We start from the raw sequence: 144,179 nt of genomic DNA on the forward strand, positions 1-144,179 counted from the left end.
TTTTGTTGAAGCCCCATGTGGCCTTTTACTAGAATGAGTAATCAAATCAGAACGCATCCTGGAATATTTAATTGTGGATCACTGTCAGTCCTGTATAGGGAAAAGCAGTGGATCCTGTGTGGAGATGGGAACATAATTTCCAGATAAGGAGAGGAATTTGCAATGACAAGGGTTTTGAAGGACTGACTCCCAGGACAGAAAGAGGGACAGTGTACAAAGAACCAAACCAGAGATTATGATATAGCATCCAAGAGAAATTTTGTACACAGTGAATTTTATTTAAAATCCTTTCCCTAAGAGTGAAAAGAGAATGACTTCATGGGCTCCGTTCCAATGGGACTTCCCATGCTCAAGGCACTGGTATATTTTGAATAGAGGAGGAGGAGGAAAAGTGGTCATTGGGAGGGAACAGATGATGCAGGGACTTTTGACTACAGTAAGAGTTGGTTCTAGGAGCAGAGGTAAACCATAGTAAATGTTTCCTCAGAATTGTGATTGTGAAGTTGCTGTTCTTCAAAAGAAAAGGAAATGCCTGTGTCTGGCAGTGTGGGGAATGAATGCTAGGGAACAAAGGTGCCTGTGGAAGACCTTTGGGAGTGACAGGGAAGAGTTGTTTTGACTAGAATGTTGTTGGGGAAAACAGAAGTAAGTAGGTGGTGCTGCCATTGATTCTGACTGGCTGGGATGGCTGACGTGGGGCACATGTTCAAGGGTCCTGTATTAGCAGTGGTGCATTAGATGGCCCACATGTCCATATCAAAAGAGCACAGGCAGTACTCAAGATGAACACTGGGGATCACATCAGTGCATAGGCACTACTTGAAATGGATTCAGTTCCTATGGCCACAGGTCAGAGAAGGGGAAAGTAAAGAACTCCAAACGCTGAGCACAATACCCTAGCGAGAAGAAGATCCTTCTAGAGTAGTAAGTTGGAGACAGTTGAAATGGCTGGTCAGAACTCTTACCTAAGTGGTTGTGGTAGCCTTTCTTGTCTCTACTGTACACTTCACCTTCCTTCTTTGCCTCCTTACTGCAAACTTACCACCTTGTTTTCTGCTCTAGATCACAGTCAACACTTCTAGCTTTCCAGGCAGATGTTAGATTAACTGACGGGAGGTAGCCTCTTCCTGCTGTAATTGAGCACCCACCTTCAGAGATTTGCTGAGCTTTGTCTAGGCCAGGTAAGCCCTGGATGCAGCTTCGGAAGCAGGTGTGAGGGGGTACTCAGAGCTTCTGCTTTGATTCAGTTTAGTTGAGTCAGGATTCCAGAAACATGTCCACTCCTTCAGCACTCTGTAGTTAACTGCAACCCATGAAATATCTATGAACATAACTTTAAACTAGTTCAGGTCATTCCCCATAGGAAAAATTCATTTTCCAGGGGGAAAAGTGAAGACTTTCTTTTCTTCATTATACTCAGAATCCTATTATCATGTGAAGACAGTTTTAAAATATGAAGACTTTTAGATACAGTAATTCCTAAATTTCTTACTTGAAGCCTTTGTAGTCCTTGATCTTTTGGCTTTGAAAATAACCTTCTGAATGTAAATTATGCAGCAGGGGTTAGAGCCCAGAACCAACAGTTCTGTCCCTGTATCTGAAAGAACATTACAGCCTTTCTTCTTTGCCGATTGCTAAGAACACTGTCAGTACTTAAAATGAAATAGCAGTTCAGTTGTTAGACATTAACTCGATACTTGCCTTGAGACTTTGAAGTCTACTACCAGCTGAAAAGCATAGCACAGCCTATTTTTCTTGGGAACAGATTCCCCTTTTAGTATTGTATTTGATGGAAGTTTTCAGAGGGTAATTTATCCTAAATACTTCTAAATATTTGAAGCAGAATACAGGGCTACATAGTTCTGCTTCTTAGATAAAATAATTGGAAATAATAGCTTAAAAATAATAGCCACTTAAGCTTTACTCCATGTACAAAAAATCATTCTGCACCAAATATGTATGAAGATCCTTATTAAATGTGGAAAAAGGCGAAATCTGCCTCTGGGAGCTAGGTCTCCAATAAGGGGACAGATACATGAAATAATTACCACATGTCTCATGAAAGCAGTTGTATAATAAATGTTTAATGTGCAATTATATATAATTCTATATTATAATTACATACAATATGTAATTATACACATATTTGTTTTTTTATTGTAATTAGTAAAAGGGTTACATGATATTTGTCAGATAGAAGGTGCATTAATTCATATACATTGATACCCTTTCACATGTCTTGGTACCCATTTTCCTCCCCCCCCACACCCTCCACCCGTCTTGGTTTTCCCCCCTTCCCTATCAAATTTCAAATAACCAAATACAAATAAATTCAATATATCAGATAACAAAGTGAGATACTATAACAATATGAGATAACCAAGGGACAGCAAAGGAGATGAGAGACAACATAATACATTAAGGACAACAATCATTCATTATATGGCTTTTGTTTCAATATCCTGGAGGTCTTTTCAATTAGCTTCACATTATATGGCCTTATGTATCAAGATTTTGCTCTATTGCAGATCTCTGCTAGTAGAGCCCAAGGTTTCTACTGATTATGACGAATGAGGGAAACCATTGAGCCTAAGTTCCCTTGAGTCTGGCTTACTTCACTTAATATTATTTTTTCTAAGTCTTTCCATTTCCTAACAAATGGGGCAATGTCATTCTTTCTGACAGCAGCATAGAATTCCATTGTGTACAAATACCACAAATTGTTGATCCACTCATCAACTGAGGGACATCTAGGTTGGTTCCATATCTTTGCTATGGTGAATAGTGCTGCAATGAACATTGTTGTGCTAGTGGATTTAGTATGTCCTTGTTTCTGGATGGTTGGGTAAATGCCAAGTAGTGGAATTGCTGGGTCATAGGGGAGTTCTATGTTTAACCTTTTGAGGCACTGCCACACTGCTTTCCATAGTGGTTGAACGAGTTTGCACTCCCACCAACAGAATTATACATATATTTGTATATAGAAGTTTCCTTGTTTTCCTTAAATAATGGTTGCCATTGGCTTCTTATCTTGAGTGCGGTACTGTTCTCACTTCTTTTTCACTTCATCTCATCTCAGATATTCCACCTGGCAACATGTTTGGTAAGTACACATATTATAAGGAAGCAGGTTGACTGCTGATGACTTACAGATTATACAGTCAGAAAGTGGAAGGGGCAGAGTTTGACTTCTACTCTGTTAGGATTTAAATCCCTTGCCTTTACTGCTTAACAGAATTCTTTCTCTGGAGCTCAAAATCTTGACTTCACGGGCTGGGAGTGTGGCCTAGTGGTAGAGTGCTTGCCTAACACGCACAAAGCCTTGGGTTTGATTCCTTGGTACCACTTACATGGAAAAAGCCAGAAGTCATGCTGTGGCTCAAGTGATAGAGCTCTAGCCTTGAAAAAGTCCAAGGACAGTACCCAGTCCTTGAGCTTAAGCCCCAGGTCTAGCCAAAAAGAAGAAAAAGTCAATGTTAGCTAAGTTAAAATACTCTACCCTGATGATTAATGCTCTTCAGAAGCTGAAGTTATCATATATTCTATATTTCTGGGTTTAGAATAATGTATATTATCAAATATATATTCTCCAGTACTTTGATATTAACTTCAATATGAAATTCAAAAATACATTTATGTAAATATAATATCTGCGATTATATTTGGTGAGAGTCACAAATAGAGTTCTTTTATTATTCCTTAAAACTTAAAATTCGATTTCTTATTGAGTTCATATGATAAACATTTATAATAACTTTGCTTAAAAATGAAGAAAATTCTTACTTTGGTAGGTAAATAACCTTATTCTTTACAGTTTTCCTAAAGTGAAAATTTGGTTTTGGCATAAAATGTAAATTTCTTACTACCTCATGCTTTTCATGGATAGAATAAATCGATCTGTGAAATTATGAAGGAGAAAATGCATATTACTCTGTGGTCATACTTCAGACTATCAAAGTTAGAGCCAGTGCTTCTGTGTGTTGTTGAGGTGGAAAGGCATCACAGAACAGGGTTTGTGAGTATTGGTGGTTTTGGGATTCATCTGGCGGATGCATAGGTATTGTCCTTAGTATATGTCATCTCATAGAGAAGTGTTATGTTGAGACAGTCCTCTAAATAGAGTAGTGGTACTTGCGAGTTTTCCATTAATTTATCATATATATATATGTATATATATATGTAACTGTGTTTTTGTTTTTATTTATTTTTAAATATATTTTTATTATAATTAATAGAAGGGTTACATTATATTCACTAGATAGAAGGTACATTACTTCACAAACGTTGATACCCTTGCTCATGTCTTGGTCCCCATTTAACTCATTAGCTGTGTTTTGAAAAGCTAGAGGTTGGTGGTATTTCAGTAACTAGAACTTACTAAGAGCTAGATTTTTGTTGTCATATCTTTTAGAAGACAGTATAGAAAAATGACTTTACTTTGGCTGTTGAGTCACAATTTCACATAATGACAGGGATCACTTGGTGTGTGGAATTGCTGCCACACTTAGCTTGTAATGTGGCCACAGATGACATCTGTTCATCGGCACTGTTCTCAGCCTGCTCAGAGTGCCCTTCCAGAATACCATAGTTGGGGTGTTACACTAGAGATGTTTCAGTCCTTAGTGCTCTTGGAGCTGGATGCCCAAGATCAGGGGCTCAGGAGGGTTAGGTTCTTGGTGAGGTCCTGGTTATGTCCTCCTATGGCCACACAGATACAGCAGTGGAGTGCCTTTCTTTTTATATGCATACAATCCCATCATGAAAACCCAACTGTAATGGTCTAATCTAATCCCATTAGCTCCTGAAGTCCACATCAGTAAATATCATCCCACACACCTTCAATCCATGACATTGTCCTTTTCTTCCTTTTGTTTTTAAGTCTTTCAGTAGAGCATTGTACTAACAATCCACCTTTATCAGTCCAGATTAAATTCTTGCTTAGAGGAATGATCTATCCTCATTCCACTTTATTAGCAATCGGTTACATTATCGTTTAAAACAGTTTTTAAGATAAACAGTTTGGGACTGGCACAAGAACAGGCCTGAGGACCAAAGGAATAAAACTGAAGACCCAGATATCAACCCACAGACCTATGGCCACTAATCTTTGATAAGGGAGCCAAAAAATAGAATGGAAGAAAGACATCCTCTTCAACAAGTGGTGCTGGCAGAACTGGCTAAGCACCTGCAGAAAGCTAAAGTTGGATCCTTCTTTGTCACCCCACACCAGGATTAATTCAAAATGGAGCAAAGACCTTGAGGTAAAAGCATACACCTCAAAAACTTTACAAGAAGGAATAGGAGAGTCCTCCTTTCTTAATAAAAACCCAGAAACACACTTAATAAAGACACAGAAACACAACAACTTAAAGATAGCTTGGACAAATGGGACTGCATTAAATTGCAGAACTTCTGTATGGCAAAGGACATAACTAGCAAGTTAAATAGAAAGCCCACAGATCTTTACTAACCATACAACAAAGGCCTCATATCTAAAATATCTAAAAAATTGAATCTCTCCAAAACAAATCTCCAAAGAAACAACCATCCCATTAAATAATGGGCCAAAAACTTAGAGACTTCTTTGAAGAAGAAATAAGAACGATCTCTAGGCACATGAAGAAATGCTCGACATCTCTGGCCATAAAAGAAATGCATAAACTCTGAGATACCACCTCACTCTAGTTAGAATGGCCATAATCAAGAATTCTAACAACAACAGATGCTGGTGGGGATGTGACCAGGAGGGAACACTACTACACTGTTGGTGGGAGTGCAGACTTGTTCAACCACTATGGAAAGCAGTATAACGATTCCCCAAAAGGCTAATCATAGAGCCCCCTGTAGACCCAGCAATTCCACTACTGAGCACTTACCCATTGGTCCAGAAACAAGGACATACTAAATCCACTAGAACAACAGTGTTCATTGCAGCACTATTTACCATAGCGAAGATATGGAACCAACCAGGGTGCCCCTCAGTTGATGAGTGGATTAACAAGATGTGGTATTTATACATAGTGGGATTCTATGCTGCCATCAGAAAGAATGACATCACACCATTTGTAAGGAAAGGGAAAGACTTGGAAAAATTCATATTAAGTGAAGTAAGCCAGACCTAAAGGAATATAGGCTCAATGGTTTCCCTCATCTGTAATAATTAGTACACATCTAAAACTCTCCTAGCAGAGGATTACAATAGCTCGAACCCTAGATACAGAAGACCATATAGGATGAGGCCAAACTAATGGACCTCCAGGACATGGAAACAAGACTTTAAGTATAAGTTACTCTTTATGTATTATGTTTTTCTCCCTTCTCTTATGTTGCCCTTTGGTTCATCTCATATTGTTACATTATCCCACTTTGTTACCTGGTATATTATATAGATGTTTACTTGTTTCTTTGAAATAGGAGGGGAAAATGAGGGTAGGGGGTAGTGGGAGGGAAATGGGGACAAAAACATAAGAAGGGATATCAATGTGTGAGAAGTAATGCATCCTCTATCTGGCGAATATAACTCTAACCCCTCTATATATTGAAATTAAAAAAAATAATTTCTAAGATTAAACAGTAATTGTCCTAGACCTTCTATTTAAGGTTTCTTCATGTTTGATCCATGATTTAGGCTGAGTAGTCAATTTAAGAGGGAGGCTATACAATAAAAATCACTGTTGCTTTTTTGTTGTTGTTGAAAATAAGCAAATCTGAAAAATTAGGTTTGTTTCCCTTACATCAGAAGATTCAGATTCTTACCTTAATTTTTTGTATTGAGTAGCTATGTGTTCTTGGGAAAGTATTCTTTTTCAGCTTCTGTCTATACACTTGGGATAATTGCCATCTTGCTCTTTCTTATAAGACGATGAAAGTCAAATAAAATGTTATAATAGAAAAACTCCACTGAAATATATAATCTGCTTTATAAAAGCAATGAGTTATTTAAAAGAAAAAGGTTATTCAGAATTAAGTGTAGAATATAGCATTCCCCTCTGGGGGTTTAAAACCCAAGACAATATATAGTCAGGAATGTAAGTGCTTCCTGTGTGTGCTATTGTAACTAGAAAAACCTGATATCTAGATTTAAAGTACTTGTCAAGATTTTGAAAATGTGCCCCTCTGCTGCAGAGCTGTTGACATGAGATAGAATAATGATTCCATTTAAAATGCTGGAAACTGCTATTACTAGTCACTTTTTATTGGAGGGTATTAATTTCTGTCTTTCTGCCTTTTCATGGTAGACAGGTGGAATGCAGAAGTAGGGTATATTTCTATGTGAATCATGAATGGAATGAAGCCATCAGGAAGAGAACAGTTCTCTCAAGTCCTCTCCTTTGGATTTTGTGATGTGATCTGGTCTTACTGCCTTGGGCTTCCTGGCCTCTGCAGCACAGCCCTTGCTCTCCTGTCCTTTAGCCAGCCACCCTGATGCTTCATGTGGCTGCTTTAGTCTTGCCCCATTGTTTTAGTTCATATCTATTAGCCTCATTGGTTTCTTTGTATATAGGAGTAGATGAGGGGCATTGTTGCTAGTTTGGTGGAAGTATTTATTGCAGCTTATTCTTAAGCCAAGTGAAATATTGAATGAAGTATTTTAAAAGGAGGACCTCTGATTTGGGGGTTCTTTCTCAGTGACTTCTTGTGCACAGTTCACTTTGGAGTGATTGATAACAGGTGTGAGTGTATTTGTTCCTATTCCCTATGGCAGGATCTTATTCCTTTATCCATGTCAATTAAAAGGTTACTGTCAGCCTTGTGCTGGTGGCTTACATCTGTAATTCTCAAGAGGCTGAGATCTGAGGATCTCAGTTCAAAGCTAGTCTAGGCACAAAAATCTATGAGACTCTTATCTCCACTTTGCCATCAGAAAACTGGAAGTGGTGCTCTGGCTCAAGTGGTAGAGCATTAGCCTTGAGTTGAAGTGATCAGGGGCTGCGTCCAGGCCAGAGTTCAAGACCCATGACTGACAATTCAATATTTGATTTCACTCCAGATGGCTAAAGTATTTGGGCAGTAGAAGTGACCCTGGCTGTATAACTTTCTAGATGACTGTCAGTGCTGGCAGCTTGATGATATGTGTGGGGTTTAGATAACCATGAAGAAACTCCCGAGCAAAAGAATTAATGGATGTCCATTAGGATGTCCATGAATGTTCCATCTCCTTACAACCATCTGGCTTTAGATTCTCCTATTTTATATATATAGCCAATGTGAGTGTAGACTTTCAGCTGTGCTGGATAGTCCTTGGCATATCTCTGGTCATTATAAGTATTTCCTTTCTCTCCAAAGCATGGAGTTGGAATCAAGCAACTCTTGGGTTCAGAATGCATGCCATTGGAAGCTGTGTGATTTTGCAGGTATTACCCCTATCTCTAGTGCTCAGTTTTTGTGACTGTGAATTGAGAAGAGTGATCTCAGAAAAGTTTATCAAAAGTTTAGATGTAAAAAAATTTAAAAAGTTTAGATGTATATGGAAGGCTCAAAATAGTGAGAAATGTAGGACGTGCTTAGTATACATTAGAATCTTCTCTGTCATCATTTCTAGCCACCTGTGTTCACTCAGTGTGATCATGTACACATCCTGTTGCTAACACCCATTGACCAGTATCTTGGAAAGATTCTTTAACTTTTGTGCCTCTAAAAGTTTTATTCTTCCTGCACCTTGGGCTTGTATCCAGGAAAATCTCAAGATATCCTTGATAAGTAAACTTAATAAAAATAAAAAAATAAATCCAACTAATTCAGTTCCTAGTTGTTTCAGAGAGACTTTTCAAATTAAAGTAAGAGTTACCTGAGGATAAAATATTTCCTTGGTTTTAATTTAGCACATTATAATGATGCATGTTGATATGATTAAACTTAACTTTTTTTGACCTGGGACAAAAGTCACCATCCAATGAGGGCATATACATCATCTTGTACAAACATCCTGTATTTTAAAGGCCTTTGCAAATACTTCAAATTTAGGATAAACTTTTGTGTAGCCCATTAAAACAAAGCTAGGTATTTATGCCCATGAAAGCATTCTAGATAGTGTCATAAAAGTAGTTCATTGCTGTTATCTGAATTATTTAAAGCTGTTCAGTACAATAAAATTTTTATTCTGTAGCAGTTTTACACAAAGAGAGGAAAGGAGGAGATCTGGGATTTGGAAGCCTGTTTTATCTACTCTTAAAAATTGTATGGCAAACTCTGAGGGCCGTTAAACTATTAAAATACTAGCTGGGATTTGCAGGATCCTTCTCTTTGTTCCCTGTGTTGGATGTATGACTAATGAGATCATACCAGCCTCCTATTAAAATGTATTTTTCTATCTTTTCGTTATTAAGCTCACAAATGAAAACCTCACTGTGTTCTAATGACTGGCAAGAAACAAAAATGAGTAAAATGGGCTGAACGGGGCCAGCATCCAGCTGTGTACTTTAGGAATGATGTGCCCTGGGTCTTTCAGGTTTTTGACACATCTGAGTTTCAAAGTCAAAACCAAATAATCTATGAATAGTTGTATGAATGTTAAGATGGGCGGCTGGCTCACACCTGTAATCCTAGCCACACAAGAGGCTGAGATCAGAGGGTCACTGTTCAAAGCCAGACTGGGCAGAAAAGTCTGTGAATCTCCAATTAACCACCAGAATATTGGAAGTGGAGTTGTGGTTCAGCGGTAGAGTGCAGGGGTAGAACCCAAGCCTTGAGTTCAAGCCTCATGACCCACAAAAATACCCCCCCCCCACACACTCTATATCCTGTTTAGGACATTAGCGACAAATCTTTTTGTGTAGCACATTGAGCTTCATCCTCTGACACCCCTCCCTTCCCTTTCCATTTTCTTCCACCTTTTCCCTCTTCTTCTCTATTTTTCTCTTTTCCTTCTCTCTCTCCCTCCCTCTCTTCCTTTTTGTCTTCTCTTCTTTCTTGAAGCATTTTTTCTACGTATCCCAGGTTGACCTTGAATCCATGACCCCCCGCCTCAATTTTCCAAATGCTAGGACTACCATAACACCATCAGATTAAGGAAATCTTGATAACCATGTGCAGTGTTAGCACATGGGAAGTCCTTGAGAAAAGTTCTGTGAACATTGTGACAAAACTCAATTTATTGCTTCCTACTGCATTGCATCCTAGTTATTTATTACAGGTCTATTTCATTATTACTGCTATATCTCTGTTGACTCAACTGTTGCAGGGAGAGGAAGCAAAATGAACACAGAATAGATGTACCATTCAGGATGGGATACTTCATGAGACTGTGAAGCAAGCTTCCAGGCTAACCCACCAGAGCTGCTTGGCAGAGCAGACAGCTAACAATTCAGTCAGATTCCAAGGAACAAATGATCTGAAGCTCTTTGTTTTTCAGGCTAGTTTATGATCTGAAGTTGTTCAAATTGGGATGACTTTGCCTGTTTTCTTCACTCTCCCAGCCTTAGCAATCACATAGAGAAAGTTTTATCAGGGAATACAAGAGGGGAGACCTTTTATGTCATATCAATAAAGTGAGCTGAAAAACATTTCTTGTCCACAGTTTCTACAGAAAACTGGTTCTCTTCCCCACGGCTGCTAGTCATGGTTGCCACAGGAGCCAGTTTCAAAGGTTACTCATTGCAGCCAGATAGAGAGTTCTTCCTGGTGCTGGGAGGGCATGAACCTGTGTATTACTGGCTTTTGTAACTTCATTGTCCACCAACATGAGGAGCTTGTCAAGGGAATAATCTAAGGAGAGAAGGGGAAGGACAGATGACAAAAGATTTCTGTCTTCTTTGATAGCTAACATTTTGTGACTCATACTGCTAAATGTGTCAAAAGATCCTTGGGCAATTTCATATTTGTGAAACAAAGTAAAAGCAACCAGGACACCACATTGACACTTTCAGGCAGATGGTGTAAACAGAACTTGCGGTGGCTATATTTCCTCAATTCTCTTTGAACTTAAGGTTACATAGTATTGGCACAGCTTTGTCAGACATCTCATCAGGGTCAACCATTATTCTCTCCATCATCTCCTTGCCTCATAGTTAGAGATTATGGGTTTAAAAAAGATTTTGTTTACAGAGTATCATTTAGAGTAAATGTAGTGGTTGAACATAGTATACTATATCCCTCCTCCTGTTTTTGTCTAATGGCAAATATACTAAAAGATAGTTAAGTAAAATTTGAAAAATTTACTGAACAGCTAATATGTACTATAATCTGTATTAAGCACTTTACAGAAACAACACACTTACTCTATAACTTTCCTGTGAATTATTGAAGAGAATCCTGACGCATAAACATGTTAAATAAATCACCCCAGGTGCTTAAGCTACCAAGTACCTATCTGGCTTCAAAGGCTGATCTCTTTGTATGATACCATAATCTGTGGGCACAGTTTTACTTTAGTTATCTTCATAACTCAATTTCACGGAAAATTGTTGCAGAGGAGCTAAAGGTCTCTAAATTAAGAACAGCTTGAGAACTGCAGGAAGAAAACGTTCATGTCTTACTTCTGCACAGACATCTGAATCTTCTATTTTACACATAGACATTTTCTTCTGTCTCTGATTATTTTTTTCTTTTTGCCAGTCCTGGGACATGAACTCAGTGCCTGAGTACTGTCCTTGGGCCTTCTCAAGGCTGGAGCTCTATGACTTGAGCCACAGCACCACTTCTGTTGCTGCACCCCTTCCTTGGAATCAAACCTGGGTCTTTGTGCATGCTAGACGAGCACTATACCAGTAGGCCAAACTCCTGGCATGCTGTCTCTGCTTTTATATCTACTTTACATCCAAATGAAAATGAAAGCCATTAGGAAGTTGCATCTACTAATTCTGCTTCTGTTAATAATGCTAAATGCTATATTATATCAGTATATATTATATAGTACTGGCTTATTCACAGCTCATATCTAGCACTTTACATAAGGTTGGAACCCAAGTTTAGATTTATGTTGGGAAGTTCTGCAGATATAATTGAGGAAATACCTAGTTTAACCTCAAGTATAGGGAAAGAGGCAGCACTGGGCTTGATAGGTAATGTGGGACTTTAAAATTCTACCCATAATGTTTATAAGTAGAGGCAGTGAGACAGTGACTAACAAGCAGAATAATGATCAAAACCTTACATTGTCTTTTATTACAACATATCTGGAGGTGTAGGTGGTTCCTGGAATCCATGGGAAGCTTTAGTAATATCAGGTTCAGCTTTTTCTCTCTGATCTTCTTTGTCTTTTTCCTGTAGTAAAACAGTGTGTTCATACTTTTGGACGCACATCTACATTGAAGGCAACAAGAGCAGGAGTTGTGTCATCATTATTTGTTCTTTTGTTAGGAAAATAAAAACTTTCTTAGAAATGACCTACATGTATTTCTGCTTATATATCCATGGCCAACAATGATGCCTGGCCATCTCTTGCAGTAAGAAGACAGTGAAATTGAATGTTTCACTACTCCATCCATTACAGTAAAAGATAGTAAAGGAGAAGGAGGAAGCCACTGGCTTTTGGATCTTAAACCAATTTATTTTTAGCTTTTTAATGAGATCAGATTTAGGATGAAATAAAATCTCTGGAACGCACTTATCAGAGAGCCTGACATAGTGATAGAAATATAGTAGTTATCATTATTAATAAAAAGAAAACAAGAAATGCGGTTTGCTTTAAATTATACATTCTTTCTTAAATTCTCCAGTGACAGAACCCCACAAGAAATAATGATGTTCCACCTTTAAAAATTTAGAACTAGGAATCCATGGAACATTCCTCAATGTAATAAAGGCTGTGTATGAGAAACCCACTGCTAGTATTACACTTAATGGTGAAAATCTAAAGCCATTCCCTCTAAAATCAGGAACAAGACAAGGAAGCCCACAATCTCCACTCCTCTTTAACATAGTACTAGAATTCCTAGCCAGTGCAATAAGGCAAGAAGCAAGCATAAAGGGGATCCAAGTAGGGAAAGAGGAAATAAAATTATCCCTCTTGGCAGATGACATGATTCTGTATTTAAAGAATCCTATAGACTCTACTCCCAAGCTCCTTGAGCTGATTCAAAACTTTGGAAGAGTAGCAGGCTATAAAATCAACCCTCAAAAATCAACTGCCTTCCTTTATGCCAACAGTGAGAGGAAGGAGGCAATAATCAGGAAAGTAACTCCTTTCACAATAGCCTCACAGAAAATAAATTACCTAGGAATTAACTTAACTAAGAATGTAAAGGACCTTTTTGATGAAAACTTTAAAACCCTAAAAAAGAAATTAAAGCAGAACTAAGGAAATGGGAAAACCTCCCATGCTCCTGGATTGGAAGAATCAACATTGTGAAAATGACAATCATGCCAAGGGCTATCTACAAATTCAATGCAATACCCATCAACATCCCAATGCGATTCTTTAAAAAAATAGAAGAGGCAATCCAAAATTTCATATGGAATAATAAAAGACCCCGTATAGCAAAAACACTTCTTAGCAGAAAGAACAGTGCTGGAGGAATTTCAATTCCAAACTTTAGACTCTAATACAGAGCTATAATTCTCAAAACAGCTTGGTACTGGCACAAGAACAGGCCTGAAGACCAATGGAATAGAACTGAGGACCCAGATATTAAACCACAGACCTATGGCCACCTAATCTATGACAAGGGAGCCAAAAAATAGAATGGAAGAAATACAGCGTCTTGAAGAAGTTGTGCTGCAGAATTGGTTAAGCACCTGCAGAAAACTAAAGTTGGATCCTTCTTTGTCACCTTGCACAAGAATTAACTCCAAATGGATCAAAGCCCTGGAGGTAAAAGCTGCCACACTAAAAACTCTACAGGAAGGAATAGGAGATACACTAGGCCTCCTTGGCACAGGTCGAAACTTTCTTAATAAGGACCAAGAATCACAACAAATCAGAGAAAGGCTGGATAAGTGGGACTGCATTAAACTGCAGAGCTTTTGTATGGCAAAGGACATAGCTAGTAAGTTAATTAGGAGCCTACGAAGTGGTAGAAGATCTTCACCAACCAAACAATGAACAAAGGCCTCATATCTAAAATATGTCAACAACTCAAAAAATTGAATCACTCCAAAACTAATCTCCAAAGTAACAACCATCCCATTAAAAATGGGCCAAGGACTTAAAGAGAGTCTTCTCTGAAGAAGAAACAACAATGGCCTATAGACACATGAAGAAATGCTCAACATCTCTGGTCATAAAAGAAATGCAAATCAAAACAACTCTAAGATTCCACCTCACTCCAGTTAGTATGGCCAGTATCAGGAAAACGAATAATAACAGATGCTGGAGGGGATGTGGCCAGGAGGGATCACTAGTACACTGTTGGTGGCAGTGCAAACTCGTTCAACCACTACAGAAAGCAGTGTGGCACTGCCTTAAAAGGCTAAACATAGAACTCCCTCATGACCCAGCAATTCCACTACTTGGCATTTACCCAACCATCCAGAAACAAAGGCATAATAAATCCACTAGCACAACAATGTTCATTGCAGCACTATTCACCATTGCAAAGATATGGAACCAACCTAGATGTCCCTCAGTTGATGAGTGGATCAACAAGTTGTGGTATTTGTACACAATGGAATTCTATGCTGCTGTCAGAAAGAATGACATCGCCCCATTTGTTAGGAAATGGAAAGGCTTAGGAAAGATCATATTAAGTGAAGTAAGCCAAACTCAAAGGAACTTAGGCTCAATGGTTTCCCTCATGTGTCATAATCAGTAGAAACCTTGGGGTCTACCAGCAGAGACCTGCAATAGAGCAAAATCTTGAAACATAAGGCCATATAGTATGAAGCTAATTGAAAGGACCTCGAGGATATTGAAACAAAAGCCATATAACGAAACACTGTTGTCCTTAATTTACTATGTTTCTCTCATCTCCTTTGCTGTCCCTTGGTTATCTCATATTGCTACAGTATCTCACTTTGTTATCTGATATATTGAATTTATGTGTACTTGGTTATTTGAAATTTAATAGGGAAGGGTGGAAAACCAATACAGGTGGGGGGGCGGGGGGTAGGGTAATGGGTACCAAGACATGTGAAAGGTTATCAATGTATGTGAATGAATGCACCTTCTATCTGGCAAATATCATGTGACCCTTTTACTAATTACAATAAAAAATTAAAGAAATCATAATTTAGAACTTATAATATATTAATTTTTTCATAATTTTTATTGTAATTAATTGAAGGGTTACATGATATTTGCCAGATAGATGGTGCATTAATTCCCATACATTGATACCGTTTCACATGTCTTGGTACCCATTTCCCTCCCCCCCACCCCTACCCCTAATCTTGTTTTCCCCTGTTCCCTATCCAATTTCAAAAAACTAAATACAAATATATCCGATATATCAGGTAACAAAGTGAGATACTGTAACAATATGAGATAACCAAGGGACAGCAAAAGAGATGAGAGATAACATAGTACCTTAAGAACAACAAGCATTCATTATATGACATGTTTCTACATCCTAGAGATCCTTTCATTCAGTGTCCTACTATATGGCCTTTTTGTATCAATGTTTTTCTCTATTGCAAATATCTGCCAGGAGAGTCCAAAGTTTCTACTGATTATGGCAAATGAGGGAAACCATTGAATATATTAATTTTTTCTATGTATTTTATATGGGTTCAGGAATTTAGGATATAAATTAATATTTTGTGTTTATAGTATATTGTATTCCCAAAGAAATATAGAGGAAAGAATGGTTATTGAGAGCAGGGTACCGTATGGCTCATGCCATTTTCTTCCCATTACATATCTTGATTTATAATTTAATAAAAGATGATTTTGAAAATTTTTTTATTGCAATGTATAGAGGAGTCACCAAAAGTTTTTTCTTTATTTGCCAGTCTTGGGGTTGAACTCAGGGCATGGACAGTGTCCTTGAACTTTCTCAAGGCTACTGCTCTATCAGTTGAGCCACAGCACCACTTCAGCTCTTTCTGGGTATGTGGTTAACCAAGTAATTGAACCTAGGGCTTCATGCATCCTTGGAGAGCACTCTACTGCTAAGCCAAAGTCCTGGCCCGATTTTGAACGTTTACAGGAATCTTTAGCTTGCACTACCGAAAAGTATCTATTTTACTTTGTAAAATCCTGTTAAATGTGAGAGAAAGAACCCCTTAGAAAGGAGAGCAGAATATTGTGATACCATAAATTTTGGTTATACATCATTTGTTAACACAGAAATTATTGGAAGTGATTCAACTTTGTAATTTCTACACCGCAAATGGCAGTGATCTTTGAACCATAAGGTTTAGAAGGCAGTACATGTTTTGCTTTAGTGCTCAGCTTCTCTAATTTTGGATTCTAAGCCATTTTCCCTATAGGTCGTCTAGTTTCCTGATGTTCTTTTAAAATGTCATTGCCAAGGACTGTTCAACAGGCTGGATTTGCAACTTCAGAACCACTGCTTTCCACAGCACATGAAGGATATTGTCAACCTGACACATCTTTTATCCTTTGCACTTCTGTATTTATCTTTCATGTGGATCTATGCCAAAGCCTCCTGTAAATTTTAGTGGAGTGCCTCTTAGCCTTTGAATTCCCTTTGTCTGTAGGGAGGCATATTCTTGAAAGGACTCCAGGAGGGCAGTTATAATGAGTGATCCTCTCATTTTCCTCATACTCTTACAGACCTGCCAAAAAGCCGCTTATTTCACCAAAGGATGGTGCTGTCTGAAAGACACTCTTGTGCACCTGAGGGATTGCTGCCTAGTCAGGTCCCCAGGAAGATGTCTTTGATTTGCATTTTAATCACTAGACCAAAAGCACAGGCATGAATTATGGAAAGCACTAACTCTATGACTTTAATTCTCTACTTTATTGCTGTTTGTATTCTGCATCATGTGTCCCTTAGGAATATATCCCAATAAATTAAATATATGTATATGTGTGTGTATATAGGCTGATGTGTAATATCTATATACACACAGGTTATAAATTAGGGTTTGACTGTTGAATTGACAAAATCTTTTTTGTTTTGAAAATTTGTGATTTGTGCAAATGTTGATAATGTCAAGTATTGGTGAAAAGGTAGAGAAATAGTTATGATTATTTTTATATACTATGGGAGAATAAAAATTGCATAACTCTTTAGGGATGTTAATCTAGCAAAAGTCTTAAAATTGTTCATTTCTAATTCATTTCATGAGAAACTGTGTATAAGATGTGGTATTAGTTACTGGGAATGACAACGTGTTGTTACCATTATCAATCTCATTTTTGTTTGAAGTAGGGCTATAAACAAATTAAACAAGCTAGTGAATAGCAAGAATGTTTTATGGTGATTAATGTTCTCGTAAAAAGTAAGAAATGGTATTGGGGAAGTTATTTTATTTGTTTCAGGTGGGTAGTCAGAGAAGGACTTACCATGGATGTCATATTTAGGTAAAAAAAACCAGAAGGAAGTAGGAGAGAAGGGCATGAAGAAAATTCCAATCCAAGCAGGAGAAACTAGCAAATGAAAAGGTCTGAGGTGGAGGCTTGTTGAGGAATTCTGAGTCATTCCGAGCATGGATATTGGAATAGAAGCTGTAAGAATGGAGGAGATGGTAAAAGTAATGACAGAGTGAAGATGACCAGTTCAGGGAGACAGAGGTCATTGAATACACTTTTTAAAGGACTTTATAGACTTTATAGACTGTTGCTGTTTAATTTCTATGTAAAAGAGGCTATCAGTACCTAAAGTTCTATATGCAAGGATTTTTTTGGAGCACTGGCTTATGTTGTCTTTTTTTGTTTTTGGCACAGGTGTATATAATTTTATAATTTTATTTGTACTTTCAATGTAGGATACGGTCATTATATGAAAGCTAGTTATCATTTTTTATCTAGTTATTTAAGGTGCTTGTTTACCTTTTCTCTAAACTTTACAGAGAAGTGATTCAATAATTTGCATTGTAATTTATTCCCTTGTCCAGCTATAAATAAATACACACCAAAAATGCTAATTAAAGCAAACCTTGTTATTCAAACAATTCATTATTCAAAGAAGTTCTCTAATATTTAATGTTAATTTTATTTTGTGGATGTCAACATTCTCTATGACCTTTTATCATTAGAATTCATAAGTGGCTAATCAAAAACACAAATAAGCATAAGAGTATTGAGATTTAAAATCATAGTTTATAAAAATACTTTGGTAGTGGTCCTGTAATACTTTCAAATATTTATTTGGTGGTAATGGAATTTGTATTGCCAGAGGGCAGCAGTTCTTCTACTGACTGTTACGATAACACTGTTTTATGTTTCTTTTCTTGTTCATTTCTTGTATTTTTTATTTTTCTTATTAAGTAGTTGTATAAAAGTCTTACAATTTTGTAAGTCAGGTTATGAGTACAGTGCTTCTTGATTAGTATCATCCCTTCCTTTGCCCTCTTTCATTTTCCCCTCCCATCCCTATCCATAAACTCATAGTTCAGTTTTTATTTGTTTTATATTTTTTGTTGTGCTGCATTAAAGTTGAAATAACTTTTGTTCTTAGATTACTACCTTTAAAAATAAAGGTGGAAAATTAATTTATACTTAGCAGCTAAGGTTAACACTCAACTTTTCCCTACAACAGTCTTGTCCTCATTTGGCTTGCTTTGTAGGCAGAACACTCCATCCTTCAGTCCTGATTTTTGTTATTTGGAAGAGATAGTCTCATGGACTTTTCACCTAAGCTGGCCTCAAACTACAATGCTGTAGGTAGCTTCCCGAGTAGCTTCCTGAATAGCTAAGATTGTAGACGTGTTTCCAGCACCCAATAAGGGTAGTCATCTGAACCCTTTGATTTTACTGAAGAGTGAGTTCCATTTTGATTTACTACACTTTCTATAGATATTTATGTATTATTTGAAACTGGAGGCAAGAGATTATTCAGGCCAACTACCCTGTTTCTTTTTTTTTCTTTTTTCTCTTTTTTTATTTTTATTTTTTATTGTAATTAGTAAAAGGGTTACATGATATTTGCCAGATAGAAGGTGTGTTAATTCACATACATTGATACCCTTTCACATGTCTTGGTACCCATTTCCCTCCCCCCCACACCCCCCACCCGTCTTGGTTTTCCCCCCTTCCCTATCAAATTTCAAATATCCAAATACAAATAAATTCAATATATTAGATAACAAAGTGAGATACTATACCAATATGAGATAACAAGGGACAGCAAAGGAGATGAGAGACAACATAGTACATTAAGGACAACAATCATTCATTATATGGCTTTTGTTTCACTATCCTGGAGGTCCTTTTAATTAGCTTCACATTATATGTCCTTATGTATCAAGATTTTGCTCTATTGCAAATCTCTGCTAGTAGAGCCCAAGGTTTCTACTGATTATGACGAATGAGGGAAACCATTGAGCCTAAGTTCCTTTGAGTCTGGCTTACTTCACTTAATATGATTTTTTCTTGGAGCCCACGCCCCCAGCTGGGCCCCGCCCCTGGGAACAGAGGGGCCTCCTGCTGGTCCTGCTGAGAGGTCCTGAAACTCTCAATCCCAAGACCCTTGGCTTGGGGCCGCCCCTGGAAGCAGCACAGGAAAACGTCCGCCAACCGCGCTCAGACAGAAGCTCGCAGATCCATCCCATGGTCCACAGTGAGGCCACTGGTTGGGCTAAGAGCTAGTCGCGCAGCAACACATAAGTTTTATTCTAATACTTTCCAAATACTCTGCCTACTTACCCCCTGACCTCTCTCATTCTATTTTTCTATCTCTGGACCTCTGCTCTTCTTTCAACCCTTATACTGCATGGATCTACACTTGATGGCTGTTGAGCAACATTGTATATCTAGGTGTGTAATTATCCTCTAGGCTCAGAGGGACTTAAAGACAATAGAGATTGGATTGAGAGGCTTATTGTTTTGAATATAAATTGCTTATCAGTGAAAAATTAGACTAGTCGGTAACTGCACGAAAAGAAAGAGTGATAACACCAATCAAAACTCGTGAACATCTAGAGTCTGCCAGCTACAGAGGTCTAGGTTGGTTATATCTGAAAAACTATAATCGTGTTTAGTATTAATCTTGCTCACATTTTCAAATGGGCAGAACAAGAAACTCAAGAAAAATGTCAAATCAAGAAACAACACCTCCCACCTCCCCCACCCAATGTAAACAGCCAATGGAACAGTCACTGGCAAGCCTAGAGGAGAGTCTTCCAAGTGCTGTACAAATGCAATTGATAAACATCATTAATGAAAAATGTGAAAATATAAAGGAAGAGATAAGGGAGGAAGCCATAGCTGAACAAGAGGAAACCATAAACAAGGTGATAAGTGAAAAAGAAGGAGCCATAAAGGAAGCCATAATAAAGGCTGTTCAAAGAAAGATGGATGAATTCATAGAATCCACAAATAAAAAGGTGACCGAACTCCAGCAAATGTTCAAAGAAAATAAAGCTACTGAGCTAACCACTCAAATGGAAATCAAGGAGCTAAAGAAATCCATACATGATCTAAAAGAAGACATGCAAGGCATCAAAAATGAGCAATTAGTAGCAAGGGAGATGAGAAATAAAGTAGATAGCTTTGATAGCAGGTTAGACAATGCAGAGGAGAGAATTTCCGGGGCTGAAGATAATTTCGTTATTATAGAGAAAAAACAGAAAATGAGTCAATCCAAATCTACGAAAAATGAGAGAGCGCTTCAGGAGGTCCAAGATACAATTAGGAAGCCTAATTTAAGGCTAATTGGTATTGAGGAGGGTCTGGATAAAGAGGTCAACCACCCTGTTTCTATGTCATCTAAATTGGTACAATCTGAGTAAGAGGCACTTTGCTCAAATTCTGGAGAAAAGGTGACTTTGTCCCCACTGAATGTGAATGAGGAAAGCTTAGTAGATCTATAAATATCTTGGAAGATGGAGGGAAGTAGGGAAAACTTGCACACAAATCTGGGCATGGGTGGCTCACTCTTGTAATCCTTGCTACAAAAGAGGCTGAGATCTGAGGATTGTGGGTCAAAACCAGCCCATGCAGAAAAGTCCCCATGAGATTTTTACCACCAGTTAACCACTCCAAAACTGGAAATGATGCAGAGGCTCAAGTGGTAGAGCTTTAGCCTTGAGCACAAAGAGGCTCAAGGACAGTCCCCAAGCCCTGAGTTCAAGTCCCACAACTGACAAAACAACAACAAAAATCCCAAATAATATCAAAAGAAAACCAACTTCACACATAAAGATAAACACACAGAACATTTGGTGCCATGGTCAAGTGTTTTAGATACATGAGCTAATACATTTCACTTTGTTTTTTTATTTATTTTTTATTTTTTTATTTTTTTATTGTAATTAGTAAAAGGGTTACATGATATTTGCCAGATAGAAGGTGCATTAATTCACATACATTGATACCCTTTCACATGTCTTGCTACCCGTTTCCCTCCCCCCCACACCCCCCACCCGTCTTGGTTTTCCCCCCTTCCCCTTCAAATTTCAAATATCCAAATACAAATAAATTCAGTATATCAAATAACAAAGTGAGATACTATACCAATATGAGATAACCAAGGGACAGCAAAGGAGATGAGAGACAACACAGTACATTTAGGACAACAATCATTCATTATATGGCTTTTGTTTCACTATCCTGGAGGTCCTTTCAATTAGCTTCACATTATATATCCTTATGTATCAAGATTTTGCTCTTGGCTAGGGGAAGTCCTCTGAATCTTGTCTTCCTTCCAGGTTGTTGCTCTGACTCAATGCCTTGCTAGTATCCCTGATCCTTTATTTCATAGTGCTCCTTTTCTTGTTTATTTCTGGGAGAGTAAAGATTGATCTACAGGTAGGAACTTTTAGGGAAAGGAAGAGAGTACTTATAGCTGAAGAGACAGAGATCATTTCTGCTTTTCCTCATCTTTCCCTTTTCCTTATCTTAAAAATGTAGTGGAATTTCAGCAATCTGCTGAGAAAGAGAGGCCCTTATTCCCTCTAAAATCAGGAACGAGACAAGGATGCCCACTCTCTCCACTCTGCTAAAAACATAGTATTAGAATTCCTACCCAGAGTAATAAGGCAAGAAGCAAGCATAAAGAGGATCCATAGGGAATCTAAGATTCCACCTCACTCCAGTTAGAATGGCCATGTTCAAGAAATCTACTAACAACAGATGCTGGAGAGGATGTGGCCAGGAGGGATCACTGCTACAATGTTGGTGGGAGTGCAAACTCATTCAACCACCATGGAAAGCAGTATGGCAGTTCCTCAAAACACTAAACATAGAGCTCCCCTATAACCCAGCAATTCCACTACTTGGCATTTACCCAGTTGTCCAGAAACAAGAACATACTAAATCCACTTGCACATTGATGTTCATTGCAGCACTATTTACCATACCAAAGATATGGAACCAACCCAGATGCCCCTCAGTTGATGAGTGGATCAACAAGGTGTGGTATTTGTACACAATGGAATTCTATGCTGCTGTCAGAAAGAATGACATTGCCCCATTTGTAAGGAAATGGAAAGACTTAGAAAAAATCATATTAAGTGAAGTAAGCCAGACACAAGGGAACTTAGGCTCAATGGTTTCATAGTCAGTAAAAACACTGAGCTGTCTTAGCAGAGATTTACAATGGAATAAAACCTAGATACAAAAGGCCATATAGTATGATATTAAATGAAAGGAATTCCAGGATATAGAAACAAAAGCCATATAATGAGTGATTGTTGTCCTTAATGTACTATGTTATCTCTCATCTCTTTTGCTGTCTCTTGGCTATCTCATATTGTTACAGTATTTCACCTTGTTATCTGATATATTGTATATATGTTTATTTGGTTATTTGAAATCGGATAGGAAAGGGGGGAAAACAAGATGAGGGGTGGGGGTGGGGGAAGGGAAATGGGGACCAAGACATGAGAAAGGGTATCAATGTTTGTGAAGTAATGCACCCTCTATCTGGCGAATATACTATAACCCCTCTATTAATTATGATAAAAATACATGAAAAAAGCAAAGAAAGGGAGGCCCTTATTCTTTTTCTTTCCTCTTAATTTATTTTTTGCCATGAACCCGGCCTACGTTGCTGTAATAATTTGTGTGCACACTCTTGCATGGATGGGTTTGCTGAATGTGCCATTTGCAAACTCCTGTTGACCTGGTCTTGCACTTCAGTGACCTGTGGGCATTGTCTTCCCAATTTGGGCTCCGGGAAGAGGGAAGAGTAATTAACACCAATAGATGAAATGGCTGTGGATTGAAATTTCCTATGGCTGAAAAAAATTAAGCAATAGTGTTGGTTTCCTTATTGTGCCCTACCAAGAGGAGGTCTGTGACAGATAGAGGCCAAATTGCACATCTAGAATAAAACAGGGGCAGACTCCCAGGGGGAAGACACTCTAATTGGTGATGGTAGTTGTCAAATTTGCCAGTAACTGTCACTGTGGGAGTGACCTTTCTGGAGGATTGTTTTGAAAAGTATATTCTTCTCAGTGTACTGACCCTTTGGAATTATGACATAAGTAGTGAAAAATAAGAGTTTCATCCTCTGAAAGTCACTGTCATTATCTGTCTTTCTTTAGTTTTGAGGGAAAAAAACTAGGTTTCATCTCCGTGTCTCTCTAAACAAGTACTTCATTGTTAAACCTTGTCAGTCATTTGAAAACTGTGTAATTACAGTAGTGAAGAGAGATTTAGGTAGACAACACATTAAAATAGTTTAAGGAAAAAAATTTATGTGTATTTATCAACATAATTTGAAATTTCACTTGTAATTGCATTAAACAAATATAAAGCAAGCACATAATTTTATCTAGTCTTTAAGATAAATCATAAACGGGAAAAAGAAAAGAAATAATATCACATACTACATTAAGAACAACAATCAAGCATCCCTGAAATCCTTTTACCTGAAAGCAGTTCAATTACTAGATTTTGCCATTTGGAATTTTTCATTTTATATCTTTTGTTAAGGCTATGACTTTGCTGAAATAATTATCAATTTTATGTTGGGTATCAATAATCAAATGTGAGGCTTACTAGGTAGTATGCATGTCAGTATTGTCACATACCATTTCAGACATCATTATTTATCCAAGAAACACTGTTGCTATTAGATTGTTTGAATGTATTTAAGAATGTTTATAAGCTGATCTACAAAGAGTATGTTGAACTTTCAGTTAGATTTTTTTTCTTGAAAAGATGAGTGAGAATATTATGAGGAGGAATGAGTGATGAAAGAAAATAGTAGAAATATATGTTTTATGCTTATGGTATTTTTCTCTGAAGTACTGGATATCATGCATGTCTGACTCGCTTCTTCGTATTCTTGGGTAATGCTATCAAGACATTGTGGTTCACTAGATAAACTACTGATTCTTTATTCTTAAATGGGGTAACTTCCAACCAGTGACAATTTAAATATTCTACTAATTACAGTTTTTAGCTCCCATCGCAGGATGCTAATGGTAAGGACTATTAGGAACAAGACTAATTTCTCTTTCTGAAAAATGCCCAAATTGTTTTGAGGAGTTTTATGGGTTGAAACCCCTTGAACTCTAGATAGACTTACCTCTAATTTGTCCTTGTCCTTCCTCTTATTTCTTTTTTAAAAATTTTTTATTGTAATTAGTAAAAGGGTCACATGATATTTGCCAGATAGAAGGTGCATTAATTCATATACATTGATACCCTTTCACATGTCTTGGTACCCATTACCCTACCCCCAGCCTCCCACACGTCTTGGTTTTCCCCCCCTCCCTATCAAATTTCAAATAACCAAGTACAACTAAATTCAAGATATCAGATAACAAAGTGAGATACTATAACAATATGAGATAACTAAGGGACAGCAAACGAGGTGAGAGACAACATAGTACATTAAGGACAACAATCGTTCGTTATATGGCTTTTGTTTGAATATCCTGGAGGTCCTTTCAATTAGCTTCATACTATATGGCCTTATGTACTAGGATTTTGCTCTATTGCAGATCTCTGCTGGTAGAGCCAGAGGTTTCTACTGATTATGACAAATGAGGGAAACCATTGAGCCTAAGTTCCTTTGAGTCTGGCTTACTTCACTAAATATGATTTTTTTCTAAGTCTTTCCATTTCCTAACACATGGGGCAATGTCATTCTTTCTGACAGCAGCATAGAATTCCATTGTGTACAAATACCACAACTTGTTGATCCACTCATCAACTGAGGGACATCTAGGTTGGTTCTATATTTTTGCTATGGTGAATAGTGCTGCAATCAACATTGTTGTGCTAGTGGATTTAGCATGCCCTTGTTTCTGGATGATTGGGTAAATGCCAAGTAGTGGAATTGCTGGGTCATAGGGGAGTTCTATGTTTAGCCTTTTAAGGCACTGCCACACTGCTTTCCATAGTGGTTGAATGAGTTTGCACTGCCACCAACAGTGTAGTAGTGATCCCTCCTGGCCACATACCCTCCAGAATGTTATTATTCGTTTTCCTCATCCGGCCATTCTAACTGGAGTGAGGTGGAATATTAGAGTTGTTTTGATTTGCATTTCTTTTATGACCAGAGATGTTGAGCATTTCTTCATGTGTCTATAGGCCATTGTTCTTTCTTCTTCAGAGAAGACTGTCTTTAAGTCTTTGGCCCATTTATTAATGGGGTGGTTGTTACTTTGGAGATAAGTTTTGGACTTATTCAATTTTTTGAGTTGTTGATATATTTTAGATATGAGGCCTTTGTCCGTTGTTTGGTTGGTGAAGATCTTCTCCCACTCTGTGGGCTTCCTATTTAATTTACTTCCTATGTCCTATGCCATACAAAAGCTCCGCAGTTTAATGCAGTCCCACTTATCCAGCCTTTCTCTGATTTGTTGTGATTCTTGGTCCTTATTAAGAAAGTTTCGACCTGTGCCAAGGAGGCCTAGTGTATCTCCTAATCCTTCCTGTAAAGTTTTCAGTGTGTCAGCTTTTACCTCCAGGTCTTTGATCCATTTGGAGTTAATTCTAGTGCAAGGTGACAAAGAAGGATCCAACTTTTGTTTTCTGCAGGTGCTTAACCAGTTCTGCCAGAATAACTTGTTGAAGAGGCTGTCTTTCTTCCATTCTATTTTTTTGGCTCCCTTGTCAAAGATTAGGTGGCCATAGGTTTGTGGTTTAATATCTGGGTCCTCAGTTCTATTCCATTGGTCTTCAGGCCTGTTCTTGTGCCAGTACCAAGCTGTTTTGAGAATTAGAGCTTTGTAATAGAGTCTAAAGTTTGGAATTGAAATTCCTCCAGCGCTGTTCTTTCTGCTAAGAAGTGTTTTTGCTATACACGTTCTTTTCTTATTCCATATGAAATTTTGAATTGCTTCTTCTATTTCTTTAAAGAATGCCATTGGGATATTGATGGGTATTGCATTGCATTTGTAGATAGTCCTTGGCAATATTGTCATTTTCACAATGTTGATTCTTCCAATCCAGGAGCATGGGAGGTTTTCCTTTTCCTTAATTCTGCTTTAATTTCCTTTTTTAGGGTTTTAAAGTTTTCATCAAAAAGGTCCTGGAGGATGCCCCGCTCAAGAATTGAGGGGGGAGAGATGCTGGCTCCTATCTTCCCGCACACCCTACCCACTGTTGGGTCCCAGCGCCCTCCACTCTCCTGATCCAGTGGCCTGGGAGAGGAGTCTTAGGGTCCGCCTGCTTGTCAGTTTCCAGTCAGATGGCTGGGAGTTAAGCCCGTTGGGCGGGGGGGGGGAGTTGGGACAGCTCCGCCTCCCTTGGTGGGGTGCTGGGTCTTAGGTAGTCCGCCTGTCAATCTCCAGTCAATGGCCTGAGGGAGGGGGCTGTTGAGGGAAGGGACAGGATTCTTAATTCCTTGCCCCCCTACTCCTGCCAGTCTTTCTCGGGTGGGGTGAAGGGGTCTGAGTTAAATTCTATTGCTTGGCACCCGCTCTGCTTTCCCGATGGGTTTAGGGACTCGCTGTATTACTCACGCCTCTGCGTTCCGTCTGTGTGTGTTCCACGGTGGTGGAACCAGTTCTATGCTGGTTTCTGCAGGGGTCGGGCTGCCCTCTGCCAGCAGCCAGTTTTCGCAGCTTGGAGCCAGAGGAGAGAGTTGGGGGGAGGGGTCCTTGCGTTCCGAATTCTTTGAGAAAGTTGGATGTGAGTTTTATCTGGATTTCTTTTCCACTTTGAGTCCTTCTCTGTTGCTTTTTAAGTTTGTTGGTGTGGATTTCTTAAGATAATTGGCTCGTGGGACTCCCTGGTTCTCTCTTTTTGTGAGAGAGAGCTAGGCAGCGTCCCTGTTGTCTCGGCGCCATCTTCTGTCCTCTCTCTCTTTTATTTTTTAAAATCACTGTTTAAACAGGGGAGTAATTGTAGCATGGTGCAAAACAGGAAATCGTTCAGAGCGATAGGGGTTCTCATCCTACTCAACTACAAAGCCAAAGCAGAGGAACTGATGATGATGTATTCTCTATGCTTTTTAAACTTTTTCCTTTGTTAGGGACGCTTCTTGCTTCTCCTTCTGAGAGAACATACAGAATTTAATTCATTACTATGTCATTTTAAAAGGCTTTGCATTTTGAGTGCAAGCACCTCAACCCTTATCTTCTTTGTGTTTTAAAATAAATTCACTGTATATATACTTACCATATGTATTTATGTATCTATTTATTTATCTATCTGGTAAGATAGATAGATAGAGAGAGAGAGAGAGAGAGAGAGAGAGAGAGAGAGAGAGAGAGAGAGAGAGAATATCATCACATTTTACAATGATGGATTCAAAACTAAGTGTTGGAAAATGTAGCATTAGGATGTCTGAATCTTGGACTTACAAGGTTACCAGTGATGGAGACTTGATTTTATCACTCCTGGGTTCTGCCCCTTCTTAAGTAAATGCAGGACCTCTTCTTGTCTCATAGCTGGTGGGAGTCATACAGCACTAGTCTGCTCTTGGAAAGGCACAAAATCACTCAGAGAGAGAGAGAGAGAGAGAGAGAGAGAGAGAGAGAGAGAGAGAGAGAGAGAGAGAGAGAGAGAGAGAGAGAGAGAGAGAGAGAGAGGGACAGAGACAGAGAGAGAGAGAGAGAGAGAGAGAGAGAGACAGATACAGACAGACAGAGAGAGCAAGAGAGACAGAGACAGACAGAGACAGAGACAGAGACAGAGCCAGGAGGGAGGGAGAGAGACAGAGACAGGAGGGAGGGAGACAGACAGAGAGAGAGAGCAAGAGAGAGACAGAGACAGAGACAGGAGGGAGGGAGAGAAAGAGAGAGACAGAGACAGAGACAGGAGGGAGGGAGAGAGAGAGGGAGAGACAGAGACAGAGACAGGGAGGGAGAGAGTGTTCATGTACATGCATGTGTCTGTGGTGCCATATTGGATGATGAGAAAACACCATGTGCAGGACAGAAATTTATCTCACACATATCCTTAAACTTACAGCTGTTCTTACAAAAAAAACTGAATAGTTCTAGAAATCCCTCTGTAACCCTCACTTTGCATTAAGAACTAAGGATTCTTCCTTTCCTTCTTCCAGAAGGCCTTCTACCATGAGATGTCTCCCTTACCATTTCTTTTGCTGTCTGCCCAGGAGTATTAATTTCCTTTTTACTCCTGGAGCACTTCAAGTTTCCCCGAGTAGTTCCTTTCATATGCTGCAATGAAGCTTTTCCAGTACTGCTGTCCATTGTCTTCTTCCTATCCTCTGTCTGTTACCTGTCTAGCTCCTTTTAGATCATTATAATCTTAATGACTTAGCCTATTACTCCAATTTATAGTTTTCCTTTCTTTTATAATCCCAACTTGTAAAACAGCGCCAATTCGTTTTAGATAAAATGCCCCATTAATAGTGAGAACTGAGGTTTATAGTTATATTGACAGTATTCTGTGTTATGTTTAATACATAGTAACTCACAATAAACATATTTGATTAGATAAACAGCAGCATAAGACTAAGACTGGAATTTAAAATGCATTGGCCAAAGTAAGGAGTTGTTTTTTCCTTGATATAAAATACAAAAGGATGCACCTAAGAGTTGAAAGATGAATTTAAATGCATACATTTTGAAAATTTGTGCCTCCAGATCTTCATATATTGTTTATTCACTTTGCATGCCTCTGCCACCTCTCTTTTCCTATCTCTTTATACATCTGGCCTTATTTATTTATCTTTGCCAGTCCTGGGTTTAACTGAGGACCTGAGCACTGTCCTTTGGCTTCCTCAAGGTAGAGCTCCACCACTTGAGTCACAGCACCACTTCTGGCTTTTTTCTGTGTATGTTGTACTGAGGAATCAAATCCGGGTCTTGGCTCATATTAGGCAAGCACTCTACCACTAGGCCAAACTTCTAACCCTCTGGCCTCCATTTATAAACCTCTGGCTTTTGTTAACCCCCATTTATGTTCCAGATCTGGGTATCTACCAGTGTCCACAGGGATATTTTCTCATATTTTCAGAACGAGGCTCCATCTTTTTTTTATGGTGTTGTTGCACACTGTTTGCAAAAATCCCTCACCTTGCATTCTCTTAGCATTGAAGTATTGACTCTGTGCAATGAGGTATTGACTCACACTTGAGGCTGATGGGGTCATTGCCTTATCATTTTGGCCTTAGAAGAGGCTAGAGATTGGCTTGATAATGTCAGTTTCATAGGAGTTTTATTCCTATTTGATTAACAGGGGCAAGACCGCTGGACAAGAGGGCTCAAGTAAACTTCTGTGGCTGACAATGTTTGATGTCGGTTGTCATACATCATGGCTGGGGAAATTAAGAATGGTCTGTGCTAGTCCACTGGGAGAGGATAACAGAAACCATGCTTGGTCTCTGGACCTTGTCATAGGAGGAGGCTTTTTTTGTTTGCTAGTAATAGTCTGTTTGTGCTGTAATAAACTATCCCCCCAAATAATACAGCTTTTTGCTTAATTGTTGAGTTCTGATGAATCATTGCTGCTGAGAGTTGTATGGGAAACCTCTTCATATTATAGTACATATTCAACATAGAAGGTCCCTATGGAGGGCAGGGTGTACAGCTGTGCATGGAGCAGATAGGAAGGAGTTCTTTCTTCAATGAGCTTTCCATCTGGTGATGAAGCAGCCAGTTCGCATGTGGAAAGACACAAATGTTTACCAGTGAACGGTATGGAATCAAAACAGTCAGAATAAAGTGGTGGGCAGATCTCTGCTTCTTGCTAACCATGGGGCATATTTGAGAGATGGTGTACATTTGAGTTAACATATATGTTCAAAGTGCACCAGGTTCCAAGTAGACATTAGACACTCAGTAGATGCTGGTGGCTTAAATAAAATCCAGCGCTTCCTCCTCTTTCTACAATTTTTCTTATTTGGAAAATTGCCTGAGTAGTATGAATTTAGAAAGGCAAAATGCATGCACTTGTAGTGTGTGTGTGTGTGTGTGTGTGTGTGTGTGTGTGTGTGTGTGAACAGTTATAGAAGGCATAGCTGACTTTTGAGAAGAAAGAGCTTCTCTACTCTGCTAACTTGGGTTTTGAATTGTTGTTAATTCTGACTAATCATGACTAAATACTTTATATTGCCATTTACTTTTATACAAGCATATGTGGAATGTAAATGTCACAATAGACACGAAAGTCTTTTCTCCACGTTGAAGATTATGTAGAAGAAGCACAAGCTTGCTTTTGATTCCTGATACTATGAGTAATGTCTGCATTTAATTTGCTAGTGTAAGATATCGTGGTCATCTTTTATTTTCCAGATTGAAGCTGGCCACAGGATTGTCCCAGCACTGCATTCTGGACCCTCCCTTGGCCTAACAGTCCACACTTCAGATCCTGACACACGTGAGTAATGATCACATTCACTTATCAGTACTTTCTTAACACACTAGACTTTGCTTTTTGAAACATCTTCCCAAGACATTGGCCAAGTTGGGTGCTAAATAAATGGTGTCATGAACACATTTAAACATTATAAGAGTAACAGCATAATCTATGCTTTCCCAGTTAAAATATTATGACTACACTTTCTTTTTGGTGCACATGCACTCTGTGTTGATTGAGTAGAGAAAATCCTCCTCTTCTTTATATGAGAATTAGCAATTTCACAAGGCTGTGTGGAGTAGGCAGCAATCGTAGCCATGTATTTTGTTATTGTGTGTGTGTGTGTGTTAGACCTTTCACTGGTTAGATCTTCTATTTGTACCTGTCAGAAGATGACAGTGATGGAGGAACTAGGCCTAAAAGCTTTGTATATGGTTATTTTCCTACAATTCTGGGTGGATAGTAGGAGAATAATGACAAATTATTTTTAAGAAAATCATTTCTTGATTGTTTATATTCCTTTACATAGAAATAGTAATCATTTATTGCATTTTGTTCTTGAAGGAGTGTGGGGGAGGGGTACATGATAGCAAAATGGCAGAATAGAAGCAATAAAGGCCTGGGGTTCAGACAAACAAAACATTTTAAATCCCAGCTTTAATGCTTAGTAATTGTATGATCTTGGGAGAAACAACCATTAGAAAGAAACAAGTTCATTGATTGGCCTCAATTATCTATAAAGCAGTGCAGGGTACTTTCAAAGTAAAAATAGGGAAACTTTGTTTAATATAGAGGTCTCATTTATATTTGTAAAGCACTTCATCACTTTCAAACATATTTTCCCAGGCTGTTTTCTTTCTCCAATTGTTAGTTTAATGACTGCCTGCTCATGTCCTTTGTGGTGGATTGATTCTGCCTCAAGTTTCTAGAGATGGATGAATTTAGGGATCACAGCATTGGACAGATGGACATGGCAGTAGTTTATAATAGTTACTCAAGTTTACAGGAAGAAGGACATTGTATGAGAAGACAGGAGCTGTGGGAGGTGACTAGATTCAGGCATGGATGCCCTCTGATCCTGTGTGTGGAAGGGTTTACCTTTTTTGAGGCATTTGAAGGGCATGCACAGAACTGATACATAAATCTCAGGAAAGAGCAGGACTCATGCAAATCACCTTGATCTAGGAGGCTCTGTGGCAGGGAAATGGGGAGAGAATCTTGTAGTTAGGTGAGAAGGGACTTAGCTAGTTTCCTCTAGGGGTCAAGACTCACCTATAGGTTAAGGTTACATGATACATGATTTCTTTTTATCATAATTAGTAATGATATGAAATTGTGAAGATCTTAAAACTGTACAAAAGTTGTCATGATAAAATGATTGATAAATTAGAAAGTAAGAAGTAATCTGTGTGTAATAATTCTGTGACAGTAAATGTAGTTCATATCCCTGCATACATGAAAGGATTTTGAAATTTAAGAATAACTCTCTCTGCAATTAGTGTAGTAGGAAAATATCCCTGTAATTACATGGGATTAAACATCTTGGTAAAGTAAAGCCATATTTGATGCCATAACCTTTTACCAACTCCTGCCCAAACCCTTCCTTCTCATTGCCAGCACACTTTGAAGACTTGTACTACATTCCTCTGCCACCCAGGACAAAGATCAGAGCTTCAGGTTTGATTTATGAGTTTCTATGATACAAAATCATTCTCTCTGATGGAAGAGTAGAATTGCATTTTGTGTTATATTGGATAAATGCCCAGAAGTAGAATTGCTGGATCATAGGGAAGCTCTAATGTTTCAACTTTGAAGAACCTCTGTACTGCTTTCCAGAGTGGTTGAACAAGTTCCCATTCTTACCAGTAGTGTAGTAGAGTTCCTTTTGGCCACATCCTACCAGTATTTGTTGTTATTACTTTTTTGATAATGGCCATTTTAACTCCAGTAAGGTAGAATCTCAACTTTCTTTGTATTTGTATTTCTGTATATTAAGTGAAGTAAGCCAAACCCAAAGAAACAGACTGCTTGATTTCTCTTATTTGTGGTAACTAAAATATGCCTATCATTCTGCAAGTAAACACACTCAATATTACAAGATAAAAAAATACACTGGGACATGATAAATTATACAGGTCTCCAGACATTGACACAGTGAGACCAAAGGATAATCTTGGCAGAGGATCACATAGATTCAATAGCTATGTGCATATAAAATAATATCTATTCAACTCCAGGAAGCAGAAAGAAGAGGGTATTTTAAAAAATTTGTTGGGCCAGGAGTTTGGCCTAGTGGTAGAGTGCTTGCCTAGCATGCATGAAGATCCGGGTTCGATTCCTCAGTACCACATACATAGAAAAAAGCCAGAAGTGGTGTTGAGGCTCAAGTGGTAGAACTTTAGTCTTGAGAAAGTCCAAGGACAGGGCTCAGGCTCTGAGCTCAAGCCCTGGACTGGCAAAAAAATAATTTGTTGCTGTTTGTTTTTGTTTTGTTAATCTGTTTTTGAGAGGATGGGACTAAAGGTTAAAAAATTGCAGCAGTGATACTCACCAGGTGAGGATGAGGGAAAAAACTGGGAGAGAGCAAGGGAACGGGTGACACTGTTAAAAATGTATTCAATACTTGACTTATGTAACAGCAACCCTCTGCACATTACCCTACAAATACATACACACATATTTAAGAGTTCATATAGCAAGGGCTTTCCCATACCTGTTCATTCCATTTACAGTCACCTACCTTCAGCCTCATGTGTTTTTATGCCTTCTCCAGCCTCAGAGCTTCCCATAGACCTGGCATGCTTTATCTCCCCAACCTATCTTCCTAGTTTTACCTATACCACTTTTGCTATATGACAACTACTGGTTTGCTTAAGTGACATTTCCTATGAGAACATTTTTCTGATATCTGTAGTAAAGTTGACCACCATGGTATGAGTAATTCTGTAGTTCTTCTTCACGGTATTCCTGAAATTTATACAATGGAGTAAATTAAGAATCTTGCTTTTACTTTTTAACTATGTTGGCAATAGATGAAGTAAACACATGGGAATGAGTATCAATGTTCAAGAAATAATGTACCCACTACCTGATGAATGTTACTGTAACCCCTGTATATATCATTTTGACAATAAAATACAATTAAAAGAAAAGAAAAAATAAAGAACCCTGTGATTGCCAGGCAATTGAGGTATTAAAAAAATAAAGACAAAAACCAGTCTTCCAGTCCATTTTATTTAAAAACATCTCATCATCTCTTAAGCAGTGATCTTCTATTAATATTTATGTCTAGCTTGAGGGTAATCAACAGAAACTTATTTCTGAATTAATTAATATCCCATTGAGAACACATTTCATAGTGTCTCCAAGAAATTTCAGTACAACTAATGATCTTGCACATTCGTCAAAATGTTCAGGATTTTGAAATGCAGAAACATTGATAACATTTAACCAATTAAGTGGTCAGACTTTAGTGTAATAAATATTGAAAAGACATCAAAATCTTTTATGTACATGGGTTCCTAAGTTTTTTAATTATTTTAAAACTTGCAGTTTTAGTTGGTATCTTTAATAGTTGCAATTAAAAGCAATTATTGATTATAAACTTAAATATTTAGTACCTAAATATTCAATACCTAATGAATTATTTTATTAATAATTGATTTTTAACATTTAGTCCTTTGGATAAGTAGATGAATTAATAAATGGAGATTATCGTAATTTTTAATTCATAACTATATATTTAAATTGTGTATTTTATAATTTTTATTTTATATTCCTTTTTATTATAATTAATAGAAGGGTTACATTATATTTGCCAGATAGAAGGTGCATTATTTCACATATATTGATACCCCTTCTCATGTTTTTGTCCCAGTTTCCCTCCCCTGATCCCCTCATCTTGTATTCCCCCTTTCCTATCCTATTTCAGATATTTTATAATTTTTATTCACAATTTATGAATTGCAGACTAGATCAAATACAATAGAAGCATTTGTTTTTTTGTAAGAATTAGTGGCTCATTAGTAGTAAAACTTTTTGAATGTCTGTTCATAAGTTTGACTAATAAAAAATTAAATTAGAACTATAGTATCATATTTTTGGAAAAACTATGGGCCAACTAATTTTGTGTTTTATTTCTGATTGAGTGGCTCAGTCAACTAGACGTAATCTCTGAAAAGTTCTCTTTGGCGTCCAAAGTATTTTAAATTAATTATTTTATGAGTATGGAACCGTAATATAGATTCTGGCATAAAAGCCTATAATAGGGGGTTGGGAATGTGGCCTAGTGGTAGAGTGCTTGCCTAGCATTCTTGAAGAAGCCCTGGGGTTGATTCCTCAATACCACATACACAGAAAAATCCAGAAGTGGTACTGTGGTTGATGTGGTAGAGTGTTAGCCTTGAGGAAAGCCCAAGGACAGTGCTCAGGCCCCAAGTACAAGCGCCAGGACTAGCCAAAAAAAAAAGCCTATTATATACCACAAAAAATGATCTAACAAATGTGATTATTTTGACATCAATTCTCACTATACAAAAAACAGTCAGTTTCTTCCTTGTGAATGAAGATGATTAGGGAAGCATGTAAAGTTATCCACTTCATTTGGGTTTATGTTCTGGTCTGATATCTTCTATTTAGAAGTAGTTTTCTAAGGCAATTTGTATCATTGTCAGCATGTGGCTTCTTCTGGGAATCAGAGGCAATTAACTGCCAAATTTGCCAGTGATCTCTTTTGTTGTATGACGACCTGCAAAACACTTTTCCTAACCAGACAGTTTATAGGTTTTCTCTTAGTGACAAAGGGAATAATACAGCTTAGAGCTTACAATGGTATATGTGCACTAAATGAAGAAAAATGTTTCATGGCTTATTCTTTGCATGAAATAGATGAAAGTACCTTCACACAGTCCCGGTAAACACATTTTAATACTAGGAGGCAATGATACATTTATATTTCACTAGGGACTGATGTCATTCATCCAAGCAATGCTGCTGAGTGCCCACAGATTAATGGTGAAGGGAATGTTGTGACTGTCCACTTTGACCTAGTCACCCAGTATTATATGCATGTCAGTTTATTAGGTCTCACCACTTTTTCAAGAGGTAGTGTCTCATTGCCCTATTCATATGGAAATAGAAAGACTTGGAAAAAATTACATTAAATGAAGTAAGCCAGACCAAAAGAAACATAGGGTGCATGATTTTCCTCACTTGTAATAATTAGAATGTGCCTATAAATCTACATGTAAACTTTATGAATAGTAAAAGACAAAATATTATACTTTGGTCAGGACTCTAAAGCATTCACACAGGGAGACCAAAGGAGGATATTCTTAGGAGAGGATCACAAGGGCTCAGTAATTATGTGCATATGATCATAGAAAATGTTGCTGCTTATGGAATTGAACTCCAAGAAATGAAAACAAGACGTTTTCTTTTTATTATACTGTTTGTGGTTCTTTTTTTCTTCTGATTTTTCCCTTTTGTCTCTGTTTTTGATTTCTCTACCCTTTGTCTAGTAAGTGATTAGGGGAGAAGAAGGAAAATCACAAAAATGGTAGAACAAAGGGAGACCTAATTCAGCAATGATACTCACTAGACACTACTTTTGACACTACGTTTGAAGTGACTTATATAATTAATAATCCCTTTGGATATCACCTTTAGAATTAAAAAGAAACGTAAAAAAAGATATAGTGTCTCATTAAAGTACAAGGCCATATAGTACTTAGTCCTTTGATATGTGCAGTTGTGAGATTATTCTGTGAACATACCCAAGATAGGCTTATTGAAGGAATATTGTGTAATCATGCTTTAGAGTCAGACAGGGTCTACTTAGTGTCTGCTATATGGCTTAGGGAATGGTAGTTGAGACCGGTTCTGGATCTGCTTTTGTTTTTCTCAGTCTGAAAAATGAAGATACTGTTGTTTGTCTTTAAGTGTTGTAAGAATTAGAATACCTAACTTCCCCAAATATGATAAGTAGACACTAAAGGATTCTTATCTTGAAATTGGGGCACTGAGCGGTATTCTTTTTATATTTAATCAAAGTTAAGCAAGAAAAATGTATCTTGTAATAATACAGAAAAAAAATGAAGTACTCCTTTGCCATCTAGGTTAAAGTAACTGATTTTAAGTTTGGTACATAGATTTTGTCAATTGCACTTTTTCATGTTTTCAGGAACTAGGCTATATAGAGAGATTATTGTTCATTTTTCAAAATAGGAATATTCATTAATTTCCACCTTAATAAAAAGTTTACTTAGATATTTTTATGTTTTAATTTTTTTCATAACTGTGCTATGTATATAGTATAGCATGGAACTTTGGAAAATAAGGAGATCTTCATTATTTCAAGTATGAGCTGTAATCAGATTATGCTAAATACTTCTCCATTTTGCCAAAACAAAATCAAACCCCTAAAGCCTGGGGGAGGAATTGTATAATTTGCTAATGATGATAGCCAAGATATTAAGAACAGTCACATATATTTTCAGCAATGACCATTAGCGTTAATGATGTTCACTTACAGTGAGTTATCGAGAATTGAATCCAGAGAGAAGTAGATGGCTTAATAAGTATTTAGAGTTTATTAATCAAATTCTTACATATTACTCTCAAGAAATAATGATGAGATTAAGGCTTTTAATTCTTAAGGACATAATTATATATGGTTGTTTGCGATGAGTGTTCATGAATGCGCTTTATTAATTACGTTCATTTAAAGGTTCATATGTCCCAGCACACTTTAATTTTCACCACATTAGATGACAAATGCAATTAGTGAATGCAATCCGTGTCAAACATATACTAGCCAGTTCAATAATATGTTTATTGTAAACAATAAGAAGTATATTATTTATGTGTTAGGCACGTGTTGATATTTTTATGTATTTTGTTTTACTTTTAAGTCTTTTAGCATATAAAAGTGTGCCACAGGTGATAGGCAAAATTTTACTGTTAAATTTTATTTTTTAAGTGATACATTATTAGACTTTTTAAAAAAATTTTTTTTATTGTAAACAGTAAAAGGGTTACATGATATTTGCCAGATAGAAGGTGCATTAATTCACATACATTGATAGCCTTTCACATGTCTTCATACCCATTACAATCCCCCCACCCTCCCACCGTCTTGGTTTTCCCCCCTTCCCTATCAAATTTCAAATAACCAAGTACAACTAAATTCAATATATCAGATAACAAAGTGAGATACTGTAACAATATGAGATAACCAAGGGACAGCAAAGATGAGATACAACATAACACATTAAGGACAACCATCGTTCATTATATGGCTTTTGTTTCAATATCCTGGAGGACCTTTCAATTAGCTTCATACTATATGGCCTTATGTATCAAGATTTTGCTCTATTGCAGATCTCTGCTAGTAGAGCCCAAGGTTTCTACTGATTATGACGAATGAGGGACACCATTGAGCCTAAGTTTCTTTGACTCTGGCTTACTTCACTTAATATGATTTTTTCTAAGTCTTTCCGTTTCCTAACAAATGGGGCGATGTCATTCTTTCTGACAGCAGCATAGAATTCCATTGTGTACAAATACCACAACTTGTTGATCCACTCATCAACTGAGGGACATCTAGGTTGGTTCCATATCTTTGCAATGGTAAATAGTGCTGCAATGAACATTGTTGTGCTAGTGGATTTAGTATGCCCTTGTTTCTGGGTGATTGGGTAAATGCCAAGTAGTGGAATTGCTGGGTCATAGGGGAGTTCTATGTTTAGCCTTTTAAGGCACTGCCACACTGCTTTCCATAGTGGTTGAACGAGTTTTCACTCCCACCAACAGTGTGGTAGTGATCCCTCCTGGCCCCATCCCCTCCAGCATCTGTTATTATTCGTTTTCCTGATCCTGGCCATTCTAACTGGACTGAGGTGGAATCTTAGAGTTGTTTTGATTTGCATTTCTTTTATGACCAGAGATATTGAGCATTTCTTCATGTGTCTATAGGCCATTGTTCTTTCTTCTTCAGAGAAGACTGTCTTTAAGTCTTTGGCCCATTTATTAATGGGGTGGTTGTTACTTTGGAGATTATTTTTGGAGTGATTCAATTTTTTGAGTTGTTGCTATATTTTAGATATGAGGCCTTTGTCCGTTGTTTGGTTGGTGAAGATCTTCTCCCACTCTGTAGGCTTCCTATTTAATTTACTACCTATGTCCTTTGTCATACAAAAGCTCCACAGTTTAATGCAGTCCCACTTATCCAGCCTTTCTCTGATTTGTTGTGATTCTTGGTCCTTATTAAGAAAGTTTCGCCCTGTGCCAAGGAGGCCTAGTGTATCTGCTATTCCTTCCTGTAAAGTTTTCTGTGTGTCAGCTTTTACCTCCAGGTCTTTGATCCATTTGGAGTTAATTCTAGTGCAAGGAGACAAAGAAGGATCCAACTTTAGTTTTCTGCAGGTGCTTAACCAGTTCTGCCAGCACAACTTGTTGAAGAGGCTGTCTTTCTTCCATTCTATTTTTTTGGCTCCCTTGTCAAAGATTAGGTGGCCATAGGTCTTTGGTTTAATATCTGGGTCCTCAGTTCTATTCCATTGGTCTTCAGGCCTGTTCTTGTGCCAGTACCAAGCTGTTTTGAGAATTATAGCTCTGTAATAGAGTCTAAAGTTTGGAATTGAATTTCCTCCAGCGCTGTTCTTTCTGCTAAGAAGTGTTTTTGCTATATGGGGTCTTTTCTTATTCCATATGAAATTTTGAATTGCCTCTTCTATTTCTTTAAAGAATGCCATTGGGATATTGATGGGTATTGCATTGAATTTGTAGATAGCCCTTGGCAAGATTGTCATTTTCACAATGTTGATTCTTCCAATCCAGGAGCATGGAAGGTTTTCCATTTCCTTAGTTCTGCTTTAATTTCCTTTTTTAGGGTTTTAAAGTTTTCATCAATAAGGTCCTTTACATTCTTAGTTAAGCAAATTCCTAGGTACTTCATTTTCTTTGAGGCTATTGTGAAAGGAGTTGCTTTTCTGATTATTGCCTCATTCCTCTCACTGTTGGCATAAAGGAAGGCAGTTGATTTTTGAGGGTTCATTTTATAGCCTGCTACTCTTCCAAAGTTTTGAATCAGCTCAAGGAACTTGGGAGTGGAGTCTATAGGATTTTTAAGTAAAGAATCATGTCATCTGCAAAGAGGGATAGTTTTATTTCCTCTTTCCCTACTTGGATCCCCTTTATGCTTGCTTCTTGCCTCATTGCACTGGCTAGGAATTCTAGTACTATGTTAAAGAGTAGTGGAGAGAGTGGGCATCCTTGTCTCATTCCTGATTTTAGCGCGAATGGCTTTAGACATTTTATATTTATTTATTTTTAATTTAATTTTATTGTCAAGGTGATGCTTCCACCAATGTGGATAGCTAGTAATTACCTTAAATATAATCACCCTAGAATTCACCTCTATTTTCAAAAGAACTAAATCTACCCCCTTTCCAATCTTTGCAATTACAGTATTAAAAAGTATATTATGAAGGTGCACATTATCAGAATGGATATGTAAGAAATAAGGAAGGGTCAAGCTAGAGAGATGAGCTCTAGAGATGTGATCTCTACATTAACTGTTCTCTAGAGAGAAGCCAGAAATAGAATGAAAACAATATGTCACACTTATAGACCTGAGCTCCCAATGTTTATCTTATATCTAACTTTGCCGAAACTTTATCAAATTTTTATACTTATATTTATCATATTTTATAAACGTTTTTCTTGAATATGGAAATTCAGAGAGATTCCGTTGAAATGCATTAAATTAGGAAAATTAATTTTTGACAGATTCTGTGAAGACAATTACTAGGTCTGTGAATAATTTAGAATGCACTCCAGGGCATTCAATTTCCTCCTCTTCCTCCTCCTCCTCCTCCTCCTCCTCCTCCTCCTCCTCCTCCGCCTCCTCTTCCTCCTCCTCCTCCTCCTCCTCTTCCTCCTCCTCCTCCTCCTCCTCCTCCTCCTCCTCTTCCTCCTCCTCCTCCTCCTCCTCCTCGTCCTCCTTCTCCTCCTCCTCTTGCTGCTTCTTCTTCTTCTTCTTCTTCTTCTTCTTCTTCTTCTTCTTCTTCTTCTTCTTCTTCTTCTTCTTCTTCTTAATATATTTTATTGTAATTAATAAAAGGGTTACATTATATGCACCAGATAGAGGGTGCATTACTTCACAAACATTGATACCCTTTCTCATGTCTTGGTCTCCATTTCCCTCCCCCTACCCCCGCCCCTCATCTTGTTTTCCCCCCTTTCCTGTCGGACTTCAAATAACCAAATACGCATGTATACAATATATCAGATAACCCGGCGAAATACTGTAACAATATGAGATAATGAAGGGACAGCAAAAGAGATGACAGATAACATAGCACATTAAGGACAATAATCACTCATTATATGGCTTTTGTTTCTATATCCTAGAGGTCCTTTCATTTAGCGTCATACTGTATACAGACCTTATGCGTCTAGGATTTGCTCTATTACAAATCTCTGCTAGAAGAGCCCAAGGTTTCTACTGATTTTGACAAATGAGGGAAACCATTGAGCCTATGTTCCTTTGAGTCTGGTTTACTTCACTTACTATGATTTTTTTTTCTAAGTCTTTCCATTTCCTTCCAAATGGGGCGATGTCATTCTTTCTGACCGCAGCATAGAATTCCATTGTGTACAAATACCACAACTTGTTGATCCACTCATCAACTGAGGGACATCTAGGTTGGTTCCATATCTTTGCTATGGTGAATAGTGCTGCAATGAACATCGCGGTGCTAGTGGATTTAGCATGTCCTTGTTTCTGGACGATTGGGTAAATGCCAAGTAGTGGAATTGCTGGGTCATAGGGGAGCTCTATGATTAGTCTTTTGAGAAAATGCCATACTGCTGCTTTCCATAGTGGTTGAACGAGTTTGCACTCTCATCAGCAGTGTAGTAGTGATCCCTCCTGGCCACATCCCTGCCAGCATCTGCTGTTTTTAGATATCTTAATCATGGCCATTCTAACTGGAGTGAGGTGGAATCTTAGAGTTGTTTTGATTTGTATTTTTTTTATGGCTAGATATGTAGAGATGTCTAGGCATGCAATTCCTTTTTTTTTCTTTCTTTTTTGTTTTTTTATTGTAATTAGTAAAAGGGTTACATGATATTCGCCAGATAGAAGGTGCATTAATTCGTATACATTGATACCCTTTCACATGTCTTGGTACCCATTTCCCTCCCCCCCGCCCATCTTGGTTTTCCCCCCTTCCCTATCAAATTTCAAATATCCAAATACAAATAAATTCAATATATCAGATAACAAAGTGAGATACTATACCAATATGAGATAACCAAGGGTTAGCAAAGGAGATGAGAGACAACATAGTACATTAAGGACAACAATCATTCATTATATGGCTTTTGTTTCAATATCCTGGAGGTCCTTTCAATTAGATTCACATTATATGGCCTTATGTATCAAGATTTTGCTCTATTGCAGATCTCTGCTAGTAGAGCCCAAGGTTTCTACTGATTATGATGAATGAGGGAAAGCATTGAGCCTAAGTTCCTTTGAGTCTGGCTTACTTCACTTAATATAAATTTTTCTAAATCTTTCCATTTCCTAACAAATGGGGTGATGTCATTCTTTCTGACAGCAGCATAGAATTCCATTGTGTACAAATACCACAACTTGTTGATCCACTCATCAACTGAGGGACATCTAGGTTGGTTCCATATCTTTGCTATGGTGAATATTGCTGCAATGAACATCGCTGTGCTAGTGGATTTAGCATGTCCTTGTTTCTGGACGATTGGGTAAATGCCAAGTAGTGGAATTGCTGGGTCATAGGGGAGCTCTATGTTTAGTCTTTTGAGAAACTGCCATACTGCTGCTTTCCATAGTGGTTGAACGAGTTTGCACTCTCATCCGCAGTGTAATAGTGATCCCTCCTGGCCACATCCCTGCGAGCATCTGATGTTTTTAGATTTCTTAATCATGGCCATTCTAACTGGAGTGAGGTGGAATCTTAGAGTTGTTTTGATTTGTATTTCTTTTATGGCTAGAGATGTCTAGGCATGCAATTTCTTTAATGCTAAAACGAATCCTTTAGTTCTAGAGTAACAATTTTGATATTTCTCTATTATCAGTGTATCAATTATCTTGTGATAGTGTCTTGTAAGTTTAATTTATTGATGTATCCTAATGTGATGAAGCCATATAGATTGTATTCTTTCACATCATATGATAATTTGGAGATATTTTTCAGAATTTTTATAGAGATCATAAAATGTTTCTTAGTATTTATTTATATTTTTATTGTAAAGTATAGAGGGGTTAAGTTACATTCGCCAGCTAGTAGGTGCATTACTTCTCATACATTGATACCCCTTCTCATATTTTGTCCCATTTCCCTCCCCCACCCACTCTCAATCATCTTGTTTTTCCCCTTCCCTTTCCTATTTCAAATAATCAAATTCAGATCATAAGATTTTTATTAAAAAATTTTCAGAAAGGAGTTGCTGAGTGTGAGAAATAAAACACATTCCTCTCATTGTTTACCGTTTGTTTGGGGCTCACAATAGCTGGACCAATTTTACTTAGTGCATTTGGAAAGTCAGGGGAGCCCTGGCAGTTTTTTAGAGTGGAAGCTGGGTGACCACCACAGATAGTCTTCCTGTGGAGTCCAGAGTGAGCTTTTGTTTAGAGAATGGGGATTTCCAGTCTCTAAAGACACCACTGTTACTGAAGGAACTTTGGAAGTTTTTAATATCAGCTATTGGCAGTTGTTATCATTACTGGTATTGGGACTTACACTGAACACTTGATGCTTTCTAGTCAGGCAGTCAACACAAGCCATCCCTTCAGACCTTGTCACTTTACTTATTCTAGAACAGTATCTTGTGTTGTTGCCTGGGACTGGCCTTCCTTCTCATGGACTTCTTTGTAGCTGGGATGCTAGGTATGAACTGACACACTTGTCTCATGGTTTGAGACCAGGCCTTAACTAATGTTTTTGCTCAATCTTCCTGGGTAGCTGTGATTACAGACAGCCACAAGCCACTGTACCTAATGTGAGTGGCAGTTTATCCATCTCAGCAGGACTCATGAGAGAAAGAGTACTTTTTGAATTCTAAGTATGGTCATCCTTTTCAAAAACCTTGTTTTTCTTAGAAATGTACTTATTAATCAGGATGAACTTGGATGGTAATTATATGGTAATTTGTTTTCACTACTTCATAAATTTATAATGGTGGTAATTTGAACTTATTTCACTTTATAAAATTCTTTATAAATATAAGTTGCTGGTGATAATGTTTACTACTAGCCATTTTTTCTCCATGCAGTTTAACAAAGTAAAGTAATATACCTTTTAAACTGATAATTAATAGACAAATGTTTTTGACAAAGTGGTACACTTTTTAAACTGATAACCAATAGACCAATATGTAAATTATTCTTATTTCTTTACCAAGAAAGATAAATCCATTATTCTTTCTTTTTTTTCTTTATTTTTTTATTGTACTTAAAAGTAATGAAATTTTAATTTAAAAGATTTTAATGTGGAGATTTTTCAGATCAGAATATTTGAAAACACTGTTGGAAGTCATGTACTGGTGACTCATATCTGTAATCCTAGCTACTAATAGGAGGCTGCGATATTTGAGTCAAGGTTCGAAGCCAGCACTCAATAAGAAAGTCCATGGGACTCTCAACTCCATTAACAATCAGGAAGTGGAGATGTGGCTCAAAATGGTAGAGTACCAGCCTTGCGCCCCAAAATATGTATATAATATTCATATATATGTGTATCTGTTTCTATATTTCTGCTTGCATATATAGAGAAATACAAATTTGTTTAAAATCAAATATTACATACAGAGATTTAGATCTATAAATAAGTAACAATTCTAATACTTCTGTGGAAGGATAGTTTAGTTAGAAACCCAGTTCCTGGGGCTGGGATTTTGGCCTAGTGGTAGAGTGCTTGCCTAGTATGCACGAAGACCCGGTTTAATTCCTCGGTACCACATGCCTAGATAAAAGCTGGAAGTGGTGTTGAGGCTCAAGTGGTAGAGCTCTAGTCTTGAGAAAGTCCAAAGACAGTGCTTAGGCTCTGAGATCAAGCCCAGGACTGGAAAAAAAAACCCACAAAAAAACAAAAAACTCCAATGCTTTGTCTCATTTGACACACCCAGGACCAGAGTTCTAGTCCATGATGGACTAAAAAAAATGAGAGAGAGAGAGAGAAAATTGGCGGTAAGAGTGATGATCAGGATACATTCTATTTCTATGACTTGTCCAAAATCTTCTAGCCCCTACTTATAGGGAAAAAGATTTCTGGTCTATCTTTTAATTTCTTAGTGGCACTTTGTTCCATTTTTTTCTGTAGGTTATGCAATGTTAGGTTAGTTTAGATTTTAACTTTTTGGGTCAAAGAAAGATGTCACCATAAATATTTTAGCCAGTGTTTCAGAGACAGTTTTGATAATCTTTGAAATATAATGTTATAAATAAAGTTCCAATATGTAGTAATTATGTTGTGGCTAAAATCTGAACATTGGATGATAATAAGACACCTACATCTATAGATCCCTAAATGCTAGATAATAATGCTTTGTAACACCGCAACTAGAAATCTGTACTGTTCTTATTAATATGAACTGCTAAAGGCTATGAAAGATTGACAGGAACTATACAGGATTCCATTTTTTGTTTGTTGAAATATAAACTAGAGCTGTTCATTGAATAAAACACCACTCAGCTGGTATATATTTATATTTGCATTACAGGAATTCTAGAAAATGTAAGGCATAATTCTTATGTATAAGTATTAAAATTTGTCTTTTAAATTTTATCAGAACATTCAAAATCACAATATCCATTTCTCTTAGGGTCTTTGATATATAGATTATTGTACTAAGATCCTAGGAAGAACATAACTAAATTTCTTCTATCTTTTAGATACTTATAATAAAGAATTCATCTGTCTGTTTGCCATAATGTTGGACACAGAAAGTCCTTTAACAAATACATACTGGGAAAATTACCCAAACTCAGTGTGTACTCCTTTTATGATAAAATATTATTCAATTATGAAGACCTAAATAGCACGTAAGTGACTGATATGAGGTATCATTAACCATGTTTTAATGCCTAAAGGCAGAATAGATTTCAGATGGGACCAATTTTCAAGTTGTAACTTAGTGAGAGATAATCACTTTATCTCACATCATCTTTCTTTTTTTTGCCAGCTCAGGGCCAGAGCATTGTCCTTGGGCTTTCTCAAGGCTAGTGCTTTACCACTTGAACCACAGCACCACTTCCACATTTTTTCTATGTATGTGGTACAGAGGAATTGAACCCCAGTCTTTGTTAATGCTAGGCAAGCACTCTAGACAGTAGGCCAAACTCCCGGTCTCACATCATCTCTTTTAAAAAAAAATTTGCGCCAAGGTAATAATTTTATTCTGTGTAGGAGGAAATTTGCTATCGTTTGCTTATAACACATCAAGCAACATCTGCAGTATGGTACAGGTTAGTAAGCCTGTAATTTAGAATTGGAAATATTGATTGCATCTTTCTTCTCTCAAACTTTCTGCCTTATTCCTGAAGAGATTTTTACTCATATATTTTATTTAGCCAAAGTTTCAACCACCATTGAGTGAAGTAAACTGTTATCTTTACAGATTGCATTCTAGGATGAACTCATTTCCTCTGCAGTACAATTATTCATGTTTAAATGATATTCTGTCCTCTGGAAAGATTTAAAATGCATGCAAAGATAATTAGGAACTATATGCATTTTGTTTTCTCCTTAGATTTTTATCATCCAGAGATTTAGATTACACCATTTTTAATTGCTTTGGGCTAGAATACAGCTTTTAAATGTAGTTAAGCCACCCAGAGATAATATTTTAAGAATGCTTTAGTATGTGTTAGCAAAATATAATCAGGAAACTGCTATTTATGATGAGAAGTATGTTGGATTAAAAGAGGAATGAAGCAGAGGGAGTGGGAACTGGAACGTGTTCATGAGAGGATAGTGTGGCTGAAGAGAGTTGTACATACAAACATACGACATTATTTAGCTGTGAGTTGGGCAACTTAAATGATGTCATTTGTTCTTATCAATTTTTGTTTTTGGTTCTTGCATGTGGAATGCTTCTGTTGGCTTGCTGAAGCTTCATTTCTGTGACAATTAACTTAGAGCAGGCTGACAGGTTGAACAAAAATGCAGACCATAGGCCATCCCCATTTTCCTTGTATTCTTAGTTAAACACAGAGCATAGTGTTTGCATCTGCTACATGCTAAGACAATGGGACTCAACATGGAGTTTTCAGACCCCTAGGTTTCCTTGAGATTTTAGGAGGTTAGAAGATAAGGTTTCCATAGTAATGATAAAGCATTATTTGCTGTTCTTTTTGTGTGTTTGAGGTTTGCTTCACTGGTACAAACTCAATAATAGGCAAAGGTGCTGTAAAGCCTTAGTATATCACTGAAAGGACACTACACTAGTAGTTTTTGTAACCTTTACTACCAAGTGCTCAGGACTAATTGTGATCAGACAATCCCATGTCCTTGTAGAGTAGTCAGATACTGTCAATAAATCTCAGTACATTGAGTGCATACTTTTAAACAGTTTGTGTGGCATGGTGAGACTCATTCACAAAGTACTTCTGCTGGAATGATGATACTTGATCAGATTGTAAGCTAAACTACTATTTTGATTTCATATCCCTTTTCTAGCTTTCTTATCTGAATAACATCAAATTTTGTTCATGCAGCATAACCAGAATGACAAATCCAAGCAGATTTAATTCAGAACAAAATATGAGAAATATTGTCTTCTATCAAGTCAAATATTAGAGAGATGTGTACGATTTGTCAAAAGTTAATGCAGTTTTCACCACATATTTTTGTTAGAGTATATCAGTAGCTCATTAAATATATAATTCTTGTGAACATGGCCTACAAGATGGTTGAATAACCAAACTGTTTTTTAGTTACTTGATTTCAACTTCACATTTGAAAAAATATAAGTTGATAAAACTCACATAATCATATGCTTTCTAGAGTTTTCAGTAGTTTTGAAAGTTATCATGGTATTTTCAAGCCAAAGAAATTTTAGAGCAATTCTTGTTTGTGGCCTCTTGAAAATTAATAGGCATGTATCTGAGTTGCATTTTTGCCTATACACTTGCACTTTGTAAACAAACATAAAACACTTATGCATTTAATCATGAAGAAATGGAATGTAGAAATGACATACAGTCATTTAGGAGAAAAGCTTAAACCATAACATTTCACTGATGAACCATACCAAACATATAAAGGAGAATCAATAATGACTATTTAGTTGTTTCAAAAACTAAAAGAAGATGGATTACATTGAAATTCATTTTATGAGGCCAGGCATTGACTTGTTACTGAAGGATAAGTTAAGATACCTCAAAGAAAACCCAAATCCCAATATTGATTGAAACACTGTGCACCATACTCAAGAAGTGGTAAGGGCTCAACCACAGGTGAATGGACAAAGTATATGTATTATATACACAAAATTGGGTATTATTGAACCCTAGAAAAGAAGGGAGTTCAACCACAGGCAGCTGTAGGGACGAATTCTGAAGATGTTGTGTTAAGCAAAGTAACTTCATCACAAGACAACAAAGACTTGTGCAAGTTACCTAAAATAGACAGTCTCACGGTGTTGCGGTGATGGGTAGCAGAGAACAGAGGCAAGAGAGTTACTGATCCTGGGCACTGAAACCCAATTGTACAAGATGAATAAATTCTGGAGGCTCTGCTTTATGGAAAGAGAAGAATCTCATGGCCAGTAGTTACCAAAAAATAAAGAAATGAAGATTTAAAGGGTCATGACCAGATTAGGACACTCATGATTATCTGAGGATTTGCTATGCTTCTTCCAATGAACTAGGCTTCAGTGTCCTTTATTTTTGCTTTGTGTGCCATTCTACATTAGACCTTACTCTGTTTCTCTTACCAGCTTTCATTTGTTTTATTTTTTAGTAGAGCTCAGAAGACTAAGAAAGTTGGTTGCTGTGGAAACAAAACCCTTCTTTTTCACAAATATTTTTCTAAATGTCATGCTTAGGTTCTCCCTAAGCCTGAGTTGGTATGCCAGTGTCCCTCCTCTGTTTGTTGGACAAGGCTGGACAAATGTGTTTGCCACAAGTTCCCAAGTAAAAGCACTGCTGTAGTATTCTACATTTAATTTCACTTGAAGACAGGGCATGAAATTCTAGGAATTATTTAGCCTTAGAAAGAAGTGAAAGAAACAGCCAGAGTAGTAGTTACATGGAGCACTACTGCCCAAAGTGTTTTCATGAATCAGTGTTTCAGTGAAGGTTCATCATCACTTATGAGCTATCATAGTATACCAGGTATCCCCTTATCCTTCACAGAATAACCTTAATATTTATCTGTGCAGTGTTCAGATATTTTCAAAGCTATCAGTGCTCTGGTAGCTTAGGCAATGTCTTTAAATCTTGACCCTCACTTTGTACTAAATAATTTTCAGAAAGCCAGTACCTTTAAAAAGTTTTAGCAACTCTATTGTGTGAATTAATGAAAGATAAATACTGTACTCATGATTTTTGAGGACAGAGTTGTGTGTGCTATACTATTTGAATCATGTCCCTGGCCCTTTCTGCTTTAGTTATTTTTTTTCCTTTCTAAGAGTTTGAGTTTTTTTCTGGGTTGCTTTTCTGCCCCAACCTTCCTATCTCCACTGATATTATTGGTGTTTGTTTCTTCTAAGAGACAGATTGAGATCATTTATAGGCTCTTGTAGAAAAAAACGCCTTGGTAGTTATCTGTTGTCAATCATTACTTATGATCCATGCTACTGAAGCTGATTTTACTATAATTCCAGTTTAGTTGGTACCTTATTGAATGCTTGTGCCATATTAGGAAGCTAAATATCCCTCAGTAAATCCTTTCTGGTACTCACAAGAAGTCTGAAAAGAAGTTGAATGAATTATATTTATTCCAAATGATTTGAAAACATCAGTTGTCTAAAAAGAATAGGTATATCATAGCCTTTAAATGTCAGTTAGCATTAACAATTCCTGGTTAGGAGATGATTGGGAAGGGGTGGAGGAAGAGAAAGGGGTACAAAAATATGAGAACGGGTTATCAAGGTTTGAGAAGTAATATACCCCTTACCCGATGTATGTAACTGCAATCCCTCTGTACTTTATCCTGATAATAAAATACAATTTAAAAACTTCATTGTAAATTTACATCCAGCTTTTAGGACAGTCTCCAGTGCTTATATTCTAGAGGGAACCAGATAATAAATACTAAGCATAATAAAGTAGTAAATTATATTGCACATAGGAACATGACATCAGAAGGATAAAAGGAGAAAAGTTCACAGGAATAAGGATTGAAAATGCATGAGGCAGGGTAGCAGTGCCTGAATGGTCTTTGAGAAAGTGATCTATGAGCAAAGTGTGCAGGTTGGGGGTTTGGTGACCATCAGGGAGAAACACACAGGCAGAGGAAAGTGATGATCTGAGCTGTTTCATGTTAGAGATCACCTGCCACCCTGAAGTAACATCAAGTATGTACACCACTGCACTTAGTGGGAGTGAAGGGCGAGGAGGAGATGGGATCAGAGAGGAGGCAGGCAGGACTGCTGCTATGCTTGCAGATAACAGAAGGTCTTGACACTCTCTTCCAGGAGTTTGGCTTTGACTGAATGAAGAGAGACTATGCATGCCTGGATTTTGGACACAGCCATGCTAGCATCTGACTTAGCCTTTGCAAAGACCTGGCAGCTCTGTTAAGAATACCTCTTGCCTCATGTCATTGTTGGTCTTCTAGCATATTCAGGAGTCTAATTTTTTTGCAGATATCTATGATCAACTTCACTTCTGGGCATTTCACGGTAGATGATTAAAATGCATTGACTTCTTTGTAATGTACTTAGGCTTTAATTTTCTAGGGCATTCAGGTATTCCCATATTATTGAAAGCATGCTATTTAAGAGGAGTAGAAATCTTTATGGTTTCTGGATTGTCTTCTTCAGATTAGTCTCCTTTTCATGGTCTTGAAATATGTATTTCAATTTGTCTTGATGACTTATCTTTTACCCCACTGAATGAGATTTTTGACAATAGTTTTAAATAGTCCAGTATTTTGTTTTATCATAACAACTGAATTTAAGGATACCAGTCCAGAATAATTCTGACTGGTCCTAGTTGTTGGAATTCAGGATTATTAAATCAAAATGCATGTCCTTTCTTTAGATTTCAGAGTGTGTGTTCAGATGTATTCAGAACATCTTAGTGCAGATAGTTGTATTATAGGGGCTACAAAAAATGTCTCAGATGTATCTGAGTCATCAGAATCTTCCAGTATTGATAAAGAAGAACAACTACTGGGGCCTAGTGGCAGAGTGCTTGCCTAGCATGCACGAAGACCAGGGTTCAATTCCCTGGTACCACATACATAGAAAAAAGCTGGAAGTGGTGCTGAGGCTCAAGTGGTAGAGTGCTGAGCCTTGAGAAAGTCCGGGAACAGTGCCCAGGCCCTGAGCTCAAGCCCATGATGGCAAAAAAAGAACTACACAACTACTATATGCACAATGATAAAATATGCAGATCAAGTTCCAGGGGTCAGGAAGAATATATAATATCTAGGCAGGCAGCCACAGATGGTGACTGAAAAGAAGAAGGTTTTTGAGATGATATCAATAGAAAAAGAGGGCTCTTGGGAAAGCAGTCCCTCATCTGAAAACAAAGTGAGTACTTAGCAAAAAAGATTAAGACAGGAGCCAGTGACCCACACCTGTAATCCTAGCCACTCAGAAGACTGAGGTCTGAGTATTGTAGTTCAAAGCCAGCCTGGGCATGAAAGTCTGTGAGTCTTATCTCCAATTAACCACCAGAAAAGCAGAAGTGGTATAAGTTTTAATGTTAATTTGAAAAGGCATAGCTTTTAAAATAAAGGGTATAACCTTTATTTGGTGAGACAAGGAGTAGAGCACTAGCCTTGAGATGAAGAGCTCAGGGACAGCGCCCAGGCCCAGAGTTCAAGACCCAAGACTAACCAGAAAAGAAAAGAAAAGAAAAAATTATTAAGTTCATGAAAAAGTGGTTGTTCAAGCTTATCACAAATATTTCATGACCTGCTAGGTATAGTGGAACTGTAGATTTATTATTATTATTATTATTATTATTATTATTATTACTATTATTATTATTTTGCTCTATTGTAGCTAGGTTTTTCATACATTAAAAATATTCACTGTGTTCTTAACTAGAAACTTTTCTCTGGTTTGGTATCCTTTCCAACATAAAAATATGAATCTTTACATCTTGAAAAACCTATTAGACCTTTCTCTACCACTTTTCTTCTGAAATACTTTTCCAATTAACTTTCAATCCATTTTGTGTCTGATAAGAGATGAAACAGTGCTTCCTAGTTAAGATAGAAACAGCTGATATGTGCATAAGTTAATGCTGTACCCTTCCATTTCTTCTGCTATCGAATATAAGGAGTTTTGAGAAACTGGGGTAAAACCAAATAATATTTTTTTTAATTTGTCAAGATTTTCTATGCAAACTTTCTCAAACATTTTAAATAAATTAATATTAGGCTTGAAACTTTTGCACAAAAGTTTTCAGTGATATTGCTTTGCTTATTAGCTCTCTCAAACAGTGTGACTATGTGGAGAATATTCAAACTTCATCATATCTGGAAAAGTCAGGGAAGCAAATATAGTTTGAATTATGATTACATGGTTTGATATTGATTCATTATATTTTAATTAACTTTTTGTAAATGTATGCCAGTATCTGGGCCTTGAACTGATGTCAGGCTGCTATCCACTAGATTTCTCACTTGATGTTAATACTCAGCCACTTGTATAACAGCTCTGCCTTTGATTTCTTGGTGGCAAATTGGAGATAAGAATTTCCTGGGCTTTCCTGCCCGTGCTAGCTTTGAGCTCCTGTCCTCATATGTGAGCTTCTTGGGTAGCTAGGATTATTGGCATGAGCATGTGCCTGGCCATATTTTAGATAACTGTTCATTATGTAGAGTACTGTTTTGTGATGGATAATATACTACATTTTACAAATCAAGTAGTAATATAATTTTGAAAGTCATTTTATTTGTGTCTGTCAAAAACAACCAAAGCAGATTAGAATTTATTGATATGGGTAAATGTTTAGATAGACAAAACAATATCCCTAATGGTCCAGGACTTAAAACTAGTACCACACATTGATGTAATGGTACAGGAATATGAATCAAAAATTTGATCAAAATGATTGAGTTTGACTTATTGCCTTATCGGGGGCAACAAGTTAACTTCCAGAGTCTCTCATCAAACTTTTGGGAGGCAGTTGTCTTTATTTCAAAGGGAATTGGTGTTAGAAGCTTGTTAGGATGGTGTAGTAGAGGGTTCCAAAGAATAAATAGAACAAGGAGGAGAAATGCAAGATAATGAGAAAACTGTCAAAACTGTGAGACATTATTGACCTTTTGGGAAATCATATCCCAACCTACTGTCGTTCCAGGACATGAGCTGTAAACTTTCTTCTTTATGTAAAGTAAATTTGGGTTGTGTTTCTCTTGTTTAAATTACTGCATTTTAAATAACATAATGTCCAAATAAGGGAAAAAGTGTTTTTAGCCTAAAAGGAGAAATTCAACATTCCTGAGGCTTTTCAGATTAAATTTAGTAAGTATACAATCAATAGTTTTATTCTTAGTGGACAGATTTGAGGGCTTGCCATTGTATTACTTTTAACTTTTTAAAATTTATAACAATATTGTATTTTTTCTTTCTAGGACCAGTATTCCCATCAGAGCAAAGAATGAATGCCATATTCTATAAAAAAGTTTCATTTGTATCTCCAAATCATGGAGAGTACAGTTTTTAAAACTTATTACTGGAACAAATTACCTTAAGCCTTTTGCTGTCCTAGAGTAGATATTTTCTTTTTAGCATTATCATTTCGGTTGTTGTACTTCAAAGTTGTTATGTCCTTGAAGCAATGTGCCAGAATGTCAATTTTAAAAATCTTTCTAAAGCCAATAGAGATCTAAGTCTTCAAATCATTTCTGAGAGCCTACATAATCCCCCTTAAGTCTCCTAGTCTTCCATTTCAAATAGTTCCATCAGCATTTTTAACTTTATATTGATCTGGTAAACTAACTGGAAAAGAAATGGAGGTAGTAATGTGAAGGCTGAATGAGGCAGAGCAGGTACTCGGTATTAATAGACACTCAGAGCATCATAGGAACTGCTTGAAAACATCAAGATTTAAATGAGTCAAGTCAATGCTTGTGCATGTTCTTGATCTCTAAGACTGGACACACACATTAGTTTGCTTTTCTTAATTCCAGTCATAGTTTTAACACTTTAAACCCCCATTTGTGCAGCTACTTTAGAAATACAGGAGAGAGGGTAAGGTGAGATGAGAGTTGATTTGGCTTTAAAGTATATAGAAATGAGGTGATGCCCAGGAGCCTTCAAAGCCACCATGCCAAGAAATACCAGTGCTTATTATATAGTGAGATTTTGGAAGAGAAGAATAAGAATATCCTCCTCTGGTCTTACTGTGTGAGTGTTCACAGTCCTGTATACTTTATCATATCCTAGTGAATTTTTGTCTTTTACTTTCCAATGTTTTTACTTGGAGAATTATAGGCACATTCTAGATCAAAAAACTCAATAGCTATGTGCATATGATCATCCAGAAATACGATTTATTGAAATGAACTACAAGAAATGGAGATAAGACTTTGGTTTTTGCTGTTTGCCTTTTGATTTTTGCCTTTTGTCTTTTTGATGTTTGTCTGTTTTCTCCTTTGCCACCACTTGTGATTTCTGTACCTTTTGTCTGGTATATATGTTATCTATTTGGGGGAGGGAGAGGGGCACTGAAATGGTGGGACACAGGGTGAACAAATGTATTGGTGATACTCACTAGATGCTATGTTGAAAATTAACTATAAAAATTGTGGGAGTGGACTGGGAGTTTGGCGTAGTGGTAGAGTGCTTGACTAGCATACATGAAGACCCGGGTTCGATTCCTTGGTACCATATAGTTAAAAGTCAGGAGTGGTGCTGAGGCTCAAGTGGAAGAGTTCTAGCCTTGAGAAAGTCCAGGGACAGTCCTCAGGCCCTGAGCTTAAGCCAGGACTGGCAAAAAAATTGTGGGAGAGTTGGTTACCTCATATTGTAACGGTATTTTACCTTTTATCTGATATATTGTATATGTTTATTTGGTTATTTGAAATAGGATAGGGAAGGGGGGAAAACAAGATGAGTGGCGAGGATGGAGGGAGGGAAATGGGGAACAAGACATGAGAAAGGGTATCAATGTATGTGAAGTAATTCACCTTCTATCTGGTGAATATAATGTAACCCTTCTATTAATTACAAAAATATATTTAAAATGTAAAAAATGTGGGAGAGGAAAGCATTTAAGAAATAGTTACTGAACTGTCGAATTTAATTAGATCTCTAATTTATTTAAGTCTCTTTTTAACAGGGCCTTCAACAAAAACTCAACAAAAGTTAATTATAATTACAATTGTAATGGTGAAAGGTTAAGATATAATCTGAGGTATATACCCTGCTATTAAGGAACTGGCATTTCTTTTGGGAAAGAAGCTCAATTCTTCCTTGAACACCTTGAGGTTTTTGAAGAGTAACAGTTCTAGTATAAGAATGGATCACACAGAGAATATTAGGCATTATGGAGGAACATGGATATGATAAAGCTGTCTAGGTGTATTCTGGTACCTATACCTATACATCCTAGGCCTCCAGCACTTGTTGAAATTGTGATTTCACTCCCATAGCCTATGGACTAAGGGAGTTAAAATTACTTGGGTACTGAATCAACATTTTAAAGTGAAGACTGTCCAGGAATGTTCATATGTAGATCTGCCTGTAGAAATTGGAGCTAACAAAAGCAGAAATATAATGCTCCACAAATACTGTCTGAAAATGTAAATTTTCTTTTTTAAGATATTTTTATTGTCATTAATAGGAGGGTTATATTATATTTGCCAGATAGAAGATATATTACTTCACAAACATTACTACCCTTTCTCATGTTTGCAATTGTGATTTTTCTTCTGATATACTTTCTACTCAGGACTTATGTGATCACTGGGAATACGGATTTAAAAATAAATATAGCATGCTCAATTATATTTACATTTCAAATAAGTAACTGTGTATGTATGTAGGTCTCACAAATTTACTGAGAACTTTTTCAGATTTTCTCAGTGGTATGAGCTTCATTTATTCTGGTAGTTTCTCCTTCCTGAAAGCTACCTCGAACTAGTATGTAGATTTCTGTATGTACTGCAAACTCCAAGTATGGGGTTCTTCTTTCATGGCAGAGATTATTGCCCTACCCTTATACTCTTCCTTCAAGTCTTAACATGTACATAGTTATCCTCATACTAAGTAGGCATTTTTACTGGTGGTTTCACAATGAGCTCTACAAAAACAAATTTCACCTGTATAATAAGATTTCTGTTTCTCTTTCTAGACTAAATCCTATAGAACAAGAATTACTTTTTGCTTTACCTTTATGTAGTCTGTTGTACTCAACATGAGAAACCTGCTGAATGAACATATGTAGAATATACAAGGAATAATAAGTCTTATCAGTGTGATTATCATTAACAAGCTACCTTTTTATTTTCTTGCCATATTTTCACAATGAATTTCAAAGATATTAATAGCCATTCTCTTTTATATATTAATGTGATGTTTGTGAGCAATAATTTTTCTATTGTGTGGTGGCCAATTCTGGTTCCTAAAATAATAACAAAAATTCATTGAGCAGGAAGTGGTGCTGTGGCTCAAGATGTAGGGTGGTAGCTATGGGCTGAAGAGCTCAGGGCCAATGCCGAGACCCAGAGTTCAGGTCCCACGACCAAAAACAATAAAACATTATTGAGCACCCTACAATGTCCCAGTTGCTGTTGGAGCTGCTTATAGATATCTAATGTGCGCCATAGCCAACCATGAAAAGATCAATGCTAACTTGGAAAACAGTAATTAATAATCCGGAATGTCAGTTAATTTAGTATTTCACAGGCTATTGATATTAGGACCCGATTAATTATTAATTCTCTATATGGACTGAATCACTAAAAAAATCAAGATCAAAACAAAATCTATTGCTGCTACGTAAAGGAAGTTAGAGGCAGCGTTAAGAAAGAATTCCATTTCTTTAAAGAATGACATTGGGATGTTGATGGGTATTGTATTGAATTTGTAGATAGCTCTTGGCAAGATTGTCATTTTCACAATGTTGATTCTTCCAATCCAGGAGCATGGGAGGTTTTTCCATTTCCTTAGTTCTGCTTTAATTTCCTTTTTTAGGGTTTTAAAGTTTTCGTCAAAAAGGTCCTTTACATTCTTAGTTAAGCTAATTCCTAGGTACTTTATTTTCTTTGAGGCTATTGTGAAAGGAGTTGCTTTCCTGATTATTGCCTCGTTCCTCTCACTGTTGGCATAAAGGAAGGCAGTTGCTTTTTGAGGGTTGATTTTATAGCCTGCTACACTTCCAAAGTTTTGGATCAGCTCTAGGATCTTGGGAGTAGAGCCTATAGGATTCTTTAAATACAGAATCATGTCATCTGCCAAGAGGGATAATTTTATTTCCTCTTTCCCTACTTGGATCCCCTTTATGCTTGCTTCTTGCCTTATTGCACTGGCTAGGAATTCTAGTACTATGTTCAAGAGGAGTGGAGAGAGTGGGCATCCTTGTCTCGTTCCTGATTTAAGAGGGAATGGCTTTAGATTTTCACCATTAAGTGTAATACTAGCTGTGGGTTTCTCATACACAGCCTTTATTACATTGAGGAATGTTCCATGGATTCCTAGTTTCTCCAGAGCTTTTAACATAAAGGGGTGTTGGATCTTGTCAAATGCCTTTTCCGCATCTATTGAGACAATCATGTGATTGTGAAACAAAAGCCATATAATGTACTGTGTTGTCTCTCATCTCCTTTGCTGTCCCTTGGTTATCTCATATTGGTATAGTATCTCACTTTGTTATCTGATATATCGAATTTATTTGTATTTGGATATTTGAAATTTGATAGGGAAGGGGGGAAAACCAAGACGGATGGGGGGTATGGGGGGGGAGGGAAACGGGTACCAAGACATGTGAAAGGGTATCAATGTATGTGAATTAATGCACCTTCTATCTGGCAAATATCATGTAACCCTTTTACTAATTACAATAAAAAAATTAAAAAAAAATTAAAAAAAAAAGAAATAATTCAACAATTTGATGCTGCCGTTTCCAATACACAAGATGCACTTCTGCTTAGATGATAAATATTATAATGATTAAACAAAAGCCATATAACGAATGATTGTTGTCCTTAATCTACTATGTTATCTTTCATCTCCTTTGCTGTCCCTTGGGTAACTCATATTGTTACAGTATCTCACTTTGTTATCTGATATATTGAATTTATTTGTATTTGGTTATTTGAAATTTGATAGGGAAGAGGGGAAAACCAAGATAGGGGGTGGGTGGTGGGTGGGGGGGAAGATAATGGGTACGAAGACATGTGAAAGGGTATTGATGTATGTGAATTAATGCACCTTCTATCTGGCAAATATCATGTAACCCTTTTATTAATTACAATAAAAAAATAAATAAAATAAAACAGTTTGATTGATATTAAATTTTTGCTTAAAATCTTACCTTTTGTTTTACTTAGCCATAAAAATCATCTCACCAGAAGTATTACAGTTTTATAAACCGTGGCATTCTTTCAATCCAGACATATTTTAAAATGGTGATCTATGTTCATAATCATGTTTGAAACTTAGTTATCGATTATTTCTTTGTTGGAAATAGCTCCTATAAATTAGTATTCTACCTCTTATGTGTTTTTAATTAAGATTTTACATATGAATTTTTCTACATTTGTTTTAAATGTTTGATAATACGACCTTTTTAAGGTTTACAACTCCCAGCTCACAGACTACAAAATGTTTTAAATTAGTAAGAAACTGGAGAAAATATCAAAGATGTTCAGCTACAACTGCCATGTTTAGAATAGATTGTTTGTTATGGTTTGTAGGCTTTTCTAACTCTCAAAAGTCTCTCAAAAAAAGGTGAATTTCTTTGAGCTTTTTTCTTCTCTCTATCATACTTTGTGTTTGTCCTGCTGTCTTTTTAGACATAGCACGAAGCACCTCCCAGATGCAGTCTCTCAATCTCAGACTTCCCAGTCTCCAGAACTGTGAGACAAAAAAAAAACTTCTACTGATTATGATTGACCCAGTCTGTGGTATAGCGACTGCATCACAAAACAGACTAAAAAAGAAAATTGATATTGAAAAGTGAGACTATCACTATAGCAAATAGTTGAACATGTGGAAGCAGCTTTGAAGCTGGATAAAAACCAGAAGAATTTGGAAGAGCAGGCCAGAAACCCAGTATTGTCACTAGCAAAATATTGAGTTTGTGCTGGTGAGGACTGGGAGAAAGAAGGGTGCTGTAGAGAAAGTCTGAATCCTCTAAGAAGAGTGCTTAGGTAATTTGACAGAATGCTGATGGAAGTATAGTTAGCCAATCTATGGTGTAAATGGAGAACAATTTCCTGGAAGATGGAGTAAAACCCATCCTCTCGGCAGTCTCTCTCTGCTTTAGAGCTTTGTGGAAGAAAAATATATGATAGATGAACTTACAAAGCCAAAGAAGCAGGGTTGCCAAAGGCTTTGTGGTGTCAACCACCACTGTGTGTCCAATAGAGAACACATGCAGAGAACTGGTATAGAGAGTTTAGGGTCTAATGTTGCTTTCCCTGTGTGAATTTACGTGGGTCCTGTTGTCCATTTCTTTTTTGATGTATGCCCTTCCACTGTGTTTGAGAAGCACTTAACCTTAACACTTTGATTTAAAACATCCTAGCTAGACAGAATTTGCCTCAGGATGAATCATGTTTTAGGTCTAGTTATGTCTGATTTAGCTGAGAGTTTGGACCTGTGAGTTGCTGTTGAGTTGCTGTTGGAATACGTGAGGATGTTGGGAGCTATGGAGTATAGAATGGATGTATATTGTGTTTGCAGAAGACATGAATTAGACATGAACTGTGGAGGATCCAGGGCAGGATGTTCGCAGGTGGAATGACTCCTCTATACCCTTTTGGAATTTCATTGCTGTGTTGAGGTGAGTCCTTTAGAAAGTCATTACATCATGACAGTGCTGCCTCATAAATGGAGTAATGTTACCGATACTAGATATAGCCAAATTTTTATCGTATTTACATACATATGTATTTGCATACATATGTTGTATTTACACAAAAATACATATCAAATACTAATAAAAATGTGACTTATTGGACTGTTATCTTAAGGGCACTTCTAAAAATCACTTCTCAAAAAGGAGAGTGTTGCTAGTATGGTATATGTATTCTCAAGTTTCTCCATCTCTGCATGCCACTTGCCAACGATCAAATGTTGCTTTCTTTCAACATTTTTATGCAAAGTAGAGCCTTACCATCAGTAAAATCATGCAGAAAATACCCGTGTCCTCTTTTATGACTGTCAAAGTTTGTTTTATAAACTTGGTGACAAAGCTTAAAAGTGGATCTACCTACTCCATCTCTTAGCAACTACCCCATGATTTTATTTTCACCTTGTATGTTAGAACTTGTACATTCCATGTGGTGATTTGGTATTTAGGTCTCTTGCTTTTATCCTTTCTCTCTCTCCTTGATCTTGGTTCTCAAATTCTTAACACCTTGGAATCTCCCCAGTGCTTTCCAGACGTAAGTCATTTTATATTTTAGTCAAGTTTGCTTGTTGTTTGCAGTGGAAATATTGATCCTCAATGAGCAATGTGAATAACCCACCTAATTCCATTAGATGCCTTACCAGTGTGCCGTCCACGTGCACCATAGTTAATACCCTTCATTCACCTGCTTTGTTCAGATGAAGATGGGTACATGCAAGCATATATTGATAGTGTCAGGGATACAGCGTATGCCACAGTGATGAGCAGTGGAGGAAACAGTGATGGTTCAGAGAGTGTTCTAGATCTCTGGAAGTTACTGTGTCATCAGAGTTCCAGTAATGATCTCTTCTTTGTGCCCTAAGTGAAGTTAATTTTTGTCAATTCCCCCACAAGTCTTCTTTCTGTGGCTTACTGAGGCTTTGGGCTCAACATAGTCCCAAACTCAAGTGATTCTTCCAGAGACTCCACTTCATGCTGGTTTATTGTAAACTTCAATTGGGAGTCTAGTTTTCTCCCTGACACCTTATTGATTAGGCAGCAGGGGCTCTGTCCTATATAGTCTCAAACCTTGTTAGAAAGATTAATGGAACTGGGAACTTGGTTATGGACAGGAAAATATGTGCTGACTAATTTAGATATGACAAGAATGATTTGAACTAATACCAGCTAAATGATAGAAGAAATCTCTAACAACACAAATTCTTTATATCTGCTTATATGTTAATGGTTTACATTTTCTTATATAAAAATTTCACTGCGGCTGGGCACCAGTGTCTCATACCTGAAATTTTAGCTACTCTGGAGCCTAATATATTTGCAGTTTAAAGCCAGCCCAAGCTTCAAAGACCATGGGAATCGTATTTCCAATTAACCATAAAAAGCCAAAAGTGCAGCTCTGGCTCAAGTGTAGAGTGTCAGCTTTGAGTGAAAAAGCTAAGGTTCAGCATTTAGGCCCTGAGTTCAAGTCCCAGTATTGTCCCTTGCCCCGTCCTCCCTGCCACACACACACACACACACACACACACACACACACACACACACACTCATTGAATACATCAGGTTCCAGAAGCCTCTAATTCTGACTGTCTTAGAAAAGCCATGTAAGGGTCACAGCATGATCCAAGCATGTTCAGAAGAAGCTGAGATGGAAGATGTGCAGATGTCCTAAAATACGGAGCACTCTGGTTTTTACTCAAACCTATTGTATTCATCCAGCGCTAACATCTGCTATGAATTTGCAAAGCCAGAGCTGTGCAGTAAATAAGCAGCTGCCATATCCAGTGGATTCTGAGGGGAAAATAAAACTTTCCAGATACAGATGGCCATTTTTATTCAAGGTATTTTGAATATAGGGATAGTCACCTGAGAAATGGAATTAATAGCCCTCAGAAATATCTTCTTTCACCTTGAACTATGACAAAGTCTCAAGTTTCTGCTTCTGTGTGATGTATAGAAACTTACTGTACCTGGAAACAGGCCCATCATGAGTGAGTCTAAACTCCTTCAAATAGCTATTTACACAGTAGATTTCATCAGACTTTTCCTTGGGAAGTAATTTTAAGTAGTTTCTCTGTTTCTGAAATAGTTTGCTAGCTTATTCCCCCTCCCATTTTATGAATGAAGAAATTTGAGTAATTGAGAGGCTGTATACCTGCTCTTAGCAGGATTGCTGGGAGGCTTCCATGCTTAAGTACATTACAAGTATTGAGTCATGGCCCCAAACCACTTTCTTAGACTAATCTCAACCAGAGCAATGACCTAAACAGTGAACAGGATTCTAGATAAACAGAAATTTGGGTGAGAGCTTTGACTAGCAAATCCTGAAGAAAATTATATAAGTAATGCTGAAGACCAGTTTGCTTTTTTCCCCCATTATTTTCTTGGGCTACATCCTGCTTGCGAAAGTCTTTTGAAGGGCAGAACTAATAATAAATTGCAGTGAGAAAATGTACTTGAGACCTTCTAAAAGCACTCAGAATCTAAGGGTTGAACAGCCTTTAGTAGAGGTTTTGAGAAGAGCTCAGCAGGGCGGAGAAAAACAATAAACAATACTCCTTGATTACCCTCTGGCTTTTTCTAGCAGTAGCTTATGTTTTTGCACAAGCTATCTATTTAAGCATCAAGAAATGTTACTTGTATTTCAGTAGCTTGGAATTTTATTTTGTTACACAGTATTTTAAAATTGATAAAAGATTTTTACTCAGAGACAAGTCAAGAACAAAGGAACAAAAGGCGCATGGTATCCTCAATATGTGGCTATTAGATCCAAACAGTACAAGAGTAAAGACTCAATAGTTGTATACCCAATGCTATGGACATGATATTGGAGATAAACACAACTACATAGATATAAAAACCTATGATTCTATAGACATAATGTTTTATTACATAATAATATGTATCTACGATATATGAACCCTTACCCTAATTTTGATTATGTTCTAAAAACTAAGTGCCAGTGTGTCGCGACTCCCTCGGCCGGCAAGAAAGGACACGACAAAGATAACTTCTTCTTGAGCAGCAGTTTATTCAGCAAGCTAGTACAGCCATGCTGGGTCGACCCCAACTTCCTCAAACATAGACCTTAAATAGGCCTATCAACCAATCACAATTATTTCCTTAACACTAACATCCAATCAACTACAGTATATCTCCAGCACACTCCGGACACACAGCAATATGGCTACATGCATACTTCTGATCACGCATTAAGGGCATGAACAGTCAAATTTCTTCCTGGACACTTTTAGATAAACAACTCAGAAAAGCAACCACGGAGGCGGATGTCAGCGCCATCTTGTAATGGCGATTGCAATGGCTCTCTACATCTCCCCCTTTTTTCTTTTGGCCAAAATAAAACAAAAGTAGAGTGGAAATCCGGAGGCCGGCCGAACCTTCGGACGTCCCTCTTGCTCTTATAAGAAGGTAAGGGATCATGCCTGTCTTAGTTTGGAGAGATGCCTCTTGGTTCTTACCCGTCATCAACGTCCGATGCTTAAGTATCGGAGTCTGTCTTAGGTTGATACCAAGATCAATCTCTACACTTACCCGTCCTTGACTACTGATCCAGCATACCCAGCCAAACCTGGGGGGAGAGATTCGATTCCAGAGCAATAAGAGCTTGTTTCACAATATACTTATTACGTCTCCTCTGTGCCTGAAGTTGTCTATACATGATTACAACAAACCAACAAAATAAAACAAAACTCACACATAATATTACAATTAAAGACACACTTCCAGCCCACTCCTTGATCCAATTAAAGGAGTTGGAAATCCAATTTACAAAATCTTCAACTGTAGCAATATTAACACGGGTAGAATTTACAATCATAATTTCATAGTGAAGTTGAGTGGTTAAATTCTCAAAATCCTTGGACCAAGATTCTCTCAACATATTTCCTAATTGTCTGGACAAATTCGCTGCTCGAGAATAATTATAATAGGGTAAAGAAGTAATACACAACCCAGTGCCTATACCCACACAAGACAATTGAGTAGAGGAAAACATCAAATCAACTTGTTCCTGAAGTAAGTCCACTCTTTGATTCAATAACATCACACCATGTGCCAAATGCTGGTTAATCTGTAACTGCGTGTCCATAGTTTGAGATACCGCCTTGGACAGGGTATTCACGGTAGTTGCGGTCTGAACTGTGGTGACTAACGCGGCGGTGCTGGCTGCGGCGGTGGTGAGTAATGAAGAAACCAGGACCACCAAAGCAGTGATTCCAAGATCACGACGAGGTCTCTTCAACCGCACAATTAAATCCTTCTCAGACACTTCTACAGGAACAGGAATAAATGTTGGCAAACGCATAACTACAACAGAATTAAACTCACTAGCATTCCAACACTGACTTAAAAAGCAGGGACAACTAGAACAATTCAATAAAGAATTATTTCCAATACAATTACTTTCAAAAACTAAAAACATAAAGGGGGGCCAAACACATACAGGACTAGTTTTATACTTAGTCTTAAATTTACAATTATCTTCCAAAGTAACATTTAAGCTTTCTCCTACTAGGGCAGCTCCTTTCTGTATAACCGAATTACTCACTGTAACGGAGCAGTTACAGTACCAAATTTCTCCCTCTTGAATAAATCCCAAAGCATTTGCTGTGGTACAGGCAAATTGTCCACATAACAGCCAAGCATTAAAAGGATTTTCAGCATCTTCCTGAGTACCTTGAAAATTAAATTTAGACTCATGAATAAAAGTACTATTTCCAGCAGTATGAATTTTAGGAGAAAAGGTAAATCCATATCCTATTGAGGAATATCGCGGGCTTTGACACCCTGTCCATTCCCAGGGCCAATTCAATGGACTAACACATTTCGGATACACTAAGGGAGGAGGAGGGTTCCAAGCTTTATAAGAAAATATAGGGATTCTAGCACTAAATCCTACCACTACAGTTTTGGTCACATTCCCATTCTTAACACTAGGATATTCTGTACTATTAAACTTTCCTACCTTATGCTCTTGTAAGTATATACAAATATCACTATAAAATTGATTCAGGGTAAAACACAAGGATGAAGATAACATTACAGATAACGAATAATTTCCTTTCTCATAACTATAAGGTAAAAATGGCAATTTCAAGGAGTTACTACTGGTAAAAAGGTATGGAAACACTCTGGAGGTATTAGTCACAGGCATTGGAAGTGGGAAGGTCTTCATTACTGCCCATAGTAGGCGACGCTCCACCAGTGGACAAAGTAGTATTATCAGTAATATCTTCTTTGCGGCCATCTTCTTGCGCTTTTCTCACCAGGCGTTCCGGCACCCAAATGGGATCTTGTGAATTCTGTGGAAACACACAAACAGCTCCTCGTGCCCAGGAGAGCACGGGGTCTGGCCCATTCCATTGGCCTGTTAATATATCTTTCCATTTTACCATTCCTTTATATAGTCCCACAATTGGAATAGTATGCCGCTCTGCAGCGGAGTGGCCTTGAGTGTCCAAATTTAAAAAATTTATGGTAAAAAGGGCTAAGGAAATTCTTTCTTTTGGTGTCCTATTCTGCCCAATTCCCTCTTTATGTTTTTGTAAATAAATTTTTAAGGTGCGATGAGCACGTTCCACAATGCCTTGCCCTTGAGGATTATATGGTAATCCATGAGAAATCTGTACTCCCCTGGTTTGGCAGAAGGCAAGAAATTGTTTACTAGTATAGGCAGGGCCATTATCAGTTTTTAATAAGTAGGGCATTCCCCAGGAAGCCCAGGCTTCCAAGCAATGAGTAATTACATGATGAGCTGTTTCTCCACCCAAAGGGGTAGTATGAATAATTCCAGAACATGTATCAGTTGATACGTGTAAATATTTTAACTTTCCAAATTCCATAACATGGGTAACATCCATTTGCCAAATTTTTAGTGGACGTAAACCACGGGGATTAACACCTAATGGCACAACTGGAAGATGGGTAACACATTTTGGGCAATTTAAAATAATTTGTCTGGCTGTCTGTCGAGACAGCTTAAATTGAGATTGTAAGGTGCGAGCATTAACATGAAATTGATGATGAAATTCTTGTGCCTGCATTTCTGGGGTAAGAGCAACAAAGGCCATTTGCATACGTGTACATTTATCCACTACATCATTGCCCAAACTTAAGGGCCCAGGTAAACCAGTGTGAGCACGAATATGCAATGGAAAAAAGGGGGCTCTACGAGCGCAAATTAATTCCTGCAACTGAATAAACAAATTACATACAGTGCTATTTTTATTTATGGGTCCTGCAGCTTCTAAGAACTGCAAAGCATTAACTACAAATGCAGAATTAGAAATAAGATTAAAAGGAAAATGACAATTTTTAAAAACAGAAATTACAACCTGCAATTCTATTCTCTGTGCTGATCCAGGCTGAAACTGGCATAAAACTGGCTCTTGGCCTTCAACCAAATATGCTCCCATTCCATTCTTGGAACCATCCGTAAAAATATTGATGGCTCCAGGTATAGGTTGTCTGGCAGTAATAGTTGGGAAAATAATAGGGTGTTCCTTAAAAAACTGCAAAATTGGACTTTTTGGATAATGATTATCAATTTTTCCTGTAAATGAACAAATTAAAACAGCCCACTCAGTAAAGGTGGAGCTTAAAACTTGTATTTGCTGACTGATATATGGAATTATAAGAAAATTGGGCTGAGTGCCAAAATGCTGCACGCTAAATTTTATTCCCAAAATAGCTAGATTGGCAACGGCAGTGGGATAATACTCGATAGATTTTGCAGGAGATATTTTCGGATGAATCCATGCTAAGGGACCATCCTGCCACAACACCCCTGTAGGCTGTTGAGATGAAGCCAAAATAACTAAATAAATTTCTTTTCCCAATTCTATTCTTTTTTGAAAGGCCAGTTGTAACTTTTCTTCTAAAGATTCTAAAACTTTTCTTGCTGCAGGGGTTAATTCCCTAGGCGAATCCAAACCTGATGGGCCTTGCAATAACTCATACAAAGGTTGCAACTCCTGATTACTCATAGGCAGGGAGGTTCGAATCCAATTTATATCTCCCAAAAGTTTTTGGAAATCATTCAAGGTCTTTAAATTGTCTTTTCGCAACTGCCAATTTAATGGAATAATTTTTTGGGCTGTTATTCTACTTCCCAAATAATGTACAATATTGTTCTTCTGTACCTTTTCTGGGGCTATAAATAATCCTTTATTTTCCAGACACTTTATTAATAAAATAAAAGCCTCATTCAATACCCTTTGATCTTTGGAAGTCAACAAAATATTATCCATATAGTGTAAACACCGTACTGATGAAAACTTTTCCCGCACAGGAATTAAAGCTGCATGTACATACAATTGACACAAAGTGGGGCTATTGGCCATTCCCTGAGGTAACACAACCCATTCAAATCGCTTATTAGGGCTCTTTTGATTAATGGAGGGCAGGGTAAATGCAAACCTACAAGTATCCTTATTATTTAAAGGAATAGAAAAAAAGCAATTTTTTATATCCAGAACAATTATGGGCCATTCTTGAGGCAAAGCAGAAAGTAAAGGCAGTCCTCGCTGAACAGGCCCCATGATTTGCATTTGACTATTAATTGCTCGCAAATCATGTACTAGTCACCATTTCCCAGATTTCTTTTTAATAACAAATATAGGAGTATTCCAAGGCGACACTGAGGGGCGTGCATGTCCTAATTTTAACTGTTCTTTTACTAAATTATGGGCAGCTGCCAATTTCTCGGACGGGAGGGGCCATTGAGGGATCCATACAGGGTCCTTGAAAAACTGGGCATTCGAGACAAAGTTTCTTTTTGTACTTGTTGCCAGACCTGGGCATGGCGAGTACGCCCAGTTCCCTCAGCATGAAAAGGAGGGGCTGGCGGAGGAGGAGCAACTAACCTAGGCATTTCTCCAAGTTCCTCCCTTTTCGACCTTGATCGAGGCAATGGCCCTGGGTCTGCGGGAAACTCTTCAAGGTCAGACTCCGCCAAGTCTCCGTCTCTTGGCAGTGGTGGATAGATAGAGGGTATATGCCTTTCACTTTTCACACTACTCTGCCTGGATGCCGTTCTCTCTTCTTTAAATTCCTCCAGCGCTATTTTTCCTTCCACTAGAGCGCCGGAGCAGCGCTCATCGGCCAGACAACTCCTGACTAACTTTCATATAGGTTTCACTCCAGGCCCCAGTCTACTCTTCTCGTCAGTGCTATCTAAATCGTTTCCTAATTTATCCCAAGCTGGCAAAGATAGATTTCCTGAGACTGAAAACCAAGGAGCTACCTCCTCCACATTTGACAAGAACAGTCTCAAAGTACTTTGTTTCACTTTTAAATTCTTAGCACGCAATAATGCGTCCAAGGCTGTAACTAATTGAGATGACTCTGAGGCTCCCATCTTAAAACTGGAGCTTCTCCCCGCTCTTTCTTTATCTACAGAAAAGAGCAGAAGTAATTGGTCCCCTTACCTGGGACTTTAATTGGTCCGGCTCACCCAGGAATTTAATTGGTCCCCCTTACCGGGACTTTAATTGGTCCTGCTCACCCAGGACTTTAATTGGTCCCCTTACCTGGGACTTTAATTGGTTTCCCTTACCTGGGAAACTTACCGGTGCACCACCTCGAGTTCTGAAGTCTGCTGGAAATGAAGGTCTTGGCGTACGGGCATCCCCGTACGGGCCACCAGCTGTCGCGACTCCCTCGGCCGGCAAGGAAGGACACGACAAAGATAACTTCTTCTCGAGCAGCAGTTTATTCAGCAAGCTAGTACAGCCATGCTGGGTCGACCCCAACTTCCTCAAACATAGACCTTAAATAGGCCTATCAACCAATCACAATTATTTCCTTAACACTAACATCCAATCAACTACAGTATATCTCCAGCACACTCCGGACACACAGCAATATGGCTACATGCATACTTCCGATCACGCATTAAGGGCATGAACAGTCAAATTTCTTCCTGGACACTTTTAGATAAACAACTCAGAAAAGCAACCACGAAGGCGGATGTCAGCGCCATCTTGTAATGGCGATTGCAATGGCTCTCTACACCAGTGATTGTATATAGAGATTCCTTTCTTGAATACTTGTTTGTTAAACATGTCATTTGAAATATGATTTAAAAATCAATGTTAATAAATTTAAAAAAAATTTACTCTAATTGCTTAAGGTGAGACATTTAGAGTATCAAGAAGAACTAAGCCAACTCAACAGGCCTATTTCAAGCTCTGAAATAGAAATGGCAATTAGAGAACTTCCACCTAAGAAAAGCCCAGGGCCAGATGGATTCACAGCTGAATTCTATAAGGTCTTCAAAGCAGAGCTCACACCAATACTCCTCAAGCTCTTCAACGAAATTGAAAATGAAGGTTCCTTACCAAACTCATTCTATGAAGCCAGTATAACCCTCATCCCCAAACCAGAAAGAGATTCATCAAAGAAAGAGAAGTATAGACCTATATCTTTAATGAACATCGATGCAAAACTTCTCAACAAAATGCTGGCCAACCGTCTACAACAACTCATCAAAAAAATTATACACTATGATCAAACTGGATTCATCACAGGGAGGCAAAGCTGGTTCAACATACGCAAATCAATTAATATAATTCAACACATCAACAGGAGCAAGGACAAAAATCACATGATTGTCTCAATAGACGCGGAAAAGGCATTTGACAAGATCCAACACCCCTTTATGTTAAAAGCTCTGGAGAAACTAGGAATCCATGGAACATTCCTCAATGTAATAAAGGCTGTGTATGAGAAACCTACTGCTAGTATTACACGTAATGGTGAAAATATAAAGCCATTCCCTCTAAAATCAGGAACGAGACAAGGATGCCCACTCTCTCCACTCCTCTTTAACATAGTACTAGAATTCCTAGCCAGTGCAATAATGCAAGAAGCAAGCATAAAGGGGATCCAAGTAGGGAAAGAGGAAATAAAACTATCCCTCTTTGCAGATGACATGATTCTGTATTTAAAGAATCCTATAGACTCTACTCCCAAGCTCCTTGAGCTGATTCAAAGCTTTGGAAGACTAGCAGGCTATAAAATCAACCCTCAAAAAGCAACTGCCTTCCTTTATGCCAACAGTGAGAGGAACGAGGCAATAATCAGGAAAGAAACTCCTTTCACAATAGCCTCAAAGAAAATAAAGTACCTAGGTATTAGCTTAACTAAGAATGTAAAAGACCTTTTTGACGAAAACGTCAAAACCCTAAAAAAGGAAATTAAAGCAGAACTAAGGAAATGGAAAAACCTCCCATGCTCCTGGATTGGAAGAATCAACATTGTGAAAATGACAATCTTGCCAAGAGCTATCTACAAATTCAATGCAATACCCATCAACATCCCAATGTCATTCTTTAAAGAAATAGAAGAGGCAATCCAAAATTTCATATGGAATAATAAAAGACCCCGTATAGCAAAACCACTTCTTAGCAGAAAGAACAGCGCTGGAGGAATTTCAATTCCAAACTTTAGACTCTATTACAGAGCTATAATTCTCAAAACAGCTTGGTACTGGCACAAGAACAGGCCTGAAGACCAATGGAATAGAACTGAGGACCCAGATATTAAACCACAGACCTATGGCCACCTAATCTTTGACAAGGAAGCCAAAAAAATAGAATGGAAGAAAGACAGCCTGTTCAACAAGTTGTGCTGGCAGAACTGGTTAAGCACCTGCAGAAAACTAAAGCTGGATCCTTCTTTGTCACCTTGCACTAGAATTAACTCCAAATGGATCAAAGACCTGGACGTAAAAGCTGCCACACTGAAAACTCTACAGGAAGGAATAGGAGATACACTAGGCCTCCTTGGCACAGGCCGAAACTTTCTTAATAAGGACCAAGAATCACAACAAATCAGAGAAAGGCTGGATAAGTGGGACTGCATTAAACTGCGGAGCTTTTGTATGGCAACGGATATAGCTAGTAAACTAATCAGGAAGCCTACAGAGTGGGAGAAGATCTTCACCAACCAAACAACGGACAAAGGCCTCATATCTAAAATATATCAACAACTCAAAAAATTGAATCACTCCAAAACTAATCTCCAAAGTAACAACCATCCCATTAAAAAATGGGCCAAAGACTTAAAGAGAGTATTCTCTGAAGAAGAAACAAAAATGGCCTATAAATACATGAAGAAATGCTCAACATCTCTGGTCATAAAAGAAATGCAAATCAAAACAACTCTAAGATTCCACCTCACTCCAGCTAGAATGGCCAGGAACAGGAAAATGAATGACAACAGATGCTGGAGGGGATGTGGCCAGGAGGGATCACTACTACACTGTTGGTGGCAGTGCAAACTCGTTCAACCACTATGGAAAGCAGTGTGGCAGTGCCTCAAAAGGCTAAACATAGAACTCCCTCATGACCCAGCAATTCCACTACTTGGCATTTACCCAAGTACCCAGAAACAAGGACATACTAAACCCAGTAGCACAACCATGTTCATTGCAGCACTATTCACCATAGCAAAGATATGGAACCAACCTAGATGTCCCTCAGTTGATGAGTGGATCAACAAGTTGTGGTATTTGTACACAATGGAATTCTATGCTGCTGTCAGAAAGAATGACATTGCCCCATTTGTTAGGAAATGGAAAGACTTAGAAAAAAAATCATATTAAGTGAAGTAAGCCAGACTCAAAGGAACTTAGGCTCAATGGTTTCCCTCATTCCTCATAATCAGTAGAAACCTTGGGCTCTACTAGCAGAGATCTGCAATAGAGCAAAATCTTGATACATAAGGACATATAATGTGAAGCTAATTGAAAGGACCTCCAGGATATTGAAACAAAAGCCATATAATGAATGATTGTTGTCCTTAATGTACTATGTTGTCTCTCATCTCCTTTGCTGCCCTTGGTTATCTCATATTGGTATAGTATCTCACCTTGTTATCTGATTTATTGAATTTATTTGTATTTGGATATTTGAAATTTGATAGGGAGGGGGGGAAAACCAAGACGGGTGCGGGGTGTGTGGGGGGATATGGGTACCAAGACATGTGAAAGGGTATCAATGTATGTGAATTAATGCACTTTATATCTGGCAAATATCATGTATCCCTTTTACTAATTACAATAAAAAAAACAAATTAAAAAAAGCAGAAAATACTCAAGAAAACATGTCCTAAAAAAAGACACACAAAATATGATGTAACATTTCTTAAATAACTAAAGACTGTTTGAAATATTAAAAAAAATTTACTCAGCTAATGAAATAATTTTGAGTTGGAATTTTATTAACTTAAATGAAGTTTTTTAAAACTAATTTTTATTATATAAAAAGCAGAAGAAAGCTTCAAAATGAATGATAAACCTAATTTGAAAAATAATTGGAAAAGTGAATAAATTTGAGTTAACCTATAAATATATAAATCTATAAATATGTAAACCTATAAATATATAAACCTATAAATAGGAGTTAACCTATATTTGGGAGTTTTACTCTGTTAATTAAGAGAATATTTTATGTGGTTTTTAATATAAACTATATCACTCACCAATGTGATTGGTAAAAACTAATCTTCAAAGTCTAAGTAATGGCTCTGAATAGCACTGAATTTTATTTTCTTTTGTCATGATTGAAGTTTCTCTTCCCCAAACTGCCAAGTATTTATTGGAATATAAAGAATAATTTATGACTAGATCTACTGAGCAAAGATTAACCTTTTTCTTTGTTGCAAAACCCTAAGTCCACTGGAGTGAAGCTCTAGGAGAATTAGAATGCAAGAGGTCATCAGCTTCTTTTGCAACTATAAAGAAAATGACACAGCAGCATGAATGATGAAGAACTTAAAAGGAAATGCAATAGTTTTTTTAAAACCCTGTTTTAAAATTTTACCTGTGTGATTTCACCAGTGGAGAATAAAATTCTTGGGCTGAAAGCTTGCAAAGTGAAATGTTGTATGGTTCACGTTTTGTAAGAAGAGACTGCATTTCTGATCTGCTTTTTTAAGATTCAGATAGCATTTTTGAAAAGTTCCTCTTCATTCTGGGGTTGAAGGTGGAGCCCTTGTGCTGTGTCCAAGGGGTGTTCTCTGCAGTCACTCCTCAAGCTTGTTTATGCAATTCTCACAAGGACGTAGGACAGTCCAGAAAAGAAATGTTGCTTATTTTTTTTAACTCCTAGTTTACCACCTTCCACATCTTGTATAAACTGGGTAAAAGGGAACTTTGTGGCCATGGAACAATCAGCCCTTTGAGCCCTGGAAGTTGAAGGGTTTTTTTCCCCAATGGCCTCTAGTTTTAGACATTTCTGGAGGATAAGAGGAAATGGTCCCTGCACATGCATGTTTCTATAGAATGATCCTGATGTGGTCTCAGTTTCACAATCTGTATAATCAGGGGATTTGAGCCTGTTGCTGTTTACAGTTCCTTTTCCCTAGAACATTCTTTGAATTTAAGGTGAGTCTCTTTGTTTTGGTGCTGGCACTAGGATATAAACTTAGGGACCTAGCTCTGTTCCTTGTAGTTCTACCCCTTGAGCCACAGCTCCACGTCTGAATTTTGGTGGTTAAAGAGTCTCACAGACTTTCCTGTCCCATGCTAGCTTCCAACCTCCATCTTCAGACCTCAATCTCCTGAGTAGCTAGGATTACAGGTGTAAGCCTCTGGTAAGGTGAATTCCTCTTTGTCTTCTTACCTCCCTCCCTCCATTCCTTCCCTCTATTCCTCCTTCCCTTCTCCCCCCCCCTTTATTTCTTCCTTCTTTCTGTTTTCCCTCCAGATCAACTTGCCTTGTGAAGATCTAGGTATGAAAGCAAGGACAGAAAGGTAAAAATGGGAAGGAGATAAAAAAAATTCACAGCAATCAAATCCCTACTGTGTTGCCAGAACTTCACAAATAATATCTCATTGTTTTTCTTACAGGACCCTATGAGGGATCTGATTATTGGCACTGTTTATTTTTAATGTATAGAGACACGGAAGGTCAGTAGTATTATGTAAATTGTGCAAAGACAGGCACTGAAGTAGTAGAGTTGGGTTTTGGACATTCGTCAATCCAATTCTAAATTTGTGTTTTTGTTCCATTGCAAATAAGGCTTTGTGTATATTTGCAACAGAAGATGTAGCCAATCATCTCCACCCCCTCTTGGGGTAAACGGAGGATCTAAATTAATAATGTGAATGGGTATCAATGTATGTGAATTAATGCACCTTCTATCTGGCAAATATCATGTAACCCTTTTACTAATTACAATAAAAAAATAAAATTAAAAAAAAATAAAAATAAATTAATAAAACATAGCATGGATTTAAATTATGTGAAGATGTTATTTATCCAACAGTATCCTATTTTGCCAAGAGCATGATAAAGATAATTAACAGACTGTTTTGACAAGTGGCACTGTCATGCTATGCATTGATTTTCTCTGTATTTCACATACTTGAGAAACATTCAGGAATTACTTTTAATATTACTGGCAAATATCTCTGCTTACTTAGTTTATACAGCATTCCTTTTCATATCATGTCATAATTAGATATATCTTCTCTAATTTGAATCAAAGAAGTATCTGAAATACCTTCTAACATTTTTATGTTTCTGAAAACCTTTATACTTTGTGATATTGTTAACTGTTATTATTCAGTAATAGTCTGTATGCTAGATACAATGTAAACCATTTGGATTCCTTGAAGATGAAAATAAGCAAATTTTATTTTATTTAATCATTACAATTTTGAAAGAAATCACAATTCTTATCTTCTTTTTATATTTGTCCAGCTCTTTCTTTTTTGTTGTTTGTCTTGCTACTGTAAGTCAAATTTTTCATCTGTATTGGGGAATAAACTTTTTCTTAGCAATTTTTTTGGCCGATATAAATCTCATGGTATTTTTGAAGGTTTGCTGCCATTTTAGTTGTATTTTTTTCCAGGTCACAATGAGGTACTTGTCAGTAAAATAAAGGGTCATTTGTTAGACTGTGTTCTAATAAAGTAAGACTTCTGAGCAAAACACCAGTGGCTGACATATGAAATCCTACCTAGTCACTATGCTGAGACCTGGAGGATCAGTTTGAAGCTAGTCCAAACAGAAAATTCTTCATTTCCAATTAACCAGCAAAATGTTGGACTGGTGGTGTGGCTCAGGTGATGGAGTTCCATCACCAGTACCAGAACAAAAACCCAAACGATGATGATGATGATGATGATGATGATGATGATGATGATGATGATGATGATGATAAATTATATGGCAGACAGCATCATAATGATTTCTACTCATAAGACATTCTGAGATGAGATACTTAGTATTTATGAAGTTTCAAGCACTTATTCAGTTCAGTGTCGTGATCGTATTGTTCTTGCTGTGTGGGCGGGAGTGAGTAAGTTCACTTTTGAATCATAGTGAAACAATGAAGGCTTTAAAGATAGGGCATGTGAATAGTAGGTGCTATTCTGGCTCTGAAAAAAATACCAGTGAACTCTGCTGCCATTGCAAAGGCACCTGGTGAGAAACACCTGGTGCTTTTCTTTTCTATTATTAAAGAACTTGATGTCAGAAAATAAAATGAAATAAAATGCTGCCAGTGACACATTCTGAAAAGATGGGTATCAAATCTTTGCCTTACGGAATTCATAAGGACTTTGAGATAATAGATTATATTACTTATGAGTGTTTCCTTCTTACAGTGGTATGTGTGGCTATTTATAATGATTCTGTCATAAAATATTTTATATGGACTCTCGACTATACTTCAGCAACAAATAGTAATTAAAACTTTGGCTGATGTCTTCCAAAGTATTTCCCATGTGCATACATAAACATATAAATACTTTGCTAACACAACAACCCTGCTAACCAGATTACTTTTAGGACTTGTGAATATGAATGTTTTGGTGAATATTGCTTTTGCACATGTAAATAGGAAGTGTGAATTTTTTCATATGGTTATTCTTTTGAAAAAGTGTCATGCTAGTAGCCACAGAGCTCTGATAAATAGATACACTGTAATTTATTGAGTCTTGGAATACTCAGCTATTACAAATTGCACTGTGATGAACATATCTGGCTCGTCATTCGTCTCTGATACCTCTTGATTCTCCCTCCACAGCACTGTGGGTATGTTCTTGGACTGTCCTGTCCACGTCAGAATATTAGCATCCCTCGCTTCTACCTAAAGATGAGAGGAACCCTGACGTCTCCCTGTGCCTCCAGACAACCCAAATTTCCCCCTCCTTCCCATGTTGCTAAGGATCCGCTTGGGAATCCAAGCTTCTCTCTGGCGAGCCATGGACCCAGAATAAATTCAGTCAAGAAAGGATTCTTACACAGTTTGCTACTGTTTTCTAACTAGCCAATTCTAAGGTACGTTAGTCCTCAGTTTCTTTAGCTGTTAACTGGGAAGATGATCTACCACATGGAGTTTTGGGGAAAATTAAACACAAGACATTACAATGCCTCACACCTGGAAAGCACTCAGTTAGTATCGTACCTACCCAAATTGAGAGAATCATTTATGGTCTCAACTTATTTCTGTCCTTTTAGGCTCTCTAAAAGAGGCATGCCAGCAATAAGAGTTATCTTCAAGTTTTTTGTTTTCAGCTGTGTGGAAGGGATATTTAGGGAGGTAGAAATTTATAGTTATGAACGAGACATCATCATAGTCAGTATTTGAATTATGTGGAACAGTATGTCAGGCAATGTGGGGAAAAATACTGAGATGCCTAATACGGTATGCATTTTATATCCCATACAGTTTATTTTTCAGTTTTTATATTTGGCAGCATGTTAGTAAAGTGATGTGATGTATATAATTTGTAAATAAAAACACACTGTGCTTTCTTGCCCCAAGTTATTGCTTTGTTCATGGGTGTGAGAACAGCATTTATTTTGGAGACCACTTGCTGGGAAGATAGAAATTCTTTTTTTATTTTGGAACAGAGGAAAGGAGTTGTAAATTTCACTGCCGTTCAGAGTGCCTACAATTCATTGTGTGTTATTTCAACATCATATGCATGAAGTTCCTCATTCTTGGGGTTTTCAATAACCGCAGAGTTATACTTTAAGTGTTCCCACCCCAGTCTTTCTTTCAAGATTGATTAAAATAGGAAGGAAAGTGAAATGTTTCCTATGTTGTGGATTGCCTTTCCTTCTGCTTTGAAAATGGGAAATCAAATATAATATGTTGTCCCTTTTGCAATGTCAACAACAAATATCTCGAGAAATACTGCCCTAGTTAATTAAGTCTTTCCTGGTCCCTCTGTTCAATCCTCTTTGAAATAAGGTGCCTAAGAGATGTGGAGTTGCTATAGACTTCAAACCTGCAACCTAATAACAGGTTTTAGGAGCTGCTGGAGGGAGTGAGCTGTGTATTTGGCAGTGTATACCATGTACATTTTCAGTCCTGTGTGTATATGTGCACTCATATATGATTAAGAGAAGCACCACTGGAACATGAACTCAGGACCTTGAGCTCTCACTTGGCTATTTCAACTATTTCATGCTCTACCACTTGAGCCACATCTCCACTTCTGAATTTTTTCTTTTTGCTGATTAATTAGAAATTAACATTTCATGAACTTTTCTGCCTTGTCCCCAGCTTATGCTATTTATTATTTTTATTGATGATGATGATGATTTTAGAAAATACTTGGTTTGAACTTATGGCTTCATATTTGCTCAACTTGCTTGCACATCTGCTGCTCTAGTATTTGAGCCACACCTCCAGACCAATATCTATTTTTATTCTGATATAATCAAAGAGAGAAGAGAATCTCTCATCTCTCAGACAAACCCAAAATTTGAAAAAATAAATGAACAATAAGGTGGAAAGTTAATGAAACAGGACTGTTTCATCCATATTAATTGTCCCTGCCCTTTCATGTCCAGTGTAGCTACCCTACCTACTATGTAGAAAATATTTTTTGAATAATGTAATTTCTATGCCTGCAAGCAAAACAGTGCACATGCTGTTTCTTTTCTTTCTTTCTTTATTTTTTATTGTAATTAGTAAAAGGGTTACATGATATTTGCCAGATAGAAGGTGCATTAATTCACATACATTGATACCCTTTCACATGTCTTGGTACCCATTACCCTACCCCCCACACCCCCCACCCGTCTTGGTTTTCCCCCTGTCCCTATCAAATTTCAAATAACCAAAAACAAATAAATTCAATATATCAGATAATAAAGTGAGATACTATAACAATATGAGATAACCAAGGGACAGCAAAGGAGATGAGAGACAACATAGTACATTAAGGAAAACAATCATTCGTTATATGGCTTTTGTTTCAATGTCCTGGAGGTCCTTTCAATTAGCTTCATACTATATGGCCTTATGTATCAAGATTTTGCTCTATTGCAGATCTCTGCTAGTAGAGCCCAAGATTTCTACTGATTATGACGAATGAGGGAAACCATTGAGCCTAAGTTCCTTTGAGTCTGGCTTACTTCACTTAATATGATTTTTTTCTAAGTCTTTCCATTTCCTAACAAATGGGGCGATGTCATTCTTTCTGACAGCAGCATAGAATTCCATTGTGTACAAATACCACAACTTGTTGATCCACTCATCAACTGAGTGACATCTAGGTTGGTTCCATATCTTTGCTATGGTGAATAGTGCTGCAATGAACATTGTTGTGCTAGTGGATTTAGTATGCCCTTGTTTCTGGATGGTTGAGTAAATGCCAAGTAGTGGAATTGCTGGGTCATAGGGGAGTTCTATGTTTAGCCTTTGAAGACACTGCCACACTGCTTTCCATAGTGGTTGAACGAGTTTGCACTGCCACCAACAGTGTAGTAGTGATCCCTCCTGGCCACATCCCCTCCAGCATCTGTTATTATTCCTTTTCCTGATCCTGGCCATTCTAACTGGAGTGAGGTGGATGCACATGCTTTTTCACACATGAAAATAGACAGTGTATCCCACTGTCATTTTTTTGCCAGTCCTGAGGCTTGAAATCAAAGCCTAGGCATTGCAGGTTAGACACACTCTTCCACCAAGCCACATTTCCAGCCTGTTCTATTGTTATTTGAACTGCTTTTTTTAAAACCTTGTAATATAATCAAGATACTTCCCATGTCAGTATATATAGATTTATAGTCTTTCTCAAAGCTGAATAGAGATTCCTCTGCATGGATTTATTATATTACTTTAGCTACTTCCTAATTCAATACTGAGGTGGTACAGCATACTGTACATTAATAGAAACAAAATTACTGTTTCAGAAGGTATGCATGTTTATAGTATAGACCCACTAATGATGTATTAATTTGTCCTCCCACAAAAGGGAAATGTCCTATTCCTTTACATAATTTTCAAAATTCCCATTGAGGCAGAGTATCTTTCAAATGTGTCTTCCTTGGCCTGTTTTCCAGATGTGTGACTGGGAGTGGTGTTTTTAGATGTGAACTTGAAAGAGCTCTTCCTGTCCTGCTGGTTGCTTCCTTGTTTTGATGCTGTTCTGTTGCCAAAGAAACCAGAATGGTTTCTCTAAGAAGTGCCCTTGACTACTGAGTGAGGAAGAGACTGATGGTACCATCCACGTTTCTCAAGACTGAGAAACAACACTGGAAACTTCACTTGAAACACTCATCCACAAAACTCAACAGACTAAATAACAGAACACGGATCAAGCCTGTTGGCTGTTTGGCAGGCAATGTGTGATCAACAATGTCTATTCTTTCGGCTGGATTTTGCTGGATTTATCGATTACACCTTAACTTACAATGCCATCAGGGACTGAGACTTGATTCTCCAGTACTCAGAACACACAGACCAAAATTACTTAACACCTTGGCCTGAAGTAACAATATCTATTTCACCGAGGTCGACCAGACATCCAATTCTGTAGGAAGGTACTGCTGTCCATCACAACTATCCTATATGCTATTTTATTATTTTTTCCTGCAGCTTTCCTCGGTGTGGGGTAGTAAAAAGCTTACAGAGAAAGATGAACCCGAGTGGTACTTTATAGAGTCATGTAAAATCACAATGCCAATTGTTATGCATATGGATTATTAGATGTACAACACTCAGTAAGCTTTATGCATGTTTTGTTACCTAGAAAGAACATATGTGTTATTAATATGATTTTAAAACACAGTACCTTTTCCCATGAAGCTCTGATGCTCTGAGTAGTTTATATTCTCTAAGCATCTTTCCTTTTCCTCTTTCATCAAATTGCACTCTTAAAATTCACTGCATGGTCTCTGTAGGTAAGAGGAAAAGACTTAGCACTGCTATGGCCTTTCTGTTAAGCTCAGACAGTCCACATTTTCTCTGATTCTGGGATACTATTATGTTTTGCAGCCTCCTACATATTTTTCTTCTTTCATAGACAATTTCAAGTTTAATATTATATGTTTGAAAAGTGAGATAATTTTAAGGTCATAAAAATTTTGGAATCCTGCAGGCTTTAAAATACATGAAAAATGATTTAAAAATCCCTCACAGAGCCATTATTTCCATCTTTTCTAAAACTCACATACTAGTTAGCTGCATTGTTGTGGAATTACTGTAAGTTGTGCTTTAAAGGGATTAAGATTACCTTGATTAGAAGAAATGCTAGTTATTAAAAAATTAAGACAGGAAAAAGGCCTGTATGTTTGTATGTTAGTAGGAAATTAATGAAATCCATTTGGTAGAAAACAAGCCATTTTAAATATTCATTTTAATATGAACTATTCTCTGGGCAAATGTTTCATAACTCCATACTATATTAATATTAAAATTTTCCTGATGATTTGTGGCATTGAGAATAATAGGGGTTGTCAAAATGTACTGAAGGTGTCTCAGAAATTTTTCTTGAGGATTCACTGAAATTAAAACAAATTACATGCCTCAGGATAATCTTTGCTGTACCTCTAGTCTGGTCCTGAAATGACTGATTTGCAGTTCTGAAAGAAAGCTCAAAAAGAATCAACTAGATAGAACTGTGATAAGGATAAGCTTTACTGATCAATTAGAAAATAACCTCAGGCACAATCGTTCCCCAAGCTAATGCACTGAAAAGCAGGCTACTAGTATTGTTTTGTGTAAGGTGTGTGTGCATTCATTTTGGAGGTGTTGAATTCACCTCTGGGCCACATGCTTGGTGGCTGGTTCTTTACCACTGAGATATCATTCCAAGCCCTTTCAGTGTTGGTTATTTTTGAGGCTGGGACTAGCCTGGGGTAGACAGGTTTGGGCTACATTCCTGCTAGCTGTGCTCCCATGTGTCACTGAGGATGAAGGCAAAAGCCATGTGTGCCCAGCCAGAGTGTCCTCGAAGCTGAGATGATGGGTGCTTGCCATCAGGGCCCCTGGCTGATATGGAGTTGGGAGTACTTCTGACTGGAATGGCCTTGAATTGCTCAACTCCCTGATCTCCACTTTCCAAGAAGCTAAAATTATAAAGATGAGCTCTCAAACCTGGCTCAAAAATGAATATTTTTTCATATATTTTTATTGTAATTAATAGAAGGGTTACATGATATTTGCCAGCTAGATGGTGCATTAATTCGTTTTGTATGGAGAGCTGTGGGAAATGCAAAATATATGATATAATCATTGCCTTCTGAGAGTTTCTTTGGAATATTATAATAAAATATGAGAAGAAAATGAAAAAGGTTGAAACGTAGAATCTCACCAGAATGAGCCGAATTGGTTTTGTTCTTTTCTGTTCTGGTTTTTGACTTTTTTTTCCTTTTTCCTTTTTGAGACAGGATCTGGCTATGTAGCTTAGGCTGGCTTGGAAATAACTACATATGTAGTCCAGGCTTGCCTCAAACTTAAGATCTTTCAGTTTCCATTTCCTAAGGATTGGATTATAGGCAAGTGCTACCATGCCCAACTTGAGTTTAGTCTTTAATTACTGTGCAGACACACAGTAATTGAAGAACCTCCTTAGGAAGAGCCAAGATTTCAACAGATTAAGGCAGGAAAACAGGCTAGAGTGGGGACTAGTGGGAGTAACAGGGGCTGTGATCAGCTGAGTAGTTTATCTGGAGGGGAAGCCTCTACTCTGCTACAGCTTATCATCATGAGGCAGGACTGTAAGCCTAGAATGGTCAGTTGTTTCACTGTTTTAAGGAAATTTAAATTTTAAACTTAAGTCTCCTGACACAAACACACACACATGTGATATATACAGAATACATAATAGATGTATATATATACAATAATATATATGTGTGCACATATACACAGACCCACATGTATGTTAATTAATTTAAGGGTTGGTGTTAAGGTTGGTGCTGTACCACTCAAGCCATACCTGTACTTCCGAATTCCTATTGGTTAATTAGGTTTAAGAATCTTACAGACTTTCCTGCTCAAGTTGACCTCAAACCGTGATCCTCAGATCTCAGCTTCCTGAGTAGCTAGGATTGTAAGTGTGAGATACTGGTGCCTGATATAGGTCTTCTGTTTTGTTAAATGATGGCTCAAATGTGTAGAAATACTATGCTGCTTAAACAAACATGGAATGGGACTAATTTGATCTATTGGGCCATTAATTCTCAACTTCTGGCCTGTAAGTTGGAGTCTATAAAAATCTGGTAGTGCAGGCACAGCCAACTTTAGGATTCCTCCTTGTATTCTTTTTGCCTCTAGGCCTGTGTGCGGAGTGGAGGGGTCTGATTTAAGTTCTATTGCTTGGCACTGCTCTGATATCCCATTGTGTTTGGGGACGCGCTGTATTACTCACGCCTCTGCGTCCCTCTGTGGGTGCTCCACGGTGGTGGGGAGTCTCTCACTCCCCTTGGGTCTCCGCCGCCGCCTGTGTTCCCAGTCTGGGTTCCACTGCTTGCTGTTCTGGTTCCGCGTCTGTGTTCCGCTGCTTCCGTTTGCTGGCCTGGTTGTATGTTGGTTTCTGCAGCAATCGGGCTCCCAGCCTGGCCCCCTCCTCCTGCAGCTGCTTGGAGACAAGACTCCTTCATGTAAGGGGGGGATTAAATATATCAGATAACAAAGTGACATACTATAACAATATGACATAACCAAGGGACAGCAAAGAAGATGAGAGACAACATAGTACATTAAGGACAACAATCATTCGTTATATTGCTTTTGTTTTGATATCCTGGAGGTCCTTTCAATTAGCTTCATACTATATGGCCTTATGTATCAAGATTTTGCTCTATTGCAGATCTCTGCTAGTAGAGCCCAAGGTTTCTACTGATTATGACGAATGAGGGAAACCATTGAGCCTAAGTTCCTTTGAGTCTGGCTTACTTCACTTAATATGATTTTTTCTAAGTCTTTCTATTTCCGAACAAATGGGGTGATGTCATTCTTTCTGACAGCAGCATAGACTTCCATTGTGTACAAATACCACAACTTGTTGATCCACTCATCAACTGAGGGACATCTAGGTTGGTTCCATATCTTTGCAATGGTAAATAGTGCTGCAATGAACATTGTTGTGCTAGTGGATTTATTATGCCCTTGTTTCTGGATGGTTGAGTAAATGCCAAGTAGTGGAATTGCTGGGTCATAGGGGAGTTCTATGTTTAGCCTTTTGAGGCACTGCCACACTGCTTTCCATAGTGGTTGAATGAGTTTGCACTGCCACCAACAGTGCAGTAGTGATCCCTCCTGGCCACATCTCCTCCAGCCTCTGTTGTTATTCGTTTTCCTGATCCTGGCCATTCTAACTGGAGTGAGGTGGAATCTTAGAGTTGTTTTGATTTGCATTTCTTTTATGACCAGAGATGTTGAGCATTTTTTCATGTGTCTATAGGCCATTTTTGTTTCTTCTTCAGAGAATACTCTCTTTAAGTCTTTGGCCCATTTTTTAATGGGATGGTTGTTACTTTGGAGGTTAGGTTTGGAGTGATTCAATTTTTTGAGTTGCTGATATGTTTTAGATATGAGGCCTTTGTCCGTTGTTTGGTTGGTGAAGGTCTTCTCCCACTCTGTAGGCTTCCTATTTAATTTACTAGCTATGTCCTTTGCCATACAAAAGCTCCGCAGTTTAATGCAGTCCCACTTATCCAGCCTTTCTCTGATTTGTTGTGATTCTTGGTCCTAATTAAGGAAGTTTCAACCTGTGCCAAGGAGGCCAGTGCATCTGCTAATCCTTCCTGTAAAGTTTTCAGTGTGTCAGCTTTTACCTCCAGGTCTTTGATCCATTTGGAGTTAATTCTAGTGCAAGGTGACAAAGAAGGATCCAACTTTAGTTTTCTGCAGGTGCTTAACCAGTTCGGCCAGCACAACTTGTTGAAGAGGGTGTCTTTCTTCCATTCTATTTTTTTGGCTCCCTTGTCAAAGATTAGGTGGCCATAGGTCTGTGGTTTAATATCTGGGTCCTCAGTTCTATTCCATTGGTCTTCAGGCCTGTTCTTGTGCCAGTACCAAGCTGTTTTGAGAATTATAGCTCTGTAACAGAGTCTAAAGTTTGGAATTGAAATTCCTCCAGCGCTGTTCTTTCTGCTAAGAAGTGGTTTTGCTATACGGGGTCTTTTATTATTCCATATGAAATTTTGAATTGCCTCTTCTATTTCTTTAAAGAATGCCATTGGGATATTGATGGGTATTGCATTGCAGCGGTCTGCGGTCTGGGTCTGGGGCCGGTGTCTGGGGTCTCAGGTCGGGGGTCTGGGGTCTGGTGGAGGGGGTCTGTGGTCTGGGGTCGGGCGTCCTGGGTCTGGTGGAGGGGGTCTGGGGTCGGGGGTCTGGGGTTGGGGGACTGGGTTCTGGGGTCGGGGGTCTGGGGTTGGGGGTCTGGGGTCTGGGGCCGGGGGTCTGGGGTCTGGGGCCGGTATCTGGGGTCTAGGGTCTGGGGTCCTGTGGCGGAGGTCGGGGTCTGGCGTCGGGGTCTGGGGTCTGGGTCTGGAGTCTGGTGTCTGGGTCTGGGGTCTGGGGTCGGGAATCTGGGGTCTGGACCCGGGGTCTGGTGTCTGGGGTCAGGGGTCTGGGGTCTGGGGTCTGGATTCTGGGGTCGGTGGTTGGGTGTCTGGGGTCTGGGTGGGGTCTGGGGTCTGGGGTCTGGGATCTGGTCTGGGGTTTGGGTCTGGTGTCTGGGGTCAGGGGTCCGGGGTCGGGAGTCAGGGGTCTGGTTTCTGGGTCTAGGGACTGGGGTGTGGGTTCGGGGTCTGGGGTATGGGGTTGGGAGTCTGGGGTCTGGGTCTGAGGTTGGGGGTCTAGTCCTGGGGTCTGGGGACTGGGGTCAGGGGTCTGGGGTCGGTCGTCGGGGGTCTGTGGTCAGGGGTCAGGGGTCTGGGCCTGTGGTTGTGGTCTGGGGTCTGGGGTGTGGGACCAGGGTCTGGGTCTGGGGTCAGGGGTCGGGGGTCTGGTGTCAGGGTTCGGGGATCAGGTGTCTGGGTCTGGGATCTGGGGTCTGGAGTCGGGGTTTTTGGGTCTGGGGTTGGGCGGGCTCTCAGGGCAGGTTGGGGTCTGGAGTCTGGGGTCTGGGGTCGTGGTCTGGGGTCTGTGGTCGGGGGTCTGGGGTCCTGGGTCTGGGGTCTGGGTCTGAGATCTGGGATATGGGGTCGGGGGACTGGGGTTGGGCGGGCTCTCCGGGCAAGTTGGGGTCTGGGGTCTGGGGTGTGGGGTCAGGGGTCACTGGTCTGGGGTTTGGGGCCGGGGCCTGGGGTCTGAGGTCAGGATCTGGGGTAGTGGTCTGGGGCCTGGGGCATGGGGTCTGGGATCAGGGGTCTGGGGTCTGGATCTGAGGTCAGGGTCTGGGGGTCTGGGTTTGGGGGTCTGGCGTCAGGTCTGGGGTCGGGTGTCGGGGGTTTGGGGTCGCAGTCTGGGGTCTGGGTTTGGGGGTCTGGTGTCAGGCTGGGGTCGGGGGTATGGGGTTGGGGGTCTGAGTCTGGGTCTGGGGTCTGGGGTCGGGGTTCTGGATGAGGTCGGGGGTCTGGGTTCAGGGGTATGGGTCTGGGGTCTGGGGTCAGTGTCTGGGGTCTGGGGTCAGTGTCTGGGGTCTGGGGTCTGGCATTTGGGGTCTGGGGTCGGGGTCAGGGGTTTGGGGTCGGTTGTCAGGGTTCAGGGGTCCGAGGTGTGGGATCGGAAGTCTGTGGTGTGGTGTCGGGGGTCGGGGATCTGGGGTCTGCGGTTGGGGGTCTGGGGTCTGCGTAGGGTCGGGGGTCTGGGGTCTGGGGTCGTGGTCTGGGGTCTGTGGTCGGGGGTCTGGGGTCCTGGGTCTGGGGTCTGGGTCTGAGATCTGGGATATAGGGTCGGGGGACTGGGGTTGGGCGGGCTCTCCGGGCAAGTTGGGGTCTGGGGTCTGGGGTGTGGGGTCAGGGGTCACTGGTCTGGGGTTTGGGGCCGGGGCCTGGGGTCTGAGGTCAGGATCTGGGGTAGTGGTCTGGGGCCTGGGGCATGGGGTCTGGGATCAGGGGTCTGGGGTCTGGATCTGAGGTCAGGGTCTGGGGGTCTGGGTTTGGGGGTCTGGCGTCAGGTCTGGGGTCGGGTGTCGGGGGTTTGGGGTCGCAGTCTGGGGTCTGGGTTTGGGGGTCTGGTGTCAGGCTGGGGTCGGGGGTATGGGGTCGGGGCTCTGAGTCTGGGTCTGGGGTCTGGGGTCGGGGGTCTGGATGAGGTCGGGGGTCTGGGTTCAGGGGTATGGGTCTGGGGTCTGGGGTCAGTGTCTGGGGTCTGGGGTCAGTGTCTGGGGTCTGGGGTCTGGCATTTGGGGTCTGGGGTCGGGGGTCAGGGGTTTGGGGTCGGTTGTCAGGGTTCAGGGGTCCAAGGTGTGGGATCGGAAGTCTGTGGTGTGGTGTCGGGGGTCGGGGGTCTGGGGTCTGCGGTTGGGGGTCTGGGGTCTGCGTAGGGTCGGGGGTCTGGGGTCTGGGTCTGGGGTCTGGGGTCAACGGTCGGGGGTCGGGGGTCTGGGTCTTTATTCGGGGGTCTGGGTCTGGGGTCGGGGTCTGGGATTGGGGTCGGGGTTCGGGGGTCGGGCAGGCTGTCCGGGCATGTTGGGATCTCGGGTCGGTGGTCTGACGTCGGGGGTCTGGGGTCTGAGTCAGGCGGGCGCTCCGGGAAGTTTGGGGTATGGGATTGGGGTCAGGGTCTGGGGTCTGGGTTCGGGGGTCAAGTGTCTAGGGTCTGGGGTCAGGGGTCGGGGCCTGGGGTCTGGGGTCTGGGGTCCTGGGTCTGGGGACGTGGGTCTGGGGTTGGTGGTCTGGGGCCTGGGGTCGGGGTTCTGTGGTCTGGATGGGGTCAGGGGTCTGGGGTCTGGGTCTGGTGTCTGTGATCTGGGGTCGGGGGTCTGGGGTCTGGGTGTGGGGTCTGGAGATGGGGTCTGGGTCTGGGGTCTGGGGTGTGGGTTCTGGGGTTTGGGGCCAGGGTCTGGGGTGTGGGGTCAGGGTCTGGAGTCGGTGGTCTGGGGTCTGGGGTCTGGGATCTGGCGTTGGGGGTCAGGATTCTTGGGTCTGGGTCAAGGTCTAGGGTCGGGGGTCTGGGGTCTGCGGTCTGGAGTCTAGGGTCTGGGGTCTGGGGTCGGAGGTCTGGGGTCTGGGGCCGGTGTCTGGGGTCTGGGGTCTGTGTCTGGGGTCTGGGTTCGGGTGTCTGGGGTCGGAGGTCTGGGGTCGGGGGTTTGTGGTCGGGGTGTGGGGTCTGGGGTCTGGGTCTGGAGATGGGGTCTGGGTCTGGGGTCTGGGGTCTAGGGTCGGGGGTCTGGGGTCGGTGGTCTGGGGCAGGGTTCTGGGGTCTGGGGGCTGGGGCCAAAATCTGGGGTCTGGGATCTGGGGTCTGGGGTCTGGGGCCTGGGGCCTGGGGTCTGGGGCCTGGGGTCGGGGTCTGTGGTCGGGGGTTGGGGGTCTGGGGTCTGGGATCAGGGGTCTGGGGTCAGGGTTCTGCGGTCTGGGGTCTGGGTCTGGGGTCTGGGGTTGGGGGTCTGGGCTCTGGGGAGTGGGGTCGGGGTGTATGGGGTGGGGTCACGGGTCAGGGGTCCTGGGTCTGGGGTCTGGGTTCCTGGGTCTGGGGTCACGGGTTTGGGGTCGGTGGTGGGGTCTGTGTTGGGGTTTTGGGGTCTGGAGCCTGGGTCTGGGGTCTGGGGCCTGGGTCTGGGGTCGGGGGTCTGGGGTCGGGTTCTGGGGCCTGGGGTCTGTGGTCTGGTGTCTGGGGCCTGGGGTCGGGGTCTGGGGTCTGGGGTTGAGGGTCTGGGGTCTAGGACTGCGGTCTGGGGTCTAGGACAGGGGTCGGTGGTCTAGGGTCTCGGGTCAGGGGTCGAGGTCTGGGGTTGGGGGTCGGGGGTCAGGGGTCTGGGCCTGGGGTCTGCAGTCTGGGGTCTGGGGTGTGGGGCTGGGGGCTGGGTCTTAGGTCGGGGGTCGGGGGTCGGGGGTCTGGAGTCTGGAGTCTGGGGTCTGGGGTCCTGGGTCTGGGGTCTGGGTCTAAGATCTGGGGTATGGGGTCGGGGGACTGGGGTCGGGCGGGCTCTCCAGGCAAGTTGGGGTCTGGAGTCTGGGTTGGGGGGTTGGGAATCTGGGGTCTGGGGTATGGGGTCAGGGGTCAGGGGTCTGGGGTCTGGGGTTTGGGGCCGAGGTCTGGGGTCTGAGGTCAGGATCTGGGCTAGTGGTCTGGGGTCTGGGGTCTGGGGTCTGGGGCCTGGGGTCTTGGGACAGGGGTCTGGGGTCTGGGGTCAGGGGGCTGGGGTCTGGGGTTTGGGGCCGAGGTCTGGGGTCTGAGGTCAGGATCTGGGGTAGTGGTCTGGGGTCTGGGGTCTGGGGCCTGGGGTCTTGGGACAGGGGTCTGGGGTCTGGGGTCTGGGTCTGGGGTCAGGGTCTGGGGTCTGGGTTTGGGGGTCTGGGGTCTGGGGTCGGGTGTTGGGGTGTTGGGGTCACGGTCTGGGGTCTGGGTTTGGGAATCTGGTGTCAGGCTCAGGTCGGGGGTCTGGGTTCAGGGGTCTGAGTCTGGGTCTGGGTTCTGGGGTCGGGGGTTTGGGGTCGGTTGTCAGGGTTCAGGGGTCGGGGGTGTGGGATCGGAAGTCTGTGGTGTGGTGTCGGGGGTCGGGGGTCTGGGGTCTGCGGTTGATGGTATGGGGTCTGCTTAGGGTCTGGAGTCTGGGGCCTGGGTCTGGGGTCTGGGGTCTGGGGTCGGGGGTCGGTGGTCTGGGTCTTTATTCGGGGGTCTGGGTCTGGGGTTGGGGTCTGGGATCGGGGTCGGGGTTCGGGGGTCGGGCGGGCTCTCCAGGCATGTTGGGGTCTCGGGTCGGTGGTCTGGCGTCGGGGGTCTGGGGTCTGAGTCGGGCGGGCACTCCGGGAAGTTTGGGGTATGGGGTTGGGGTCAGGGTCTGGGGTCTGGGGTCGGGGGTCGGGTGTCTAGGGTCTGGGGTCAGGGGTCGGGGCCTTGTGTCTGGGGTCTGGGGTTGTGGGTCTGGGGTCTGGAACCTAGGGTCAGGGTCTCTGGTCTGGGGTCCGGGGTCTGGGGTCTTGGGTCCTGGGTCTGGGATCTGGGGTCCTGGGTCTGGGGATGTGGGTCGGGTTGGTGGTCTGGGGTCTGGGGTCGGGGTTCTGTGGTCTGGGTGGGGTCAGGGGTCTGGGGTCTGGGTCTGGTGTCTGGGGTCTGGGGTCGGGGTCTGGGGTCTGGGTTCTGGGTCTGGAGATGGGGTCTGGGTCTGGGGTCTGGGGTGTGGGTTCTGGGATTTGGGGCCGGGTTCTGGGGTGTGGGGTTAGGTCTGGAGTCGGGGGTCAGTTGTCTGGGGTCTGGGGGTCTGGCGTTGGGGGTAAGGTTTCTGGGGTCTGGGTCTAGGTCTAGGATCGGGGGTCTGGAGTCTGCGGTCTGGAGTCTAGGCCCTGAGGTCTGGGTCTAGGGTCTGGGGTTGGGGGTCTGGGGTCTGGGGCCAGTGTCTGGGGTCTGGGGCCGGTGACTGGGGTCAGTGTCTGGGGTCTGGGGTCGGGGGTCTGTGGTCTGGGTGTGGGGTCTGGGGTCTGGGTCTGGAGATGAGGTCTGGGTCTGTGGTGTGGGGTGTGGGGTCTAGGATCGGGGGTCTGGGGTCGGTGGTCTGGGGTCAGGGTTCTGGGGTCTAGGGTCTGTGGCCGGGGTCTGGGGTCTGGGGTCTGGGGTCTTGGGCCTGGGGCCTGGGGTCGGGGTCTGTGGTTGGGGGTCCGGGGTCTGGGCTCTGGGATCGGGGGTCGGGGGTCTGGGATCTGGGGTCTGGTGTCAGGGTTCTGGGGTCTGGGGTCTGGGGCCGGGGTCTTGGGTCTGGGGCCTGGGGTCTGGGGTCGGAGTCTGGGGCCGGGGGTCTGGGGTCTGGGGCCTTGGGTCGGGGGTCTGGGGTCTGGCAGCTGTGGTCGGGGATCTGGGGTCTGGGGTCGGGGGTCTGGGGTCTAGGTCTGAGGTCGGGGGTCTGGGACTGGGGTCTGGGGTCTGGGGTCTGGGATCTGGGTCTGGGGTTGGGTTCGGGGTCTGGATCTGGGATCTGGGTCTGAGGTCAGGGTCTGGGGTCTGGGCTTGGGGGTCTGGCGTCTGGGGTATGGGGTCGGGTGTCGGTGGTTTGGGGTCGCTGTCTGGGGTCTGGGTTCGGGGGTCTGGGGTCGGGGGTCTGGGTCTGGGTCTGGGGTCTGGGGTCGGGGATCTGGGTGGGGTCGGGGGTGTGGGTTTGGGAATATGGGGTCTGGGGTCAGTGTCTGGGGACTGGGGTCAGTGTCTGGGGTCTGGGATCTGGGGTCTGGCATCGGGGGTCGGGGGTTTGGGGTCGGTTGTCAGGGTTCAGGGGTCGGGGTGTGGGATCGGAAGTCTGTGGTCTGGTGTCGGGGGTCGAGGGTCTGGGGTCTGCGGTTGGGGGTCTGGGGTCTGGGTCTTGGGTCGGGGGTCTGGGGTCTGGGTCTGGGTTCGGGGGTCTGGGTCTGGGGTCAGGGTCTGGGTTCGGGGTCGGACGGGCGCTCCGGGAAGTTTGGGGTATGGGGTTGTGGTCAGGGTCTGGGGTCGGGGGTCGGTGTCTAGGGTCTGGGGTCAGGGGTCGGGGCCTGGGGTCTGGGGTCGGGGGTCTGGGGTCTGGGATCTGGGGTCTGTGGTCTGGTATCTTGGGTTGGGGTCTGGGGTCTGGGGTCCAGGGTCTGGGGTCTCGGGTCCTGGGTCTGGGATCTGGGATCCTGGGTGTGGGAACGTGGGTCTAGGGTTGGTGGTCTGGGGTCCGGGGTCGGGGATCTGTGGTCTGGGTGGGGTCAGGGTTCTAGGGTCTGGTTCTGGTGTCTGGGATCTGGGTCTGGGGTCAGGGTCTGTGTGTGGGGTCTGGGTTCTGGGTCTGGAGATGCGGTCTGCATCTGGGGTGTGGGGTCGGGGTCTGGGGTCTGGGGTCAGGGTCTGGAGTCAGGGGTCGGGGGTCTGGGGTCTGAGGTCTGGCGTTGGGGTCGGGGGTCTGGGGTCTGGGTCTAGGTCTTGGGTCGGGGGTCTGGGGTCTGGGGTCTGTGCCTGCGGTCTGGGGTCTAGGGCCTGAGGTCTGGGGTCTAGGGTCTGGGGTCTGGGGTTGGGGATCTGGGGTCGGGGGTCTGGGGCCGGGGTCTGGGGTCAGTGTCTGGGGTCTGGGTTCCGGGGACTGGAGTCGGGCGTCTGTGGTCTGGGTGTGGGGTCTGGGGTCTGGGTCTGGGTCTGGAGATGAGGTCTAGGTCTGGGGTCTGGGGTCTGGGGTCTGGGGTCTAGGATCGGGGGTCTGGGGTCGGTGGTCTGGGGTCAGGGTTCTGGGGTCTGGGGTCTGGGGTCTGTAGCTGGGGTCTGGGTCTGGGGTCTGGGGCCTGGAGTTGGGGTCTGGGTCTGTGGTTGGGGGTTTGGGTCTGGGGTCTGGGGTCTGGGGCCGGGGTCTGGGGTCGGGTTCTGGAGTCAGGGGTCGGGGATCTGGTGTCAGCAGTCTGGCATCTGGCGTCGGGGTCAGGAGTCTGGGCTCTGGGGACTGGGGTCGGGGAGTGGGGTCTGGGGTCCTGGGTCTGGGGTCGCGGGTCTGGGGTTAGTGGTGGGGTCTGGGTTGGGGTTCTGGGGTCTGGGTGGGGTCGGGGGTCTGGCGCCTATGTCTGGCGTGTGGGATCTGGGGTCTGGGGTCTAGGGTCTGGGGTCCTGGGTCTGGGGTCGCGGGTCTGTGGTCGTTGGTGGGGTCTGGGTTCGGGGTTCTGGGGTTTGGGTGGGTTCAGAGATTGGGGTCTGGGTCTGGCGTCTGGGATCTGGGATCTGGGGTCGGAGGTGTGGGGACTGGGTCTGGGGTCTGGGGTCTGGGTCTGGGGTCTGGGGTCTGGGTCTGGGTTATGGGGCCGGGGTCTCGGGTCTGGGTTCGGGTTCTGGAGTCGGGGGTCGGTAGTCTGGGGTCAGGTGTCTGGCATCAGGAGTCGGGGGTCTGGGGTCTGGGGACTGGAATCTGGGGTTGGTGGTCAGAGGTCGGGTTTGGAGTTCGGGGGTCTGGGGTCTGGGTCCAGGGTCGGGGGTCTGCGGTCTGTGGTCTGGGTCTGGGTTCGGGAATCTGGGGTTGGAGGTCTGGGGACGGGGGTCTGGGGTCTAGGTGGGGTCGTGGTCTGGATCTGGAGCCGGAGCCTGGGGTCTGGGGTCTGGGGTCGGGGTGTGGAGTCGGGGTCTGGGATCTGGGGTCTGAGGTCCGGGGTCTTGGGTCTGGGTCGGGGGTCTGGGGTCTGGGGCCGCTGCCTGGGGTCGAGGGTCTGGGTTCAGGGGTCGGGGGTCGGGGGTCGGGTGTCTGGGGTCTGGGGTGGGGCATCGGGTTTCTGGGGTCTGGGGTCAGGGTTCTGCGGTCTGGGGTCTGGGATTGGGAATTGGGGGTCTTGGTCTGGATTCGGGGTCTAGGGCCGGTGCCTGGGGTCTGTGGTCTGGGGTCGGGGGTCTGGGGTCAGGGTCTGGAGTCTGGAGCTGGGGTCTGCGGTCGGGGGTCAGTGGTCAGGGGTCAGGGGTCGGGCGGGCTCTCTGGGCATATTGGGGTCTTGTTTCGGAGTCTGGGGTCTGGGGCCGGGGTCTGGGGTCTGGAGTCTGGGGTGGGGCGTCGGGGGTCTTGGGTCGGGGGTCGGGGCCCGGGCCTGGGGTGGGGGTCTGGGTTGGGGTCAGGGGTCTGGGGTCGGGGGCCTGGGGTCTGGGGCCGGGGTCTGGGGTCAGGGGTCAGGCGGGCTCTCTGGGCATGTTGGGGTCTCGGGTCGGTGGTCTGGGGTCGGGAGTCTGGAGTCTGGGTCGGGCGGGTTCTCCGGGCAGGTTGGGGTCTGGGGTCTGGGTTCTGGGGTCTGGGTTCGGGGGTCTGGGGTCTGTTGTCTGGAGTTTGGGGCCGGGGTCTGGGGTCTGGGGTCTGGGTCTGGGGTGTAGGGTCTGGGGCCTGGGATCTGGGGTCGGGGTGTAGGGTCTGGGGTCTGGGGTCCTGGGTCTGGGGTCGCGGGTCTGTGGTCGTTGGTGGGGTCTGGGTTCGGGGTTCTGGGGTTTGGGTGGGTTCGGGGATTGGGGTCTGGGTCTGGCGTCTGGGATCTGGGATCTGGGGTCGGAGGTGTGGGGACTGGGTCTGGGGTTGGGGGTCTGGGTCTGGGGTCTGGGGTCTGGGTCTGGGTTATGGGGCCGGGGTCTCGGGTCTGGGGTCGGGTTCTGGAGTTGGGGGTCGGTGGTCTGGGGTCAGGTGTCTGGCGTCGGGAGGCGGGGGTCTGGGGTCTGGGGACTGGAATCTGGGGTTGGTGGTCAGAGGTCGGGTTTGGGGTTCGGGGGTCTGGGTCCAGGGTCGGGGGTCTGCGGTCTGTGGTCTGGGTCTGGGTTCGGGAGTCTGGGGTTGGGGGTCTGGGGACGGGGGTCTGGGGACGGGGGCCTGCGCCCTGGGTCTGGGGTCGGGGGTCTGGGGTCTAGGTGGGGTCGTGGTCTGGATCTGGAGCTGGAGCCTGGGGTCTGGGGTCTGAGGCCGTGGTCTGGGGTCTGGGCTCGGGGTGTGGAGTCGGGGTCTGGGGTCTGGGGTCTGGGGTCAGGGGTCCGGGGTCTTGGGTCTGGGTCGGGGATCTGGCGTCTGGGGCCGCTGCCTGGGGTCAAGGGTCTGGGTTCAGGGGTTGGGGGTCGGGGGTCGGGGGTCGGGTGTCTGGGGTCTGGGGTGGGGCATCGGGATTCTGGGGTCTGGGGTCAGGGTTCTGCGGTCTGGGGTCTGGGATTGGGAATCGGGGGTCTTGGTCTGGAGTTGGGGTCTTGGGCCAGTGCCTGGGGTCTGTGGTCTGGGGTCGGGGTTCTGAGGTCAGGGTCTGGAGTCTGGAGCTGGGGTCTGCGGTCGGGGGTCAGCGGTCAGGGGTCAGGGGTCGGGCGGGCTCTCTGGGCATGTTGGGGTCTTGTTTCGGAGTCTGGGGTTGGGGGTTGGGGTCTGGGTCAGGCGGGTTCTCCGGGCAGGTTGGGGTCTGGGGTCTGGGATCTGGGGTCTTGGGTCGGCATTCTGGGGTCGAGCTCTGGAGTAGGGGATCGAGGGTCAGGGGTCGACGGTTGGGGATCTGGGGTCTGGGTCGGAGTCGGGGGTCTAGGGTCTGGGCCGGGGCCTTGGGTCTGGGGTCGGGAGTCTGGGGTCGGGAGTCTGGGGTCTGGGGTCTGAGCCTGTGGTCTGGGGAATGGGGTGAGGGGTGAGGGGTGAGGGGTCGGGGGTCTGGGGTCAGGGGTCTGGGGTCAGGGGTCTGGTGTCTGGGGTCAGGGTGTGGGGTGTGGGGTGTGGGTTCAGGGGACGGGGGTCGCGGGTATGGGGTCGCGGGTCCGGGGTCGGTGGTGCAGTCTGGGTTGGGGGTCTGGGGTCTGGGTGGGTCGGGTGTCTGGGGTCTGGGTCTGGCGTCTGGGATCTGGAGTCTGGGGTCGGGATTTGGGGTCTGGTGTTGGGGGTGTGGGGATTGGGTCTGGGGTTGGGGGTCTGGGTCTGGGGTCTGGGGTCTGGGGCCGGGGTCTGGGGTCTTGGGTCGGGGTCTGGAGTTGGGGGTCGGGGGTCTGATGTCAGCAGTCTGGCGTCGGGGTCGGAAGTCTGGGCTCTGGGGACTGGGATCAGGGTGTGGGGTGTGGGGTGTGTGGTCGGGGGTCCTGGGTCTGGGGTCTGGGGTCCTGGGTCTGGGGTCGCAGGTCTGGGGTCGGTGGTGGGGTCTGGGTCGGGGTTCTGGGGTCTGGGGTCGGGGGTCTGGTGTCGGGGTTCTGTGGCCTGGGGTCTGTGGTCTGTGGTCTGGGGTCTGGGTTCTGGGGTCTGGGGCCTGGGGTCCGGGACTGGGGTCGGGATCTGGGGTCTGGGGTCGGGCGGGCTCTCCGGGTAGGTTGGGGTCTGGGTTCTGGGGTCTGGGGTCAGGGGTTAGGGGTCTGGGTTCTGGGGTCTGGGGTTTGGGGCCGGGGTCTGGGGTCTGAGGTCAGGATATGGGGTAGGGGGTCTGGGGTTTGTGGTCTGGGGTCTGGGGGCTGGGGTCTGGGGTCAGGGTCTGGGGTCTGGGGTTGGGGATCTGGCCTCTGTGGTCTGGGTTCGGGTGTCGGGGGGTTGGGGTCGCGGTCTGGGGTCTGGGTTCAGAGGTCTGTTATCAGGCTGGGGTCTGTTGTCGGGGGTCTGGTTGAGGTCGGGGGTCTGGGTTCAGGGGTATGGGTCTGGGGTCTGGGGTCTGGCGTCTGATGTCTGGGGTCGGGGGTCGGGGGTTTGGGGGCTGGGGTCAGTGTCTGGGGTCGAGGGTCTCAATAAGGGGTCTGGGGTCTAGGGTCTGGGGTCGGGGACTGGGGTCTGGGAACTGGGGCCGGGGTCTGGGTCTGGGGTCTGGGGTGTGGGGTGTGGGGTCTGGGGCCGGGGTCTGGGGTCTTGGGTCGGGGTCTGGAGTTGGGGGTCAGGGGTCTGATGTCAGCAGTCTGGGCCAGGACTGGGGTCTGGGGTCTGGGTCTGGAGTTTGAGTCTGGGGTTTGGGTTTGGGGTCTGGGGTCTGGGTCTGGGGTCTGGGTCTGGGGTCTGGGGTCTGGGGTCAGGGTCTGGTGTCCGGTGTTGGGGGTCTGGGGTCGGAGGTTTGGGGTCTGTAGTCTATGGTCGGGGGTCATGTGTCGGGTGTCTGGTGTCTGGGGTCTGGGGTCTTGGGTCTGGGGTAGGTGGTCTGGGGTCTGGGGTCTGGGGCCGGGTCATGGAGTCAGTGGTCGTGGGTGGTTGGTTGGGTGTCTGGGGCGGGGGTCAGTGGTCGGGTGTCTGGGGTCTGGAGTCTGGGGTCGGGGGTCTGGGTATAGGGTCAGCGGTCTGGGTCTGGGCTCTGGGGTCTGGGGTTTGGGGTCGGGAATTTGGGGCCTGGTGTCGGGAGTCTGGGGTCGGAGGTCTGGTGTCGTGAGTCTGGGGTCGGAGGTCTTGGGTCTGGGTTTGGGGTTCTGGGGTCTGGGTCTGGGGTCAGGGGTCTGCGGTCAGGATCTGGGGTCGGGCGTCTGGGGTCTGGGTCTGGGATCTGGGGTCTGGTGTCAGGGGCCTGGGGTCGGGTGTCCGGTGTCTGGGGCTGGGGTCTGAGGCCTGGGCCTGGGGACTGGGGTCTGGGTTTGGGGTCTGGTGTCTGGGTTGGGTAGGTGGTCTGGGGTCTCGATCTGGGGTCTGGGGACAGGGTTCTGGGATGTAGGTGTGGTCGGGGGTCTGGGGTCTGGATCTGGGGCCGGAGACTGGGGTCTGGGTTCGGTGGTCTATGGTCTGGTGTCTGGGTCTGGGGGTCTGGGTCTTGGGCCTGGGGTCTGGGTTCTTTGATCTGGGGTCTGGGGACTGGGGTCGGGGGTCTGGGGTCTGGGGTCGGGTTCTTGGGTCGGGGGTCAGGCGGGCTCTCCGGGCATGTTGGGGTCTCGGGTCGGTGGTCTGGCGTCGGGGGTCTGGGGTCTGGGTCGGGCGGGCCCTCCGGGAAGTTTGGAGTATGGGGTTGGGGTCAGGGTCTGGGGCCTGGATCGGGGGTCGGGTGTCTAGGGTCTGGGGTCAAGGGTCGGAGTTGGGGATCTGGGGTCTGGGATCTGGGGTCGGGGGTTTGGGGTCTGGGGTAGGGGCCTGGGGACCGGGATCTGGGGTCTCGGGTCCTGGGTCTGGGATCTGGGGTCCTGGGTCTGGGGATGTGGGTGTGGGGTCGGTGGTCTGTGGTCTGGGGTCTGTGTGTGGGGTCTGTGTGTGGGGTCTGGGTTCTGGGTCTGGAGATGGGGTCTGGGCCTGGGGTCTGGGGTGTGGGGTCTGGGGTTTGGGGCCGGGGTCTGGGGTGTGGGGTCTAAGTCTGGGGTCTGGGGTCGGGTCTGGAGTCGGGGGTCAGGGGTCTGGGGTCTGGGGTCTGGAGTTGGGGGTCGGGGGTCTGGGGTCTGGGTCTAGGTCTAGGGTCGGGGTTCTGGGTCTGCGGTCTGGGGTCTAGGGCCTGAGGTCTGGGTTCTAGGGTCTGGGGTCTGGGGTCGGGGGTCTGGGGTCGGGGGACCGGGGTCTGGGTTCTGAGTCTGAGGTAGGGGGTGTTGTGTCGGGGGTCTGGGGTCTGAGGACAGGGCTCTGGGATATGGGGTCTCGGACCGAGGCTAGGGACTGGTCTGGGGTCTTGGGTCGGGGGTCGGGGGTCGGGAGTCTGGCGTCTCGGATCTGTGTTCTGGGGTTGGGGGTCTGGAGTCAGGTGTGTGGAGTCTGGGTGGGGTCAGGGGTCTGGGTTCTGTGTCTGGGGTCGGGGGTCTGTGGTCTGTGGTCTGTGGTCAGGGGTCTGTCCTGGTTCACAGGCTGCTGCTCTGTTCGCCCCGCCTCTCCAGGTGGGAAGGGGAAGAAGTGGAGCTGAGAGGAGAGCAGCCAAAGGCAGTGGGAAGAACAGCCAGAGAAAAAGGCGGGCTGGAGCCGGAGTGGGGCTGAGGCTTGAGAAGGGCGGGGCTTGAGGGGTGCTGAGTACCGGGGGGGTGGGGCCTGGACGAGGAACAGAGGTCAGCGGTCTAGGGCGGGGCTTGGAGGGAGAGCTCCAGGGTGGTGGAGCCAGGGCACGGAACAGGTGGTCTGGGGGCGGGGTTTGCATGGTCCGAGCCTGAGAGCACTGGAGCAGAGCGAGGACGTGAGAGGTCAGGGGCGGGGCTTGCGGGATCAGAGCCTGAGACGGGTGGGGTGGAGCAAGGATGTGAGCAGTCCGGGGCGGGGCGAGGACGCTGAACTGGTCCTTGGCGGTTCTGCCCGTGAGAGGCTCCAGTGCGGCCGCCTTTCTCTGAAAGAGCAGCATTTGTTCTGGGGCCTGCAGAGCTGGGCGGGCACTCTCGGCCTGAGGCCGGGCGTCTGTTGCCTGTTCACCGGTCCTGTAAGTTGCAGGCAGCGTTTCTTCATGGGGAAGCACCTGAAGGAGGCTGTCTCTACCCAGATGCCTCGTGTGTGTGAGGAAGGCCATATTAGGCCTAAGCCCGGCTTCCGGAGCCAGCTCCCAGTCAGAGGTGCACTTTTTAGTCTTGGCAGGCCCGGGGCCTGGTGTGTGGTGGCTGTGAAGGTGTATGAGGTGGGGCCTGCTGCTTCATTTTTCCTCTTCCTGAAGGGGCTTCGCCTATGTTAGGCTGAAGCCTGTCCTCCGGAGCCAGCTCCGTCAGCGGTGAGCTTTCAGTGTAGGCCCAGGGCCAGGTCGAGAGTGGACAGGTGCGGCAGCCCGCCCACCACTGCCTCCTCTTTTGTTTTATTTTCCTCCATCCAGGCCTGGTGCCGCCACGGGAGGGAGGGGTCAGAGCAAATGGGGCTTGGGCAGCTGCCACTCCACTGTGAGGACTTGAGGGGTTGCAGGTGGGGCTTGTGTGTCAGCCAGAGAGGGGTTGGGCGGAGCGAGGACGTGAGAGGTCAGGGCTGGGGCTTACAGGTTAAGAGGCTGAGAGGGGTGGGGCGAAGCAAGGACGTGAGGCGTTAGTGGCTGGGCGAAGACACTGAACTGGTTCCGGTCGGTTCGCCCTGGGACCAGTCTGCCTGTGAAAGGCTCCAGTGCGAGAGAGAGAGCGGCATTTGTTCTGGGGCCTAGAGAGCAGGGCAGGACACTCTCGGCCTACTGTGTGTTCACCCGTCTTGTAAGCTGCCGGCAGCGTTTCTTCTTGGGGAAGGGCCTGAAGGAGGCTATCTCTACCCAGACGCTGCATGTGTGAGAGGAAGGCCCTTAGGCCTAAGCCAGGATTCTGGAGCCAGCTCCCTGTCAGAGATGTGCTTTTCAGCCTAGGCAGAGCCGGGGCCTGGTGCGTGGTGGCTGTGAGTGTGTGGAGAAGTGGGGTGAGCAGCTTCATTTTTCCTCTCCCTGAAGGGCCTTCGGCCATGTTAAGCTGAAGCCAGGCCTCCAGAGCCAGGTCCGTCAGTGGTGAGCTTTCAGTGTAGGCCCAGGGCCTGGTTGCGAGTGGACAGGCACGGCAGCACGCCCGCCACTGCCTCCTCTATTGTTTTATTTTCCTCCATCCAGGCCTGGGGACGGTGCTGCCACGGGAGGGAGGGGTCAGAGCAAACGGGGTCTGGGCTGCTGCCCCTCTACTCTGAGGACTTGAGGGGTTGCAGGCGGGGTTTGTGGGTTCAACCTGAGAGGGGTTGGGCGGAGTGAGGATGTGAGACGTCAGGGCCGGGGCTAGCAGGTTCAGAGGCTGAGAGTGGTGGGGCTGAGTGAGGACTTAAGGGGTCTGGGGCGGGGAGAGGACGCTGAACTGGTTCTGGGCGGTTCTGCCCGGGATCAGTTGGCCTGTGAGAGGCTCCACTGCAGCCGCCTTCCTCTGAGAGAGCGGCATTTGTTCCGGGGCCTCTCGGGGCACTCTCGGCCTGTTGTGTGTTCACCCAGCCTGTAAGCTGCTGGTAGCATTTCTTCTTGGGGAAACACCTGAAGGAGCCTATCTATACTCAGAGGCTGCATGTGTGTGAGGAAGGCCAGGGCTCTTGAGGTAAAGCAGTGCTTCTTGCCAGGTCTATACAAGGCATGGGCAGGTGGTGGCTGTGAAGGTGTGTGAAGTGTGGCCTGCCAAGCCCTGTGCGTTCTTTGTGCTCTTCCTGAAGAGCACATGTTAGGCCCAAGCCAGACCTCCAGAGGCAGCTCACAGTCAGCGGTGAATTTTCAGTTTAGAAGGCCTAGGGCCTGGTGGAGAGTGGAGAGGCCTGGCAAGCCGCCTGCCGCTTTCCCTGGCCTGGGATCTGCCTCATGAGGAGCTTGGTGGGGTAGCAGATGGTGGGAGCAGAAAGTGTGGTCTATGTGGCTTTTTCTTTTTTTCCTTCTGTCAGCACTACCCCAGATCCTGCTCAGTGGAAGAGATGCCTCGGGATGCTGAGCATTTGTTCTTCAGAGACTCCTTTCACTGTAGGTGCTGTGATGAGAAAAGATGAAGATTCCAGAACCTTTGAATCAATCGTAAGTGTGGGATCTGGGTGTACACTCAAATGTAGGATGGGCTGTATGGATCCCAACACATGTTGCTCCCAGCCCACATCTTGCATGGCGCATGGGGGTTAGGGTGTGAGGGGATGTGTGGAAAGCATTGTTTTTTTTTTTTGCCAGGTGATGGTGCTCTGTATTCCTAGTTGCTAAGGTGTCCAAGATCTGAGGTTTGCAGTTCACACCTAGGTCTGTGGTTTAATAACTGGGTCCTCAGTTCTATTCCATTGGTCTTCAGGCCTGTTCCTGTGCCAGTACCAAGCTGTTTTGAGAATTACAGCTCTGTAATAGAGTCTAAAGTTTGGAATTGAAATTCCTCCAGCGCTGTTCTTTCTGCTAAGAAGTGTTTTTGCTATACGGGGTCTTTTCTTATTCCATATGAAATTTTGGATTGCCTCTTCTATTTCTTTAAAGAATGACATTGGGATGTTGATGGGTATTGCATTGAATTTGTAGATAGCTCTTGGCAAGATTGTCATTTTCACAATGTTGATTCCTCCAATCCAGGAGCATGGGAGGTTTTTCCATTTCCTTAGTTCTGCTTTAATTTCCTTTTTTAGGGTTTTAAAGTTTTCATCAAAAAGGTCCTTTACATTCTTAGTTAAGCTAATTCCTAGGTACTTTATTTTCTTTGAGGCTATTGTGAAAGGAGTTGCTTTCCTGATTATTGCCTCGTTCCTCTCAATGTTGGCATAAAGAAAGGCAGTTGATTTTTGAGGGTTGATTTTATAGCCTGCTAGTCTTCCAAAGCTTTGAATCAGCTCAAGGAGCTTGGGAGTGGAGTCTACAGGATTTTTAAATAAAGAATCATGTCATCTGCAAAGAGGGATAGTTTTATTTCCTCTTTCCCTACTTGGATCCCCTTTATGCTTGCTTCTTGCATTATTGCACTGGCTAGGAATTCTAGTACTATGTTAAAGAGGAGTGGAGAGAGTGGGCATCCTTGTCTCGTTCCTGATTTAAGAAGGAATGGCTTTAGATTTTCACCATTAAGTGTAATACTAGCAGTAGGTTTCTCATGCACAGCCTTTATTACATTGAGGAATGTTCCATGGATACCTAGTTTCTCCAGAGCTTTTAACATAAAGGGGTTTTGGATTTTGTCAAATGCCTTTTCCGCATCTATTGAGACAATCATGTGATTTTTGTCCTTGCTCCTGTTGATGTGTTGAATTATATTAATTGATTTGCATATGTTGAACCAGCTTTGCCTCCCTGTGATGAATCCAGTTTGATCATAGTGTATAATTTTTTTGATGAGTTGTTGTAAACGGTTGGCCAGTATTTTGTTGAGAAGTTTTGCATCGATGTTCTTCAAAGAAATAGGTCTAGAGTTCTCTTGCTTTGATGAATCTCTGTTTTTGACAAAGTAAAGTGGTACCCTTTTTAAACTGATAACCAATAGACAAATATGTAAATTATTCTGATTTCTTTACCAAGAAAGATAAATCCATTATTTTTTCTTAAGTTTATAGCAGGTACTTAAAAGTAATGAAATTTTAATTTAAAAGATTTTAATGTGGAGATTTTTCAGATCAGAATATTTGAAAACACTGTTGGAAGTCATGTACTCATATCTGTAATCCTAGCTACTAATAGGAGGCTGCGATATTTGAGTCAAGGTTCGAAGCCAGCACTCAATAAGAAAGTCCATGAGACACTCAACTCCATTAACAATCGGGAAGTGGAGATGTGGCTCAAAATGGTAGAGTACCAGCCTTGCACCCCAAAATATGTATATAATATTCATATATATGTGTATCTGTTTCTATATTTCTGCTTGCATATATAGAGAAATACAAATTTTTTAAAATCAAATATTACATACAGATATTTAGATCTATAAATAAGTAACAATTCTAATACTTCTATGGAAGGATAGTTTATTAGAAACCCAGTTCCTGGGGCTGGGCTTTTGGCCTAGTGGTAGAGTGCTTGCCTAGTATGCACGAAGACCCGGTTTAATTCCTCGGTACCACATACATAGATAAAAGCTGGAAGTGGTGTTGGGGCTCAAGTTGTAGAGCTCTAGTCTTGAGAAAGTCCAAGGACAGTGCTCAGGCTCTGAGGTCAAGCCCAGGACTGGCAAAAAAAACCCCACAAAAAACAAAAAACTACAATGCTTTGTCTCATATGACAAACCCAGGACCAGAGTTCTAGTCCATGATGGACTAAAAAAAATGAGAGAGAGAGAGAGAGAGAGACAGAGAGACAGAGAGAGAGAGAGAGAGAGAGAGAGAGAGAGAGAGAGAGAGAGAGAGAGAGAGAGAGAGAGAAAATTGGCTGTAAGAGTGATGATCAGGATACATTATATTTCTATGACTTGTCCAAAATCTTTTAGCCCCTACTTATAGGGAAAAAGATTTCTGGTCTATCTTTTAATTTCTTAGTGGCACTTTGTTCCATTTTTTTCTGTAGGTTATGCAATGTTAGGTTAGTTTAGATTTTAAATTTTTGTGTCAGAGAAAGATGTCACCATAAATATTTCAGCCAGTGTTTCAGAGACAGTTTTGATAATCTTTGAAAAATAATGTTATAAATAAAGTTCCAATATGTAGTAATTATGTTGTGGCTACAATCTGAACATTGGATGATAATAAGACACCTACATCTATAGATCCCTAAATGCTAGATAATAATGCTTTGTAACACCGCAACTAGAAATCTGTACTGTTCTTATTAATATGAACTGCTAAAGGCTATGAAAGATTGACAGGAAGTATGCAGGATTCCATTTTTTTGTTTGTTGAAATATAAACTAGAGCTGTTCATTGAATAAAACACCACTCAGCTGGTATATATTTATGTTTGCATTACAGGAAGTCTAGAAAATGTAAGGCATAATTCTTATGTATAAGTATTAAAATTTGTCTTTTAAATTTTATCAGAACATTCAAAATTACAATATCAATTTCTCTTAGGGTCTTTGATATATAGATTATTGTACTAAGATCCTAGGAAAAACATACCTAAATTTCTTCTATCTTGTAGGTACTTATAACAAAGAATTCATCTGTCTGTTTGCCATAATGTTGGACACAGAAAGTCCTTTAAGTTTTGAATCAGCTCAAGGAGCTTGGGAGTGGAGTCTACAGGATTTTTAAATAAAGAATCATGTCATCTGCAAAGAGGGATAGTTTTATTTCCTCTTTCCCTATTTGGATCCCTTTATGCTTGCTTCTTGCCTTATTGCACTGGATAGGAATTCTAGTACTATGTTAAAGAGTAGTGGAGAGAGTGGGCATCCTTGTCTCGTTCCTGATTTTAGAGCGAATGGCTTTAGACATTTCATATTTATTTATTTTTAATTTAATTTTATTGTCAAGGTGATGCTTCCACCAATGTGGATAGCTAGTAATTACCTTAAATATAATCACCCTAGAATTCACCTCTATTGTCAAAAGAACTAAATCTACCCCTTTTCCAATCTTTGCAATTACAGTATTAAAAAGTATATTATGAAGGTGCACATTATCAGAATGGATATATAAGAAATATGGAAGGGTCAAGCTAGAGAGATGAGCTTTGAGATGTGATCTCTACATTAACTGTTCTCTAGAGAGAAGCCAGAAATAGAATGAAAACAATATGTCACACTTATAGACCTGAGCTCCCAATGTTTATCTTATATCTAACTTTGCCGAAACTTTATCAAATTTTTATACTTATATGTATCATATTTTATAAACGTTTTTCTTGAATATGGAAATTCAGAGAGATTCTGTTGAAATGCATTAAATTAGGAAAATTAATTATTGACAGATTCTGTGAAGACAATTACTAGGTCTGTGAATAATTTAGAATGCACTCCAGGGCATTCAATTTCTTCTTCCTCCTCCTCCTCCTCCTCCTCCTTCTCCTCCTCCTCCTCCTCCTCCTCCTCCTCCTCCTCCTCCTCCTCCTCCTCCTCCTTCTTCTTCTTCTTCTTCTTCTTCTTCTTCTTCTTCTTCTTCTTCTTCTGCTTCTTAATATATTTTTATTGTAATTAATAAAAGGGTTACATTATATGCACCAGATAGAGGGTGCATTACTTCACAAACATTGATACCCTTTCTCATGTCTTGGCCCCCATTTCCCTCCCCCTACCCCCGCCCCTCATCTTGTTTTCCCCCCTTTCCTGTCGGACTTCAAATAACCAAATACGCATGTATACAATATATCAGATAACCCGGCGAAATACTGTAACAATATGAGATAATGAAGGGACAGCAAAAGAGATGACAGATAACATAGCACATTAAGGACAATAATCACTCATTATATGGCTTTTGTTTCTATATCCTAGAGGTCCTTTCATTTAGCGTCATACTGTATACAGACCTTATGTGTGTAGGTTTTGCTCTATTGCAAATCTCTGCTAGAAGAGCCCAAGGTTTCTACTGATTTTGACAAATGAGGGAAATCATTGAGCCTATGTTCCTTTGAGTCTGGTTTACTTCACTTACTATGATTTTTTTTTCTAAGTCTTTCCATTTCCTTCCAAATGGGGCGATGTCATTCTTTCTGACCGCAGCATAGAATTCCATTGTGTACAAATACCACAACTTGTTGATCCACTCATCAACTGAGGGACATCTAGGTTGGATCCATATCTTTGCTATGGTGAATAGTGCTGCAATGAACATTGCGGTGCTAGTGGATTTAGCATGTCCTTGTTTCTGGACGATTGGGTAAATGCCAAGTAGTGGAATTGCTGGGTCATAGGGGAGCTCTATGATTAGTCTTTTGAGAAACTGCCATACTGCTGCTTTCCATAGTGGTTGAACGAGTTTGTACTCTCATCAGCAGTGTAGTAGTGATCCCTCCTGGCCACATCCCTGCCAGCATCTGCTGTTTTTAGATATCTTAATCATGGCCATTCTAACTGGAGTGAGGTGGAATCTTAGAGTTGTTTTGATTAGTATTTTTTTATGGCTAGACATGTAGAGATGTCTAGGCATGCAATTCCTTTTTTTTCTTTTTTATTGTAATTAGTAAAAGGGTTACATGATATTTGCCAGATAGAAGGTGCATTAATTCGCATACATTGACACCCTTTCACATGTCTTGGTACCCATTTCCCTCCCCCCCACCCGTCTTGGTTTTCCCCCCTTCCCTATCAAATTTCAAATATCCAAATACAAATAAATTCAATATATCAAATAACAAAGTGAGATACTATACCAATATGAGATAACCAAGGGTTAGCAAAGGAGATGAGAGACAGCATAGTACATTAAGGACAACAATCATTCATTATATGGCTTTTGTTTCAATATCCTGGAGGTCCTTTCAATTAGATTCACATTATATGGCCTTATGTATCAAGATTTTGCTCTATTGCAGATCTCTGCTAGTAGAGCCCAAGGTTTCTACTGATTATGACGAATGAGGGAAAGCATTGAGCCTAAGTTCCTTTGAGTCTGGCTTACTTCACTTAATATAAATTTTTCTAAATCTTTCCATTTCCTAACAAATGGGGTGATGTCATTCTTTCTGACAGCAGCATAGAATTCCATTGTGAACAAATACCACAACTTGTTGATCCACTCATCAACTGAGGGACATCTAGGTTGGTTCCATATCTTTGCTATGGTGAATAGTGCTGCAATGAACATCGCGGTGCTAGTGGATTTAGCATGTCCTTGTTTCTGGACGATTGGGTAAATGCCAAGTAGTGGAATTGCTGGGTAATAGGGGAGCTCTATGTTTAGTCTTTTCAGAAACTGCCATACTGCTGCTTTCCATAGTGGTTGAACGAGTTTGCACTCTCATCCGCAGGGCCTTGGATGTCCCTCTCCAGGGGAGCTACTTGCTGGAGAATGGGGTGCTGCTCTTGGCTAGGGGAAGTCCTCTGAAGCTTGTCTTCCTTCCAGGTTGTTGCTCTGACTCAATGACTTGCTAGTATCCCTGATCCTTTATTTCACAGTGCTCCTTTTCTTGTTTATTTCTGGGAGAGTAAAGATTGATCTAAGGTAGGAACTTTTAGGGAAAGGAAGAGAGTACTTATAGCTGAAGGGACAGAGATCATTTCTGCTTTTCCTCATCTTTCCCTTTTCCTCATCTTAAAAATGTAGTGGAATTTCAGCAATCTGCTGAGAAAGAGAGGCCCTTATTCCCTCTGAAATCAGGAACGAGACAAGGATGCCCACTCTCTCCACTCCGCTAAAAACATAGTATTAGAATTCCTACCCAGAGTAATAAGGCAAGAAGCAAGCATAAAGAGGATCCAAAGGGAATCTAAGATTCCACCTCACTCCAGTTAGAATGGCCATGATCAAGAAATCTACTCACAACAGATGCTGGAAAGGATGTGGCCAGGAGGGATCACTGCTACAATGTTGGTGGGAGTGCAAACTCATTCAACCACCATGGAAAGCAGTATGGCAGTTCCTCAAAACACTAAACATAGAGCTCCCCTATAACCCAGCAATTCCACTGCTTGGCATTTACCCAGTTGTCCAGAAACAAGAACATACTAAATCCACTTGCACAGTGATGTTCATTGCAACACTATTTACCATAGCAAAGATATGGAACCAACCCAGATGCCCCTCAGTTGATGAGTGGATCAACAAGGTGTGGTATTTATACACAATGGAATTCTATGCTGCTGTCAGAAAGAACGACATCGCCCCATTTGTAAGGAAATGGAAAGACTTAGAAAAAATCATATTAAGTGAAGTAAACCAGACACAAAGGAACATAGGCTCAATGGTTTAATAATCAGTAAAAACACTGAGCTGTCCTAGCAGAGATTTACAGTGCAATAAAACCTAGATACATAAGGCCATATAGTATGATATTAAATGAAACGACTTCCAGGACATAGAAACAAAAGCCATATAATGAGTGATTGTTGTCCTTAATGTACTATGTTATCTCTCATCTCTTTTGCTGTCTCTTGGCTACCTCATGTTGTTACAGTATTTCGCCTTGTTATCTGATATATTGTATATATGTTTATTTGGTTATTTGAAATCGGATAGGAAAGGGGGGAAAACAAGATGAGGGGTGGGGGTGGGGGAAGGGAAATGGGGACCAAGACATGAGAAAGGGTATCAATGTTTGTGAAGTAATGCACCTTCTATCTGGCGAATATTATATAACCCCTTTATTAATTACAATAAAATACATGAAAACAAAGAAAGGGAGGCCCTTATTCTTTTTCTTTTCTCTTAATTTATTTTTTGCCATGAACCGGGCCTACTTTGCTGTAATAATTTCTGTGCACACTCTTGCATTGATGGGTTTGCTGAATGTGCCATTTGCAAACTCCTGTTGACCTGGTCTTGCACTTCAGTGACCTGTGGGCATTGTCTTCCCAATTTGGGCTCCGGGAAGAGGGAAGAGTAATTAACATCAATGGATGAGATGGCTGTGGATTGAAATTTCCTATGGCTGAAAAAAATTAAGCAACAGTGTTGGTTTCCTTATTGTGCCCTACCAAGAGGAGGTCTGTGACAGATAGAGGCCAAATTGCACATCTAGAATAAAACAGGGGCAGACTCCCAGGGGGAAGACACTCTAATTGGTGATGGTAGTTGTCAAATTTGCCAGTAACTGTCACTGTGGGAGTGACCTTTCTGGAGGATTGTTTTGAAAAGTATATTCTTCTCAGTGTACTGACCCTTTGAAATTATGACATATGTAGGGAAAAATAAGAGTTTCATCCTCTGAAAGTCACTGTCATTATCTGTCTTTCTTTAGTTTTGAGGGGAAAAAACTAGGTTTCATCTCCGTGTCTCTCTAAACAAGTACTTCATTGTTAAACCTTGTCAGTCATTTGAAAACTGTGTAATTACAGTAGTGAAGAGAGATTTAGGTAGACAACACATTAAAATAGTTTAAGGGAAAAAATTATGTGTATTTATCAACATAATTTGAAATTTCACTTGTAATTGCATTAAACAAATATAAAGCAAGCACATAATTTTATCTAGTCTTTAAGATAAATCATAAACGGGAAAAAGAAAAGAAATAATGTCACATACTACATTAAGAACAACAATCAAGCATCCCTGAAATCCTTTTACCTGAAAGCAGTTCAATTACTAGATTTTGCCATTTGGAATTTTTCATTTTATATCTTATGTTAAGGCTATGACTTTGCTGAAATAATTATCAATTTTATGTTGGGTATCAATAATCAAATGTGAGGCTTACTAGGTAGTATGCATGTCAGTATTGTCACATACCATTTCAGACATCATTATTTATCCAAGAAACACTGTTGCTATTAGATTGTTTGAATGTATTTAAGAATGTTTATAAGCTGATCTACAAAGAGTATGTTGAACTTTCAGTTAGATTTTTTTCTTGAAAAGATGAGTGAGAATATTATGAGGAGGAATGAGTGATGAAAGAAAATAGTAGAAATATATGTTTTGTGCTTATGGTATTTTTCTCTGAAGTACTGGATATCATGCATGTCTGACTCGCTTCTTCGTATTCTTGGGTAATGCTATCCAGACATTGTGGTTCACTAGATAAACTGCTGATTCTTTATTCTTAAATGGGGTAACTTCCAACCAGTGACAATTTAAATATTCTAATAATTACAGTTTTTAGCTCCCATCGCAGAATGCTAATGGTAATGACCATTAGGAACAAGACTAATTTCTCTTTCTGAAAAATGCCCAAATTGTTTTGAGGAGTTTTATGGGTTGAAACCCCTTGAACTCTAGATAGACTTACCTCTACTTTGTCCTTGTCCTTCCTCTTATTTCTTTTTTTTTAAATTTTTATTGTAATTAGTAAAAGGATTACATGATATTTGCCAGATAGAAGGTGCATTAATTCACATACATTGATACCCTTTCACATGTCTTGGTACCCATTACCCTAACCACCGCCGCCCCCCCGTCTTGGTTTTCCCCCCTTCCCTATCAAATTTCAAATAACCAAGTACAACTAAATTCAATATATCAGATAACAAAGTGAGATACTATAACAATATGAGATAACTAAGGGACAGCAAACGAGGTGAGCGACAACATAGTACATTAAGGACAACAATCATTCGTTATATGGCTTTTGTTTGAATATCCTGGAGGTCCTTTCAATTAGCTTCATACTATATGGCCTTATGTACTAGGATTTTGCTCTATTGCAGATCTCTGCTGGTAGAGCCCAAGGTTTCTACTGATTATGACAAATGAGGGAAACCACTGAGCCTAAGTTCCTTTGAGTCTGGCTTACTTTACTAAATATGATTTTTTTTCTAAGTCTTTCCATTTCCTAACACATGGGGCAATGTCATTCTTTCTGACAGCAGCATAGAATTCCATTGTGTACAAATACCACAACTTGTTGATCCACTCATCAACTGAGGGACATCTAGGTTGGTTCTATATTTTTGCTATGGTGAATAGTGCTGCAATGAACACTGTTGTGCTAGTGGATTTAGCATGCCCTTGTTTCTGGATGATTGGGTAAATGCCAAGTAGTGGAATTGCTGGGTCATAGGGGAGTTTTATGTTTAGCCTTTTAAGGCACTGCCACACTGCTTTCCATAGTGGTTGAACGAGTTTGCACTCCCACCAACAGTGTAGTAGTGATCCCTCCTGGCCACATACCCTCCAGCATGTTATCATTCGTTTTCTTGATCCTGGCCATTCTAACTGGAGTGAGGTGGAATCTTAGAGTTGTTTTGATTTGCATTTCTTGACTCTACCCTATGCTAGTTTATAATCACAATTTTCAGATTTCAGCCTTCTGATTAACTAGGATTAAAATCATGAGCCACCAGTGACTAGCATTAATGGATTTGTTTTTCTTTTTTTCTTTTTTCTTTTCTTTTTTTATTAAAGAATTTATTAACATTGATTTTTACAACAGATTTCTTTTTTTTAGATTTTTTTAAATTTTTTTATTGTAATTAGTAAAAGGGTTACATGATATTTGCCAGATAGAAGGTGCATTAATTCACATACATTGATACCCTTGCACATGTCTTGGTACCCATTTACCTCCCCCCCCCACACCCCCCATCCGTCTTTGTGCTCTCTTAAACTGCTAAGATTTTCTTTGCTCATGACTAAAATTGTAGTTTTCCATTTTCCAAATGTTTATTTTCACTGTAGCTGTTGTCCTTTACCACTGAATACTTTGCTTCCTCACTGTAGTCTTTCCCCTTGCTACAATCTCCAAGCATTCTGTTTCAAGCTGTGACTCTGCCTATTCACTGCTGAAACACTGCTGTCTTGGTGTGGCCACAAACCTTGACTGGAAGCCAGGCATGGGTCATCTGGGCTGGCGCCACCCCTAGACATGCCAGTCGTGACTCCTCCACACCTCCCTCCCTTAACCTCTCATTGTTTTTTAATCATTTCTCTTCTGTACATTGCTTGCCTTATTTCTCATTATTTTTCAGAAACTCAAAATTTGAAAAGCTTTTTTCTTTATCATTGGTTGAGGAGGTTGTTTATGAAATCTTGTATATAGCTTTCTTTATGGGTTGTGCTTAAGTTTAATGGGCTTCTTAGAAAATTTGGGGCATTATTTCTTCAGATATTTTATGTTCTTTCCTTTTTCTCTGTAGGGTTCGTATTTGATGCTGTTTTATTTCTTAAAAGCTTCACAGGCTCAGTGATAAATGTTTACTTTCTTAAATTATGTTTTCCATGCTGTTATCTTTTGAGTGGTGTGTATCATGTGTATTGACGTGCATTAATGTTTGAGTCTATGATCTTCAAAGTGTCAGTAACCCAGTGTCTTGGGCCCATTACGCACATTGTACTTTTCATCTCTACATGTTCATTTTTAAAGTATCTCCCATATCTACACTTAAACAGAAAGTTACAAAAACTAATAAGTACTTCTTGTCTGATAATTCTAACAACAATGTCAACTCCAGATAGGTTTTGATGAACTGTATTTTCTGCTCATTCGTTTTCTTTGAATACCTAATCATATTCCAGATCTTATAGCATTTATTTCATAGGTGCTGTATATCTTTGCTATCCTATAAAAATACTTGAGATTATTTCATTGGAAATGGTTGAATCGTTTTAATTTTGCTCTCAACACCTGTTTACTCTAGGGCTAATTGTCTCTCAGTACTGAGATAAGACCATTGTCAGTACTGCCCCATTTTCCCTGAAGATTTTAGTCTATAGGTTATTTGACAGTGCCCCATTTTGTTTGAGATAAGCGTTAGGAATTGCTCATTTTTAAACTTAGTTGTTTTTTTCAATATTTCAGCTTCTCTTATTCTTGTTTGTACCTTCTGTTTCTTTTTATTTTTTGTATATCCTTATTTTTTATTTGTTTCTTTCCTTTTGTCCTAATCTTGCCCACCTCCTTGCCATTTCCTCTCTTTACTTTCTCTATTTACTTTTCTTTCTTGGAAAGAACAATGCTTTACTGGAGATAGAACAATTTTCTGGGATTTTGGAGAGATTTTTCAAAAGGTATATAATATGGTCTTTACTACATAATATAAAGAACAATAGAATATCACACCATTTCTAAATATATTTAAAATTCATTAAAAAGAATAGGTATTCTACAAAAATTGTTGATGGATATGTATGGAGATTAGGGAAGGAAAAACTTGAGGTCAGTTCACCATTTCAATTAAATCTTAGACACAGCACTAGAAAGATATATGTTAGAATGAGTGGAGGAAATATAGCATATTGAAGATAAATTTTGTATTACAATTTAATTAGCATAAGGAAATTTCTGCTAAAGAGATGTTTTAAAATTTGTTCAAATGACTTGGCCCTGCTAAATTATTTTGTATGTGAAATCAAAGTTTTGAAGGAAAGACTACTATTCTTGATGTACTGTTTTTCAGACAACAATTGAATCACTTAACAACCATCTGTTGTGAGACTGTCATAGTAATGTGAAAATTACTGTAAGTAGAGTTCAAATATTTATTAGTTATTGAATTGAAATGCTAGACTCAAATTTGCAAGCTTATTGAAAGCATTTCCTACTTTCTTCTAGAAGCTGATACTTATGCCAAAATTCTGTCTGGTAGTTTTGCAAGATTTGACAGTTTGATGGTGAAGGGAACATCTTTTGGTATTCATGTTCCCTACTAGAGAGAATATGGTACTTTCCAAATATACCCTTATGGGTATAAAACTCTTACCTCAGTTAATGTAGCAAAATTCCTTAAATGTTCAAAAGTTCTAGGTTTTGCAATCAATTTCATTTTAAATTTAAAAAATGCTATTTTTCTGTGTATCTTGTCAGAGATGAGAGGAAGGAAGTTGGAAACTTGTACTCAGCTAAATTTTGCTGGTTCATGCCTGTAATCCTAATTTCTTCAGGAGCCTGATATCTGAGGATCATGGTTCTAAGCCAGCTTAGCAGGAAAGTCTTTTGAGAATCTTATTTCTAATTAGCCACCCAAATTTCCAGAAGTAGAGCTCTGTCTCAAGTGGTAGAGAGCTATCCTTAAGCAAAAGTGGTCTGTGATCATGCCCAGTTCCTGAGTTCAGACCCCAGAACCAGCAAACACAAAGAATTGTCATTATTTACCTTATGAAATGGTTACCCCTCTTTACAACATATTAAGAGTAACAACAGAATCATATTAAAATATTTTTTCTTCAATTGATGTTGTTTGTTCAGTTCTTTCTTCTTTACTATTAGGCAAATGTTTTTCTGTTTTCTGTTTGGCGTATTACATATGGAATTTCATATTGTTCTTAAATAGACATATTTACACAATTGCTGTCCTTCCATCTCTAGTTATTTGAGCCATAGTGTAGTTGTAGCAAATTCTATATCCTTGAGAGTAACAGCTTATGTTAAAAGCTAAATTGTGGCTTATTTTTTGCAATAGGGAATTTAATAGTCCGTGGTAACCTGCATGATCATAAAGCATTCGCTTTTCACTGTCAGCAAATGGAGACTGTCAGCATCTTTAAAATGAAATGTGTGTTAAAAGCAAGTCTCTCTGCCTCTGGTGCCCAGCAGCCCCGGGCCAAGCTAGTAGAGTAGGAGGGAAGGGCTTAGGCCTCACAACTATTTTCCTTCTTCAATAAGTGGTAGGATATATTAATGAATATATTTTCCATGTACATGAAGGACTTGGAGAATGTTTTTCTTCCTCTGTCCCTGGATGCAGTGCATCTTTGCAGAGGGCAGTATGTATCCATAAAACTGCAGTTGCTAAGCAGAATATTAAAATGAGTCTGTTGAATTATCTGCCAGATAGAAAATTTAGTTTGGGCTGTTTGGGCTCTTTGTTTTAATAAGGTGGCACGGAGCATAACCATAACAATCTCTGTTCTTGGTTAAGTAAAAAGCAAGAAAAAACAAAACCTTACTTTAGGTGTCAGAATTATTTATAAACTATTAAATCTACCCTAGTTCATGTTGTGATTGAGAAAAAGGAAATAAGGGAGAGAATAAAATGAAGTCTATAAACTATGTCACAATGCTGCTGAATACAGAGTGGGAGCCAGCAAATCCCACGTTAGTGTTTCTCAGCAGGATTGCCTCAAATAGATCACCTTACATGATCCCCAAATTATTTCTTGTTTAGAATAGCAGATAGCAGACAAATATCTATGAAGAGGAGTTCCTGAAGTAGCTTAGTATGACAAATGAGAGATAATAGACAAACATACAAGAAATAAATGATAGAACCCAGGCTTCGTATTGCTTGGAAATGATGAATTTAGAGACTCTCCTTTCACCCTGACCAATCACCAGTCTCTCCAAAAGCAAAAACAAACCACAGAACTCTTTGGCATGTAGATGATAGCACCACAGAAATTTCCACTGTAACTACTTCCTACCTAAAGAATCACGCTCCCATGATGTTCCAAAGGCATCTATCCATACAGATGCAATCACAGTTTGGGAGGTTTTGCACAAATCCAAGTTGAATAATTCATAAGAATGTCAATATGTGGGCAATAGATAATATTTTCCTTCCACTTAGCTGTTCTTTTTGGTTTAATTAGATTCTTCTTTCTTCCTTTTGCAGGCATTCTTGAACTGGGAATGATAGCAACTATCAAAAGTAGAGATACTTTGAAAGTGAAAGGAGAACTGTTGTTGTACACAGGCAGATTGGATGGTGATATATGTCATAGGGTTTGGACACAACAGAGAGTTCCAAAATTTTTTATACACTGAGCTCTGTCTAATGACAGAAATCCATCGTTAATAAGACATGTGTAAAACTGCTATTTCTAAGAGGAGGAATAACATGAAGCCATTAATAACATTAAATACAAGCCTATTTGAGGCATAGTTGGAGAATTATGAGCAGGTGGAATTGCAGAACTGAAGTAGAAGGATATACACACTAATTTATTTAAGGCTTCTATAGAATTGGTTGATTTTGTGTAAGGCACTTTGTGAGAGCTGGTGGTTTCTGAGGAGTAATCTCTTTTCTTGAACTGCTTTCAAATTATAAAAAAAATTGTAAGGGCCGGGGTTTGGTCTAGTGGTAGAGTGCTCGCAAAGCATGCACGAAGACCCGGGTTCAATTCCTTGGTACCCCACATACATAGCAAAAAGTCGGAAGTGGTGCTGAGCCTCAAATGGTAGAGTGCTAGCCTTCAGAAAGTACAAGGACAGTGCTCAAGCCCTGAGCCCAAGCCCAGGACTGGCAAAAAAAAATTGTAATAAGTCAAGTGGGGTTACCGGTAGCTCACACCTGTCATCTTAGATTCTGGGGAGGGAAATATTGGAGGACACAGCTTGATGCCAGCCCTGAAATGTGTGTATCACTTTCACAAGCCATAGACATGGTGGTTTGTGTTTCTTAGCCCAGCACCTATGAGAAGCATAAAGTAAGTCAATTGTGACTTGAGTGTGTGCTTGGGAGTTAAATGAGACTCTTAAAAAACAGGACTACAGACTTGACTCAGTTACAGAGTCAGTACCAGCTTAGTAAGCCCAAGGTCCTGAGTTCAAAGCTTGTATGACAGCGAAAATAAATAACTCTATAAATTAATTAAATAAGTACAAGTAGTCAAAGCATGGGAAAATCCTGTAATTCTGTATGGAAATGCAAATCATTTTATCTTGTTTGGACCTAATGAAATAACTTTAGACACCAAAGAAAATAACCAGGCTCTAAGAAAAGATGAACAACTGAGAATTATAATGGGCTACATGAATCCTAGTCACTGTACTGTCAGATATATAATATAAAAATGTACAAACTTGGTGATTTAGACTTTTCTTGGGTGCAAAATTTAAGCTGCAGTGTGAATGATGAAAAGTAGTGACACCAAAGAATGGCAGAATTGTGATTCTGCTTTCTGGGCTGAGAGATAATATTCATAGCATTAAGTATAAAGTTTGAACTTTTTCACACTCTGAACTTTGGAGTTGAACTGTGCTCAGCATGTGCATGATAGGACATGGCAGGAGAAGGAACGTGAGTGAAGGAGGTGAGTTTATACTTAGTTGCTCAGAAAATGCCAAATACTGTCTGGACTTACATGCTACATTCTGCTTCATGACAGTAGAGAAAAGTGAATCTTATAAAGCCAGGCTTCTATTCCAGGACTATAGATCTACAGAATCAACAAGTAGGGGAGGTAGGAAAGGAAACCCAAGGTATACAATACCAGATATTGTGCTCTGTTCATTATACTGTATTATTTCTTATCAATAAATCACTGTTAAATAAAGGAATATGTAAGTTGGTGAAACTTGGTGAATATGAACATTTAAAACATCTTACTTTAAAATAAATTGGATATTTTATCTTGAAAACTCTTGTTTGGACAGTTATATAGATTTTCAATGGATATAGTTTTATCTTGAATTTGAAATGCCCCTTCTGTTTTCCTAAGACCTATTCATCACAAACCAGTATTTTCAGGCCTCAGATGATCAGAAGCTCAGAGTTTAAATCTGGGTAGTTATGAGATTTTTAATCTTACGCAGTATAGGATTTCAAATGAAGAAACTAAAATGTGTTTTAATTTGAGACAAGTTTGGTGGCATTTTATACTTCAGTGGGTTCTAAATTGCAAGACCCTTTTCACCTTCTACAACTGGTTCCTTCTGTTCACCAGCCTGGAGAAACAAGTGTCATATTAAGTGATGGCAGAACCATCTGTTTCTGTCATTTTGACTGCACATCAGTTTCATTTCATCTATGTAAATGCTTGAAGTTCTTTACAAAAGAACTCTGGGATATTACTGATTTTATGAGTTGTGATGTTTTTTGAGGTCTTGCTTTAAGTAGCAAGTAAGCTTTGAGTGCAGTTCATGAAGAACACCTATTTACTCATTTTAGGGTTAAACCAAAGCCAGTTTCTAGAAAGATGGTGAATATCTTTTTGATGTCTGAGCTCTCGATCAGGGTCAGAAAATAGTTTCAAAATTAGGTCAAACATAAGGTTACTGGTATGAGAAAACCATCCTAAGTAGAAAGAAGAGAAACTTAGAAGAAATGGGATCCATAACGAATTGTTAATGAGATCACAGTGGGAATCATAACCAAGGAGTAGAAGATTATATGATGATGTGAATAATTCATTAGGTGAATAGAAAAGATTATAAAGAATCTTTTACCATTTGAATATTACTATATAAATGTCCACACATATGCATAGATGGTGATTTTGAAATTTAGAAGTTTAATTAGCTAGCTCAGAGACTTAAGTTTCTGTTTCCTGGTTCAGGAGAAATTTTGGCCTATTATTGGATGAAATAGAGAGCTACTGAAGATTACTGAGTAGAAGAGTTGAAGGACAATGGAAAATTTTATTTGTGTAAAGAAATAAAAGAATCATTAATATCTGAAAGCTGAGTCAGAGTGTGCCTCTGAGATAATATCAACGAAGTATTGCAAGCAGTGGTAAAGAAAATAGCTAGATAGCACTATTTACTATAGCAAAGATATAGAACCAACCCAGATGCCCCTCAGTTGATGAGTGGATCAACAAGATGTAGTATTTATACACAATGGAATTCTAGGCTGTGTATTACTTATGTGTATTACTTATGTTTCATAGTTTTTTGCAGCTAGTTGCTCAGGAAGCTGAAGTTTCTCAGTGTTTTTGCTAGGTGGTGCAGTCCAATCCTTTCCAGAAGTGAGTAATTCAGGTAGAGTTCTGTTTGAATACAGAACAGTTTCTGCAAAACAAAGGAAAAGAGCCTTCCTGACAGGTGGTTCCTCAAAAGACTTAACATAGAGCTCCCCTATGACCCAGCAATTCCACTAGTTGGCATTTACCCTGTTGTCCAGAAACAAGGACATACCACATCCACTATCACAATGACGTTCATTGCAGCACTATTTACCATAGCAAAGATATGGAACCAACCCAAATGCCCTTCAGTTAATGAGTGGATCAACAAGATGTGGTATTTATACACAATGGAATTCTATGCTGCTGTCAGAAAGAACGACATCGCCCCATTTGTAAGGATATGGAAAGACTTAGAATAAAATCATTTTAAGTGAAGTAAGCCAGACTCAAAGGAACATAGGCTCAATGGTTTCCCTCATTTGTACTAATCAGTAGAAACCTTGGGCTCTCCTAGCAGAGATTTCCAATAGAATAAAACCTAGATACATAAGGCCATATAGTATGATATTAAATGAAACGACTTCCAGGACATAGAAACAAAAGCCATATAATGAGTGATTGTTGTCCTTAATGTACTATGTTATCTCTCATCTCTTTTGCTGTCCCTTGGTTACCTCGAATTGTTACAGTATTTTACCTTGTTATCTGATATATTGTATATATGTTTATTTGGTTATTTGAAATTGGATAGGGAAGGGGGGAAAACAAGATGAGGGTTGGGGGTGGGGGGAGGGAAATGGGGACCAAGACATGAGAAAGGGTATCAATGTTTATGAAGTAAAGCATCTTCTATCTGGTGAATATAATGTAGCCCTTCTATTAATTACAATAAAAATATACTAAAAATGATTCTGAGCTGGAGAATGGGCTGCTGAAGAATTTCGAGGAAGTCCTCCCAAGAGAAGATAGTCAGTGGGCCATGCCTTGGGAGTAAGACTGAGTTATAAGAACAGAGCATAGCATGACCCTCTGGAGACCATGAAAATCACAGGTGGTGTTGTTGAGTTTGGATAAATAGCATGAATTAAAGGTAGAATGATTTCCTGATAGGAATGGTTTTCTCATGTGGAGTTGAATGTTACTGTTGTTGAATGAAGGAACAGGAATCAAGACACTTATTTTGTAGTAGTCACATTCTGATTTCCTGGAACTTCAGTTTCTCCTACTTGGACCTGTGGCAAGTACTCCCTGCATTATACACTGAACACACCACTCACCATGGTTTTTAGGCTTCATGAAGTGAGGGATCTGAACAGTTCTTGAAAAAATGCGGTATTATTTCAGATGTAGTGTAAAATTTCATGGAGACATTAAAATGTGGTCAAATTGTGAAAAAATGAGTCAGCAGTTAAAATTATGTATCAGAGTAGCTTTTGTGAACTGGCTTTTGTGTACTGTGCACAGAGGCAGTTTCAGACTTTTAATTCCAAACTTGAAAATGGAAAATAACTGTTAAAGGAAATTTTTTTCTTTCTGCTTCAAACTGAGAGAGAGCAAGTTGTATAACTGTTGCTTTACAGAAGCAGCTGGTAGCATATGTCAGGACAATTTGCAGCTATTACCCCCTCTTACAGATCTGAGAAAATTGAATTGCTGACTAACTAATGTAGTTGCGGGTGAAAGCCACCTTTCAGTCACCCAATGACTGTGAAACAACCCTACTTTAAAAATTCATATTGCTGAGATGCATTTGGAAAAGTGTTGTCCTCTTATAAATTATATTTTAAGATACATTAAATTTGCTTATGCAATATGTATATTTATATACATATGTCTACGAAGTATGTATTTACAGAGTAGAAGAAAAATCCATCCTCCTCTCTCCATGATGTGCTCCTTTTAACAATTGAAAGCGGTCATGAGGAAATGGGGGGATGGAGGGGAATTTGGATGAAGGTAAATGGAAAAACAGATATTTTGAAGGTTTTTTTCCCAGTCATTTTGTGTCTTTTGAGTTGGTAATGTGAGGCAAATATTTGTGTTTCTTATACTGTGCTATAGTCTACTCTTGTGATACAGAAGGATAAGACCTAATTTGATGTGGAAAAGAGCATGTACAGAGATAATGAAACAGATCTACATTAAAATGTAATATGTTATGTGTACTGTGAACAAAGGAAGGTTTGCAGATCAATTCGCATTAGAGCAGATACTGGTTGTCATTTGAAGTGTATTTGGACATATGAGTATCATGAGTGGTTGCAGGAGTAAGGTGTACTTTTCATGTACATTTGCTGATAGTCACCCTTCAAAATGTATATGATGCCTGATATACTACAGGGGCAGTAAATATATGTATAGAGAGCAGACCAATGGAGGCAGTAAATATTGTATGTTCAGAGAGCAGACTAATGGAGGAAACAAATATATGCAAAGTCTTCAGGATCATCTTGATTTGAATTGCCAAACCCTTCTCCCACTGTGCAGTGTTTTGTTGAAGCCCCATGTGGCCTTTTACTAGAATGAGTAATCAAATCAGAACGCATCCTGGAATATTTAATTGTGGATCACTGTCAGTCCTGTATAGGGAAAAGCAGTGGATCCTGTGTGGAGATGGGAACATAATTTCCAGATAAGGAGAGGAATTTGCAATGACAAGGGTTTTGAAGGACTGACTCCCAGGACAGAAAGAGGGACAGTGTACAAAGAACCAAACCAGAGATTATGATATAGCATCCAAGAGAAATTTTGTACACAGTGAATTTTATTTAAAATCCTTTCCCTAAGAGTGAAAAGAGAATGACTTCATGGGCTCCGTTCCAATGGGACTTCCCATGCTCAAGGCACTGGTATATTTTGAATAGAGGAGGAGGAGGAAAAGTGGTCATTGGGAGGGAACAGATGATGCAGGGACTTTTGACTACAGTAAGAGTTGGTTCTAGGAGCAGAGGTAAACCATAGTAAATGTTTCCTCAGAATTGTGATTGTGAAGTTGCTGTTCTTCAAAAGAAAAGGAAATGCCTGTGTCTGGCAGTGTGGGGAATGAATGCTAGGGAAAAAAGGTGCCTGTGGAAGACCTTTGGGAGTGACAGGGAAGAGTTGTTTTAACTAGAATGTTGTTGTGGAAAACAGAAGTAAGTAGGTGGTGTTGCCATTGATTCTGACTGGCTGGGATGGCTGACGTGGGGCACATGTTCAAGGGTCCTGTATTAGCAGTGGTGCATTAGATGGCCCACATGTCCATATCAAAAGAGCACAGGCAGTACTCAAGATGAACACTGGGGATCACATCAGTGCATAGGCACTACTTGAAATGGATTCAGTTCCTAAGGCCACAGGTCAGAGAAGGGGAAAGTAAAGAACTCCAAACGCTGAGCACAATACCCTAGCGAGAAGAAGATCCTTCTAGAGTAGTAAGTTGGAGACAGTTGAAATGGCTGGTCAGAACTCTTACCTAAGTGGTTGTGGTAGCCTTTCTTGTCTCTACTGTACACTTCACCTTCCTTCTTTGCCTCCTTACTGCAAACTTACCACCTTGTTTTCTGCTCTAGATCACAGTCAACACTTCTAGCTTTCCAGGCAGATGTTAGATTAACTGACGGGAGGTAGCCTCTTCCTGCTGTAATTGAGCACCCACCTTCAGAGATTTGCTGAGCTTTGTCTAGGCCAGGTAAGCCCTGGATGCAGCTTCGGAAGCAGGTGTGAGGGGGTACTCAGAGCTTCTGCTTTGATTCAGTTTAGTTGAGTCAGGATTCCAGAAACATGTCCACTCCTTCAGCACTCTGTAGTTAACTGCAACCCATGAAATATCTATGAACATAACTTTAAACTAGTTCAGGTCATTCCCCATAGGAAAAATTCATTTTCCAGGGGGAAAAGTGAAGACTTTCTTTTCTTCATTATACTCAGAATCCTATTATCATGTGAAGACAGTTTTAAAATATGAAGACTTTTAGATACAGTAATTCCTAAATTTCTTACTTGAAGCCTTTGTAGTCCTTGATCTTTTGGCTTTGAAAATAACCTTCTGAATGTAAATTATGCAGCAGGGGTTAGAGCCCAGAACCAACAGTTCTGTCCCTGTATCTGAAAGAACATTACAGCCTTTCTTCTTTGCCGATTGCTAAGAACACTGTCAGTACTTAAAATGAAATAGCAGTTCAGTTGTTAGACATTAACTCGATACTTGCCTTGAGACTTTGAAGTCTACTACCAGCTGAAAAGCATAGCACAGCCTATTTTTCTTGGGAACAGATTCCCCTTTTAGTATTGTATTTGATGGAAGTTTTCAGAGGGTAATTTATCCTAAATACTTCTAAATATTTGAAGCAGAATACAGGGCTACATGGTTCTGCTTCTTAGATAAAATAATTGGAAATAATAGCTTAAAAATAATAGCCACTTAAGCTTTACTCCATGTACAAAAAATCATTCTGCACCAAATATGTATGAAGATCCTTATTAAATGTGGAAAAAGGCGAAATCTGCCTCTGGGAGCTAGGTCTCCAATAAGGGGACAGATACATGAAATAATTACCACATGTCTCATGAAAGCAGTTGTATAATAAATGTTTAATGTGCAATTATATATAATTCTATATTATAATTACATACAATATGTAATTATACACATATTTGTTTTTTATTGTAATTAGTAAAAGGGTTACATGATATTTGTCAGATAGAAGGTGCATTAATTCACATACATTGATACCCTTTCACATGTCTTGGTACCCATTTTCCTCCCCCCCCACACCCTCCACCCGTCTTGGTTTTCCCCCCTTCCCTATCAAATTTCAAATAACCAAATACAAATAAATTCAATATATCAGATAACAAAGTGAGATACTATAACAATATGAGATAACCAAGGGACAGCAAAGGAGATGAGAGACAACATAGCACATTAAGGACAACAATCATTCATTATATGGCTTTTGTTTCAATATCCTGGAGGTCCTTTCAATTAGCTTCACATTATATGGCCTTATGTATCAAGATTTTGCTCTATTGCAGATCTCTGCTAGTAGAGCCCAAGGTTTCTACTGATTATGATGAATGAGGGAAACCATTGAGCCTAAGTTCCCTTGAGTCTGGCTTACTTCACTTAATATGATTTTTTCTAAGTCTTTCCATTTCCTAACAAATGGGGCAATGTCATTCTTTCTGACAGCAGCATAGAATTCCATTGTGTACAAATACCACAACTTGTTGATCCACTCATCAACTGAGGGACATCTAGGTTGGTTCCATATTTTTGCTATGGTGAATAGTGCTGCAATGAACATTGTTGTGCTAGTGGATTTAGTATGTCCTTGTTTCTGGATGGTTGGGTAAATGTCAAGTAGTGGAATTGCTGGGTCATAGGGGAGTTCTATGTTTAACCTTTTGAGGCACTGCCACACTGCTTTCCATAGTGGTTGAACGAGTTTGCACTCCCACCAACAGAATTATACATATATTTGTACATAGAAGTTTCCTTGTTTTCCTTAAATAATGGTTGCCATTGGCTTCTTATCTTGAGTGCGGTACTGTTCTCACTTCTTTTTCACTTCATCTCATCTCAGATATTCCACCTGGCAACATGTTTGGTAAGTACACATATTATAAGGAAGCAGGTTGACTGCTGATGACTTACAGATTATACAGTCAGAAAGTGGAAGGGGCAGAGTTTGACTTCTACTCTGTTAGGATTTAAATCCCTTGCCTTTACTGCTTAACAGAATTCTTTCTCTGGAGCTCAAAATCTTGACTTCACGGGCTGGGAGTGTGGCCTAGTGGTAGAGTGCTTGCCTAGCACGCACAAAGCCTTGGGTTTGATTCCTTGGTACCACTTACATGGAAAAAGCCAGAAGTCATGCTGTGGCTCAAGTGATAGAGCTCTAGCCTTGAAAAAGTCCAAGGACAGTACCCAGTCCTTGAGCTTAAGCCCCAGGTCTAGCCAAAAAGAAGAAAAAGTCAATGTTAGCTAAGTTAAAATACTCTACCCTGATGATTAATGCTCTTCAGAAGCTGAAGCTATCATACATTCTATATTTCTGGGTTTAAAATAATGTATATTATCAAATAAATATTCTCCAGTACTTTGATATTAACTTCAATATGAAATTCAAAAATACATTTATGTAAATATAATATCTGCGATAATGTTTGGTGAGAGTCACAAATAGAGTTCTTTTATTATTCCTTAAAACTTAAAATTCGATTTCTTATTGAGTTCATATGATAAACATTTATAATAACTTTGCTTAAAAATGAAGAAAATTCTTACTTTGGTAGGTAAATAACCTTATTCTTTACAGTTTTCCTAAAGTGAAAATTTGGTTTTGGCATAAAATGTAAATTTCTTACTACCTCATGCTTTTCATGGATAGAATAAATCGATCTGTGAAATTATGAAGGAGAAAATGCATATTACTCTGTGGTCATACTTCAGACTATCAAAGTTAGAGCCAGTGCTTCTGTGTTTTGTTGAGGTGGAAAGGCATCACAGAACAGGGTTTGTGAGTATTGGTGGTTTTGGGATTCATCTGGCGGATGCATAGGTATTGTCCTTAGTATATGTCATCTCATAGAGAAGTGTTATGTTGAGACAGTCCTCTAAATAGAGTAGTGGTACTTACGAGTTTTCCATTAATTTATCATATATATATATATGTATATATATATGTAACTGTGTTTTTGTTTTTATTTATTTTTAAATATATTTTTATTATAATTAATAGAAGGGTTACATTATATTCACTAGATAGAAGGTACATTACTTCACAAACGTTGATACCCTTGCTCATGTCTTGGTCCCCATTTAACTCATTAGCTGTGTTTTGAAAAGCTAGAGGTTGGTGGTATTTCAGTAACTAGAACTTACTAAGAGCTAGATTTTTGTTGTCATATCTTTTAGAAGACAGTATAGAAAAATGACTTTACTTTGGCTGTTGAGTCACAATTTCACATAATGACAGGGATCACTTGGTGTGTGGAATTGCTGCCACACTTAGCTTGTAATGTGGCCACAGATGACATCTGTTCATCGGCACTGTTCTCAGCCTGCTCAGAGTGCCCTTCCAGAATACCATAGTTGGGGTGTTACACTAGAGATGTTTCAGTCCTTAGTGCTCTTGGAGCTGGATGCCCAAGATCAGGGGCTCAGGAGGGTTAGGTTCTTGGTGAGGTCCTGGTTATGTCCTCCTATGGCCACACAGATACAGCAGTGGAGTGCCTTTCTTTTTATATGCATACAATCCCATCATGAAAACCCAACTGTAATGGTCTAATCTAATCCCATTAGCTCCTGAAGTCCACATCAGTAAATATCATCCCACACACCTTCAATCCATGACATTGTCCTTTTCTTCCTTTTGTTTTTAAGTCTTTCAGTAGAGCATTGTACTAACAATCCACCTTTATCAGTCCAGATTAAATTCTTGCTTAGAGGAATGATCTATCCTCATTCCACTTTATTAGCAATCGGTTACATTATCGTTTAAAACAGTTTTTAAGATAAACAGTTTGGGACTGGCACAAGAACAGGCCTGAGGACCAAAGGAATAAAACTGAAGACCCAGATATCAACCCACAGACCTATGGCCACTAATCTTTGATAAGGGAGCCAAAAAATAGAATGGAAGAAAGACATCCTCTTCAACAAGTGGTGCTGGCAGAACTGGCTAAGAACCTGCAGAAAGCTAAAGTTGGATCCTTCTTTGTCACCCCACACCAGGATTAATTCAAAATGGAGCAAAGACCTTGAGGTAAAAGCATACACCTCAAAAACTTTACAAGAAGGAATAGGAGAGTCCTCCTTTCTTAATAAAAACCCAGAAACACACTTAATAAAGACACAGAAACACAACAACTTAAAGATAGCTTGGACAAATGGGACTGCATTAAATTGCAGAACTTCTGTATGGCAAAGGACATAACTAGCAAGTTAAATAGAAAGCCCACAGATCTTTACTAACCATACAACAAAGGCCTCATATCTAAAATATCTAAAAAATTGAATCTCTCCAAAACAAATCTCCAAAGAAACAACCATCCCATTAAATAATGGGCCAAAAACTTAGAGACTTCTTTGAAGAAGAAATAAGAACGATCTCTAGGCACATGAAGAAATGCTCGACATCTCTGGCCATAAAAGAAATGCATAAACTCTGAGATACCACCTCACTCTAGTTAGAATGGCCATAATCAAGAATTCTAACAACAACAGATGCTGGTGGGGATGTGACCAGGAGGGAACACTACTACACTGTTGGTGGGAGTGCAGACTTGTTCAACCACTATGGAAAGCAGTATAACGATTCCCCAAAAGGCTAATCATAGAGCCCCCTGTAGACCCAGCAATTCCACTACTGAGCACTTACCCATTGGTCCAGAAACAAGGACATACTAAATCCACTAGAACAACAGTGTTCATTGCAGCACTATTTACCATAGCGAAGATATGGAACCAACCAGGGTGCCCCTCAGTTGATGAGTGGATCAACAAGATGTGGTATTTATACATAGTGGGATTCTATGCTGCCATCAGAAAGAATGACATCACACCATTTGTAAGGAAAGGGAAAGACTTGGAAAAATTCATATTAAGTGAAGTAAGCCAGACCTAAAGGAATATAGGCTCAATGGTTTCCCTCATCTGTAATAATTAGTACACATCTAAAACTCTCCTAGCAGAGGATTACAATAGCTCGAACCCTAGATACAGAAGACCATATAGGATGAGGCCAAACTAATGGACCTCCAGGACATGGAAACAAGACTTTAAGTATAAGTTACTCTTTATGTATTATGTTTTTCTCCCTTCTCTTATGTTGCCCTTTGGTTCATCTCATATTGTTACATTATCCCACTTTGTTACCTGGTATATTATATAGATGTTTACTTGTTTCTTTGAAATAGGAGGGGAAAATGGGGGTAGGGGGTAGTGGGAGGGAAATGGGGACAAAAACATAAGAAGGGATATCAATGTGTGAGAAGTAATGCATCCTCTATCTGGCGAATATAACTCTAACCCCTCTATATATTGAAATTAAAAAAATAATTTCTAAGATTAAACAGTAATTGTCCTAGACCTTCTATTTAAGGTTTCTTCATGTTTGATCCATGATTTAGGCTGAGTAGTCAATTTAAGAGGGAGGCTATACAATAAAAATCACTGTTGCTTTTTTGTTGTTGTTGAAAATAAGCAAATCTGAAAAATTAGGTTTGTTTCCCTTACATCAGAAGATTCAGATTCTTACCTTAATTTTTTGTATTGAGTAGCTATGTGTTCTTGGGAAAGTATTCTTTTTCAGCTTCTGTCTGTACACTTGGGATAAGACGATGAAAGTCAAATAAAATGTTATAATAGAAAAACTCCACTGAAATATATAATCTGCTTTATAAAAGCAATGAGTTATTTAAAAGAAAAAGGTTATTCAGAATTAAGTGTAGAATATAGCATTCCCCTCTGGGGGTTTAAAACCCAAGACAATATATAGTCAGGAAGGTAAGTGCTTCCTGTGTGTGCTATTGTAACTAGAAAAACCTGATATCTGGATTTAAAATACTTGTCAAGATTTTGAAAATGTGCCCCTCTGCTGCAGAGCTGTTGACATGAGATAGAATAATGATTCCATTTAAGATGCTGGTAACTGCTATTACTAGTCACTTTTTATTGGAGGGTATTAATTTCTGTCTTTCTGCCTTTTCATGGTAGACAGGTGGAATGCAGAAGTAGGGTATATTTCTATGTGAATCATGAATGGAATGAAGCCATCAGGAAGAGAACAGTTCTCTGAAGTCCTCTCCTTTGGATTTTGTGATGTGATCTGGTCTTACTGCCTTGGGCTTCCTGGCCTCTGCAGCACAGCCCTTGCTCTCCTGTCCTTTAGCCAGCCACCCTGATGCTTCATGTGGCTGCTTTAGTCTTGCCCCATTGTTTTAGTTCATATCTATTAGCCTCATTGGTTTCTTTGTATATAGGAGTAGATGAGGGGCATTATTGCTAGTTTGGTGGAAGTATTTATTGCAGCTTATTCTTAAGCCAAGTGAAATATTGAATGAAGTATTTTAAAAGGAGGACCTCTGATTTGGGGGTTCTTTCTCAGTGACTTCTTGTGCACAGTTCACTTTGGAGTGATTGATAACAGGTGTGAGTGTATTTGTTCCTATTCCCTATGGCAGGATCTTATTCCTTTATCCATGTCAATTAAAAGGTTACTGTCAGCCTTGTGCTGGTGGCTTACATCTGTAATTCTCAAGAGGCTGAGATCTGAGGATCTCAGTTCAAAGCTAGTCTGGGCACAAAAATCTATGAGACTCTTATCTCCACTTTGCCATCAGAAAACTGGAAGTGGTGCTCTGGCTCAAGTGGTAGAGCACTAGCCTTGAGTTGAAGTGATCAGGGGCTGCGTCCAGGCCAGAGTTCAAGACCCATGACTGACAATTCAATATTTGATTTCACTCCAGATGGCTAAAGTATTTGGGCAGTAGGAGTGACCCTGGCTGTATAACTTTCTAGATGACTGTCAGTGCTGGCAGCTTGATGATATGTGTGGGGTTTAGATAACCATGAAGAAACTCCCGAGCAAAAGAATTAATGGATGTCCATTAGGATGTCCATGAATGTTCCATCTCCTTACAACCATCTGGCTTTAGATTCTCCTATTTTATATATATAGCCAATGTGAGTGTAGACTTTCAGCTGTGCTGGATAGTCCTTGGCATATCTCTGGTCATTATAAGTATTTCCTTTCTCTCCAAAGCATGGAGTTGGAATCAAGCAACTCTTGGGTTCAGAATGCATGCCATTGGAAGCTGTGTGATTTTGCAGGTATTACCCCTATCTCTAGTGCTCAGTTTTTGTGACTGTGAATTGAGAAGAGTGATCTCAGAAAAGTTTATCAAAAGTTTAGATGTAAAAAAATTTAAAAAGTTTAGATGTATATGGAAGGCTCAAAATAGTGAGAAATGTAGGAAGTGCTTAGTATACATTAGAATCTTCTCTGTCATCATTTCTAGCCACCTGTGTTCACTCAGTGTGATCATGTACACATCCTGTTGCTAACACCCATTGACCAGTATCTTGGAAAGATTCTTTAACTTTTGTGCCTCTAAAAGTTTTATTCTTCCTGCACCTTGGGCTTGTATCCAGGAAAATCTCAAGATATCCTTGATAAGTAAACTTAATAAAAATAAAAAAATAAATCCAACTAATTCAGTTCCTAGTTGTTTCAGAGAGACTTTTCAAATTAAAGTAAGAGTTACCTGAGGATAAAATATTTCCTTGGTTTTAATTTAGCATATTATAATGATGCATGTTGATATGATTCTGGGACAACAGCCATGCTGAGTTCAAGCCTCACAACCAACCAAAAACAAAAAAAACAAAACAACAATAACAAAAATATTGTTTGTGCATCCCTGGGTATGCAGAGTTTTTAAATATGATATTTACTGAATACCTAAAGGGTGTAGTCTTACTGGGAGGTAAATGAAGAGTTGAGGATAAGAAATCATGCTGGTTGCTACTGAGTACTACGTGCTCCTCCTTTTCACCATGTGTGGACAGCTGGCAGTTTGCTACGAGGGAAGCAACAAGTAATCATGCAACAGTGAAGTAGAAATGCATTTGCGTTATCTTATTGGTCTGTATACCAATGGTGTATACAATGAAATCTAAGCCTTGGGTTCCTTAGAAACAATGAGGATGAGCAACTCCTGATGAGAAAGGCAAGTTCCAGATTTAAAAAGTGTGATCCAATCTGAGCCTTGTATCCTATGGTGTAGTAGGTACTGCTTAACCACACAGATGGGCGTGGAAATCCGAGGAAATGTTTCTAGAGTTAACAAAATACTGCACAGTTCCTCCCCTCATATTATTTGTAAAGATACAGAGGTCTGATTTTGTTTTCTGGAGTAGAACTGAGCTCTGGCCTTGAGTGATAGTCCTACTTTAGCCCTCTTAAGTAGCTAGGACTTCAGGCATATATTGCTGTGCTTGTATTTATGCTGTTAGTTTTACATATAGTATTATATGATATTATGGGGATAAAACTGTTTTCTGTTACTATGGAAGAGGAAACTAGGTACTTCAAAATATATGGCTTGTTTCAAAGACTTTCTGACTCACTTCCCTCCTTTCTTTTGAATTCTGGCTCTGACTCGTCTATGGAAATTTTTAGTTAGAAAAAAATGAGAAATGCTTTAGCCGTGGGTTTTGTCCATGGGCACACATATGAAACAACAGATATTCTTGCTTAGTTAAATAGAAGTGTTACTGTAATCACTAAAATCAACTATTGGGAATTTTCTCACATTGCCATCAGCAAAAAAATGTTTCTTAAATAATTGAAGAAATATTAATGATTGATGCAGTAAGAGTATTTGAAAAAATTCAACTTGTCCTTTAGGACTTCATCTCTCCTCATTGTTAAGGTCTTGCCTTTCTTCCAAATACTGCCTGTGCACGATTTGCCAAAGACAGGTACCTTGAGAAGATTCACCTGTTTATTAATGATTCAGCAAGTAATGCACCAAAAGATGATAACACTGGCCATTACATAATAATTTCCTTCTTGTTTAGAGCTAAGTACTTCATATTTTTACTTCCTAGAAAAAGAAGTGACAGAATATAGTAGACTCAAGTGAGTCTTACTCTCTTAACAAAGAATGGAAAAAATGCAGTTTTGGGCTTAGCTATAAATGGGAGACTAAACTTGAAACAATAAAAATTGTCTATGTAAACAGTAGATATTGTTAAATAGGTGAGGCTGTCTTTGCATTTAGAGTTTCCATTGTTAAGCTAGTAGATGTTGAGAATATGCTACCCTATTCTTCTGTGGAAAATTCATCTTTTAGACTGCGCGTATATTTTCATTATGGTCTTTTTTGTTAGTTCATCAGAATTAGCAGTGCAAACTTCAATTGTTCTTAAGGGCTGAATGGACAATCTTGTTAAAATGTTTTCTATAGTTTTAATTTATTTTGGACGTTGATCAAGTCTGACCCAGATACAAGAACTGGAGTGCTTTAGCACTCCAGGACTTGGGCATGATTGGTAAGTAACATTAACCACTTTTTGGGTCCCATCCAGTAGATAACTGTTTAGTGTATTACCAGTTTCTCCAGGCTCTTAAAGTATCATTTAATTATCAAATTTGCTATAATATAGGCACTTTTAGTTAGATTGTATGGAAAGTTGATCAAAAATAGGGTTAATTCACTAAGCCAGAGCGCAACCCCTCACTTCCATTTCCAGCTGGAACCAACTATAGATAGAAGGAAATTACAAATTAGTGAGTTATGTTATTACTAATCACATGGGTAATATTGAAAGTAGAAGACAAAAGAAAGCTATCATGGTTAGATTCATTTTGGCTTATATTTTTCCTTGGTTACTCCAAAAGGGAGCTTTCCTTGGTGCTTTCCAGTGTTAATCCTGTACTTGTGACTGAAACCTTATTGGAAACAGTCATAGCAGATGCAGTTAGCATGAGATGATTACCAATGACTGTGAGCCATCAATCTAAGGACTGGATATCTTTTTAGAGAAGGGAGAAGGACAGTTGGACATAGGAATCCTGAGGGAAGAGAACCATATAAAGATGGACACAGAAATGAGTGAGGAAGCTCCAAGGAGGATTGCCAGATAGATATACCAAGAAAAATGTGTTTCCAAGCCTCTTAGACACACACACACACACAAACACACACACACACACAGAGTTATATTTAGGTAGTGTACTGTGCACAGAGGCAGTTTCAGACTTTTAATTCCAAACTTGAAAATGGAAAATAACTGTTAAAGAAAATTTTTTTCTTTCTGCTTCAAACTGAGAGAGAGCAAGTTGTATAACTGTTGCTTTACAGAAGCAGCTGGTAGCATATGTCAGGACAATTTGCAGCTATTACCCCCTCTTACAGATCTGAGAAAATTGAATTGCTGACTAACTAATGTAGTTGTGGGTGAAAGTCACCTTTCAGTCACCCAATGACTGTGAAACAACCCTACTTTAAAAATTCATATTGCTGAGTTGCATTTGGAAAAGTGTGTCCTCTTATAAATTATATTTTAAGATACATTAAATTTGCTTATGCAATATGTATATTTATATACATATGTCTACGAAGTATGTATTTATAGAGTAGAAGAAAAATCCATCCTCCTCACTCCATGATGTGCTCCTTTTAACAATTGAAAGCGGTCATGAGGAAATGGGGGGATGGAGGGGAATTTGGATGAAGGTAAATGGAAAAACAGAGATATTTTGAAGGTTTTTTTTCCAAGTCATTTTGTGTCTTTTGAGTTGGTAATGTGAGGCAAATATTTGTGTTGCTTATACTGTGCTATAGCCTACTCTTGTGATACAGAAGGATAAGACCTAATTTGATGTGGAAAAGAGCATGTACAGAGATAATGAAACAGATCTACATTAAAATGTAATATGTATGTGTACTATGAACAAAGGAAGGTTTGCAGATCAATTTGCATTAGAGCAGATACTGGTTGTCACTGGTAATTCAGGACTCTGGAGTTAGAGGTAACTTAGCTCAGGCCAACCGAGCCAACAGCTGCACATATTTTCTAGAACAAAACACTTTCATAATATCTTTGGGTCTCAGTTTCCTCACAGTGAGGTGCTGACTCTGGTGATTTTGCCTAGTTTCAAGATTCCATGTGAACCTATTTTGTTCAATTGCTGCGAAAATTGACCACAGTGTATTCAGTCTTTAGTAGTTCATTTCAGGCTCATCTTTTTGAATGTTTTGGTAAGAGAAATGAGAAAGAATCTCCTTGAAATTGAGAGAGAGCCATTCAGTGAGACAATCTTATTCCTTAATGCTACCAATTCTCTCCACTTTAGGAAGGTCAGATTACTCTGTCCTACAACACTTGAAGTCTATTTGTTTTTCAAAGTTCTACTTCCTGGAACTTGTGAAGGAATTGTTCTTTTCTTGGAATCTCTTATATTGAGAGACACATATTTGTCATATATGTTTGTAAGTTGCTTAACTTCTTAATAGTCAGAAGTGCATATTTGTAGGATAGTTTTTTTTCTTTTCTAAAAGCTCAGAAAGGTAAAAAGCTTCAGTTTTTCCACATTCTTTGAATCACTTTTAGCTCTTTGTGATAGATATTTACTTCTAACAAGCTTTTCAAGACAGAGTAGCTTTAGACTCATTCACAAGTTGCAAAGACTCTAGGGAAGATTCTCATATACACTGCACCTAGTTTTCCTTCTTAATAAATATCTTATATCACTATGATACATTTATTATATGAAATAGACCAACACTGATATATTATTTTTAACAAAAGCCCATATATTTTACTCCATTTCCTTTTTTTCCCCCGAATTCTCTTCTGTTTCAGAGTTGTACTTAGGATTGCACTTGATGCTGTAGGCTAGTGACTCTCAAATGTAATCCTAGCTACTGTAGAGGCTGAGATCAGAGAGGATCATGGTTCAAAGCTAGTCCAGGCAGGACAGTCTCTGAAACTCTTATGTCCAATCAACCACAAGAAGACCAGAGTGGCTCTGTGGCTCAAAGTGGTAGAGCACTAGCCTTGAGCAAAAGAGCTTAGGGACATTGCTCAGGCCCTGAGTTCGAGCCTGCAACTGACATTGACTCCTCCTGTCTGTATAGACTCTTAGACTTCTGTTTCAGTTTTGATTACCCTTCCTGGTTTTAAGGAGCATGCTTTGTGAATTAGATAGTATGTTCCACTGTCATAATTCTTCTCTGATGATCAGAAGGAATATGTAGCATTCTGAGAACATAGAAGTAAGACACTGTTGTTATCATGCCATGTTAAAGGGACATACTGTTGATATGTTATCACTGTTGGTATTATGTATTTCTTTAGAAGGAAATCATTATGCAAAATGTATATGCACATGTAGGGAGTTGTTTCTGAACCTCATTGAGTTTGGAGTACCTTCATAAGTTATTTGGAAATCTCTATGAAGGAGAGATTCTCTGTTCTTTCCTTCTGTTCAACCTGCCCTTTAGATGAGAATGAATTGATGGACATTCGTTTTGTACTTGTGGTGATAACCTAACACAAATCTATTACTACCTAGTTGCCTCTAGAGCTCTATGAACTCTGGGCTACAACTCTGTCACATGATTACCAATATATTTTTGCTTTTAAAATTCAGTTTTTATTTTTAGTACAAACTATTTATGGTCACAATGTTAGAAACAGGCATTCCCTGAGGATTATTGTCTCCTTGTATTGGAGAATGGTATTATAAACCCAGATCTGGAAATTAGGCATGTTTATTACGTTTTGTGTGTTGCTCTTTGTAGCTGAGAGAACAAGGTGAAAAATAGTATCTTTTGCATGTATGGACACATTTCCATGTGTTTATTAAGATGTATGGAAGTTCATATTGCTGTTTCTGACCATTTCTTTCCTACAGGCTTTGAGTTATTTTAACTGCATGTGATATATATTTACTTGTAATAAACTTTTAAAGTCCATGTAGTTTTAGATTTTTGTGAAAGTTGTGAAGACAGTACAGAGAGTTCTCAAGTAATCTACAGCTGCTTTCCTGTATTATTAATATTTTACTTTTGTATGGTACATTTGTCACAATTAATGAACCACATGAATCACTCTAATTTTGCCTCCTGGCAAAGCACACAGCCTCTACCATCTACCATACATAATTTTATTGTTTAATATACTGGGTAAAATGGTTCATGAATTGTTAACTGATAATCAATGGGAAACAACCATGTCAACAATATAGTGTAATGGCAAGTTATTGTTGCATGTATTAACAGTCTTCACTCATTTTTAAAGTTACTTAGTTGTGTACATGTTGTCCTCACACTTCTCAATCAAATTATTAAATACAATTTTATTTTTAAAAGAATTTATTAACATTGATTTTTACATCATATTTCAAATGACATGTTAACAAATAAGTGGGAATTGTATTATAAAGAGCATCATTTTGACTATATATTAACAATACATACATACTTTGGAGAATTTGAGCATCAAAATGACTAAAATTAAAGGTGGAAATATTCTTAAATATAGTATCATGTAGGAAAATATATTAGTCACGATACCTTAAATGAGCAGGCAAGTCATTTGAAAACATACATAAGCATGCATTTTACCTCTCAATGATGATGTTGCTTAAGAAAAGATTAATACCTAAGAGTTTGTGATTTTTAATGTTATGAACTGAGTTTGAGAGATTTTCAAATGATGTTATCTGAAAGCTTTTATTCCTATTGGATGTGTTGAAAATTGTGGCTCATGAAACCCTGACATTAATCAACAATTCGGTACATACAATACACTGCTGATACATCATGGTAAAATTTGCCATATTTTTAACAGAATATCACACTCATTTTATTTGAAAAATTTGACATTTTGAATACAAAGTAGCATTAAATACGATTTTAAGTACAGTTAGATGGACTTGTTACAGTCTACCTTCCATATTTGTTTTTCAGTTGAATGTCTTTAGCCATTATGTTTAATCCTTACTCATCTTTTAATCCTTGCCTATGAAAGAATTTATGTAATAAATCATGTGATTGAATTGTGTGATAAATCTCCACCTTAGACCCTGTGAATGTGTCTGCTGTCATGACCCCTTCTACTTGGCCTTATGATTATTTGCTTGCATATTTTATGCCCTACTGCACTGTGAACCCTTCCTGTGCTGCAATTAAAGTCTTCTTTTTTAGAGGTTAGTATGATGCTTTTGGCAGAGAAGATATGAATTAAAGTTTTGGATCCGTGGGTCTTTGACCTTCTGTATACAGAGTAACATTATTATCACAACATGAGTACTGGGTAGTTGGATTGTCTTGAAACACACATTTAAGTTCCTTGTCAGATGTTTACATGCAACATTTGGCCCAAATCTTAGTGTACTGCTTAAGAGTGAGGACTCTGTGATTAGAATGTCTACAGCTCTTTGTTCTATCTCTTAAAAATTCTGTGACCTTGGGAAGAGAACTTAATTTCATAATCTTCCAATCTCTTCTTCTGTACAATGAGATTTATAATAAAATCAAGTTTATGCCATTTTTATGTGTTGAATGCTATTAAAGCTAGGCATTATTAATACTGACTTACTGATAAATTTATTCTAGTCATATCTGCAATACTTTTCCTATTATTATTACTTTCAATAGAATATTTTCATCCTCATGATCACTCCTTATTTCTAAAGATTTGATGGCTGGTTTTTCCAGGAGAGAGAGAGAGAGAGAGAGAGAGAGAGAGAGAGAGACAGAGAGAGAGAGAGAGAGAGAGAGAGAGAGAGAGAGAGAGAGAGAGAGAGAGAGGGAGAGAGAGAAAGAGAGAGAGAGAGAGAGAGAGAGAGAGAGAGAGAGAGAGAGAGAGAGAGGGAGAGAGGGAGAGAGGGAGGGAGAGAGGGAGGGAGAGAGGGAGGGAGAGAGGGAGAGAGAGTTCTCTTTCTTTGCACTGAAAGCAGTGATGATTTCCCAGCATACATCCATTGCTTGGCTCCTGGTTGAGAAGTAATTACTTTGGCATTATCTCCTATGGCATTTGCCATCTGCTTTCAGCATCTCTGAAATGATCCAACTCTTCTGTAGTCTGCCAGTAGTTTATATTTTATTGGCTATATTTCCAATTCAAATTCTCACTTCTACATTGGAAAATATGGCTGATTTCAGGAGACTTGATAATTACAGGAATCTTTAGCTTGCACTACCGAAAAGTATCTATTTTACTTTGTAAAATCCTGTTAAATGTGAGAGAAAGAACCCCTTAGAAAGGAGAGCAGAATATTGTGATACCATAAATTTTGGTTATACATCATTTGTTAACACAGAAATTATTGGAAGTGATTCAACTTTGTAATTTCTACACCACAAATGGCAGTGATCTTTGAACAATAAGGTTTAGAAGGCAGTACATGTTTTGCTTTAGTGCTCAGCTTCTCTAATTTTGGATTCTAAGCCATTTTTCCTATAGGTCGTCTAGTTTCCTGATGTTCTTTTAAAATGTCATTGCCAAGGACTGTTCAACAGGCTGGATTTGCAACTTCAGAACCACTGCTTTCCACAGCACATGAAGGATATTGTCAACCTGACACATCTTTTATCCTTTGCACTTCTGTCTTTATCGTTCATGTGGATCTATGCCAAAGTCTCCTGTAAATTTTAGTGGAGTGCCTCTTAGCCTTTGAATTCCCTTTGTCTGTAGGGAGGCATATTCTTGAAAGGACTCCAGGAGGGCAGTTATAATGAATGATCCTCTCATTTGTCTGTAGGGAGGCATATTCTTGAAAGGACTCCAGGAGGGCAGTTATAATGAGTGATCCTCTCATTTTCCTCATACTCTTACAGACCTGCCAAAAAGCCGCTTATTTCACCAAAGGATGGTGCTGTCTGAAAGACACTCTTGTGCACCTGAGGGATTGCTGCCTAGTCAGGTCCCCTGGAAGATGTCTTTGTTTTGCATTTTAATCACTAGACCAAAAGCACAGGCATGAATTATGGAAAGCACTAACTCTATGACTTTAATTCTCTACTTTATTGCTGTTTGTATTCTGCATCATGTGTCCCTTAGGAATATATCCCAATAAATTAAATATATGTATATGTGTGTGTATATAGGCTGATGTGTAATATCTATATACACACAGGTTATAAATTAGGGTTTGACTGTTGAATTGACAAAATCTTTTTTGTTTTGAAAATTTGTGATTTGTGCAAATGTTGATAATGTCAAGTATTGGTGAAAAGGTAGAGAAATAGTTATGATTATTTTTATATACTATGGGAGAATAAAAATTGCATAACTCTTTAGGGATGTTAATCTAGCAAAAGTCTTAAAATTGTTCATGTCTAATTCATTTCATGAGAAACTGTGTATAAGATGTGGTATTAGTTACTGGGAATGACAACGTGTTGTTACCATTATCAATCTCATTTTTGTTTGAAGTAGGGCTATAAACAAATTAAACAAGCTAGTGAATAGCAAGAATGTTTTATGGTGATTAATGTTCTGGTAAAAAGTAAGAAATGGTATTGGGGAAGTTATTTTATTTGTTTCAGGTGGGTAGTCAGAGAAGGACTTACCATGGATGTAATATTTAGGTAAAAAAACAGAAGGAAGTAGGAGAGAAGGGCATGAAGAAAATTCCAATCCAAGCAGGAGAAACTAGCAAATGAAGAGGTCTGAGGTGGAGGCTTGTTGAGGAATTCTGAGTCATTCCGAGCATGGATATTGGAATAGAAGCTGTAAGAATGGAGGAGATGGTAAAAGTAATGACAGAGTGAAGATGACCAGTTCAGGGAGACAGAGGTCATTGAATACACTTTTTAAAGGACTTTATAGACTTTATAGACTGTTGCTGTTTAATTTCTATGTAAAAGAGGCTATCAGTACCTAAAGTTCTATATGCAAGGATTTTTTGGAGCACTGGCTTATGTTGTCTTTTTTTGTTTTTGGCACAGGTGTATATAATTTTATAATTTTATTTGTATTTTCAATGTAGGATACGGTCATTATATGAAAGCTAGTTATCATTTTTTATCTAGTTATTTAAGGTGCTTGTTTACCTTTTCTCTAAACTTTACAGAGAAGTGATTCAATAATTTGCATTGTAATTTATTCCCTTATCCAGCTATAAATAAATACACACCAAAAATGCTAATTAAAGCAAACCTTGTTATTCAAACAATTCATTATTCGAAGAAGTTCTCTAATATTTAATGTTAATTTTATTTTGTGGATGTCAACATTCTCTATGACCTTTTATCATTAGAATTCATAAGTGGCTAATCAAAAACACAAATAAGCATAAGAGTATTGAGATTTAAAATCATAGTTTATAAAAATACTTTGGTAGTGGTCCTGTAATACTTTCAAATATTTATTTGGTGGTAATGGATTTTGTATTGCCAGAGGGCAGCAGTTCTTCTACTGACTGTTATGATAGCACTGTTTTATGTTTCTTTTCTTGTTCATTTCTTGTATTTTTTATTTTTCTTATTAAGTAGTTGTATAAAAGGCTTACAATTTTATAAGTCAGGTTATGAGTACAGTGCTTCTTGATTAGTATCATCCCTTCCTTTGCCCTCTTTCATTTTCCCCTCCCATCCCTATCCATAAATTCATAGTTCAGTTTTTGTTTTATATTTTTTGTTGTGCTGCATTAAAGTTGAAATAACTTTTGTTCTTAGATTACTACCTTTAAAAATAAAGGTGGAAAATTAATTTATACTTAGCAGCTAAGGTTAACAGTCAGCTTTTCCCTACAACAGTCTTGTCCTCATTTGGCTTGCTTTGTAGGCAGAACACTCCATCCTTCAGTCCTGATTTTTGTTATTTGGAAGAGATAGTCTCATGGACTTTTTACCTAAGCTGGCCTCAAACTACAATGCTGTAGGTAGCTTCCCGAGTAGCTTCCTGAATAGCTAAGATTGTAGACGTGTTTCCAGCACCCAATAAGGGTAGTCATCTGAACCCTTTGATTTTACTGAAGAGTGAGTTACATTTTGATTTACTACACTTTCTATAGATATTTATGTATTATCTGAAACTGTATGCAAGAGATTATTCAGGCCAGCCACCCTGTTTCTATGTCATCTAAATTGGTACAATCTGAGTAAGAGGCACTTTGCTCGAAATTCTGGAGAAAAGGTGACATTTTCCCCACTGAATGTGAATGAGGAAAGCTTAGTAGATCTATAAATATCTTGGAAGATGGAGGGAAGTAGGGAAAACTCACACACAAATCTGGGCATGGGTGGCTCACTCTTGTAATCCTTGCTACAAAAGAGGCTGAGATCTGAGGATTGTGGGTCAAAACCAGCCCATGCAGAAAAGTCCCCATGAGAATTTTACCACCAGTTAACCACTCCAGAACTGGAAATGATGCTGTGGCTCAAGTGGTAGAGCTTTAGCCTTGAGCACAAAGAGGCTCAAGGACAGCCCCAAAGCCCTGAGTTCAAGTCCTACAACTGAAAAAACAACAACAAAAATCCCAAATAATATCAACAGAAAACCAACTTCACACATAAAGATAAACACACACACTGGGGCCGGGAGTTTGGCCTAGTGGTTAAAGTGCTTGCCTAGCATGTACGAAGACCCGGGTACCACATAAATACCATGGTACCACATAGATAGAAAAAGAAGCCGGAAGTGGTGCTGAGGCTCAAGTGGTAGAGCTCTAGCCTCCTTGAGAAAGTCCAAGGACAGTGCTCAGGCCCTGAGCTCAAGCCCAAGACTGGCAAAAAAAAACCACACACACACACACAGAACTTTTGGTGCCATGGTCAAGTGTTTTAGATACATGAGCTAATACATTTCACTTTGAATTAGATGTTCTTTTATAGGAGAAAAATAACACTTAACCAATGTTTAGCTTTCCAAATATGCCAGTTAACCCTTGGATCAATCAGGGACTTATGATAAAAACTCTAAAATAGGGCTTTGTTGAAGGAATGATAATGTTGAATTGGTAAAGGGTAGGCCTTGGGGTAAGCTAAAATTAAATTCCTACTTAACTGTGTATAGCAGATATCTAGTAGTCATTTACAATGTATATTGTACAATGTATAATCAAAAGTACTTTATTCATGTAATCCTTTTAATGTCTCTAAAATAGCTGCTTTTTGTCCTGATTAAAAAAATCAAGTTGTAGAATTATGAAGACTAAACTGAAGTAGACACAAGTAACTTTTGAATATACTTATTTGCTTGTTCTCCAGCAGCATTTAAGTTGGTTTATTTATTGCATCTTTGTAATATTTAAGCTACCACTTGAAAAATGGGAGAATTTTTAGTAGCAATCTTGATTTGTATCTGCCTTGGAAAGCAATGAGGCCTTGGATGTCCCTCTCCAGGGGAGCTACTTGCTGGAGAATGGGGTGCTGCTCTTGGCTAGGGGAAGTCCTCTGAAGCTTGTCTTCCTTCCAGGTTGTTGCTCTGACTCAATGACTTGCTAGTATCCCTGATCCTTTATTTCACAGTGCTCCTTTCCTTGTTTATTTCTGGGAGAGTAGAGATTGATCTAAGGTAGGAACTTTTAGGGAAAGGAAGAGAGTACTTATAGCTGAAGGGACAGAGATCATTTCTGCTTTTCCTCATCTTTCCCTTTTCCTCATCTTAAAAATGTAGTGGAATTTCAGCAATCTGCTGAGAAAGAGAGGCCCTTATTCCCTCTAAAATCAGGAAGAGACAAGGATGCCCACTCTCTCCACTCCGCTAAAAACATAGTATTAGAATTCCTACCCAGAGTAATAAGGCAAGAAGCAAGCATAAAGAGGATCCAAAGGGAATCTAAGATTCCACCTCACTCCAGTTAGAATGGCCATGATCAAGAAATCTACTCACAACAGATGCTGGAGAGGATGTGGCCAGGAGGGATCACTACTACAATGTTGGTGGGAGTGCAAACTCATTCAACCACCATGGAAAGCAGTATGGCAGTTCCTCAAAACACTAAACATAGAGCTCCCCTATAAACCAGCAATTCCACTGCTTGGCATTTACCCAGTTGTCCAGAAACAAGAACATACTAAATCCACTTGCACAGTGATGTTCATTGCAACACTATTTACCATAGCAAAGATATGGAACCAACCCAGATGCCCCTCAGTTGATGAGTGGATCAACAAGGTGTGGTATTTATACACAATGGAATTCTATGCTGCTGTCAGAAAGAACGACATCGCCCCATTTGTAAGGATATGGAAAGAGTTAGAAAAAATCATATTAAGTGAAGTAAACCAGACACAAAGGAACATAGGCTCAATGGTTTCATAATCAGTAAAAACACTGAGCTGTCCTAGCAGAGATTTACAGTGCAATAAAACCTAGATACATAAGGCCATAAAGTATGATATTAAATGAAAGGACTTCCAGGATATAGAAACAAAAGCCATATAATGAGTGATTGTTGTCCTTAATGTACTATGTTATCTCTCATCTCTTTTGCTGTCTCTTGGCTATCTCATGTTGTTACAGTATTTCGCCTTGTTATCTGATATATTGTATATATGTTTATTTGGTTATTTGAAATCGGATAGGAAATGGGGGAAAACAAGATGAGGGGTGGGGTTGGGGGAAGGGAAATGGGGACCAAGACATGAGAAAGGGTATCAATGTTTGTGAAGTAATGCACCCTCTATCTGGCGAATATTATATAACCCCTCTATTAATTACAATAAAAATACATGAAAACAAAGAAAGGGAGGCCCTTATTCTTTTTCTTTTCTCTTAATTTATTTTTTGCCATGAACCGGGCCTACTTTGCTGTAATAATTTCTGTGCACACTCTTGCATGGATGGGTTTGCTGAATGTGCCATTTGCAAACTCCTGTTGACCTGGTCTTGCACTTCAGTGACCTGTGGGCATTGTCTTCCCAATTTGGGCTCCGGGAAGAGGGAAGAGTAATTAACATCAATGGATGAGATGGCTGTGGATTGAAATTTCCTATGGCTGAAAAAAATTAAGCAACAGTGTTGGTTTCCTTATTGTGCCCTACCAAGAGGAGGTCTGTGACAGATAGAGGCCAAATTGCACATCTAGAATAAAACAGGGGCAGACTCCCAGGGGGAAGACACTCTAATTGGTGATGGTAGTTGTCAAATTTGCCAGTAACTGTCACTGTGGGAGTGACCTTTCTGGAGGATTGTTTTGAAAATATATTCTTCTCAGTGTACTGACCCTTTGAAATTATGAAATATGTAGGGAAAATAAGAGTTTCATCCTCTGAAAGTCACTGTCATTATCTGTCTTTCTTTAGTTTTGAGGGGAAAAAACTAGGTTTCATCTCCGTGTCTCTCTAAACAAGTACTTCATTGTTAAACCTTGTCAGTCATTTGAAAACTGTGTAATTACAGTAGTGAAGAGAGATTTAGGTAGACAACACATTAAAATAGTTTAAGGGAAAAAATTATGTGTATTTATCAACATAATTTGAAATTTCACTTGTAATTGCATTAAACAAATATAAAGCAAGCACATAATTTTATCTAGTCTTTAAGATAAATCATAAACGGGAAAAAGAAAAGAAATAATGTCACATACTACATTAAGAACAACAATCAAGCATCCCTGAAATCCTTTTACCTGAAAGCAGTTCAATTACTAGATTTTGCCATTTGGAATTTTTCATTTTATATCTTATGTTAAGGCTATGACTTTGCTGAAATAATTATCAATTTTATGTTGGGAATCAATAATCAAATGTGAGGCTTACTAGGTAGTATGCATGTCAGTATTGTCACATACCATTTCAGACATCATTATTTATCCAAGAAACACTGTTGCTATTAGATTGTTTGAATGTATTTAAGAATGTTTATAAGCTGATCTACAAAGAGTATGTTGAACTTTCAGTTAGATTTTTTTTCTTGAAAAGATGAGTGAGAATATTATGAGGAGGAATGAGTGATGAAAGAAAATAGTAGAAATATATGTTTTGTGCTTATGGTATTTTTCTCTGAAGTACTGGATATCATGCATGTCTGACTCGCTTCTTCGTATTCTTGGGTAATGCTATCCAGACATTGTGGTTCATTAGATAAACTACTGATTCTTTATTCTTAAATGGGGTAACTTCCAACCAGTGACAATTTAAATATTCTAATAATTACAGTTTTTAGCTCCCATCGCAGAATGCTAATGGTAATGACCATTAGGAACAAGACTAATTTCTCTTTCTGAAAAATGCCCAAATTGTTTTGAGGAGTTTTATGGGTTGAAACCCCTTGAACTCTAGATAGACTTACCTCTACTTTGTCCTTGTCCTTCCTCTTATTTCTTTTTTTTTAAATTTTTATTGTAATTAGTAAAAGGATTACATGATATTTGCCAGATAGAAGGTGCATTAATTCACATACATTGATACCCTTTCACATGTCTTGGTACCCATTACCCTAACCACCGCCGCCCCCCCGTCTTGGTTTTCCCCCCTTCCCTATCAAATTTCAAATAACCAAGTACAACTAAATTCAATATATCAGATAACAAAGTGAGATACTATAACAATATGAGATAACTAAAGGACAGCCAACGAGGTGAGCGACAACATAGTACATTAAGGACAACAATCATTCGTTATATGGCTTTTGTTTGAATATCCTGGAGGTCCTTTCAATTAGCTTCATACTATATGGCCTTATGTACTAGGATTTTGCTCTATTGCAGATCTCTGCTGGTAGAGCCCAAGGTTTCTACTGATTATGACAAATGAGGGAAACCATTGAGCCTAAGTTCCTTTGAGTCTGGCTTACTTTACTAAATATGATTTTTTTTCTAAGTCTTTCCATTTCCTAACACATGGGGCAATGTCATTCTTTCTGACAGCAGCATAGAATTCCATTGTGTACAAATACCACAACTTGTTGATCCACTCATCAACTGAGGGACATCTAGGTTGGTTCTATATTTTTGCTATGGTGAATAGTGCTGCAATGAACATTGTTGTGCTAGTGGATTTAGCATGCCCTTGTTTCTGGATGATTGGGTAAATGCCAAGTAGTGGAATTGCTGGGTCATAGGGGAGTTTTATGTTTAGCCTTTTAAGGCACTGCCACACTGCTTTCCATAGTGGTTGAACGAGTTTGCACTCCCACCAACAGTGTAGTAGTGATCCCTCCTGGCCACATACCCTCCAGCATGTTATTATTCGTTTTCCTGATCCTGGCCATTCTAACTGGAGTGAGGTGGAATCTTAGAGTTGTTTTGATTTGCATTTCTTGACTCTATCCTATGCTAGTTTATAATCACAATTTTCAGATCTCAGCCTTCTGATTAACTAGGATTAAAATCATGAGCCACCAGTGACTAGCATTAATGGATTTGTTTTTCTTTTTTTCTTTTTTCTTTTCTTTTTTATTAAAGAATTTATTAACATTGATTTTTACAACAGATTTCCTTTTTTTAGATTTTTTTTAATTTTTTTATTGTAATTAGTAAAAGGGTTACATGATATTTGCCAGATAGAAGGTGCATTAATTCACATACATTGATACCCTTGCACATGTCTTGGTACCCATTTACCTCCCCCCCCACACCCCCCATCCATCTTTGTGGTCTCTTAAACTGCTAAGATTTTCTTTGCTCATGACTAAAATTGTAGTTTTCCATTTTCCAAATGTTTATTTTCACTGTAGCTGTTGTCCTTTACCACTGAATACTTTGCTTCCT

This window comes from Megascapheus bottae, chromosome 29, assembly GCF_031878675.1.
Source record: "Megascapheus bottae isolate mThoBot1 chromosome 29, mThoBot2.hap1, whole genome shotgun sequence".
NCBI lineage: Eukaryota > Metazoa > Chordata > Mammalia > Rodentia > Geomyidae > Megascapheus > Megascapheus bottae.